The 144,179-nt window shown below is 42.5% G+C and overlaps 1 protein-coding gene across 1 annotated transcript; it reads left to right on the forward strand.

Moving 5' to 3' along the window:
- Window positions 1–19,013: 19,013 nt before the first annotated feature.
- On the forward strand, window positions 19,014–88,057 carry LOC124798476. Its single transcript, XM_047261907.1, has 2 exons — window positions 19,014–19,125; window positions 85,585–88,057. Exons 1-2 carry the CDS (start codon window positions 19,017–19,019, stop codon window positions 85,974–85,976), a joined length of 501 nt encoding a protein of 166 aa, XP_047117863.1. The 5' UTR covers window positions 19,014–19,016; the 3' UTR covers window positions 85,977–88,057.
- The last annotated feature ends 56,122 nt before the right edge of the window (window positions 88,058–144,179 follow it).

Here is a 144,179-nt window from a genome sequence, read left to right on the forward strand (position 1 = left end):
TACCTGATGCAGACGTAGTGCGGGTTGCGTAAAACGCTATCAGGAGGCGCAGTTGAATCGCCTCGTATAAGGGACGTCAAGTGTGTCATACGTTGAGTGACCATTGTGAATGACACGGACATACCTCATACTTATGTGAGACAGCTTTATGAATACATGATGGAATTTTAAACAGGCCTTATTGTAGGTCTCCGTTTGCCCGATTGGTTGAATTGTACAAAATCCAGATTTGTAGGTACTCAGATGTGACAGTCGTCTGATATTAGACTGCTTAGAAACGTGAGGGCACGCATACTTGTCGTCAAGATTACAGGCGACCACGTCTCACCACCACAAGGGAGGATCGCAGTGTTGTGAACCAAGTACATCGTACACCTTTCACCTACGAGAAATTACAACGGCTTTGTAACACTTTTCCAAACCGAATAGAGAATGCTTTCAGGTCAGAAGGGGTATAATGTCGTACTGATAAATGGGCTCATACTGTCAGGTTCTTTGTGAATTTTGCTAAATTTTGTACTCACTGCAATAACATGGGACACACTTTCAATCCACTAACCTTCATTAAGTTTCTTACGCCTCTTCTAAGTGCTTCACTTCTTTTTTCAAGCAGTGTACTTACTTACAGTAAGACGAGTGTTTTGGGTACTACAACGCGGAGGTAAAATAGGGTGTTTTCATTTTCCTCTTCAGTTTCCATGATGCAGGAAGAAATATGTTTCACAAAAATTATACACACATCAGAAAAAGTTTTGCATCGCCTCGGTTCCGAGAGTTGCGGAACCTGTTCAGAAATCTGGAATAGAGATCAACGTAAACATCATTTCTGCCCTTCTCATTGCTCATGAAAACCACACATTGCATGTTGTACCACCATACAGCGAAACTTTCAGAGGTGGTGTTCCAGATTGCTGTACACACCGGTACCTCTGATACCCAGTAGCACGTCCTCTTGCATTGCTCCAGGCCTGTATTCGTCATGGCACACTATCCACAAGTTCATCAAGGCACTGTTGGTCCAGATTGTCCCACTCCTCAACAGCGATTCTGCGTAGATCCCTCAGAGTGGTTGGTGGGTCACGTTGTCTACAAACAGCCCTTTACAATCTATCCCACGCATGTTCGATAGGGTTCATGTCTGGAGTACAAAATGGAGTACATCCAGGCCAACTTCAATCGAGCGGTCATTATCCTGAAGGAACTCATTCACAAGATGAGCACGATGGGGGTGCGAACTGTCGTCCACGAAGACGAATGCCTCGCCAATATGCTGCCGTTATGGTTGCACTTTCGGTCGGAGGATGGCATTCACATATCGTACAGCCATTACGACGCCTTTCATGACCACCAGCGGCGCCACATAATGCCACCACAAAACAGCAGGGAACCACCACCTTGCTTTACTCCCTGGACAGTGTGTTTAAGGCGTAGGGCCTGATCGGATTGCCTCCAAACACGTCTCCGACAATTGTCTTGTTGAAGACAAATGCGACACTCATCACTGAAGGGAACATAATGCCAATCTGAGCCGTCCATTCCGCATGTTTTTGGACCCATCTTTACCGCGATGCTTGGTGTCGTGGCTGCAAAGTTGGACGTCGCCGTGGAAGTAGGGAGTGAAGTTGCGCATCATGCAGATTTTTGTGCACAGTTTGAGCCGTAACACGACGTCCTGTGACTGCACGAAAAGCATTATTCAACATAGTGGCGTTGCTGTCAGGGTTCCTACGAGCCACAATCCGTAGGTAGCGTTCATCCACTGCAGTAGTAGCCCTTGGGCGGACTGAGCGAGGCATGTCATCGACCTTTACTATCTCTCTGTATGTGTTTCATGCCGAACAACATCGCTTCGGTTCACTCCGAGACGCCTGGACACTTCCCTTGTTGAGAGCCCTTCCTGACACAAAGTAACAGTGCGGACGCAATTGAATCGCGGCATTGACCGTCTAGGCATGGTTGAACTACAGACAATACGCGCCGTGTACCTCCTTCCTGGTGGAATATATGCAACTGATCGGCTGTCGGACCTCCTCCATCTAATAGGAGCTGCTCATGCATGGTTGTTTACAGCTTTGTGCAGGATTAGTGACATCTCTGAACAGTCAAAGGGCTGATTCTCTGGTACACTATCCACAGTCAACGTCTGTCTTGAGGAGTTTTGGGAACCAGGGTGATACAAAACGTTTTTTGATATATATATTGTCTACAGAGTAATCCTATGAATATGTAGAATGTTTAGGTATCAATTCTGAGGCATGTTCCATATGGGGATTCTGAAAATAGGATGTACGTTCTATCACCATACTTAATTTGCAACACTTAGCTGTCCTCTCTTTGGCGTGTGCCTCCGTGATCAAGTACGACACGCCACTGCACATTCAAATTATGACTCCGATTCATGGTCACACGTACACTTCCCACTCATCATCCAAGATCATCCCAACCAGATATCCGTGGATATTACGCATTGGTGATACAACTGCTTGCTTCTCCACTCACAAGGAGTTAACACCACTGATCTCGAAAATTATTGGGCAGTTAACATTATGTGCTGGAATGGGATGAAAACAGAACTCTTGCCGCCTTCTAAGCAATAAAAGCGTTGTCCTCGAAAGTGATACGTCTGGTGCCTGTGGTCACTGTTACCATTGCGGTATGCAGTTTTAAGAGATTCAACAACATTCGCATTTTGCTACATTTTGGAAAATCTTATTTCTCCATATAGATATCCACGATAAGTCATATCTAAAATACGTTCACCCAGTTGCAAGGACCGAATTACGAGCGTGTCTGCAGACATTCGTCACACGCCTCGTAGCTTTTAGCGGGCATAACAGTACAAGCTGCGCTTACACGAGGTTCTGATCATTTCCTGTAGCAGGTCGTCTGGTAGGGCTCTATCCTTCCCGTGCTGAATAACTGTACGCATTTTGTACGCCAGCTGGCATTCAGTGTTCTTGGAAGTAGTAATGGATGTCAGTGCACGGAAAGTGTTTGGTACTGCTTCGTGGAAAGCAGGAAATTTGCGAAAATTGACTCCCATCCCCGCTACCACCTACTCAGTCGCATCAGCCGTAACAGTTTGTAGTGCGAATCATACCGTGCAAACTGAAGCTGTAACGCCTACTTAATGTTGGATTTTCTGCTTCTGTATTGATAGCATCTAAATGCAACCTCCCACTGGCACAGAAACATCTGCGATTGTCGTGTGTGTTGTACAATAGTTGCGTTAATGTGCGAGGAACCATTCCGAGAAGGAGACTGTGTTCTGCGGGCGGCGGCATTCCAGGCGCACCGCGGCTGCTCTGCCAATTTGTCGGGGAATCCCAGGAGCAGTGTGTGCGAGCGTGCAGTGAAGAGGGGAGAGGGGGAAGAGGATTGTTGAGGGGAGAAAGGCCCGCTCCTGCGTAGCAGTGCGTTCCGTCGCCCACGCAAAAACATGTGCTCGTTCATATGCCTGAACGAACATTGCTCACAAGTGCAGTATTTCCCACAATTTCCAGCAGCATAATGCCTTCACCCATTTCTCTACCTTTTCCTAAATATTTTGGTTGAGCTGGTATCACGGTATAAGTGTATACGTATGTGTGTGGGTGTGCGGCACGTATCACGGGACAATTACATATTTCTATTTTTATATTTATATATACTCCTGGAAATTGAAATAAGAACACCGTGAATTCATTGTCCCAGGAAGGGGAAACTTTATTGACACATTCCTGGGGTCAGATACATCACATGATCACACTGACAGAACCACAGGCACATAGACACAGGCAACAGAGCATGCACAATGTCGGCACTAGTACAGTGTATATCCACCTTTCGCAGCAATGCAGGCTGCTATTCTCCCATGGAGACGATCGTAGAGATGCTGGATGTAGTCCTGTGGAACGGCTTGCCATGCCATTTCCACCCGGCGCCTCAGTTGGACCAGCGTTCGTGCTGGACGTGCAGACCGCGTGAGACGACGCTTCATCCAGTCCCAAACATGCTCAATGGGGGACAGATCCGGAGATCTTGCTGGCCAGGGTAGTTGACTTACACCTTCTAGAGCACGTTGGGTGGCACGGGATACATGCGGACGTGCATTGTCCTGTTGGAACAGCAAGTTCCCTTGCCGGTCTAGGAATGGTAGAACGATGGGTTCGATGACGGTTTGGATGTACCGTGCACTATTCAGTGTCCCCTCGACGATCACCAGTGGTGTACGGCCAGTGTAGGAGATCGCTCCCCACACCATGATGCCGGGTGTTGGCCCTGTGTGCCTCGGTCGTATGCAGTCCTGATTGTGGCGCTCACCTGCACAGCGCCAAACACGCATACGACCATCATTGGCACCAAGGCAGAAGCGACTCTCATCGCTGAAGACGACACGTCTCCATTCGTCCCTCCATTCACGCCTGTCGCGACACCACTGGAGGCGGGCTGCACGATGTTGGGGCGTGAGCGGAAGACGGCCTAACGGTGTGCGGGACCGTAGCCCAGCTTCATGGAGACGGTTGCGAATGGTCCTCGCCGATACCCCAGGAGCAACAGTGTCCCTAATTTGCTGGGAAGTGGCGGTGCGGTCCCCTACGGCACTGCGTAGGATCCTACGGTCTTGGCGTGCATCCGTGCGTAGCTGCGGTCCGGTCCCAGGTCGACGGGCACGTGCACCTTCCGCCGACCACTGGCGACAACATCGATGTACTGTGGAGACCTCACGCCCCACGTGTTGAGCAATTCGGCGGTACGTCCACCCGGCCTCCCGCATGCCCACTATACGCCCTCGCTCAAAGTCCGTCAACTGCACATACGGTTCACGTCCACGCTGTCGCGGCATGCTACCAGTGTTAAAGACTGCGATGGAGCTCCGTATGCCACGGCAAACTGGCTGACACTGACGGCGGCGGTGCACAAATGCTGCGCAGCTAGCGCCATTCGACGGCCAACACCGCGGTTCCTGGTGTGTCCGCTGTGCCGTGCGTGTGATCATTGCTTGTACAGCCCTCTCGCAGTGTCCGGAGCAAGTATGGTGGGTCTGACACACCGGTGTCAATGTGTTCTTTTTTCCATTTCCAGGAGTGTATTTTATGATTTTGGTTAGGGTGGCTTTAAATATTGTGGGCTAGCATGAGACATTTAATTAACTTATACCGCGATAACACTCGTACGGACATCGGCTGCCCCGAAGTACGTACGATATAATATTTTTTAAACACAACGTGTGACCCACCGCCTTCTAATAAATAGTTTGTGTGAGCGGTGCTATTAAGAAAAGAAAATATGCGTATTCTTACGGAAACTGTAATCATTAATATGAGTCTCAGGGGCCACTGGTTATTTATGTACCAAACTACATAAAGATTAACTGAGATATTGCGTAATGAAATGATTTTTAACATTTCTTGTTCATTACTTGCAACGCAAAACTGGAGATAATCTCATCTGCCGTTAGGCGGCCAAATTGAAACATACTGAACTCATTAAGTGCTGTGGATTTTAGTAAGTGACATTTATTAATACACTTTTTAACTTTTAAATTAATGAAAGATCAAAATCGAGAAGTCTCTCGCATTTACATTTAATATTATGACATAAAAGTTTAATTATATAATACAGTCAGCGTAATGGCCGACTAAATCCTGCAAGGGTAGATGATGTTCGTGCACTAAGAAGTTCTGTAAAAAATTTGTTGATTATAATTAATTGTTGCGATCATGAGAGGTGACAACTAAGCCAATAAAACACACTTTCCAATAACATTTATAAGTATATTTTACTAAATTACAATCAAACGTATATTAAATATTATCCAGCGCTACTATGGCGGCCTACCGCTAGACGAAACAAAACAGGAGAGATAGTTCAATCAAAGTATTGTCTCTGATCTTCATGACCTATGTTACACAGAGATTATACCAAAAAAACTGTGTTTTGTTAATTACATCGATATTTGTGTTTTGATAATAATAACTTACGTTTTTTACTATTTGTTAAACACCGCGCACGCGTACACAGTCTTGAAATAATTTATAATTCACAAGTCGCACAACAAAAACTTCCTTTCCCTTTCTCCAAATGCCTATTTATCTGACGTAGCGTCGCACTGGTAGCGCCAGGTAGCACTAGTAACGGTCGCACGTTCAGTTAATAGGACATATTGTAAAGTAAAGCTTTCCGTATGTATTTTCACAAGTAGGATGAGCGAATTCAGTTCGCAAGGTGAGAGTTTTTGTCCGCTCGAAATTTCAGTTAGTTTTATTAAGCACCTAATGAAATACAATTTCAGTAAAAGACTAAGAAGTGAAAGAGAGAATATGACTTAATTTTTGCTGACTTCACGCTGGAGAAAGGGATAGAAACGCTCAGTGACAGACGGGGGAATGACCATCTTGTGTGAGTGATGAAACTTGCAATGAAGAATGTTGGTAGTCACACAGGTGACCTCTTGGAATGAAAAACACAAACTTTGAAACTTTTAAAATGTGCGACATATATGATACTGCAGCGCCTGTGTTATTACGAACCAACGACCTTGCCGCAGTGCTAACGCCGGTTCCCGTCAGATCGCCGAAGTTAAGCGATGTCGGTCTGGGATGGGTGACCATCAGGTCTGTCGAGAGCTGTTGGCCAGCGGGGTGCTCTCAGCCCTTTTGAGGCAAACTGAGGAGCTACTTGATTGATAAGTAGCGGCTCCGGTCTCGGAAACTGACGTACAGCTGGGAGAGCAGTGTGCTGATCACATGCCCCTCCATATCCGCATCTAGTAACGCCTATGAGCTGAGGATGACACGGCGGCCTGTCAGTACCGTTGGGCCTTCGTGGAAGGAGTTTAGTTTAGTTTTCTTTGCATTATTACGAATTACGTGCAAAGTCCCTTTGGACACGCATGCATGTCCCAAGGAAACCAGCAGCGTAATTCGTAATATGGCATGCACTGCGATATCATATTTATTCGCCAACACCGGGCAATCGACTTTCAAGTAAAATGTCTACTCTGTACGGGAATGTACATAATTAATGTACGAGTACAGGTTGTAGATACATGGCTGACTATATGTTTAAATTTGAGTCTCGCCGTGAGTCGCGCTCGGATAGCCAAATGGTAAAGGCGACCTCCAGCGACAAGCGGAAAATCCGCGGTCGAGTCCATGTCCGGCACAGATTTTTATGGTCGTTTTTCCATTAAGCAGCTGATGGTTGTCCATATTCGCAACTGCGATTACTTTCCTTGTATTTTAAAATGTGGGTCGGCATCTTTTGACTATAACAAATATAATTATTCTTTCCTTTTTAGTGTGTAACAATAAGATTATTACTAATTCCTGTCCTTTTGAAAATTACGAAGGGTTGTTCTGGATTTATCGGAAATAATAATGGATATTTCTGGTTGGGTATTAAACAGATTATTTCGAGAAAAATAAAATGTTAAGAGGATGATAGATGGCGAGAAAGATTGTTCGGAGTTGTAATGGGAGGAAGACATTTGTAACCAAGAATTTTATTTTGTTCTAGATGACAATACAGTGTAAGTTATAAGACATGTTTCTATTTTTCATCATCCAGATTGCAGTGTGCAATCTTTTAAGATCAGACAGTCAGATAGAGCTTCGAAGGAGGATATTTTCTAGAGTTTGGTGTCGCTCTAACATTAATTTCAAATTGGACCACACTGCGCTTAACGTGGTGCCAAATGTGACTTCAGCTTTCAGTTTACTCAAGTAAGTAAAAATAAAAAATTCTGTTCACGAAAGTTGGACGCATGGGTTTCACTTGTGGCAGTGGCGAGTTTTCAGTGATAACTCTGGCGTCTCAGCTTGTGATACGGGATATGCTACAACATTTTTCAAAATTTTGATACGTATTTTTATGCAATTTGTTACGCTATAAAATCCATACTATGACGTTGATGGTAAAGGAGCACTACTCCTGAAATCTTAGTTACAACTTCATCTAACGTTGCTTTACTAGACAGTGAGCTCACTTTATTTACTTTCGGATACTAATTTTGCCCCGCCGTCCTAGCGAACGATCTTTTGAATATTTACTACGTGCAGCACTTGGTTCGCATGACTGGAGAAGTCCGATACTCACACCTTTTGTGCTCTGACAGTAGGAGACGAGACACTGGATGAAAAAGGAAAAGTAAAGCTGAAGCTGATTTTAAAGGGTCTCTTGAAAGACATTCGATACTAGAAAGTAATACAGCGAGTGGCCAAAAGTCATGGGAAGGCACCGTATGTCTCCTTGGAGGGGTCGTGACATCCCGTCATCAGACACTTGTGGTCATATTACGTAGCAGTTTGCGCGTATGGAGAAATATTCTCTGCGATTCACCCTAGGCACTGTTCACTTATGAAACCTGAATCTTTGGGTAACCTCCGTTATGCGACGGCGCACGGGATTCGTTCCGATTATCATTACAAGTTCAGAGTAGGTTAACTTCTGCATAGACGGCTCATGTTCAAATGGGACATCCATTCTGGTGACTTAGGTCACTCACTTAAAATGTTCAAAAGTGATATCTAAGTGCAGTACAAGATGACTACAGAAAACGTGAGAAGAGCCGTTTCGAAAATCTTGTGGACTTAAGGGAACTAGTGCCTAGCTCTGGCAGTGCTGGAAATGATAAAACACAATTTACATTTTTCCTCTAATGGTCAGAGCTTCACTGATGTTTCAAAACATATTTCCCTTTATTTATCAGTCTCAATTATGTTTTCATTTAAACTGCATCCACAGCTTCGGATGGACGCTCCTTTTCCAGCAGACAAGTATTAGTCCAGTTGCGTCGTATGCCTGTAGCAGCTGTTTAGATACATCGCCCTTTATGTGTACGTTGATGTATTTCGACTCATCATGGCGTAGTTGTGGTGACGAAAAGGCTATTTGATTATGTTTGCCGTAATAATTGGTGACATTCTTGAATGAAAAAAACATTATTACTGATAAATAAGAGCGACTGTTTGTTGTGTGACAACTTTTGCGACTGGTATCGCTAATACAAAGTCATATGAAGAGGATTATTATAGTTCTACAAATATCTGAAAAAGCATTATTCACAGTGCAACAGATCAGCCCAGTCTGTTAAGGCAGCTTCGATTTGTCGCGAAACTTAATTATACAAATCGTTACTGGCTTACATTCAAAATACATTAAGTAATTAGTTCCACTGTGTGATGATCTGGACTGGGGCATCTGATTCAAAAGCAAGCGTTTAGTAACAATACAGCAGACTATGAAACTACGGAAAGAGTCCCGTCGAGTGTAAATCCAACGGTAAAAAAGTGGACACAAGCCCTCAGAGACAATGTAAGTGAACCGTTGTCGGAGACTAGCAAACGTTACCGGCCGTATTGCTCTCTAACGGCAGCTACAGCACTGCGGTCGACGATCCGTCCATCTGCTGTCAGTATATGGATTTAATGGCTACCCCTTTACGGAAGCAGTAGCCTTTGTGTATTTTGCTTTATGCTTACTTAAAATGCTTCAGTTAACTGTCAGATACGCACAGTCAATCATTTTCTGCCTGAAAAGAAGTGAAAAAGATATAAATTCATTGCCACTTTAGTAAAGTTCTTGGAAAAATCACCAGGAGCAATGACTTGTTAAGAAAATTGATTAGAATATTTGTAGCCCGCCTTAGTAATATCCACGATGAAGTGGAAACTTGACGACCATCTGTCATCACTGAAGACTTAGTGCAGACAGTCAATGCAAAACTTAAAGAAAATAAATGCCTTAAAATTTCGTAATTATTTAATGAAATTCGTACAGAACGCTTAAATTACTGACAGTTACGCTTACAGTTGATACCGACAATGCAATCTGAGAAGCACAAAACCAACTGAGTAACTATTGCTTTGAACCTCATTATGCGATGTAGTAATGAAGTGACGAATTTTTAAATGGAATTATCGACGGAGTTGAAACATTGGTGTCTCACGCTACAAGAGGAACGAAACATTGACATAGATATCCTAACATCACCTAAGAATATGAAGTTCCAACAAACAATTTCGGTCCGGAAACCCTTGTGTACTTTATTTTGATATAGGTAGAACGTGTGACTTGTGGTCTTTTTTGTCTTACAATAAAACAGTTTGTTGACATTCTTCAGTGTGATTTTAATATAACTATGTCAAGCAATCTAAAACAAATGGGGTTCCAACGTCAGTAAAGAGACGTTTTTGCTTCATGGCAGTGCGGACCATCGATCGCCCAGTTCCTGTGTGTGAAAATGCATTTAGACGCAACTGCAACAACGACAACATGAAAACAAACGTTCAACAGAGATTGAAAAATTTGGCGGAAAATTTTTATGAAACTGGAACTGAAAAATTCGTTGTTCGTTATGATAAGAACCACAACATTGGTGGCAATTGTTTTTAAGAAGCAGAGTCAGACGCAGGTTTTCACGTAGTAGCGGAACTCTTTGAAAAATTCAGTTGTGTTTGTTTAATATGAAAAGCATACTTACTTTTACTGGATTGCGAACTTCCACACAGCAGGACAAGTTCATTTAGTTTAGGTGGCATCGCGTTGTGATTACAGATAACTTATGACACCGTGTGTGATTGTATTAGGTCTGGCCTTTTCATTCCGATGTCGGCGGTCATCGTCACTACGGACCGTTCTGTCTGCTTTGATTCTTCGCTGATTGTGCTTTGTTTACTACTAGCATATGTCGTCATCACTTTGAATTTGATGACGTAGATACCGACTGCTTTTCGATGCAGTTTGGACTAAATGTGTCCCATTTATTTATCCTCTTTGAACGCCAGTAATTGATTCAGTAATGTATCACTTTAACACAGAGACTAACACGCGACGCTCGGCCTAAAGTACTGTACACTAATTTCTTTGGATGCAATTGCAAACGGCAGTCTGACTTAGAATGGTTAATGCCATTCTGTAACGGAAGTGCTTCAATGTTTTGATAATTACATCTACATCTACATCTACATGGTTACTCTCCAATCCACACTTACGTGCCTGGTAGAGGGTTCATCGAACCGTTTTCATACTACTTCTCTACCATTCCACTCTCGAACGGCGCGTGGGAAAAAGGAACATCTAAATCTTTCCGTTCGAGCTCTGATTTCTCTTATTTTATTAAGACGATCATTTCTCCCTACGTAGGTGGGTGTCAACAAAATATTTTTGCATTCGGAAGAGACAGTTGGCGATTGAAATTTAGTAAATAGATCTCGCCGCAAGGAAGACCGCCTTTCTTTCAGTGACTGCCACCCCAACTCGCGTATCATATCAGTGACACTCTCACCCCTTTTTGCGTTATAACACGAAACGAGATGAAGTTCTTTACACCTTTTCGATGTCCTCCGTTAATCCTACCTGCTGAGGATCCCACACCGCACAGCAATAGTCCAGCAGAGGACGGACAATTGTAATGTAGGCTGTCTAGTGGGTTTGTCGCATCTTCTAAGTATTCTGGCAACAAAGCGCAGCATTTGTCTCGCCTTCCCCACAATATTATCTATGTGGCCTTTCCAATTTAAGTTGCTGGTAATTGTAATTCCTAGGTATTTAGTCGAATTGACAACCCTTAGATTTGTGCGATTTATCGTAGACCCAAAATTTATCGGATTTCTTTTAGTACCCATGTGGATGAACTCGCACTTTTCTTTGTTTACTGCCAATTGCCACTTTTCGCACCATACTGAAATTCTCTCTAGGTCATTTTGTAATTGGAATTGATCGACTGAAGATTTTAGTAGACGGTTAAATTTCAGAGTCATCTGCAAACAATCTAAAGGGGCTGCTCAGATTATCACCTACATCATTTATGTAAATCATGAACAGCAGTGGGCCTTTGACACTACCTTGCGGAACGCCAGACATCACTTCTATTCTACTTGATGATTAACCGTCTGTCACTGCGAACTGTGACCTCTCTGAGAGGAAATAACGAATCCAGTCACACAACTGAGACGACACATCACATGTACGCAATTTGATTAATAGTCGCTTGTGAGGAACGGTAGCAAAAGCTTCTGGAAATCTAGGAATATCGAATAGATATGAGATCCATTGTCGACAGCGCTCATTAATTCGTGGGAATAAAGAGCTATCTGTGTTGCACTAGAACGATATTTTGTGAATCCGTGTTGGTTATGTATCAGTAAGTCATTTTCTTCAAGGTTATTCATAATGTTCGAGTACAGTATATACTCCAAAATCCTACTGCAAATTGAGATCAGTGATATGGATCTGTATATCAATGGGTTATTGTTATTTCCTTTCTTGAATATTGGTGTGATCTGTGTTACTTTCCAGTCTTTAGGAGCAGACCTTTCGTCAAGTGAGCGGGTTGTATATGATTGCTAAGAAGGCACTATTGTGTCTGCATACTCTGAAAGGAACCTGATTGGTATACCATCTGGACCGGAAGACTTCCCTTTCTGAGGTGATTTCAGTTGTTTCACAACACCTAAGATATCTGCTTCTATGTCACTCATGCTAACAGCTGTTCTGGTTTCGAATTCTGGAATATTTACTTCGTATTCTTTCGTGATGGAATTACGGAATATTGTATTTAGTAACTCCGCTTTAGTGGCACCATCGTCGGTAACATTTCCATAACTATCGCGCAGTGACGGTATTGACTGTTTTTTGCTACTGGTGTACTTTACATACGACCTGAATCTCTTTGGGTTATCTACCATATTTTGAGACAATGTTTCATTGTGTTTCATTGTGGAAACTATTAAAAGCATCTCGCATTGACGTCCACACTAAATTTCGAGATTCCGTGAAACTTATCCAGTCTTGGGGATTTTGCGTTCTTCTGAATTTGGCATGCTTTTTTCGTTGCACGTAGGGTTTCTTTGCCTTGTTGCGAGAGCCATGACAACACAAGCATCTAGCTTCTTCAATAATCGCTTTTTGCGCTATATTGTATATGTAATTCTTTTTTTATTTCTCACAGAGAATCAGCTCAAGCAGGTCGACACGTAATAATGAAACACACTTTATAGTTTTAACTATTACTTGCCGTAACACGAGTTAGAAATTACCTGGCCCTTAACCATGGTTACTCTTCAACAAGATGTCTTTTATTTTGCAAGACAGCATCATTTAAAACTGGAGAAAGAAAAAATTTTTATACCTTTCTCAGGTTATTTAATCATATTCAGATGTGACACACCAAAATGTAAGTTTTTGCTGCACGAAACGATAACAGTTTTGAATAATATGCTTACATGCAGAAAACTTTTATTTACAATATACTTACGTCTTTCATTCGCATACGAATGACAATACAAGGATTATTGTGGATGCGCAAAGAATAAAGCTGATCTTCAGCCGCCGGGCGGTTTGTACGTCTGTTCCAGAGGTGCTAAAATTGTGGTTCTTTCTCTTATGTAAGGTCTGCTTCACTTACTTTTGGAACGATTCTCAGCGGCGATATTTTATGCTTTTATACTCACGTTATACCGTAAATTTATAGAAGAATGAAACCTGCATGTAACTGACACCTAAACAGCCTGCTGGACTGTACGAACCAGCCACAAACGGGATCATCGCATCACAGATGTGACAATAGATGGTGGGAAATGGTCACGAAGAATATTTTGGGAATATATTGTGAGAACGCTTACAGCTAACGTTATAAAATCTGTTCCTTAGCCACAAGAAACATATCAAGTAAAAGGAAACTAAAAATTACTTTCTTCTGCTCCAAAATGTAGCTTCCTAGCACTTAACTCCTGACTTTTACTGAATATGTAAACGACTGTGAAAATGCTACTCTTAACTTCACCATAATAACAATCTATCCACAGTTACGCGACAATACTGTATCTTACATGTGCACAAAGTGGCGTCTTTCAGATAACGGTTTCTCTTACTTAGTTTGTTCCTAGCGTGCCGCTTTCTCTGGCCAGTTAACGGGGAGGTAAGAGTAGAAAATATCGTTTTGTGGAGTAGATCCCGTCACACTAACGACCGAACATTCGGGTAGCAACCGCCGTCTCAAAAAGTCAGCGAGCTGCAGGAAACTGCCCTGAGCACTTCGCAAACCCTGCAGTTAGCGTTTCTCCGAGAACGAACACAACAGTGTATGGTTTTCCTTACCAGGAAACTAGCAGCGTTTGCGGCTCGAGTTCTAAAGGAATATGGTTAATTCCCTGCAAGCACTACCTCTAACCGTTTATTAATTTACATAATGTTCGCATTGAACTGTGTCTGAAAGGAGGAGAAAGAAAAAGTGGAAACATCCTTGATCCAGTTATGTAACTGGATGGTAATTAAGCTTTAACATGCTTTCATGGGGTTCTAGTTCCCTGCCAGCATCTCAATAAAAAATAAACCTGGTCACGCACATACCTTTTTAATCAAATTTTTGGAATTAAATTCCCTTGTACTATAGAGATAACTGCAACTTTCACTGAACGAAACGTAGTAGTTTATTATGATACAAATAACTGCTGTAGGCGAACATACGCAAGATCATTCTGAGAGTATTATTCAGTTTACTAGCTTAATATATGACGACCATTAACAATTTAAAATGACGACCATTAACAAATTTTACAATAAACAGAAATTATTCGTACTGCTTCTAGTGTACTGTTTCAAGTATAGTTTTATTCTGCAAACGATGTACACCAGAGAGCTATCAGCTGCACAGTAACGAAAAAATGAAAATTTTGTTACAAAGCATCATTGCCTCTCCCTACATTATAGAAACAGAAAAGAACTCGACGACGATATTCGGCAAGAGCATTCACACGAGATCTAATGTTGCTAACACACATTGATGGAAAAACAATCGCAACACCAAGGAGGAGTTGTGCGATATAAACAGAAGTCGGTAGGCGTGTTTTTGCATCTGGAAAATGATGTCTAGTCAAATTTCAAGACAGTTACATAATAGTGGGATTAGTGGCGTCACTATGAGAATACAGATCAGTTTTTCTTTGGATATACGTTGTAACGATGGAGACGGTCCAATGCCTTTGAGAGTGGGCGTGGTGAGTTGATGTCTGACAAGAACGCCTTTAAGGCCAAAAAGACACCATTATCAAAAAACTCACTGAATTCGAACGAGATCGCGTAACAGGGTATGAGAAACTGCATGTTCCTTCTGTGATATTGCAGAAAGACTTGGCAGGAATTCAACCATTGCCCATGATTCCTGGCAGCGGTGGTCGCGAAAACGTACGGTCGCAAGGTGTCTTGGCTCCGATAGCCACGTGGCAGTACGGAGGGGAAAGACCATCCTGTTCGGCCTACAGCTCTGCATCTGCATACTGCATCTGCAGCAGCAATCTGAGCAGCAGTTGGCACCACAGTGACACAACGAACTGTTACAAATCGGTTACATCAGGGTCAGCTCCGACCCAGGCGCCGTGTAGCTTGCATTCCACTGACCCCAATCCACCATCATTTACGACTTCAGTGGTGTTAAACGAGAGGTCACTGGGGGGCTGCTTGGAGGTCTGTTATGTTTTCTGGTGAAAGATGGCTATGCCTTGGTGCCAGTGATGGCCGTGTGTTGGTTAGAAGGAGGTCAGTCGAAGACCTACACCGAACCTGTCCCCGTGATGGACACACTGGACCTACACTTGGAAATATGGACTGGAGTGCAATTTCATATGACACAGGAGCACTCTTGTGGTTATCCCACGCACCCCGGCTCCAAAATCGTACATCAGTCTGGTGATTCGATTTGTTGAGCTGCTTTCATGAACAGCATTCCAGAGTGTGTTTTCCAACAGGGTAACGCTCGCCCGCATACCACTGTTGTAACCCAACATGCTCTACACCGTGCCGACATTCTGCCTTGGCCTGCTCGATCGACATATTGTCTCCAATCGAGCACATATGGAACATCATCGGGCGACAACGCCAGCGTCATCCACAAATAGCACTAACTGTCCTGTTTTGAGCGAACGATTGCAACAGGCTCGGAACTTCATCCCAAACTGACATCCGGCACGTGCACAACGCAATGCATGCACGCTTGCTTGTTTTCTTTCAACATTCTGGTGGTTACTCCGGTTATTAGTGTACCAGAATTTCACATTTTAAATGGTTTATATCGCGTTTACAGTAACCTGTTATGAAACATCCACGCGGATTAAAACTGTGTGCCGGATCGAGACTCGCACTCGGGAGCTATGCCTTTCGCGGGCAAGTGATCTACCATCTGAGCTACCCAAGCACGACTCACGGCCCCTTCTCACAGCCAGTACCTCGTCTCCTACCTTCCAAACTTTACAGAAGCTCTCCTCTGGTAGAGCACTTGCCCGCGAAAGGCATAGGCCCGAGTTCGAGTCTCGGTCCGGCACACAGTTTTAATCCGCGTGGATGTTTCATATCAGCGCACACTCCATTGCAGAGTGAAAATCTCATTCTAGTAACCTGTGATCTTGAAACGAAAATCACTTACATATCTTACCAGATAAATGCATTCCCGAAATTCCATTGCTATGCATTAATTCATTTTATTATTGCGATCTTTTTTCCGTCAGTGTATTTTCAATCATTTTGACACCATGCTACGTAGAAATGATTTTGGTAAGTGAGAACACACGAACCGGTCGCCCTGTTTGGTGTGCTCTCTGCTCAATTTCTACGTACTTGACTTACATATGTAAGGACTAATGTAGATGTCGTACATGTTCATAAACCTGCTTATTGTGTTCAAACTTTATTCTCCCTCTATAATTTGTACCCCCACGCTCCCTTTCATTACATAATATACGATTGCCTAATGCCCTAGGATGCGTCCCATCAATAAATCGCTTATTTTAGTCAAGTTGTTCCATAATCCTCTTTGCTCTACAGTTTGACTCACTACCTCTGCATTAATGACTCAACCTACAATTGCAGTCTTTAAAATTCTTCCAAAAATCTATTATCCATTTATGTTACTACTAATTCACTATTTATGTATGAGTCTATAATAATTATTATTTAATCTACATTTTGTGGCCATAGCACAGTATGCAGATAGGTGGTAGTTAAAAAACATTTTCTCCTTTGGAGTAGTTGCTTGCTGCCTTCCATAGCTGCTTATTGCCTTCCACGCGTTGGTCAAATACGTCTCAGATCATTATCTGAAAAGTGTGACGAATTAAACAATTGCAGCAATAACCTGTTTCAGTCGGCTACTGAGCTCTAAGGAATTCAAAGCACATTACGCTAATGTAATAACTGTGAAGATTAGAGGACAATAAGTACAGAAAAGGAAATTTGTAGTGTGGACGCCGGCCGGAGTGGCCGAGCGGTTCTAGGCGCTACAGTGTGGAACTGTGCGACCGCTACGGTCCCAGTTTCGAATCCTGCCTCGGGCATGGATGTATGTGATGTCCTTAGGTTAGTTAGATTTAAGTCGTTCTAAGTTCTAGGGGACTGATGACCTCAGAAGTTAAGTCCCATAGTCCTCAGAGCCATTTTGTAGTGTGGACGGAAAAAACACTCTAAGACAAAAAGAAAAAAAAAGAGAAATCAAACAACGCACCACGAAGGAAAAGTACAAAAGGGACAGAAATCGGTAGATGTGCTGTAAATTATAGGCAAAATAGTGTTTACAACTTCAGAAAAATTGGCTGTTTGTTTCAAGAGAAACAGCTTCACAAAATGAGCAAGTCAATAACGCGTTGGTAGACCTGTCGCCCTTAAGCACACAGTTATCCGGCTTGGCATTGATTGATAGCGTTGTTGTATGTCCTCCTGAGGGATATCGTGCCCATTTATGTTCAAATGGTGCATTAGATTGTCAAAATCCAGAGCTGGTTAGAGGGTCCTACACGTAATGCTCCAAGCGTTGTCAGTTTGGGAGGGATCCGGAGACCTGTCTGGCCAAATGAGGGTTTGGGAAGCACGAAGACAAGCAGGTGAAACCATCGCCGTGTTCGGACGGGCATTATCTTGCTAAAATGTAAGCTGAAGATTACTGACCACGGGGGGCAACAAAACGTAGAGTCTCGTCGACGTACTGCTGTGTTGTAAGGGCGCTGATGGAGACATCCTAATTGGTCCTGCTATGAAAAGGAACGGCACCCCAGACCATCAACCCTGGTTGTCGGGCCGTACACTGGGCGATAGTCAGGCTGTTATCGCACCGCTGCCCTGGACGTCTGCAAGCACGTCTTCGGCCTGAAATATTAATGCGTGGAGTAGAATTGTCGTCACTGGTAAGACCAACTACGAACTGAGCCACGATGACCAGCGAATGAATGTCTGGAGAAGGCCCAGATAGCGGTGGGGTGCCAAGCTGACTGTCGCCTGCCGCACGGTCTGACAACCTGGGGTGATGGTCTGTGATGGGATTTCATAGCAGGGCGCCTTTGTTGTCATCCGTGGCACCGCTACAGCAGAGTGGTACCTTGAGAGCATTCTAGGCTGTTTTGTTAACTTTCATTGCAAAACATTCTGAGCGTACATTTCAGCAAGATAAATGCCCGCCCACACACTGCAAGAGTTTCTACTGTTTGTCTTCGCGCTTGCCAACCCTACCTCGATCAGTGTGGTCATCGGATCTCTTCCCATTTGAGAAAGTTTGGACCAGTATGGGCAGGGCTCAGGAACCAGGTCTGGATTTTGACGAAGTATCGCGCCAATTGGGCAGTATTTGGCACGAGAACCCTCAGAAGACCTCCAACAACTATCAATCAACATTAAGCCGAAAAACGGCTTGAATAAGGGCCAGGGCTGGACCAACTCGTTACTCACTTTGTCGAGTTTGTAAGCTCTTTCTCTTGAACAACTCTTCCAGTTTCTCTGCAACTGAAATCATTTCTTTGTCTATACATGTATGCCACACCTAGCGATTTCCGTCCTGTTCAGATGATGTCGTTTGTTTTTGTTTTTCTTTGTGTCCTCACCTATATATGTGTACGCGTATAGATATGTTGACAAAAAAGTACCGGCTCTCAGAGCCATGGGAGTCGAGAACTACAGATGCTAGACATTCGAGCAGAGATGTTCCTCTGCCGGCTGGTCTGTAGCGTGCGTTGGTGGTGTGTTGCAGGCAGACAGAGAGCGCCCACCTGCCCATCATGCTGTTGCCGCTGCTCCTGGCGACGCTGGCCGCGGGTCCCGTGCTGAGCGAGGCGGCTCCCGCCCCAGCACCTCAGGCCGCAGCCCGCAGCCCCACCGAGATCACCGGTGAGTGGCCGGTCGGAGTCCGCTCTGAGACCGTCACCCCACCGTCTCATTTTGCAGTTCACGTGTTTCGGGGCAGTTCTGTGTCTTTTGAATACATTGTGGAAGTGAACGGTGATCATAATTTATTACGGTGACCGGTTTCGACCACTATTGTGATCATCTTCAGACCAATGAGTAAGGACCTTCTTCAGCTGGAGAATCACTAATAGTCATTCTCCGCTACTAGTGATTCTCCAGCAGAAGGAGGTCCTTACTCATTGGTCTGAAGATGACCTCAGTAGTGGTCGAAACCGGTCACCGTAATAAAATGTGATCACGACTGTTTTTGATACTAAATAGTTTTGTGTCTATTTAGATGGCTGGTCATGGAAACTGCAGCACATGGAGAGAAAATGAGCAATTTTACAGTTTAACAGGAAAAAAACACGAATAAATTTATAGTTGATCTGGAGTATAGAGGGCTTGGAATTAGGTACAAAGAGCTGTCACTTTTTCCAGGAACAACGATTCAAATACGGGCTTCCATGATTTCTGACCACCATAGGTTCTCGACGTTCCATAAGATCTTTTTCTCTTTACAATAGTTACTATCAGCACAGCAGTGTACCTGCTTGTCGATCTAGATCGTTTCAGTCTAAAGGATGGCTACAGGAGCATTGTTTCTTAATGTCAACTGAGCTTTCCAGGTATTCCTCTCGATATCGCAATGATCCGCATTGGCTGGACTGGCCGATAGTTACGATAGGGAAAGGATGGCACTAGCAAACATGTGACAGGGATGTGAGACCTTAACTTTTCCCGGCGAATTGAATGTTCAAATAACTTACGGGTTTGTCCGCAGCTCGTGGTCGTGAAGTAGCGTTCTCACTTCCCGCGCCCGGGTTCCCGGGTTCGATTCCAGGCGGGTCAGGGATTTTCTCTGCCTCGTGATGACTGGGTGTTGTGTGCTGTCCTTAGGTTAGTTAGGTTTAAGTAGTTCTAAGTTCTAGGGGACTGATGACCATAGATGTTAAGTCCCATAGTGCTCAGAGCCATAACTTACGGGTTTGCTGCCGGGAGACGACTGCCGATATTTCGACAGGAGCACACGCTGCCATACTCAAGGCACAACTGCAAGGAGGAAGCAATGTGCAAGGGAATTTACGAGTAGTACCTCGATTCACAGAGGAGAAACAAGGAAGATACCACATACAGAATAAGTAACGCCAGAGTCAACACACAACCAAAGATAACCAACATCAGATATATCGATAGTGACTATTAATCAACAGGTGAGGAAGCGTTTCCAACAGGATTGGCCGAATTTTGCGGAAATATGATGTGAAATGTGGTTTTCGACCACCTTCTAAGATTAAGGCCCTGTTGGCGTCCGTAAAAGACGATCTTGGTTTGCGTAAGGCTAGTGTCTATCGTATTCCTTGCAGTTGTGGCATGTCATATATTGGTCGAACAATCAGGACTGTGGAACACCGGTGTATTGAACATAAGCGACACACACACTTATAACAGCCGAGCAAATCCGCTACTGCAGAACATTGCCTTGACACCGGTCATCCTATGGAATACAACAACACGGAGATTCTGGCTAGCACGTCTAGCTATTGGGATAGTGATACTAAGGAAGCTGTTGAAATCAAACTATCAAGCAACCTTATAAATAGAGATGGTGGATTTTGTTTAAATACTGCTTGGAATCCGGCTCTGTCTCTCATCAAAAATAATAGTCACTATCGATATTTCTGATGTTCGTTATCTTTGGTTGACTGTTGACTCTGCGGTTACTTGTTCTGTGTGTGGTATCTTCCTTGTTTCTCCTCTGTGAACCGAGGTATCAAATTTCCTTGCACATTGCTTCCTCCTTGCAGTTATGCCTTGAGAATGGCAGGGTGTGCTCCTGTCGAAATATCGGCGATGGTCGACGACGTCACCCGGCAGCAAACCCGTAAGTTATTTGAACATATCACGGGGATGTTGGACCTCCAGATACATTATGTAAAGGGGATTAACCAACTATGAAACGAAATAATGGTCGAATCTGACCCCTATTAACAAATATATGAACAAGAATTAATCACAGCATCTGTTCGAGATCGAAAAATACGAACTGACAGTTACCATCATGAAACAGATCTAATCTAACAAATATCTTGGCAAAGACCGAACAGAGTGGGTGAATTGAAAAGATCGTCATCCTATAAATCAGTTATAGAACGATAAACAGGCGGTCGACACACGGTGATCGCCTGATTGCACCAGAAGAACAGAAAACTACTCCGAGCAAACAACATCGCTAGCCCAGTAATGAATGAGCCCTTGCTCACTCAAGAAAAGTGTAGCATCAGCAAAACTGTTTCAATTTAACAACGCCCCTACAGAAGGTCGATATGTCTCATACACCTCTCACCTAAGCTGCAATTTCTTGGTACACTGCATCAGAAGCTACAAGTGCCATCAGCTGCTACACACTGCAAAGTATCAGCTGCTCATTGTGGCACGTCCCTTTTCCACATCTGTGGATGAAACGTTCTTATCAACCTCTGAAAAACAAGTGCCTCTCTCAAGATCTCCAGACGAATGGTTTTACTGAGAATGCCGAGACGAACAGTTTCACATCGAAACAGTCTCCTTAGTCCTCGCTACAAAGCCTGTGCTGTTGCCGTGTGCCAATCAAAAGGCTCTGCAAAATTCTGGGCAATTATATCGTTGTTAAAAAATAACTGACGTCCCACCTCGCAAAAGTTTATACAGTGTTAACCAATTCCAACGTACACAGTTCTTAAACAATTCTCAGTTGCACGCCCACGCTTTATTTAAGTTTACTACTTCAGCCAATACGTTTGTCTCCCCACCATAATTTCTCGGAAACCGGTGTGCTGACGCTCTCTGCTCTGCTATTTTTCAAGATTAACTAATGAAGTGTCCTCTTACAACGTTTCAGGTAGCAGGGTGTTCACCCCATGTGGACCAGCGCAGGAATGTAATGTCGACCCATCACTTTCACAAAGAGAGGAAAGAAATCATGAACAAAATGTAGCTGCGTTGCTTCTCACGTAACAAAGATCTGTGTCTGCCACTGATTTCTCAGTTCACTGCATTCTATGAAGGCGACCTGTTGGCGAAGAACGAAGTTCCTTTGAAACGTGTTTTTACCAGATGTCACAGCTTGTAAATGCCAAGATTCTGCACGTGCTCAGGTGCCCGTCACGGCACATTATACGACTTCTTCGTATAGCGGTCGAGAGTCTATACTGTGCAAGGTGAATTATGAGAAAAATTGGCGAAAAGTGTCCCGGGCACCCAAGCTAAGCTATCCCGTAGCCCTGTACCTCCTGCCAATGGAAACTTCTCCCCATACCCTCGCTTTCACCGCTGAAAGCCGATCTGAAACTCATAGGGGGCTTCCCGGGACCCCGAGTCACTATCTTGTGGCTCTTTTTTCTCACTGGGGCTTCATGGCCCTAATTAAATTACAGAAAAAAGATAGGTAATTAATACACGAGTAGACAGCTTAATAACTGAGGTTAGTTATTATGAATATTAAATATTTAAAATCAAAGTTCGGTCTTGGTTGCGGATGCTTTTATTTTCAAATTTCTTGGGTTAAGCCGTCCGCGTCGGAAATGGCATATGCTCTGCGTACCAAAGTCCCAAGGACGCCACTGCGTTGATATGGTGAATGACAACTCTTAAAATGCGGATACCGATATCTGTGCGTCGGCTTACGGTGAACACTATGTCCCAAAGTACCATTTGATTTTTTGTCAAGTATAACGTCCAAGAACAGAAGCATTCCATCACTTTCAACCTTCATGATAAAAAAACAAACCCGAAGAGACTGTCAAACCTTCAATTTTGTGAACAACTCCCTCGTAACACCATCACTCATAAATCCGTCTCCATATAAACGACGCAATAGACTATGAATCTCGGCGGCGTTGACTCCTTTCTCTTATAGAAAGCGAGTGATGAACGTACCTCGGAACTTAGCGGGATATGTAATAATAACGTCCGTTTCAATCGCTTGCTGTTTACACACTCACGAACAGAACAGATCTTACTGACACAGCGTCACCTACAAAGTCTCCTCCAGCCATGAAGGCACCATGAAGCTATAAGTATGAATCGACAATAGGAGGTTAATTTCAGAACTGCGCTCATACATCGATTAGAGTTCACATTTTTTAAGATTTAAGTTCAAATTTTAAGATTCGCCTACGTGAACGACAATCTAAACGGCGTCCTGATTCAGGTCTAAGAGTCTAGAGTATTTCTAGATATATTCTGTTAAGGAGAACCACCCACACTGCCTTACCGAGCAAGCGCGAATATACTGTATCATACTCATGTGAATTGCTTCTTTGAGGCAAATTTAGAAAAATAAATATGTATGTGTGTGTGTGTGTGTGTGTGTGTGTGTGAGAGAGAGAGAGAGAGAGAGAGAGAGAATAAATGGATGAGAAAAATGCATTGTGTTACGATGCTTGCGGTGAAACAAAAGACTGCTTTACTTTCTGCCTCAGAACAGCGGCCATTAATTATGTTGCCATACGACTCGCGGCTGAAACAAGAGGAAACTAAGAAAAAGTGCCTACAGTAATGAGCTGTATCGTTATTTATGCCGACATAATTCTTCATCTCGCGAATGAAGATCTCTTAATTAAAAGAGTACACGAGACAGCGGTACACGCTGGAAACAATACTTCGTCTTGTGAGTCATGAGGAGAAACAGCTATCGTTGACAATTGAAACTGAAAGGTTACGGAGATCATTGCACTCATAAACTACTATACTAGGATGCAATAAGGTGCTTTCGTGATGGGAAATCATAGAGTTTGGAAGTACAGATCGTTTGAACACCTGTTCTAAATACTAGATAAAGCAACTTCCGAATTCCAATTATCCTGTCATCTAAGTTAAGTTGCTTCTGGAAGGAGTCGGATGAAGTATTAAGGGATCCGTATGTCGGTAGTTTGCACACACTCGTGAATATCAGCACAGAAATGGAATCTATTCGCTGGACAGTAATAGAAATCGTCTCCCTGCCTTCGCAGTTACTAGTGCCACATCTGTCGCTATGGAAATGGTAAGAAAAAGCTGTACAACACGTATAATGCTTTAGTACCCCGTATTTAGTAACAGATGCCTTGAGAAGGAAATTGAAGGAATTGTTGCAAACAGTTGGGGAAGTGAAGTGCTTCAAATTTCTAGAGTCTACAGCTACTGCTAACGCAACGCACATGGATTATGTATCTATTCACTGAATGAGAATCACTAAAATGAAATCAATGGATCCATGAGTGTAAAGTCAGTAATGATGAAAAGACATTTCAGTTGTCACTGCATACTGATTACACAAAACTATTGGCACTGTTATGAAAACACATCGTTACACCTTCAGTGATGTGATTCCCATCTGAGGGCATTTCATTCAAGTTGTTACGTAGCCTTTGCGATTGAGTAAGCCACATTCCACCACCACATCCCTTTTCCCAGTGGATCTGTTTCCATATATCTCTAGTTGCAGTGTTCGAAAGTCAAGATGGAAACATCCCTGACGATGTAACTCTTGAGTCAGGCCCGGAGACGTGCTCAGGCAGAAAAGCAGGAAATTTGGGTTCGATTCCCGACCTGGTACAGATTTTCAATTGTCACGACATTTTCATTGAAAACATATGTGCCGAAGATTGTTTCCTAGCCCTCATTCACACGAGACATCCAGAGGCAATCATCACTATGATTACGAAAGTTAATAAATCAGTCAAGAAGCCTAAGAGAACGATTCTGGTAGAAAGAGCGGATAAGCTGTTGTTAGCAATTGACTTAGACAATGAACTGTTATCACTTTCTTCCAGTAAGACGGACGTAGAGGATTTATGGACAAAGTGTAAACAGACAAAACACCGTACTCTAGGGAACTATGTTACCACTCAGTAGATCAAGAACGAGAACGATCCACCATTGTTTAATAACGAAATTCATAAAGTTCTGAGGAATCGAAAGCCGGTGCACTCTCAGTTCAAAAGCGATAAAGCTAATGACGACAGGCAAAGGTTAGTAGAGATTCGTGTATCTTTGAAAAAAGCTAAGCGCGAAGCGTATAACAGCTACCACCGTCATACGTTAGCAAAAGATTTGGCCGAAAACCCGAGAAGATCCTGGCTCACCGTAAAATCGCAAGGTAGGTCTAAGGCTCCTACCAGTCATCCGTAGAGTAATCTGTTGTGGCACTCGAAGATTGTTGAAGTTTTAAATTTCGTGTTTAAGAATCGTTCACGCAGGAGAGTCCAACAAACATACCGTCGTTTGAGCATCGAACATACTTCCGTATGGACGACACAGTAGGGGACTGATGACCTCAGAAGTTAAGTCCCATGGTGCTCAGAGCCAGTCACGACACAGTAATAAGCATCCCGGGCGCAGAGAAACAACTGAAAGATTTGAAAAGAAATAAGTCGCCAGGTCCGGATGGAATCCCAGTTCTATTATACAAAGGATACCCCTTACTTACCTTGCATTTATCTCCAATCTCTGGCCCAACATAAAATCCGAAGGGACTGGGAAAAAAGCACAAGTGACTCCCGTATAAAAGATGGGTTAAAGAACGGACACGCAAATTTACCGACCAATGTCCCTAATATCGGTTTGCTGCAGAATCTTTCAACGTAGTCCGAGTTCGAGTATAATAAATTTTAAGGCCGAAAAGCTTATGTCGAAGAATCAACATGGTTTTAGAAAGCATCGCCTGTGCAAAACTCTGCTTACAATTTTCTCACATGATATACTGCAAAGTGTGGGTGAAGGACAACAGGTAGATTCAATATTTCTAGTTTTCCCGAAAGCATTTGAGACGGAACCCCACAGCAAAATGGCTCTGAGCACTATGGGACTTAACTTCTGTGGTCATCAGTCCCCTAGAACTTAGAACTACTTAAACCTAACTAACCTAAGGACATCACACACATCCATGCCCGAGGCAGGATTCGAACCTGCGACCGTAGCAGTCCCGCGGTTCCGGACTGCGCGCCTATAACCACTAGACCACCGCGGCCGGCCACCCCACAGCATACTATACACGAAGGTACGAGCATATGTAACAGGTTCCCAGATATGTGAGTGGCTCGAAGACTTTTCAAGTAAAAGAACCAAGTACGTTGTCCACGACGGCGAGTGTTCGTCAAATACAAGGGTATCGTCAGTAGTGCCCCAGGGAAGTGTGATAGGGCCGCTATAATTCGCTATGTACATTATTTATCTGGTGGGCAGTAGTCTGCGGTTGTTTGCTGATGATGCTACGGTGTATGGGAAGGTGTCGAAGGTGCAGGAAGATACAAGATGACTTAGACATAATTTCTAGATGGCGTGGTGAATGGAAGCTATCTCTAAATGTAAATAAAAATGTAAGTTAAGGTGCACGGGTAGGAAAAACTAACCCGTAATGTTTGGAGACAGCATTAACAGAGTCTTACTTGACACAGCCACGTGGTTTAAATATGTGGTCATAACGTTGCAAAGTGATATGAGATTGAATGAGTATACGAGGATTGTGGTAGGGGAGTCGAATGGTTTACTTCGGTTTATTGGGAGAATTTTGAGAAGGTGTGGATCATCTGTGAAGGAGACCTATTCCTGAGTACACGCTGATCAACAATATAGGCTGAATAATTACGGTGGCTACAAGTGCAATCAGCATTCCAGGGCAAGCTGAACTCGGACTTGGGCAGAAACATCACATACTGACACTCACAAGGGAATATTCCCAAGTGTCAATAAACAACCTTGATGAAACTTGGGGGATGTGTAGGGGGGGGGGGGGGGGGAGGGAGGCAAATTATTACCTATTAGGTTTGGAGGGAATATTTTCGAAACGATCATATATAAAAAGGGATGTGATAAAAAAGTTGATATGTAATTAACGTTCTTGAAAATTGTATAAACGAATTTTGTAATAATTTTAAATTTTGTAAAATATCCCTCCGCTATTAAATAATTTTAAAAAATCAAAAATTATGTTACATAAATTAAATAAGCTTTCAAGCTACATACGTCCACGTATAAAAAATGCCGGTTTCTAAAATATTTTTTATCAGTGAACTATTCTGCTATTGCCTAGGCATACTGCCCACGTTTATAACAACTCAGGCTCTAATATGTGATTACAATCATTTCTGTTACTTTTTATGTAATTCTAATTTCTTTTTCACTCAGCTTCAGGTGGCTGCAGATGACTTCCAGCTTCGTGTTGCTAATGAAAATTATCACCTTAAATAAAAACACGCAGCTTGCAGTTAAATCTCTCTCAATCAATTCTTCTCGAATCACAGTTTATTAACTTCGTGATACAGATAGCGACTTTATTCAGCCATAATGCATTGTCTAATGAAATGTCTCCATTTACAACAAAGCAAATACTAGACTTTTTCTTGATATTGGTTGCTGTGAATGATTACAGTGGTTTGTATGGAATTATTTCTGTAGAACTAATACATCAAACAAAGAATATATGGATAATTCGGCGATAATTCGGTCGCGAAGACCGAGACTTCGAAGATTCGTGTCAAATGAAAACGATGACACTGTCTTGTCACGATTCCCGCTAACTACACATAAAAAGGAAAGACATGCAGCAGTGTGAACACACTTTACCGTTTGGAAGGAAGGAAGGAAGATTGAGTTTAGCGTCCCGTCGACATTGAGGTCATTACAGAAGGAGCACAAACTCGGATGGTGTCAAGGACGGGGAAGGAAATGGGCTGTGTCCTTTCAAAGGAACAGTTCAGGAATTTGCCTGGAACGACTTACGGAAATCAGGGAAAACCTAAATCTGGATGGCCGGACGTGAGTTTGAACTGTCGTCCGTGCAGTGTGGTAATCACTGCGCCATTTCGCTCAGTTTACCGATTGACACACGGAAACTGGACGTACAGGTTAATTTTTAGGGACAGCAATTTGAAGTTTACAAAAGGAAAATCTTCAGCTATTTCGTCAATGAAACATCACGTTGTCTGGCGTGTAGAGTGCAGGGTAGCTTGAACCAGAGGTGCACAACAGCAACAGAAAAGTAGTATACGAAATGGGCACATCGAGGATACTATGTAAGTGAGATATTATCCTGCAATGATAATGAGGTGCCAGGTGTTTCATTCGTCATGCGATGCAATCGGATGCATTCGCACTGGAGAGCCTGTAGACTAGTCTGGTCGCAAGCATCCTAAATGAGCGTATGACTCACTGACATAGGCAAATAGACAGATGTTGTAACACTCATACGCATTCATGGTTAATCCTAACCGTCCAACTAAAATGTTCACTATTCGGGCGATGTTAAATTACATAGTAATAGTGGAGGTTCGACAGAAAGAGTGATTGCACAAGTTTATGTTTCACATGCTGTGAATATGCTCCAGACTTCTGAAGGGAATAGAGAGGCGGTGTTCCTGCACGTTGTGTCGCTATTGTCTGCCGTTTCGAGTGCTCAGCCACAGTTACACACAAGCTCTTCGCCGTTTTCTGTTATGATATTGGGATACCGCCGAGATGAACGTTGGACAGTTGCTGTCGAAATGATAATTAACTTCCGATGGGTTGCTAAAATTACTTGCGACTTCTTTGCATTTTGTTTATCTCATAACTCATTGCTTTTACACCCTTCTGACAATTGAAGACATGTTCATTATTCAGGATAATAGCAGTATTGAAATTTACGGGCCTAGCATTTAATTCAAGTTGAAGGTAGTCCGCATGGTAATAATACTTACAGGACAACAGAACTGAAGAGATATCATTCGTATGCAAGACTAACAATAATGGGTTCAGGACTCAGGCCTTCGACACTCCTGAGAGAACTTGCTACCGGGACGACTTCTCGGTTCCACAGATAACTTCCTACTGTCTGTTTCTCAAGAACCTTTCAAACCACTCGAGTGCGCTGTCTGAAAATTGTAGCTGGCGCGTTATTCTGAGCAGTACGCCGAAGCTGATGATATCAAATACTTTTTTTTACTTCAAAATGAAAATTGTCTAGGTTGCAAAGTTATTTATTTCAGTAATGCGATTCATCCTTTAGGGCATCATCAGATTGTTTATAAAACAGGAAAACAATCCATTAAGAACGAAACAGAGGGAAGGACAAGGTCCTATCTCGTACAACTACACGAATAAATGAACTGAAATATGAAGTACATCTAGCTTAAAAGTAACAGGATATAAAACCTGTCCGTCAAGGAGTCATAAAGGATGAGAGGTGGGCCTAATTAAAAGAAAGGAAATACGACATAAGCCATCCCGCATATATAGGAGACGGAAACACTTTTACCTTAATCACACCAGCGAGCTTAGTCGTAACAACATAGCGCAGGCCCACGCTTACAGAAGTAGCAACGCCGTCCCAGCTGTAGGTAGCACAACAGATCCGTTTAGCGCTCACACAGATAAGACTTTGACAGACTAGGAGACACGCACAGCGCTGGTTAGGCAAAAGATAACCAGACAGGGCTAGAAATCAACTATAAGGAGCGTTGCATAAGATATAAAACTATTTAAAACAAATAGACTAAAATTCATGTATGCAAATCGTAAGAATACATAAAATAACAGAGGCATACAAAATTTTGTGAAACCAAATATATATAATGGTGGCTATATATGAAGCAAAACAAAAAAATAGTAAAATGATGGTTGCTTGATACACAGAGTGTCAAGTACGGCATAAAGGGCCAGTAATACAGAGTAAATGGGCTAAAGCTTAAAGTACATGTACAGCACATACATTCAATAACCAACAAATACAAACACCAATGCACAGGAAACAGGGGTCGTGATAAAATTTGCAGATCACAAACAATGACGTATCCTTAGGAATAAAATGAAGAAATGTAAATGTACAAAAACAGATAAAAAAGTAAGCCACCTACAATAAAATAAAGCCTTTGTAAACCCCATAGCAGTCCCTCTCATCACATCATCTCAATATAACAAAAGGGTAATGTTAAAAGTAATCCTGTCGTATGAAACACCTGAAACGGAAAACAGTGCCTATCAGTACACCAACATTCTAAAAGCCGCGACGATCTTAGCGGATTGTTTGCTTGTTTTGTAGACAGTCTGACAGTGACCCTATAGGGCGAAACGCGTTGCTGAAATAAATATACTATGTGATCAAAAGTATCCGGACACCTGACTTACAAGTTCATGACACCCAGCGTCGGTCATAGTGGAATTCAATATAGTGTTAGCCCACCTTTAGCCTTGATGACAGCTTCCACACCCGCAGGCATACGTTCAATCACGTGCTGAAAGGTTTCTTGGGAAATGGCAGCCCATTCTCCACGGAATGAGGTGCTGAGGAGAGGTATCTATCCCGGTCGGTGAGGCCTAGCACGAAGTCGACGTTCCAAAACATCCTAAAAGTGTTCTATAGCATTCAGGTCAGCACTTTGTGCAGGCCAGTCCATTACAGGGATTGTCGTGTAACCACTCCTGCACAGGCCGTGCATTATGAACAGGTGCTCGATCGTGTATCGCCATCCCCGAATTGCTTTTCAACAGTGGAAAGCAAGAAGGTGCTTAAGACATCAATATAGGCCTGTGGTGTGAGAGTGCCACGCAAAACAACTAGGGGTGCAAGCCCCACCCATGAAAAACACGACCACACCATAACAGCACCACCTCCGAATTTTACTGTTGGCGCTACACACGCTTGCATATGATGTTCACCGGACATTCGCCATACCCACACTCTGCCATCGGATCGCCACTTTGTGTACCGAGATTCTTCACTCCACATAACGCTTTTCCACTGTTCAGTCGTCCAACGTTTACGCTCCTTACTCCAAGCGAGTCGTCGTTAGGCATTTACCGGTGTGATGTGTGGCTTATGAGCAGTCGCTCGACCATTAAATACAAGTTTTCTCACCTCCCGCCTAACAGTCATAGTACTTGCAGTGGATCCTGATGCAGTTTGGAATTGCTGTGTGATGGTTTGGATAGATATCTGCCTGTTACACACTACGACTCTCTTCAGCTGTCGGCGGTCTCTGTCAGTCAACAGCCGTGGTCGGCCTGTACGCTTTTGTGCTCCACATATCCCTTCAAGTTTCCACTTCACTATCACATCGGAAATAGTGGACCTAGAAATGTTTAGGAGTGTGGAAATATCGCATACAGACGTATGATACAAGTGGCACCCAATCCTCTGACCATGTTCGAAGTCCGTGAGTTCCGTGGAGCACCCCATTCTGCTCTCTCACGATGTCTAATGACTACTGAGGTCGCTAACATGGAATACCTGGCAGTAGGTGGCAGCGCAATGCACCTAATATGAAAAACTGATGTTTTTGGGGGTGTCCGGATACTTTTGATCACATAGCGTAACTTTGCAAACCCAAACTGTTTTTCAGCTTGAAATAATTCCAAGCGGTAAAAGTCATAGCCGGCCGGAATGGAATGAAGTAAACTCTGCTTTTTTTATGTCTAGTAGTCTAACAATTGCAATGTCGATGACATATATCAGGTCATTATGTTAATATATCAATACATTTTACTGGAACATGTAGTTATTGTGTTTAGTGTGTTGTTTTTGTACTATGTGTACAGAAAGTGTAACTCTGTAATGTTTAAGTTAAAATTCTTGTTTTTCCATACTTGCATAATTGTCTGGATAAATGAGAATGCAAAGTCGACTCACAATCTGTAATGAAGGGAAGACTGGTGGAGCCTTGACAGATTGTGTTCCAAACGGTAATGCAAGAAGACATTCAGATGTAGCGATAGTGCACGTTTGAAGTGAAAATGCCAGCTCCAGGCCTTACAGGTTGCCTCTCTGTTTCGTGCAACGAAGGTCTCATCGTTCGAGTAATGGCTCGCCCAATGTATGCGTTTGAAATGGGCCGTTTTATCTAGGTTCAACACGGATAAAATACCAAATATTATAAAGTAAACTTCACAGGACGCAAACCAGTGAAAAAATGTTAATAAATAAATTATAGTGAAGCTGTTAAAGCAGAATACATTCGATTTAATTCTCAAGTGTCTACGCTGGCTAAACGGATAGAAGTTAGAAACCTTTTTATAATAAAGTAATAGGAAAACGCTGGGATACATGTTTACGAGGAAGCTTCTGTGAATCAGCCCGTAGAATTTCCCCGTGTGGTTCCGTGTAATCCAGCGTCAATCATCTCGCTACACTAAGCACATCGACGACGGGAGCCGGAGCGAATGAAAGCCAACCGTTCTGTTGTCGCATGTGCGACAGGGAGGCCGTCTGACGGTTTTGTACGCTTTTGCCTACGCTACCTGAAGTTTAATTTTCCACGCGATTTCCTCCCACGATGAACATTTCTGTGCAAAACACTCTCCGTTTGAAGTGTATCAGTCAGTCATAAAATTTACATTCTGGGGCACCTCTACAAGTGATTTTCGTCGAATATTAATGCCTTGCGGTCTACGTCGAGTGTAACATTTTCCACACGATAGTCAGCACGATAATAATGTTTACAACCAACTACTTTATGAATAACACACTAGTTCTTCATTGAATCATATTGACTTGAACACTTCTGTTCGCACGTCTGTAGAACTTGCTTGTGTGACAAAATACCATCAAATTGGAATCGTTTGTAACTATGAGACTAATAATGTATAAACAATGATTGAGACAACAACGACCGGCCGGGGTCTGCGCTACAGTCTGAAACTGCGCGACCGCTACGGTCGCAGGTTCGTATCCTGCCTCGGGCATGGATGTGTGTCATCTCCATATTTTGGTTAGGTTTAAGTAGTTCTAAGTTCTAGGGGACTGAAGACCTCAGAAGTTAAGTCCCATAGTGCTCAGAGCCATTTGAAACATTTGAACAACAACGAACAGATATGTCTATACGTGTTTGTGGCGCAGTACACTGAGGTGGTAAAAGTCGTGGGATAGCAATATGCACATATACAGACTGCGGCAGTTTCTGGTACACAAGGTACAAAATGGCAGTGCGTTGGTGGAGCTATCATTTGTACCCAGATGATTCACTGAGAAGCTGTCCGACGTTATTACAGCCGCGAGAGGGGGGTTAACAGATTTTGAACGCAGAATGGTAGTTGGAGCTAGACGCATGGGTCGTTCAGTTTCGGAAATCGTTAGGGAGTTCAGTACTCTGAGATCCACAGTCTCAAGAGTGTGTCAAGAACACCACATTTCAGGCATTGCCTCTCACTGCCGATAACTCAGTACCCGAAGGCGTCCACTTAACGGCCGAGAGCAGCGGCGTTTGTGTAGAGTCGTCAGTGCTAACAGACAAGCAACACTGCGTGAAATAATTGCAGAAATCGATATGGGTTGCACGGCGAACGTATCCAACGAAACTTTCCGTTAATGGGCTACGGCAGCAGACGACCGACACAAGTGCCTTTATTAATAGCAGGACATCGACTGCAGCACTTTGCCTGGGATCGTGATCATGTCGGTTGGACTCTACACGACTTGGAAACCTTAGCCCGGTCAGATGACTCCTGATTAATGTTCGTAAGAGCTGCGAATAGGTTTCGAGAGTGATCCAGATCGCACAAAGTCATGGACCCAGCACTGTGCAAGCTGGTGGGGGTTCCATTGTGGTGTGGGCTGTGTTTACATGAAATCGACTGGATCCTCTGGTCCAACTGAACCGATCATTGACTGGAAATATTCATGTTCGGCTACCTGGAGACCATTTGCAGCCATTCATCGACTTCACGATCCCAAACCACGATGGAATTTTTGTGAATTACTGTGTGGCATGTCACGGAGCCACCATTATTCGTGACTGGTTCGAAGAACATTTTGGACAATTCGAGCGAATGATTTGGCCATCCAGACCGCACGTCATGGATCCCATCGAACATTTAAGGGCCATAATCGAGAGGTCATTTCGTGTACAATGTCCTACACTGGTAACACTTCCGCAATTGTGGACGGCTCAATGGCTCAACGTTTCTGGAGAGGACTTCCAGCGACCATTTGAGTCCATGTCACGACAAGTTGCTGCATTTCACCTAGCAAAAGGACGTCCGAGACGATATTAGGAGGTATCCCAAGACTTTTGTCACCTTAGTTTTATGCCTGTGACGTTATTCACGAGTTAGCATTGTATGAAGATATAAATTGGTATAGGGTGCAAATGCGTGTAGCTAGGACATTGATTCTGGTTCTGTTCTGGAAAGCTTGTGGAGCACTCCTCTAAGTAAGAGAATGAAAATATACGCCGGAATATGAGTGAAGGTCGGTTTTAAATTGAAAGTTAAAAAATACTGAAAGATGTCGTTGCATATGACTCGTAAATATGGTCGGAATTATGGAAAACATAATTCAGACAAAGCTCGATACGAAAGCTCACCTATGTAGTCCAGCACCGAGCGAATGAGAGAGCTGCGGGCAGCGTCGAAAAGGGAAAGGGAAAACGTCACACAGAGATTACGTAGCTGGCCCATCGCTCAATCAACGGCCGGTGACAGTCCAAACTTGTGATTTGTGTATTCTCCAACCACTGTATTAGGAGACTGTCAGTTAAGTTACACATTAATACGAAACACATGTAAAGATTTTATCAAGAAGTTTTTACGAAAAAAGTACGGCGACGATCCAAATTGCGCAGAAAGATACTATTTGTCTTGAGGTCCTACGCATGCTTCGATACCATAATATTTCTACTGATGCAACGTATTTACTCCTGTTTAATTCTGCATATTTGATTTCTGAGGTTAAAAATGCTCTTAGTAGGCATATACCATTTTGATCACGTTTCAGCGCAAAAATTTGCAATGATAAATGCAAAGCGCTTCAAAAATCAGTAGAATGTTGAAATTCTGACTTATGCTACTCGTGATTTTTGTCGCGATCTTTGGCGATGGCTTGTACCTGTCTAATTATTACATCACTACACGTCTAATGGCCAAACTTCCACTGCTAATGTTTGACATACCTTTATATTCTCCTCCTCATCGCCTTCTACGTACAAGCACTTTCATCTAAATATTTCCATGAACTGATTAAACGGTTACATGTGTGCAGTGTCTTTTCTGCACATCATCTAGCAAACGTGCGTCTACCAATCTCATTTTCCTTCACTGGATGTTCCTTTCGCAGAATCAACACGTTTATAAAGACCATGGCTCAATGTTTCCTCGTTATTCCTTTTCTCGATCCATTCCTACAATTTGTCAATATCTAGGGCAACTCCAATTTGCATTATTCACTTGGTTTCTAGTCTTTTCTAAAATACCTCCACTATTAATTTTTAAGTGTTAAATTGTTTTTTTTTTCGGTCAGTTGATAACTGAATCACCCATTCACAGACGATTTTGACATACTCTTCACCTATTTACATGCTGCTGCCTTGTTATCTATTAATCTCATAAATATTTTTGGCATGGAATTATCTACATGTGAACTTCTTTATTCACGTTTTCTGCAAGGTCTTTTCCTCTCATGCTTCACTTTGGCCGTTTCATACAGCACGGCTGTTAGGTTCATATAACATCACTTTCTATCTTATGATTATTTTTCTGTCAAATTTCCAGAATTTTGATATCGACACTCACAGCAGTTCCTGGCGTATTCTTCATTGTTCCTTTAAATCTAACACAGGTTGTTCTTAGCAATCTCCTTTGCGAAACCTTTATACGTTCCTCAGTGTGTAACATACTATAAACATTGTATATGGGCGTGTTCTTGGGAAACAAATCGGTGGCTTTTCCACAAAAACTCCCTCAAGCCATAGGTTGGGTACATTAATAGTGGTAATTTATCGGAAAAACTATCCACTTCTGGATCACCTATCACCTCGCTAAATAACGTTTACGTTTTGTACCACATGTTCAGGTTTAAGAAATCTGCAGTACAGTTGAGAGGCTTTTGTATGTAATATCCAGCAGAAAAACATATTATTAATGTCTGTCCTTAGGATGAATTTAGATACCGTAGTTAAAAACTTCGGTTGATTTATATTTATGTTCAGTATTTGTATTGCATAAATAAACTGACCAGGTAGTCCGGTCACTTCTATTAAATAGTCTCGACAGACGATGTGACTATCGCTCCGGACCCTCACAAATCTCGAGTAAGAAAAATAATTTCTTGAAATCACATGCAATTTCTTATTGTTTTGTAATCGGAATTCAAAGTGAAAGGGCAGCCCAGACTACCACCCCTGGTTTTCGGTCGGATGGCGGGCAACAGTCAGTTTGGTATCCCACCGCTGTTCGAGGCCTGTCCAGACAGGTCTTCGCTGGTGATCGGGGCTCATTTCGAAGCGTGACTCATCACCGAAGACAGTTTTACTACCTCAATGAGATTCCAGGCCGAAGACGTGTCTAGAGACGCCCCGGACAGCGGTGTGGGACCACACTGACTGTAGCCTCCATACGCCCCAGCAGCCGGCAGTAATGGTCTGAGGTGCCATTTCGTTTCATGACAGGAACAACTTTGATCGTCATCAGCGGCACACTTACAGCACAGTGCTATGTCGACGATATTCTACGCCCTGTTTGGTTGCCCTTCAACCCACGATATCCTGGCTGTACATTTCAGCGATAATCACTGCCCACACACGATGAGAGTTTCGACTGCTTGTCTTCCTGCTTGCCAAACCCTACCTGGGCCAGCAAGGTTTCCGGGTTCTTCCCAATTGAGAACGTTTCGAACATTATAGGCAGGGTCCTGCGAGCAGCTCGTGATTTTGACGATCTAACGACCCAATTGGACAGAATTTGCACGTGCTCAGGAGGAAATCCAAAAATTCTATCAATCCGAGTAACTACGAGTAACTGCTTGCATAGGGGTCAGACGTGGACCAATGGGTGATTTGCCTGCACAGTTTGTGAAGCTGTTTCTCTTGAATAAATCATCCAATTTTTCTGCAATTATAATTATTTGTTTGTCTGTGCACATACATCACATCTACTGAGTTCGGTCCAATTCAGACAATTCCTTCGTGGAACGTCTGTATTCCTTCGGAAAACACATGTCCCAAATACGTTTTATTACTTTCAAACACAGAACAATGCCTTTTATCCAGAGCACATGAAATGTTCCAACAGATGCGTTCTTCAACAGTTATAAAATAAATTTTAAATCGAACAGTTATTCCCTTTTACTGTTGAGTGAAAGTAATGTCTTTTTGCGTAGGCCTTTTGTCTGTACGAAAGCACTGAATGATTTTCTTGACTTACCGTCCGACATTTCATTTTATACCACCGTATACAACATACATTTCCTCGTAAGAGTGTGTGGCATTAGCACAACACTTCTCAGCTGACATATGTATATTATAAAATGTGGCAAAATGGGTCACGTCGAAGAAACAATTTTTAATAGATAAAGTATTCCGCCCGTGATAGGTATCCGATATGACAATGTGAATATGTACGTATTTCAATTAACACCTGCACTTAATAGTCGTGTAACTTTATGTACATGGTGGTCAGAAACAGGCTGAGAAGCTTGTAAGGGTGTTGCATAGTACGTTGTGCTGAGAAATAACTGTTAGAAAAAATTCCATAAATTGTGCCATTTACGAGTTAACAGCATTAAAGTTAACCAACCAGGCCGTTGAAAGCGCAAATTAAGCGGCTGCCAGAGATGGTGTAGTCAAATATGTTCTTCGATTAGTTTCGTAAAACAGAACAAGAGAGCGATACAAAAATTGGACTTGGCACGGAAGTACGGGGCGAACCCGAGGCAAAGGCTGAACAGTCGCGTGCTCTATCCTGTATTGGTACAGAAAAGTCCGAACAGGGCTTGAAAGACCAACAGTACCGACCGGTCGCCGTGTCACCCTCAGCCCTTAGGCGTCACCGGATGCCGACACGGAGGGACACGGGTCAGCACACCGCTCTCCGGCCGTTACCAGTTTTCGTGACCGATCCCACTACTCCTCAGTCAAGTAGCTCCTCAATTGACCTCACAAGGCCTGAGCACACTCCGCTGGCCACTAGCACTAAGCAAACCCGGATGGTAACCCAACTGACAATAATTGTACTGGCAGGCCGCTTGAAATTTCGCGCGCAACAGCCTGATTGGTTAACTCGTAAAAGGCCCAAATTTTCGAATTTTTTCCTTAACAGTTATTTCCCAGCACAACCTGCCCTTAACTCTGCAACACACTTCCAACCTTTCCAGGATGTTTCTAACCACCCTGTATAACACCATTACAATATAATTTGCCATGGTAACGCGAAATTGTTCACTTCTCATGAAAAATTGAAGGCTATGTACTTCTATTAGTACTGCATCAGTTTGTGGATAAACATCAGTGTAACGTTTGATACCAATCGCTGTAGCCTTTTCTTTGGAACACTCTTAGATACTGAGAGGCACTTAGACTATACAGTTTTCTTTTAGTGGTGGGTAGTAATAGCATTCGTAATTCTTTTGGGCTCTACTCCGTTAGTCACGAAGTATTTTATAACGAAGTTCTCATGTTTTACGTACATGCTATATTCCTGTTCTCATCGTTTTGCTTATGTCCGTACTCGGAAGTTATGATGAGAGGATTTTTTAAACAATGTCAATTTCTTAGTAACAGTAAAAATATTGTAAAAACCTTAAAATATATTTTTGTCCATATTCTACATTCTTGTATAAAGTTTTCGACACAACTTCGATTGCAGTTCAAACATTTGCCATACCACTCACAAATTTTTTAATTCCGATGTCAAAGAAATCTGCCACCTATGAAGAAACCCAATCCATGACGCAGTTTTCACCTCTTCGTCGCAGTTTAACATAGACCGCCAAGGAACTACTTTAAGAAGCGAAACAAGGAACAATTCTGGATAGAAGGTCTGGACTATAAGTGGATGATCCAGTTGATCCCATTTGGAAAACATCATTAGATCTTATGTTTGTGCAGAAACTTGCGGCCTTGCATTGTCGTGGAGCAGCTTCACAATGGGAAACAGTAGACCACGCTGTTTGTTTTCTATGGCACACCAGAATTTTTCGACTCAAGAATCGAATTACAAATCATATCTTACTGTCGGCGGGCAATTCAGTTTTCTTAAACAAAATAAACACATTCAAGACGGTCACAAGTTGTACAGTACAAAAAAATTGTATTCACACACATACCAGCAAGCAAGCAAGCGCGCGCACACACACACACACGCACGCACGCACGCACACACACACACACACACACACACACACACACACACACAAACACACAATCACACACACACACACACACACACAAAAACACACACACACACACACACACACACACGCAGATCCTAGTCGGAAAATACAAATACTCACAGAGCGAGAGCAGACGCTTCCTTCACTATCAAAACAAAAGACAAACGCATCCCTCTAGAGCAAACCGAAACACACGAAACAGCTAGACGATAGTGGTTCTTCTCAACACGGAAACGTTTAGTGCAGTGAATGTGCTGTATGCTGAAAACCCAACACATGTTCGTGGAAGAATAGGAAGAGAGAAGTAAACAACAAAAAAAACCGTGAGTAACGATTAGAGTCAAAACTGGTTATAGTAGTAAATGAAGCATGCGAACTGTTCATGATCTTAGGAAACAGACTTGTAAGAGGAAAAAACCATATTGTTGCAGTGACTACTGAAGAATCTTTAGAATTAAGCAAAATGCGTCTGGTCTTAATAAGACTTACATTACAGTTGCAAAAGACGATAATTACCCTATACAAGTTGTACATTTGCAACTGCGGGAAAAAAGTGGCCGAAAAACAAGGAAGACTGCATATTCAGATCTGTTACCCCGAACTCAAATAACGGTACTGGAGGAGACAATGGAACAATACTGCAGGAAGCCACAAAGCGTTCTATTCACGGCGAATTGAGAATTATGTATTGTTTGTATTACAAAGTAGGCATTGTGACCGGAGCGGACCTCAAAAGTGGAGTAATAAGATAACGTATCATAGCGTGAGGTTAAAGCTACAGCAAGTACAAGTTTGTGGTAGTTTTTTTCAGCGAAATATCGATACCACCCCGCTCTATCCATACACTCTCAATTCGAAATGGCATGTATAGTCTGTTTCACAATGCAACAGACATCTGTGCGCTATTTATCGCGGATTCTCTGACAAGCGGCCACGGGAAAAAAAGCATACATTCCACTATACTCGTAATCATTGTGGAGAAATGCATTTTCACAACAGGACTTGTATTTTTTTCTATCAGAAGTAAGACCAACAACTAATATATAGGGTGGATTGAAATAGTCTGAAAAGCTTCTAAGGGTGTTTCAGGGTACAATGCGCTGAGAAATAATTATTAAGAAAAAACTTCTATACTCTGCTTCACTGAAGTCAGCCAATCGGACCATTTCGATCGCAGATTCAAACGGCCCGCTAGTCAAAATCAGAGCCAGTTGTTTTTGCAGCGTATATGCTAGCGCACGACATAGCTCAGCCTTCTTTACTACCGTCTCAAGTCCAGTTTTTGTGTCGCCCTCTTGTTCGCTTTTAGGAAACCAATCGAAGAACACGTTTGGCGAACCGTCAAAGGCAGGTCGCTTGAATTTGCGCTTGAACGTCCTAATTAACTAATTTCAATGCCGATTAACTCGGAAATGTGCAACGTTTCGAAGTTTTTCTTAACAATTATTTCTCACCACAGCCTACCCTACAAACAACCTTACCAGTTTTCATACTCTTTCTGACCACCCTATCACCCTGTATATTGTTCATTTCTGAATCGGGCCCGCCGGTGTGGCCGAGCGGTTCTAGGCGCTACAGTCTTGAACCGCGCGACAGCTACGGTCGCAGGTTCGACTCCTGCCTCGGGCATGGATGTGTGTGATGTCCTTAGGTTAGTTAGTTTTAAGTAGTTCTAAGTTCTAGGGGACTTATGACCTCAGCAGTTGAGTCCCATAGTGCTCAGAGCCATTTGAACCATTTTTTTTCTGAATCGGCAACCTCACATTTTAGAACAACTGTTCTAACTCACAACCATCACCTGGGGTGGAACAACAGTTGTTATATCCTTCTTAAAACTAACAGCAAATGAAGCCACCAAAATCTAATTATAGAGTGTCACTCAGCTTTAACATCTGCATCAGCTCATAGACAAATTTTGTTGGTTCCGTCTATTACTGAATAAGACTGTATGTGTCAGCTAGAAACTTATTTAACAGGCAAAACATATTTTTCCTTCAGCTGTGTTACTGATTCCATTGTTTAAATTATACTCCGATTTATTTCGGATTCTTCCCTGTTCACATACCACAACGTTCTCTACAAACCATAAAAGAGCAAAGTATTGACCAAATCTGGAATAAAGCCGGCAAATGACAGAAGCACCACCAAGTTCTCTATCTTGTAGCCACCTTCACCCCACTTCCACCGCAAATATTACTTATGTAGTATTACTGGCGTAGTCTCGCGGTCTTACGCTTGTCTTTGCTGAAGACTTGTTGCTGCGCCGAATAAATATTGCAGTGAAACAGCCTTATAGCATTTGCATCGTTTCTCGTTGTAATGAATTTCCCTCACTGCGTGACAAACTGTATTTTCAATCATTTAATACAACAGCGTACTCAAAAAGAAAGAGATCAGTCGGCCTGAGAATGGCATTCGATACGCTTCTGTACTGCCGTACAGCGAAAAAAAATAATCGTGTTTACAGAGTGTTGTACTAGATTTAGGGTCAACACGTCACTGTTAACTACCGCAGGTTACCGTACTACCGTAGACTATCATACGTAAGTGTAGACAGGGTAGTTTTCCTAGTAGTATTGATCAGTTTACAGCCGGCCGCGGTGGTCGTGCGGTTCTAGGCGCTCCAGTCCGGAGCCGCGCTGCTGCTACGGTCGCAGGTTCGAATCCTGCCTCGGGCATGGATGTGTGTGATGTCCTTAGGTTAGTTAGGTTTAATTAGTTCTAAGTTCTAGGGGACTGATGACCACAGCAGTTGAGTCCCATAGTGCTCAGAGCCATTTGAACCATTTTGATTAGTTTACATCGTAACAGAATGGCATGTATGGTATGTGTGTTGCGTACCTTTCCGGCGTTACTTCATTTCGATCGCATTGTATGCGTGTGCGGCCGCAGGCTTAGTAGGTTCGAGAAACCAGTAATAGTTATGTGTCTAGAAATTGAGTGAGGATATATAAAGAGCCACATAATCTACGCAACGTTTCTCAAAAAAAAAAAATGGTTCAAATGTCTCTGAGCACTATGGGACGTAACATCTGAGGTCATCAGTCCCCTAGAACTCAGAACTACTTAAAACTAACTAACCTAGAGACATCACACACATCCATGCCCGAGGCAGGATTCGAACCTGCGACCACAGCGGTCGCGAGATTCCAGACTGAATCGCCTAGAACAGCTCGGTCACACTGGCCGGCGAATGTTTCTCTTCTAAATAGTTATCCTCCTGTCGGTTACTTAAAAATAAACAGATTTGTAGCAGAATTTAAATTGTCAGTGTCTAATTTTGGATTTATTCGAAAATTGTTGATATGTAACGTGAAATACCGGGATGTGGTAGTGAAAATAAAAAAGAATACAGATTCATGATACAACGCTACAAAGGCAGTTTCCTCAAAAAATGTAAATTTAAAAAACAAAAACAAAAGAAAAACATATCAACTATCTCTAAAATAATTCGTCTAGATAATAGAAAACATGCTGCTGTTATTCATAAACAACTTAAACACTTATCAACAATAACAGGAAACTCTTGCCTTTGATCATGATGAAGGACATTCTGTTGAATACAAAAACAACAATAATTATACAGATTTCTTTACGCCAGTGCTTGTGTACTTTACTTGCATCAAAAGTAATTTCCTTGCTTATATAAAAGGGCAGAAGTTATACGATCATCGTGTATGTGACTAAATAATTGTAGTAGTTAACTTCATGAATTCTTTCATCATAAATCACAATACTGCAAATAACTGTTACTCTAGGCGCTACAGTCTGGACTCGAGCGACCGCTACGGTCGCAGGTTCGAATCCTACCTCGGGCATGGATGTGTGTGATGTCCATCGGTTAGTAAGGTTTGAGTAGTTCTAAGTTCTAGGCGACTGATGACCTCAGAAGTTAAGTCGCATAGTGCTCAGAGCCATTTGAACCATTTTGAACCAACTGTTACTCTGCATCGAAATATTTAACGTCATGCTGGATGCCAGTGGAACATTTGCCTTGGGTGCCGATATGTAATACTTGGGGTTGCCTAACAATATTGTGAACAGTACGTGCGAAGACTGCTGACAGTCACAAATACACTGCTGGACATTGAAACTGCAACACAAAGAAGAGTTATTAATTACAAAACTGTGCTTATTATACATATACGGTATAGTACAAGGAATAAATGATTAAATTTCTTGTTTGTTGGGGAGAGGGAGGGGGGGGCGATGAGGGGCGGGGTACAGGGTGCGAAATTTAATGCACGGAGCTGCCACTTTAGGCAGCAAAGACGACTTTGACCATCTGGGCATCGTGGCTAAATGAGCTTGGATGACAGACACCGGTACGTTATTACGTGCTGCTTCAATTTTGTGCTAGAGTTCATCAACGTCCATAGCTGGTGAGTGGTGACTCGCTGGTCTCTCTACAACCCATGAGCAGATGTTTCCAGTGGATGAGAGGCATGGAGATGGTACTGTCCCAGACTTTGAACTGCCTCTGCATCAAAATAGGTCAGGGCAGTACGTGCAAGAAGCGGTCTTGCATTATGGTGTTGAAAGATAACATTAAGCAATTCTCGAAGATGGGGTACAGCCAACGTCCTTAAAACGTCAGAAATGTGATGGCTGTTGTCCATAATTATCGCCTAAGCGATCCATACGTGATCGAATTTGTAGAATTTTTCATTCTGACACAAGGCACACTACTACCCTGGCACAAACAAATAATATTCAAATACGATTTCTGCATGAGAAACCCGCTGCGTAATCTTTCCTTACATATAGAATGTAGATGGCGCGGTTGTGCTGAAATGCTGATCATTTGCATATCGAAGCATGTAGTACAATTCTTGGCAATTTGATGTTTGTTGCACGTCATTCTCATGGTGTTGCAATTTTAGTGGCTAGCTACCTTTAGTACAGCTCAGATGAATCTACTCTGCGCTGTAAATGGGTCTTAATTTTCATAGCGGCTAAAAGTCAAGGCTAAGGTTCCAAGGGGAGAGGAGGGAGGTATTACATTGCACAGTGTGTCCTTACGCAGTTTTATGTGGACACTATGGACTTGGTGCAGTTTTAACGAATCATTTTAATCTTTATTTTACACTCTGATTGATTACAAAGAGGAGAGGGAAGGGATGAAATAGTACACAGTTGGTCTATACGTAAATAACGTAATTTGATACAACTTTTGTACTGGAAATAATAAATATCTTTGACTTTCAATGAAATAATTAACATCTTTGACTTTGAAGGATAGGTTATACAATTTTTACAACATATCTCTAGCTATTTTTATGCTATACCCTGAATTCCTGGAAAGAGGAGAGCGAAGAGCTATAAAGCAGACAACTGGTCATATCCACCATTTTGGATTTCTTTCAATTTAATACTCGCTATTATTAGCTGGAGACAGATGGAGAGAAGGGGAGTGGAAGAGGGTTTTAAATTTTCCAGTAGCACAATTCGGATATTTTCTCCACATTGGACTTTCCGCTTTTAGTCATGCATAATGATTGTCTGGTAATTTCATGCAAACACAGTTGGACTATTTCCATCATATTTGATTTTTCATTGTTTTTTCCATTTTTAATATTGCAGCATGATTGGCTGGAAGTAAGGAGTGGGAGAGGGTTTTTAATTTCCAAATATTAGTTGAGTGATTATATTGATTCATGACATCATGAGTTCAAGGTCATCAGGGGCGTCGCACGTGAACTTCATGATCATTCGACGATCGCGTGGTGAACTTGAAGGTCATTTCATCATCGAAGTGTATCTCATAGTTGACAGACATATTGTTAGTGTACAAAATAACATAGTTCTTTTCAGGCTTTCTAGGATGACTGAAATATAGTTGATAGCACTCTTAAACTGCATATGCTCCTTTTGTGAACAGATGCAACAATTTCACTCTCTAATTATGTACGTTATTGTCCACTGTGAGTACAAAAGTGAATAAATAAGACAGTAAATTTGATACAACTTTTGTACAGCTCAGATGAATCTACTCTGCGCTGTAACTGGGTCTTAATTTTCATAGCGGCTAAAAGTTAAGGCTAACGTTCCAGTCGTGTTTGAGGACAATGGATTGGTTCCAAAACGCGGATGATGGGCACTACAGTTGGTACTGGTATGGGCAATGACTACATTTGCACTGGGAGACCGTTGTGTCCTGTGGGCACTGATCATGCTGCGAGACTCTTCAATATCAGGAGCTCGGAGTCTTTAGCGTCATAAGCTGCCGTTTCGGAAGAAGGAGCTGAAGAATGGGAATGTATCAGAACAGCGCTCTCCGATTTGATCATCGTGAAACCTAGATAGTGCCTCTCTGCAATACTAAGCCGTCGGTTCTTTCCAATTGCAGTTGGAGTTGCTCCTCTTCCAGTCAGTCGTACAATCTGTCACAACGCACAATCGTTGTCATTGCTTCTTAACTTGACTTTTTGTTGATTGTTAAATGTAATAAACTTCCTGAGTGAATCTGAGATCACTGTGGTTTTTTTGTGAATAAAGTAATCCGGATTGCTTAGCAAGTTTGTTAATTTATAACGACGTTTCAACTATTACGATGATCTGATCTGCAACTTCCTGGCAGATTAAAACTGTGTGCCGGACCGAGACTTACACTCGGGACCTTTACCTTTCGCAGGCAAGTACTCTACCATCTGAGCTACCCAAGCACGACTCACGGCCATTCCTCACAGCTTCAATTCTGCCAGTACCTCGTCTCCTACCTTCTAAACTTCACAGAAGCTCTTCTGCGAACCTTGCAGAACTAGCACTCCTGGAAGAAAGGTTATTGCGGAGACGTGGCTCAGCCACAGCCTGGGGGATGCTCAAATTGCTCTGAGCACTATGGGACTTAACATCTGAGGTCATCAGTCCCCTAGAACTTAGAACTACTTAAACCTGACTAACCTAAGGACATCACACAGATCCATGGCCGAGGCAGGATTCGAACCTGCGACCGTAGGGATCGCGCGGTTCCAGACTGAATTGCCTAGAACCGCTCGGCCACTCCGACCGGAACTGGGCGATGTTTCTAGAATGAGATTTTCACTCTAGAGCGGAGTGTGCGCTGATATTAAACTTCCTGGCAGATTAAAACTGTGTGCCGGACCGAGATTCGAACTCGGGACCTTTCCCTTTCGCGGGCAAGGGCTCTGACCTGTAATTACGATGAAAGGAGCATAAGCATTAAATGTGTTAATTAAGGTAACAGACAAAAAGTTAAGAAATCTTAAAAAGTCACTCACATAAACGTTGTTCAACACAAAATGACACCTAAGCTGCCAATACGGCTCAAAGGTTTACACAGATACAAGTGCTGGCAGAGAGGTTTCACTGCTAAGAGGCATGTAGTCTTCATTTTTCAGGTCGTTCATATAATATTACGAATTCTCTAAGTTAATTCATTTATCACGATTTCACCGGATACAGCAGCATGATCGCAAAATAATTTCTTCAGACGCAACAATTAGTATTCGTTGTTTCTGCTTCATAAGTTTCAATCTGCTTCGTAAAACTTTTGTTTTAAAATATTCGCGCTTAAACGCAAGGCTTTCATTATATAAATTGTTTTTGCTGTTACAACTGCTCTTTCTTTTCCAGAGGAGTTCAGTCAAGCACCAACAACACTAAGTACATGCCCTTTATGTCATCTTGTTCTGCAGTCGCACCACGTGTTCGTCAAGTTCTCCTCCCGCTTAATGCATTAACTAGGCGTTGTGTGTTGGGACACCAGCCTGTGTTCGTGACGTGGAACATTTATTTCTAAACTGGCTGTCGTTGGCCGCGGCTCTAGGTTTTCGACGCAGGCCACCAGACTTATAAGCTTAGAACTACGTCTTGTCCTGGAACTTCTGCGGCGTCTGCTTCTAGAAATTCCGATTACCGCTTGGTCTGGCTGGGTATGTAGCAGTACGCCAAGTACTTTAATTCTGCACTACAGTAATCCATACCATATGATGAATAGTGATTAATATGAAACTGAAGCAACTGGAACAGAAAATGGACAGAAATAATCACGCTACAAGAACTTTCAACGACAGCCTTTCATCACTCTAAATACAAATGTCAAACTTATAATGTACTGAATAGTGCAAAAAAAAAACGTAAGTTCGAAATGAACTATAAGTGAAGGAACTGAACAAATTTGAGACGTTATCTTTGGGTCAGATTTTCAGGACTGCTCAAAAACTCAATTGGAAAAAGTTGTTAGAGAAGACGCAATTCTGGAACACATCTTAGTCACACATACAACTAAATTACATTCTAAGCGATAGAGAGAGAGAGAGAGAGAGAGAGAGACGCATCACGAAGGTATTATCTGAATGGGACTGAAAATGGTAGATGTGATGTACATGGACAGACAAACGAATGATTTTTGAAGAGAATGAGCTTCACAAATTAAACTCACGAGCAACTCGTTGGTCCACTTCTGGCACTAATATAGGAAATTATTCGACTTGGCGTTGTCTGGCAGAGTTGTTGGGCGTCCTATTGAGAGATATATTAGATCGTCATAATATCCAGCTGGTTAGAGAGCCCTGTCTATACGGCTCCAAACATTCTCAGCTCGGGAGAGATCTGACGACCTTGCTGACCTGGGATCTCACTGACTGGAGTAAAATTGACTTCAGCGATAAGTCTTGCTTTGAACTTGGTCCCGATGACCTGCGAAGCCCTGGGCAGCAGTGGGCTACCAACCTGATTGTCGCTCGCCATACGGCACGACAGTCATGAGTGATGGTCTGGACTGCTATTCCATTTAATTGCAGGACGGTTTTGGCTGTTATCCGTACCACCTTTGCAGCACTGTGGTACGTCAATGATATTCTAGGAGCCGTTTTTGTTGTTCTTCATGGCAAGCCATCCTGGGCTTACATTTCAGCAAGATACTGCCCACCCGCATATTGCAATAATTTCTACTGTTTTTCTTCGTGATTGTCAAATCCTACCTTGGCCATTTAGGTAACTGGGTCTCTCCCCGACTGAGAACATTTTGCACATTATGGGCTGCGCCCTCCAACCATCTCGGGATTTTGCCTCTGTAACGCACCAGTTGGACAGAACTTGGCACTATAACCCTCAGGAGGACATCCAACAACTCTGGCAATTAATGCCATGCTGAGTAACTGCTTGCACTGGTTCCAGAGGTGGACCAACGTGTTGTTGACTTGCTTAATTTGTGAAGCTCCTTCTCTGAAATAAATCATCCAGTTTTTCTGAAATTATAATCTTTTTTTGTCTGCACATGTACGTCACATCTATCGATTTCTGTCCCATTCTGATAATTCGTTTGTGGTGCGTCTGTTATTTTTTGTCTTAGGTTGTATTACATATTTATTCTGAAAAAGGAAATAAGACACTTCAGTTTTTCTGTAGTGTGTGGCAAAAGTAAGGTGAGAAGACGGAGCAGTACATCAGGATGGATATCTTTCGAGGAAAGAATTAGATGTCGCCTTAATGATGGATCCGTTCCAGTATCTGCTTCGAGTAAATTAAGAAAACCATGGAGAAGCTAAATCAGAAAAGTCGACCTATCCTGAAGCGTCAAGTTTTCACTGTTGCAGTGCAGACCAATGTTGTGGGTCCTAGTGGGCTTGAGTACGAAAGGAGAATGAAAGCAGATATAGGCACTTAGCCTACTGGGTTTTAAACCAAATTATACACCAATATGAATTACACACATATATCGGTACCCTTGTAAATAAGCCAGGCATTGCATGCAGATGATATTTGTAGTATTATTACTATGGAAATCACTGTAGCAGCTTCATACCGTATAAGCTGCACGAGCTGACTAGCCAATGTATACAACCTTTCTACTTACTTCCTGGCTCCTGGCTTTCCATTTAGCTATAAGAAGAATTATACTTCCCAGTACATACACCAATCACACGATGAACTTGTAAATCATTATTTCCTCGTAACACCTGCTCACCAACAAGAGCGTGTCACGCATTCGCCGTTCCACCCACGATGCCTCTTCATCAACACAAACGACTAAACGTTACTTATCGTCAGGACTGCTAACTTTCACTTTTTGTTCCGAATTTTATTGCAACAAGGATAAACGGTATTGTATCACGATAAAGCGTCGTGTAAGGTGTACACAGAGAAAGCTTTTCTGTCCACCGTAACCGAAAGAGAACAACTTAGTGAAATTCGGATTTGTTAATTTGTACATTTTTTCGTTCTTTCCAAGAACTGTTGTATGTTGTAAATTATCTCTATTAGCTTATTATTTTTCTTTGCTGTCTGTCTAAGAAATTTACTTGGTTGCAACATAGAAGCATTGTCAGCTGCCTTAGGGCCAGACAGATGCAACACGAGCTTACATTTTACTGTGAATGTAAATAAGAGTTTTTCAGCGAACATTACTCCTTACCTAACTAACCCTCACACGTATTCAACCTGAGTGTTTCTGTGAAAGCAGAGTGCCTCGTGACCTCAACTACCTGAATCTTATCAAAGCTCGTAAACTAGACAAGTGACTAACCGGCTTTGTGCTTCATGAGCCACAGCTCAATTTTACAGAAGGAGGAGGATTAAGGCAAAGACGTCATTACAGACGAATTACAATCTTCCATCGCGTAAGGAAAAGGAAGACGACCTGCCGTATCATTTTGAACGGGATCATTTCGACTTAAACAATTTGCAAAATCTACGAAAACCTAAATCAGGATGGCTGGGTCGCGGTCTGAGTCGTCGCCCTCCGGAATGTGAGTCCATAGTCTTGACCCTTGTGCCACCTCCTTCAGTTTCCGGAGAAGGTGCACCATAAGTGTGCACCCAGACGCAGAGACGTGTCGCAGCCCACTGGAGCAGGTGCCCTCAAATCCCTGCTGAGCCGCCACCGACTGTCAGCTTTTCCTCCCCAGGCGCCAGCTTCCTGCAGCAGTCGATGACAGACTCAACATGTCGACGATTACCTGTAGGCCGATGTGGAAAACCCTCTACAAGTAGAAATACTGCCTTTCACCTGTTTCGTGTTTCACTCTCTCACGATTGCAGGAAATTATTTAAATGGTCATAAACAAACAACATGTCTTCAAGTGGCAAGAGAAAATGCATTACACTACATAGCGACTTATCTTCCGTAGCCATTCCCTTAACGTACGCTACTACGTTGGCGATCGATCCGGAGATAGCTATATTGAATTCTGCTACTTGAAAAACTTTATATCTCCAGTATTTGGCTGACGTGGGAAGTTATCTAGTCACACGTGTCGTAATCGCATGCAATGAGACAGTTTACATCTTATTAACGAAATTCATTTAAAATGTAGCAGTTCTCAATATTTGGGTTAATAACAGAAGTAGCCGTGTAACACTTTTGCCTTACTTAAGCTACTAGATTCAAATAACAATAGCCTAAGGAATAAATGGAACTGCTTAAAACGAACGTTTTAGATCCGATCTGATCTACACTGAAGAGCCAAGTAACTAGCAGTCATATCTAACATCGTGTAGGGCGCCCGCGAGAACGCAGAAGTGCCGTAACACGACGTGGCATAGACTTGACTAGTCCCTGAAGTAGTGCTGGAGGGAACTGACACCATAAATATAAAATAGATAGTGGAGTGAAGGTGTTTAGCAGAGAAATCAGGGTAATTTGTTGAGAAAGCAAATGATAGCAAAATTTGGTGATCCACCACTCTCATTCACTTTCCCATCTGAAATAAGGAAACTGGCAAACTCTCACATGAATAACAGCGACGGTATTTACAAATAAATACTAAATTTGTTTTTGCCACTCAGTAAGTGCTATTCCTTTCGAAGAAATGTCAGACATCACTAAGTCATAGAATTTTATCACAGGTATTGAGATATTAGTTCAAATTGAAAGATTTTGTTAGAGAAATTGAGATATTGTGGAAATAATGACGGAGCTTTCAAATAGCTGTCCTACATTATACCATGCGAGGTTCTTCGTTCCGAGGGAAATAAAAAATCTAATTGCACAAGGGTTAATAACGTACGTGTAAACGTCCGGCCATTTGATACACAAACAAAACTTAGCTCTTTTTTGTGATTAATGGAAACAGACATATAAGGGACAGAGGAAACTGTAGATAACTTGTTGAAAATAATTGGAAGGCAGGCTAAGAATAACAGGCAGATATGAAGCTGAGTTGTACTTGGGTAGCTCTGTTGGTAGAGCACTTGCCAACGAAAGGAAAAGATCCCGAGTTCGCGTCACGGTCCGGCACACAGCTTTAATCTACCAGGAAGTATCATAATTTTTGACTGTTTTACTGTAAATGGCCTCTCTCAATTTTTTTAAAAAATTCAGCAACATTTGATACTGCATTTCAAGTAGTAGAAAAAAACAATAATTAGCTAAAAGCGTCAGCAAGGGTTAGTAAGGCTGAATATCCTGTTATGTTTCCTCACAATCCTTTTCAAGGACCATCTGTCAGGATCACTGAAGACATACACCTTCGTCCTCTTGTGACGCTTATGTTTATTCAGCTTTTCCTGTATGCGATATAATCTTCGATACGGTGCCTCTTGAAACACCAAACACTTCGGCAACCTTGGCTACGGAAGCATCCACCGCATGAGCAACAAGTTGCCCACGTACAAATTCACTTGGTCCCGACAAAATGCACTCACAACTACACATAACAGAGTTCGGGCCACGAGTGAAATTAGCAACGTAATGAGGCCATCGCAAAGGTGGCGTTCGTGGTCAAATAGAAAAGCGCCAACTGCAGTCGTGGGTAGCACCTGTAGTTATGTTGCAGCATGTGCACACATCAAAAAAAGATTTGCATCACCCCGATGTCCAGAATATTTGAATACAGACGTTCAATGTAGATACTGTAACCCTGACAGTCCCTTTGACTGTTCAGACATGTCACTAAACCCGCCCAAACATGTAAACAACAGTGCATGAGCAGCGCCTATTAGACGGAGGGGGTCAGACAGCCGATCAGTTCCAGTCTTTCCTCCACCAAGGAGATACACGGCTGGTGTTGTCTGTAGTTCAACCATACCTAGACGGTCAATGCAGCGGTTCGATCGCGTCCGTATTGTTACTTTGTGCCAGGAAGGTCTCTCAACAGGGAAAGTGTCCAGGAGTCTCGGTGTGAACCAAAGCGATATTGTTCGGACATGAAGGAGATAAAGAGAGACACGAACTGTCGATCACATACCTCCCTCAGGCAGCCCAAGAGCTACTACTCCAATGGATGACCGCTACCTACGGATTATGGCTCGGAGGAGCCCTGACAGCAACGTCACCGTGTCGAATAACGCTTTTCGTGCAGCCACAGAATGTCGTGCTATGACTCAGACTGTGCGCAATAGGCTGCATGATGCGCAACTTCACTCCCGATGTCCATGGGGAGGTCCATCTTAGCACCCACGACACCATGTAGCGCGGTAGAGATGGATCCAACAACATACCAAATGGACTGCTCGTAATTGGCATCACGTTCTCTTCAGCGATGAATGTCGCATATGCCTTCAACCAGACAATCATCGGAGACGTGTTTGGAGGCAACCCGGTCAGGTGGGACGCCTTAGACACACTGTCCAGCGAGTGCAGCAAGGTGGAGGTTCCCTCATGTTTTGGGGTGGCATTATGTGGGGCCGACGTACGCCGCTGGTGGTCATGGAAGGCGCTGTAACGGCTGTAGGATACGTGAATGCCATCCTCCGACCGATGTTGCAATCATATCGGCAGCATATTGGCGAGGCATCGTCTTCATGAGTGACGATTCGCGCCCCCATTGTGCATATCTTGTGAATGATTTTCCTTAGAATAACGACATCGCTCGACTAGAGTGACCAGCATGTTCTCCAGACATGAACCCTATCGAACATACGTGGGATAGATTGTAAAGGGCTGTTTATGGACGACGTGACCCACCAACCACTCTGAGGGATCTACACCGAATCGCCTTTGAGAAGTGAGACAATCCGGACTAACAGTGCCGTGATGAACCTGTTGATAGAACACTGCGACGAATAGAGGCTTTCATCAACGCAAGAGGACGTGCTGCTGGATATTAGAGGTACCAGTGTGTACACCAATCTGGACCACCACCTCTGAATGTTTCGCTGTATGGTGGTACAACATGCAATGTGTGGTTTTCATGAGCAATAAAAAGGGCGGAAATGATGTTTATGTTGATCTCTATTACAATTTTCTGTACAGGTTCCGGAACTCTCAGTACCGAGGTGATGCAAAACTTTTATTGATGTGTGTATTTCTCGCGGCGTTTGTCCAACCCCGTACCTTATTTTCATTCAGTAGCGCCATATATAAGTGCATTCTTTGATAACCCATCTTTAAAAATGTGTGTTTTAAGTCTACTAGAATGTGCCATTTGAACAACTGTTCAAGGAGTTACGTATTAAATCACCACCTCCTTCCTGTCAAAATACGTCGTATGTGATCCATTAGAGAAAATATGCAACAATAATGTCAACAATTAGTTTACGGGAAGAAAATAATCACCTCCATTGTTATTAATAATCATCTCCATTGTCATTCACTGCAATTAATTTTACACTGAAGTGCCAAACAAACTGGTACAGGCATGAGTATTCAAATGCAGGGTTATGTAAACTGGCACAATACGGCGCTCCGGTCGACATCGTCTCTATATGACACCAAGTGTCTGACGCAGTTGTTAGATCGATTACTGCTGCTACAATGGCAGATTATCAAGATTTAAGTGAGTCTGAAGGTGATGCTATAGTCGGCGTATGAGCGATGGGACACAGTATGTCCGAGGCAGCGATGAAGTGGGCATTTTCTCGTCCGACCATTTCACGAGTGCAATGTGAATATCAGGATTCCGGTAAAACATCAAATGTCAGGCATCGCTGCGACCGGAAAAAAGATCCCACAAGAATGGGACAAACGACGACTGACGAGAATCATTCGACGTGACCGAAGTGCAGCTCTTCCTCAAGCTGCTGCAGATTTCGATGTTGGGCCATCAAAAAGTGTCAGCGTACGAACCATTCAACGAAGCATCATCGATATGGGGTTTCGGAGCCGAAGGCTCACCCGTATACCCTCGATGACTGCACGACACTAAGGTCTACGCCTGGCCTGCGGCCGTCAACACCAACACTGGATTGTTGATCACTGGAAACATGTTGCCTGGTCGGACGAGTCTCGATTCAAATTGTAACGAGCGGATGGACGTGTACGGGTATCTCCATAAATCCATGGACCCTGTATGTCAGCAGGGGCCTGTTGAAGTTGGTGGAGGCTCTGTAATGGTGTGGGTCGTGCAGTTGGAGTGATATGGGACCCCTGTTACGTCTAGATACTATTCTGACAAGTGACACGTACGTAAGCATCCTGTCTGATCACATGTATCCATTGATGTTCATTGCGCATTGCGACGGACATGGGCAGTTCAGCCGGTGGCTGTGGCCGAGTGGTTCTAGGCGCTCCAGTCTGGAACCGCGTGACCGCTACCGTCGCAGGTTCGAATCCTGCCTCGGCCATGTATGTGTGTGATGTCGTGAGGTTAGTTAGGTTAACGGTAAGTTCTAGGGGACTGATGACCTCAGATGTTAAGTCCTATAGTTCTCAGAGCGATTTGTGTAGTTCAATCAGGACAGTGAGACAACCCACACGTCCAGGATTGCTACAGTGTGGCTCCAGGAACACTCTTCCGTCTTCCGAGTTTAAGCACTGCCGCTGGCCACCAAACTCCCCAGACACTAACATTATTGAGCATGCCTGGGATGCCTTGCAACGTGCTGTACATACCCTCGTACTCTTACGGATTTAAAGACAGCCCTGCAGGGTTCATGGTGTGAGTTCCCTACAGCACTACTTCAGACGTTAGTCGAGTCTATGCCACGTCGTGCTGCGGCACTTCTCCGTGCTTACGGGGGCCCTACACGATATTAACAGGCGTGCCAGCTTCTTTGGCTCTTCAGTGCAGTTGGTAATAGCTATGCATAGATTTAGGATTTCAGTTCAAGAAGTATCTTGGCAAGATATAAAAAAAATCTTTCATTTTTAGGGAAAGTGTTAATATTGTGGTACATGAAGAATCCAGTACAGACTGATAGCGACGTTAAAAATAAGACAGCAATCACCTTTCCTCATAAAAATATGATTACCACTGTGACGTTTCCATCAGTAATACACGGAAGTACGAAGGGACTTCAAAAATAAAATTGCAGTTATCGTCCCAAGCTTAGACCATTACCCAAGAAGAGTGGCACGTTGACAGAAGAGAATACATGTTGCGAATACCCTGCTAACGTTGTTCTGCTGTGGTGAATGGATGACAGGTACTTGATAGTACGGGAGTGAAATGACACGGCAGCTGGCAACATACTCAAAAGTCGAACTACACGAGACTGTACGAGTTTTGTGGGCGAAACGTGTAAACTGCATACAGTTTCACCGCGAAATCCTGACCGTACATGGACCAAGCGCAACGCCGCGTTCAGTCGTAGTGAAATGGTGACGAAAATTTGACGGAGACCCAACAGACATGAATGACGCTGATCGGAAAGGAAAGCCAAAGACATCGACGATAGAAGACGACGTTCAGGAGATTAGGTAAGAACCTCTGGAGGGGAGGGGGAGATATTTTGCAACGAACAGGACATTCATGCAGCTGTTTTCAAATGCCTCCGTGACCAAGGAACAGACTGCTACAACATTTCGGCCGTGGTGTGCAGAAACTTGGTGATTAGGTTAAAAAAAGTAGTGTTATGTGTCTGTGCCCCAAAGAAGTATAGTGTAGCATTCAGTAAATTCCACAAGAATGTGTAACTTACGATTTGAATTCCTCTCATAGTACATATATAATATAATACTGTTTCGTTAGTGGGTAGGTTCGCAATTTGGGAGGTTATTAATTAGTTTTCAAATAATGACTCGCGTTGTTCTTACTGGTAGATGTGAAAACAAAAGTCAATAGACAAGATATGTATCATCAGTCCATTACGGAAATCGTTTGTAGAGTTCATGAATACCATTCAGTGACAGGCAGCATACATACTGCACACATTGTACATGATACAGCGCAATGCTCCACACATTTATCGCTATTTAGGGCAGCTCTCATACAAGATAGGCAAATTTGTTTGATAGTGGCAGATAGAACAGATCAGAAAATCATGATTTTATCATGAAGAAGAACCCATGATTGGTGTCAGAGTTTTTCAGCAAATTCAAGAGTCATTTCAATATCCAGTTTTTGTTGGAATTACTCAGTTCAAGGAGAATGTTTCTAAAGCAGAAGCGTGCCATATGAGCCCGAAGATCTTTCTCTTTTCTTCATAGTGTTCTCAGCTTGTGCATATCACTATTTGTCAAGCTGGGGCTAACTTTACAATATGTTTCCTACAGTGGGAGTTATTTTCCTTTTCTCTTCCTTGAGTGCAAAATTTGTATAATCTTTCCAAAAGACGTTTACTACCCAGTCTTTGTTGTTTGCCGTTCGTGTAAAGCAATTATCTCAGACTGCTCCCCACGTGCACTGCATTCCCTGTGTAAAAAAAGTTTCTGCTTGTGTGTCATCCACGTGTTCGACCTCGCAGACAACTTCTATAGTTGTTTCGGTCCTCCCGCCTCTTTCAACGTTCTCCCAAGTACTTTGTCGCTCAAAATCTATTCACCGGCACTTTAAATGAGAAGTAAGATGTCGGTTCGTTTCCAGTTCTAATACTGCGCAAAGAACCACAGAAGTACGAAACTACACTTCCACTCCTAGAAGTAGTACAAAAGAAGAAATTCGTCTCATAAAGATAACATGTCTCACCTTAAAAGAAAGGGCAGGGCAGGAGCTGTAAGGGAATGGAATTCTTCTGTTGATTACCAGGTATATTCCCAGGAGGACACATATTATACCATTAACATCATAACAGCTGGTAGAGATTTGCACCATACCGTGATATAGTGTTCTAATTCCGACTTCTCAAGTGGCTTAACACAGAACTTCGTGTGAAACTGTTATAAAAGCTTTCTCTGATAATTACCGGCATGAGATAATTCGGAACGTTCCCGAAAGAAATTTGATAGAATTGCAAGTGATGTACCCCACCCCTAACGGGAAAAACCGAATAAAAACGTTTTTAAAATACGGAGATGTACCTATTCCATCACCCGTTGGGGTCATTAATTTGTAACACAGCGTTCGTGTACAAACGATGTCTCAAAGTTTTAGAGACTACTGAATCAGAAGTCGCTGAAGAGACTATACTCAGTTCAGTTATTCACGGCTTTTAATAGACTGTTACTACCTCTACACATGAAAAGAACCTTGGTTCATTCATTCATAAATAGGTAATGACACAGATTCCCATTTCCGTGAACACTGATCTACTCCTGCGTACGTTTATTCATAGTTATTGTAAATTCTGTCGTAATACATTTTGTAAAATACAAGTGTAACTGTGTCAAAATTATCGTTACACGTAAGTTTTATATTTTAAATCAAGAATCGATAGATTAGGAAGTTGACCTATTCGTCTTCGCTCGGTTACCGTCTTTGGGATCACTTGTGGAGAACCTGAATCCAAGGTCGTACAGTTTAACAAAACGCTATGAATGTGTTTCGGTTAGTTAATGCAGTAGATTAATTGCAGCTGTAAGCGATTATTCTTTACATTGGGAATATGGCATGTGTTAATGAGAGTCGAAATCACCTCGTCACTGTATACTTCTTCCTGCGTGAAAATAAATCCCGACAAAGCGAAGAGTTCAATTATGAATAAAACATTGGAGTAGTCTACGTACTTGAATACTTAGAATAGACGACATACAGAAGATACGGATATAGATATAGTAAATAACTTTAAAAAAAAGTGTCCCTTGGGTTCGGGACGTTTTACTCGGCGAGATTTTAGTTTTTTTTTTTTTCAGGTAAGAAATTTACTTCCAGTTTTGCGTAACACTCTTCCTCTCACAAACATTTATTGGCATCGAATCAATATTGGCACCGAGGAAACGAAAATAACGTAACATGGTGGGAAATATGAGGAACAGGTTAAATGGGGAAAATTTAATTGCCACTTTCGAGCATATCTGCATCCTAGCGGCCGTTACATCGCCGAGGTGTGCCTGTGCAGGAACACTCTTTTTGGTCACTTCTGCTTTACATTACTAGTGAATGCTTCAGTAACGATGGATAACAAGAGTAGGTCACTGTTTTACTCGTCAATCATAATAAAAATTCAAATGTCTTATGGTGTTATTGGCTGGGATATATCCGAAGGGCACAGCGAGCTAAATCAGAACTCACACGGACAGGTTTCTCTACTTTTTTGTTCTTCTTATAAAGTGAAAGCGCCGTTCCTTACAAATATTTGCCATGTTTACAACTGCATGCTTGATATGTTAAACCTCTAAATATATCCTTTCTAATTTTGCTATGTAATACTGAAATTTGTGGCACTTCTGCATATTACACAGACCACTTACGTTGTAATGGGCTTTTCATTGGATCGTTAGAAGAATGTCTTCCGCTTGGAATTTAATATCACTCCGCAAGAAGAAGTAAGATTGTCCACTATTATAAACATCGACACTGAATTAGTTTGAATAGAATGTAATTAATACATGACGAGAATAAGTAAAAATCTGTGTGAACTAGATACAGACATATCGCAATAGGAAATGACAAATGCTTTAAAAACAAACAAAAAATTACTCACTGCTGTTTTTCTGTGTAAATGAGACAGATAATGTCATAAGAGATTGTATCATTTGAAATTACACAAAAAAGTTGAAATAAATATGAACACACGTTGGACCTGCAGTTTGAAGCTGTCATAGCCTACTTCTTAAGCCACCACTGGCCTTTAAGGTATGGTATCTACACAATTTCTCTTCGTCTCACAGACGTTGGAGCTGAAGAAACGGAAATAAGGTCCAGAAAAAGTGTATTAAAACACGGAGATAGCTGTCATTGGTTTAGTGAACTAACTCAGACCTTACACAAAAATAAGTAAATAAAAAACTCAGAAAGACTGACAGAATTAATGCTGTCCATCCATCAGTAGCAGTACCAGCAGGAAAGTCAAACCAAGTATGTAACAATTATGTGAGTACATAAATTGTCACTCTCTTCGGGTGACGAAACCGAGTTTTTTGGAGAAATCACGGTAAACCACCCTGGAGGGCCGAACGCGAAATTGAACCGCCATCTCTCCACATCGATTTTCAATGATTTCTCTAACACACATAAGGAAAATTACAGAATGGTTCCCTTGAAAAGGGTACTGTCGACTTCTTTCCCCATCCTTTCCCTCAGCTTGTTTGTGCTTCATCTTCAGTGACCACGTCATCGACGGGCTCCATTATGAAGACAACACGTTGAACTCAAATAAGAGTCCGTCATTTTTTATGTACATAATAGGTGTAAATAAGTATTTTATCACTACTGCACACTAAACTTCATGCATACAACCGTTGCAACATTCACCCTCACTAAAAGTGTGGTTAACAAAATTCCTCAAACTTTTACAAAAATTTCGCAGACTCCTCCGTTGTACTAACAAGCACAGCAGATAATGATATAACTGGATTCCAGAGGCGAAAGTCATCAGAATATTATCGTCGTTTGCTTTGCGTGGCCTATTTCTGCGAAGCTTCATCTTTCTCGTCATTCCACCGTAGGCTGCACAACGTGGTTTATGGTCGTATCACCGATCTCGAACTTAGCGGAACATCCTAAGATCCTTCAGTGAAAGTCCTCCCGTCTACTACGCACCGATCGCGTAGATTCAGTGCTCTTCTTGATCTTCACAGTCGAACTGGCTGGAAGAACTAGAGCGCGTCTCGTGAAGAGCACTTGAAAGAGACAGAGTGAGAAAGAGAAAGAGTCAGAATGTGGACAATTGTTCGACGTAAGCTCGTTGGAGGAAGTAATTCATTCCTTATTGGATCAGTCGGTCTCCTATTCAAAAAATTTCCTCTAATATCACAGTTCCAAGACTTTAAACAGTTTCATTTCTGTCTTTCCAGTTGTTCACGTTCGTAAATGTGCAGATTCTTGCTGGAAATATAGTTTCTGAATGATAGCTTATGTTTTTGGATGTTAGCAGATGTTTCGTTGCATTATCCTTCCTCAAATGAGCTACTTCCGAGACAGCAATATTTATCCCACTTCTTTCAGGATTCTATTCGAAGTTTATCATTTAGTCATCAAGCTTGCCCCCCTGCTGCGCACGGTTCTTCATCAGCCCACATGGAGTTCTATCAGTTAGTTTCGAAAAAAGACCCTTCAGAAGACTACAAACGATGATGTCCCTACCCTCTGGGATTTCTATTCTAATTATGTGTTAAGTTTTTTCCTCCATTTGTAGCTGCTGATTACATCCAGGCAAAGGTTTCCTTCTGTGGAACTGGAGTTATCTCGAATGTGATAATGACATCTCCACAGATATTTGTAACTTAAAGTAAAAAGTAGTTCAGTTTTTGTTTCTTAGAGGACTGTGCATTTTGTTCCACAGCCAAGTGGATCCCTGCAAAAGCAGCCCTGCATCTCAAGTTCGGACCGTTTCCGCGAAATATAACGGCAAAGGACGTCACGAGAGGGAATAATGTGCGATGGGGTCGGAGTTGTGCGTCTTCGACAAAATCCTGTAGGCTCTTAAGGGCACTCCGTTCCACTTAAGTAGATTAGCTGCTACCATGACAACGAATTACGAAACTCCATTAAGTCTGAAATGTGATTGCTTTTATCGCTCTCAGATTTATTTCTCCGGACTGTACGTGCGTCAGCTTAATCTCCTCTAACTCTTACTTCTGCTAATGCTTCCTCAGGCTACAGTTTCCCCCGTCATTAGTAAAAGCAATGTCTGGGAAAGTGTAGCAGTTCTAGGTTCCGTCATTTCTTTCGGAGCAAATGGATGATCTCACGTTGGTACAGCAGCAAAGTGTGTGATAGTACCCTGCAGCTGAGGAACATCGAAGTTTGAATGCCTTCGTCGTACGGCATGATGAGACTGATGAATTATTTTTGGCAACACGCAACAACTGCGACATGTGTTTCGCGCAGAACTTACACGAAATTAACACTTTACGTTAAATGTACTGTAATCTTACTTCTGATGATCCTGTTTTCAATTAATTCGTCCAGTGTCACAATGTGACCAGACCCTATATTTCCCTCTGTTGTTTCAGTGTTGGAACGTCTTTAGATACATTATCTCCAACAGAAGTGCGTGCACTTTTCAGTTCGGTGGCTCATTTTTGAACTGTTGAAAGTGAAGGAGCTGACTCCTTACACAGCTTCAGCAACATTACACGAACTTACATTGTCCAAATGCCAGCCAAATGGAAGTATTATATGACTGCACACCAGTTCAGTTTATCCGTACTAATGAAAGGTTTGTAACAAGAGTCCTCTTTAAAATTGTTATACACAAAATTATTTCACTGACGAATTTCAGATAGGGCTGCCGTTAATAATACTGACGCAGAAATGAGTTCATTGGCGTAACGCCACCTCTGTACCAGTAGGTGAGCCGACACTTTTAGTCACACACTGCACCGTAATTTTCTCAGTAAACCCAAAACCACGCATTTTGATCCCTGCAACAGGTCTTACTTGGTCGTCCCAATTTGTATAGCTTCACCGACTGTTTTAGCTTAGGGAAACTACCTGACGATCTGACAGGCCGTTTATATCAACAGCAAAAAATCAGTACCAGTACGGGATGCTGTATATCCAATGATTTGACCTGGAAATCGTGTCCGGAAATATATTCGTTTTTCTCCTCGAGGTAGAAACATCTATAACAAGGTATTCCATTTTCTTCCATTTTCGGAGCGAAGAAAAGCATGTAATTAACTGTGTTCTAGAAATTATTATATATGTAAACTAAAAATTAACTCCATCCGTACCGGCCATGGAAGGCCCAACGGCACCGACCGGCCGCTGTGTCATCCTCAGACCACAGGTGTCACCGGATGCGGATATGGAGGGGCATGTGGTCAGCAAACCGCTCTCCCTGCCGTATGTCAGTTTACAAGACCGGAGCCACAGTTTCTCATCAAGTAGCTCCTCAGTTTGCCTCACAGGGCTGAGTGCACCCCGCTTTCCAACAGCTCTCGCCAGACCGGATGGTCACCCATCCAAGTGGTAGCCCAGCCCGACAGCGCTTAACTTCGGTGAACTGACGGGAACCTGTGTTACCACTGCCGTTGGCGATATTTGTAACCAGCTAACTAATGTGTTCGAATAGTTAACACGAATCTGTTGGTATAACATCGTCGAAGAGGCACAATATTCCGATAAGGTAAGCTGAATCCCGGGCCCTTTATTCTTAAATTAGTTGAGAAACCCAGAGTTCGCCGGGTGTTTATTTATAGCAGTCTTCTATCAGTCTATCTCGATCTACCTCCTCGGTGTGTCCATGTCCTCCTCGCCACTCTATCCCTGTCTTCTCCGTCCATCACTCCGCCCCCACCCCAATGGCAGGTTGGTGGATTTGACTTCACAGTTTTTCGTTTTGTCCAAATAGTAAGTAATATGTGTACCAAGTTTATGTGAAATCGATCCAGTAACTTAGGAGATGTTGGACAAATGCGTATGTCACATATATTGCACACTTATATGTCGGCTTCTCTGCTGTTTTACACCTTATGATTTCAGAGTGGATGTTAAATTTATTTGTGGGATTCAGTCACGTTGCTTGATCTTAGGTATCTAATCACGTTAGCAAAACTGTTGAATCGCTACAGTGCTCATTCTCGTGACCTGGTTGGCGCACCGAACAGCACAAATAAAAGACAGATTCCACTTCATGTTTTTGAAAGTATTCCAACGGAACCAAATACAAGAAATAAACATAACAAGTCGTTTTCTAACATTTTCTAACATCCACAGCCTCATCCTAAATGGAAGTGGAGAACTTCACTTACAGAGTACTTTTATGCAAATAATAAATCACGTACCTAAAAAATTTGGTTGAAGAATCCCGAGGTATTACGGAGTTATGCTTCAATGTCACACATTTCCATTTGCACTTCTATGAGACGTAGGTGGTTGTTAATACCACAGTGCTTCTTTCCACATAAGTTTAGTAGTAGGTAACCAGTAATCCCCCGATTCTTTAAAGAATCGAACTCATCTGTAGTATAAAACATCTCAAAACTATGTTATTTTCAAAATGAGATGATGTGTTAAATATTTGGCCTTAAGTATGTAAACGAGAAATCTGAAACTGTATTTAAGGTTTGTTGGAAATTGCTAGGTGTTCTCATTATCTAACACTGCATGAGAATACTCCAGATAATTTGCGCTCCGTTTCAAGAAAACCTAGTTTTTGACGCATCTCAGTGTTTATGACGTCATATCTACTGAACTATGGGTCGTACAGTGATACACTTTGCAGGAATATTGAGTGGTCTATGTGGATAGTGTCTCCGAAATGTGTTGCAGATATACCGGGTGACCAAAAAGTCAGTATACATTTGAAAACTTAATAAACCACGGAATAATGTAGACAGAGAGATAAAATTGACACACATGCTTGGAATGACATAGGTTTTATTAGAACCAAAAAAGATATCAAAGTTCACAAAATGTCCCACAGACTGCGCTGGACAGCTCATTTCACGCTCCGAGGGTCTGTCAACGCCCACAACTGCAGAATTTGGGCTACCGAAGATTCTAGAACTGTCGTGGAAACTCCATTGCACGAAGAGAAAGTCACGGTATGGGTTGGGTTTACCACATCTACTGTTATCGGGCTTTTTTTCATCGAGGAATGCGTGATTGTGGTTTTGTAACTGCTACCGTGACGGGTGAGAGGTACGCCGATATGTTACAGAATAGCATCATCCCCAGCCTGGCTGATAAACACCCGCTGGAACGTACGATGTTTATGCAGGATGGCGCTCCACCCCAACTTACTAGACGCGTGAAAGATCTCTTGCGCGTGTCGTTTGGCGATGATCGTGTGCTCAGCCGCCACTTTCGTCATGCTTGGCCTCCCAGGTCCCCAGACCTCAGTCCGAGCGAATATTGGCTTTGGGGTTACCTGAAGTCGCAAGTGTATCGTGATCGACCGACATCTCTAGGGATGCTGAAAGACAACATCCGACGCCAATGCCTCACCATAACTCCAGACGTGCTTTACAGTGCTGTTCACAACATTATTCCTCGACTACAGCAATTGTTGAGGAATAATGGTGGACATATTGAGCGTTTCCTGTAAAGAACATCATCTTTGCTTTGTCTTACTTTGTTATGCTAATTATTGCTATTCTGATCAGATGAAGCGCCATCTGTAGGACATTTTTTGACCTTTTGCAGTTTTTTGGCTCTGATAAAACCCCATGTTATTCCAAGCATGTGTGTCAGTTTGTACCCCTTTATCTACATTATTCCGTGATTTATTCAGTTTTCAAATTTATACTCACTTTTTGATCACCTGGTAGTTAGTATCAAAGAAGTAATGAAATAAAACATCATGTAAGATGTGTCAGTTTTTCAGCATAAACAGCGGAAATGTTGAAAGAGATAAACTATTTCCCTTTCATCATTTTGTTTCTTGTGTCAGCGACAAAAATTTTCGTAACGATTAGAAATTATGTGTAAAGTTCGTAGCAAGTCACTAAGTTCCCTCATTCTGTAATACTGGATGAATAACTATAAACCTTTCCAGTTCTCGAAAGCAATCACGGTAGAAATATGTATAATTAGAGCTAGCTTTGAAACGCACCGTTTCCCGGGTATTTATTTACTCCAGTCTTCTACTAGTCTTGTCATTTATCTGTCCGTCTTCTCCTTTACCCTCTCCCTGTCTACCTCATCCGGACCGTGTCTCTCTACCCTTCCGCTCTCTCTTTAAACACTTCTCCTCTCTCTATCCATCCCCCCTGCCCCTGCTATTACCTCCACCTCTCTACTCTGTCCATCTCGACCACCTCTCTGTCTGTACACATCCTCTACCCCGCCCTTCCTGTCCACCTCTTCCTGCTCCTCACTCTGCCTGTATTCTCCTCCTCATCTCCCTGTCAATATGCTCCTCCCCCCTCTTTCCATCTGCTCCTTCTCCCTCTGTCCATCTCCTCCTCCTTCTTTCTTTGTCAGTTTCCTCCCCGCACACTCTCTGTCCACTTCTTCCTCATCCACTCCGTAATCACCGCATCTGCGTTCTTTTCTGTGTCCATCTCCTCCTCTTTCCTTTCTCTATCCATTTCCTCCTTGCCTTTGTTCATGTCTTTCTTCCTCATCTCTCTGTCTGTCTATCCTTCCCCATCTCTGTTCATTTCCTCTTCTTTCCTTTCTCTGTCCATTTCGCCATGTCCCCTATCTCTCTCTATGTCCTCCTCCTCTCTCCTGTGCCTCTCTACTCCTTCCCGCTCGCTGTCTATTCACCATCTTGTCCTCCCTTCTCTCTTCACCTTATCACAAACACCCTAATAAGAGGCAGGTGGTTCTCATCCCTACAGTATTTCTTTCCAGATAGTAACTAATACGTCAACCAAACTTAACTGAAACCTTTCTAGAGGTTCAAAAAATGGCTCTGAGCACTACGGGACTTAACATCTGAGGTCATCAGTCCCCTAGAACTACTTAGACCTAACTAACCTAAGGACATCATACATATCCATGCCCGAGGCAGGATTCTAACTTGCGACCGTAGCGGTCACGCGGTTCCAGACTGAAGCGCCTAGAACCGCTAGTTCTAAGACACCTTTAAGACATTTCACGTGATTTTGTACTCATATTTCACCTGCATGTCTAGCGAATTTCGTCCTGAGCTTTAATTTTCACGCCGCGTGATGTTTATGACTTCGTATCTTCTGAACTGTGTTCTGTACAATAGTATAATTTTGCATATGCATCCAGTGTTATATGTACGTACTGCCTGCGAAATGTGTTGTGAATAGATAGCAACAAAGGGGCAATAAATTAAAACGTTTTGCATGATGCGGTAGCTTTTCATGGATTCGGTGTTTTAGACGACGGAACTCCTGAAGTAAGCGTCGTGCAATGACGTAATTTTTCTGGCAAATTCATTGGTATATTTGAACACTGTGAGCAAAACTTCTGGAACACAGTTAGCAGTAAGGAAAAATAAATTAAAATTTTCGCTGCGTGTGGCAGTTTTATTGTGTACCAGCGAAAATGTAGTATGTGACAAATTCCTTTCATCAGCTTAAGTCACACATGACGCCAGTAAATGCCAAACGACGCCTCGCTTAGTATAAGGAGCGTAAACATTGGACGATTAAACAGTGTAAAAACGTTCTGTGGAGTGACGAATCACGGTACACAATGTGGCGATCCGATGGCAGCGGTATGGATATGGTGAATGCCCGGTGAACGTCATCTGCCAGCGTGTGTTGTGCCAACAGTAAAATTCGGAGGCGGTGGTGTTATGGTGTGGTCGTGTTTTTCATCGAGGGGCGTGCACCCCTTGTTTTGCGTGGGCTGGCCAGTGTGGCCGAGCGGTTCTAGGCGCTGCAGTCTGGAACCGCGCGACCGCTACGATCGCAGGCTCGAATCCTGCTTCGGGCATGGAAGTTTGTGATGTCCTTAGGTTAGTTAGGTTTAAGTAGTTCTAAGTTCTAGGGGACTGATGACCTTAGATGTTTAGTCCCATAGTTCTCAGAGCCATTTGAACCATTTGTTTTGCGTGACACTATCATAGCACAGGCCTACATTGAAGTTTTAAGCACCTTCTATCTTCCCACGGTTGAAGAGCAATTCCGGAATGGCGATTGCATCTCTCAACACAATCGATCATCTGTTCATAGCGCTGGGCCTGTGGCGGAGTGTTTACAGGACAATAACATCCCTGTAATGGATTGGCCTGCGCAGAGTCCTGACCTTAATCCTATAGAACACCTTTGGGATGTTTTGGATTGCCGACTTCGTGCCACGCCACACGACCGACATCGAGATCTCTCCTCAGTGCAGCACTGCATGAAGAATGGATTGCCGTTCCCCAAGAAACCTTCCAGCTCCTGACTGAACGTATGCCTGCGAGAGCGGAAGATGTCATCAAGGCTAAGAGTGGTCCAACGCCATACTGAATTTCAGCATTAGCGATGGAGGTCGCCACGAACTTGTAAGTCATTTTCAGCCAAGTGTCCGGATAATTTTGATCACATAGTGTTCGTACATACATTTTTATAATTTGTATGGAGAACCTCTTTTACTATTTTCGTAGCTCCTGCCTGTTTAAAAGTAATTGTAGCATGGCGGTCTCCCATTAGCGCCTAAAGGCATGAGACTGCCATTCAGTGCGCCACACGCCGGCGGTAAACAGGCCCCTAATGTGGTTAATCGCCCTCGCGCCATCGGCTGCGTGGGCACGGCGGAGCCCCAACCACGGCCGCAGCGCAGTGATCCAGCCGCCAGGCGGCAATCTCTCCGGATTACACGCAGTGGCGTTTTGTTGCGCCGGCGGGAGCGTAGCGGCGGGATTGCCGAGCTCCGCCCACACAAACGTGTTTTGTGGCGCTGCACGCAAGAGCGCTAATGTGGCTCCAATTTTTGCTTTGGCGAACGGAAAATGCCTAGGGATGCAAGCTGACTTTGACAACGAACAATGCAGTGCCGCTAGACGCGGCTGTCGGTTTGTCGTTGTGCGTACAGTCAGCTTGTTGATACACGCTTGGAAAAATTATATCTCTTTTTAATAAAGAGACAACGATGAGATATGAACTGAAAAGAGAGAAAGAAATACCGCCTGGCTCCTCTTTTTTTCCTTTTACTGTTTTTGTGCGACACTGTTCCGGTTAACCAAAATGACGGAGGAAAAATTCTCCGCCACATTCGTGGCGACGTAATGCCTACAGGGAAGAGGAGACTAAAAGCAGAAAACGGTGAATGAACAGAGTCCATTTATTCTGAAGTTCCTACTAAGGCGTATCACTTACGACCATACAGCCTCGACGTGTCGTATTTCGACACTGTCGGCTTCTGTAATTGTCGAGGCTGTAATATTTTCCTCTTTCTAAGGGAATATGAAAATCTACAGTGATATACGTACAAGATTCTTTCATGACATTCCCCATAAAAAAGTTACGGAATCACTACCTTGTGAATACCGACAGTTTCTGTTACTCGCATGGGGAATAGAAAAAAGTTTCAGAATTACGAGGGACTTAGATTATGTAACTGATAATAACATTTAGGTGACAAAGCCATGCGATAGCAATATGTACATACACAGATGGTGGAAGTAGCGCGTACACAAGGTACAATACTGGACATTAAAATTGCTACACCAAGAATAAATGCAGATGATAAACGAGTATTCATTGTACAAATATATTATACTAGAACTGACATTGATTACATTTTCACGCAATTTGGGTGCATAGATCCTGAGAAATCAGTACCCAGAACAACCACTTCTGGCCGTAATAACGAGCCGGCCGGTGTGGCCGTGCGGTTAAAGGCGCTTCAGTCTGGAACCGCGTGACCGCTACGGTCGCAGGTTCGAATCCTGCCTCGGGCATGGATGTGTGTGCTGTCCTTAGGTTAGTTAGGTTTAATTAGTTCTAAGTTCTAGGCGACTGATGACCTCAGAAGTTAAGTCGCATAGTGCTCAGAGCCATTTGAACCATTTTGAACCGTAATAACGGCCTTTATCGCCTTACCATTGAGTCAAAAAGAGCTTGGATGGCGTGTACAGATGCAGCTGCCCATGCAGCTTCAACACGATACCACAGTTCATGAAGAGTAGTGACTGGCATATTGTGACGAGCCAGTTGCTCGGCCACCATTAACCAGACGTTTTCAATTGGTGAGAGATCTGGAGAATGTGCTGGCCAAGGCAGCACCAGAACATTTTCTGTATCCAGAAAGGCCCATATAGGACCTGCAACATGCGGTCGTGTATTATCCTGCTGAAATGTAGGGTTTCGCAGGGATCGAATGAAGCGTAGAGCCACGGGTCGTAACACATCTGAAATGTAACGTCCACTGTTCAAAGTGCCGTCAATGCGAACAAGAGGTGACCGAGACGTGTAACCAATGGCACTCCATACCATCAAGCTACCAATGTGCGTACACCGCGATGTCGCAAAGCACGGATGCGACCGTCATGATGCTGTAAACAGAACCTGGATTCATCCGAAAAAATGACGTTTTGCCATTCGTGCACCCAGGTTCGTCGTTGAGTACACCATCGCAGGCGCTCCTGTCTGTGATTCAGCGTCAAGGGTAACCGCAGCCATGGTCTCCGAGCTGATAGACCATGCTGCTGCAAACGTCGTCGAACTGTTCGTGCAGATGGTTGTTGTCTTGCAAACGCTTCCATCTGTTGACTCAGGGATCGAGACGTGGCTGCACGATCCGTTACAGCCATGCGAATATGATGCCTGTCATCTCGACTGCTAGTGATACGAGGCCGTTGGGATCTAACACGGCATTCCGTATTACCCTCCTGAAGCCACCGATTCGATATTCTGCTAACAGTCATTGGATCTCCACCAACGCGAGCAGCAATGTCGCGATACAATAAACCGCAATCGCGATAGGCTACAATCCGACCTTCATCAAAGTCGGAAACCTGATGGTACGTATTTCTCCTCCTTACACGAGGCCGGCCGGAGTGGCCGAGCGGTTCTAGGCGCTTCAGTCTGGAATCGCGCGACCGCTACGGTCGCAGATTCGAATCCTGCCTCGGGCGTGGATGTGTGTGATGTCCTTAGGTTAGTTAGGTTTAAGTAGTTTTAAGTTCTAGGGGACTGATGACCTTAGAAGTTAAGTCCCATAGTGCTCAGAGCCATTTGAACCATCCTTACACGAGGCATCACAACAACGTTTCACCATACAATGCCGGTCAACTGCTGTTTGTGTATGAGAAATCGGTTGGAAACTTTGCTCATGTCAGCACGTTGTAGGTGTCGGCACCGGCGCCAACCTTATGTGAATCCTCTGAAAAGCTGATCATTTGCATATCACAGCATCTTCTTCCTGTCGGTTAAATTTCGCGTCTGTAGCACGTCATCTTCGTGATGTAGCAATTTTAATGGCCAGTAGTGTACAAAAGGGCTGTGCGCTGTCGGAGCTGTCATTTTGTACTGAGCTGATTCATGTGGAAAGGATTCGTCCGTGATTATGGCCACATCATGCGAATTAACAGACTTTGAACGCGGAGTGCTAGCTGGAGCTAGACGCCTGGGACATTTCATTTCGTAAATCGTTCGCGAATTCAGTGTTCCGCGATCCACAATGTCAAGAGTCTGCCGAGAACACCGAATTTCAGGGATTACCGCACACCAAGGACGAAGCAGTGGTCGGCGGTGCTCACTTAACGATCACGAGCAACAGCTTTTCCGTAGAGATGTCACTGCTAACAGACAAGTAACACAGCCTGAAATCTTAGTTAGCACCGTACGGCGAAATCTCCTCTTAGTGGGCTATGGCAGAAGACAAACGACGCGAGTGCCCCTGCTAACAGCAGGAGCACGACGTCGCCTGCAACGCCTCTCCACGCACGTGACCATATCGGTTGGACCCTTGACTGTTGGAAAACCTTGGCCTGGTCACGTGAGTTCCGATTTCAGTTTATAATACACTAAATCTACATCTACACCTACATGACTACTCTGCAATTTACATTTATGTGCTTGGCAGAGGGTTCATCGAACCACAATCATACTATCTCTCTACAATTCCACTCCCGAACAGCGCGCGGGAAAAACGAACAACTAAACTTTTCTGTTCGAGCTCTGATTTCTCTTGATCATTCCTACCTACGTAGGTTGGGCTCAACAAAATATTTTCGCATTCGGAAGAGAAAATTGGTGACTGAAATTTCGTAAATAGATCTCGCCGCGACGAAAAACGTCTTTGCTGTAATGACTTCCATCCCAACTCGCGTATCATATCTGCCACACTCTCTCCCCTATTACGTGATAATACAAAACGAGCTTCCCTTTTTTGCACCCTTTCGATGTCCTCTGTCAATCCCATGGTAAGGATCCCACACCGCGCAGCAATACTCTAACAAAGGACGAGTGTAGTGTAAGCTGTCTCTTTAGTGGACTTGTTGCATCTTCTAAGTGTCCTGCCAATGAAACGCAACCTTTGGCTCGCCTTCCCCACAATATTATCTATGTGGTCTTTCCAACTGAAGTTGTTCGTAATTTTAACACCCAGGTACTTAGTTGAATTGATAGCCTTGAAACTGTACCATTTACCGAGTAATCGAATTCCAACGGATTTCTTTTGGAACTCATGTGGATCACCTCACACTTTTCGTTATTTAGCGTCAACTTCCACCTGCCACACCATACAGAAATCTTTTCTAAATCGCTTTGCAACTGATACTGGTCTTCGGATGACCTTACTAGACGATAAATTACAGCATCATCTGCGAACAACCTAAGAGAACTGCTCAGATTGTCACCCAGGTCATTTTTATAGATTAGGAACAGCAGAGGTCCCAGGACGCTTCCCTGGGGAACACCTGATATCACTTCAGTTTTACTCGATAATTTGCCGTCTATTACTACGAACTGCGACCTTCCTGACAGGAAATCACGAATCCAGTCGCACAACTGAGACGATATCCCATAGGCCCGCAGCTTGATTAGAAGTCGCTTGTGAGGAACGGTGTCAAAAGCTTCCCGGAAATCTAAAAATACGGAATCAACTTGAGATCCCCTGTCGATAGCGGCCATTACTTCGTGCGGATAAAGAGCTAGCTGCGTTCCACAAGAACGATGTTTTCTGAAACCATGCTGATTACGTATCAATAGTTCGTTCCCTTCGAGGTGATTCATAATGTTTGAAATACAGTATGTGGTGTCACCGCCAGACACCACACTTGCTAGGTGGTAGCTTAAATCGGCCGCGGTCCATTTAGTACATGTCGGACCCGCGTGTCGCCACTGTGTGATCGCAGACCTAGCGCCACCACAAGGCAGGTCTCGAGATACGGACGAGCACTCGCCCCAGTTGTACGGACGACATTGCTAGCGACAATACGGACGAAGCCTTCCTCTCATTTGCCGAGAGACAGAATAGCCTTCTGCTAAGTCCATGGCTACGACCTAGCAAGGCGCCATTAGCCTTACCTAGTTTGAGAGTTATCGTATAAATGTCTCAAGAAGAACGTTGTAAACCAACAAAGAATAAAGTTAAGTATATTCCAAAGCTACGTATTTTCTTTATAGCAGTCATAACGTATCCTGTTCCAGACTTGACGCCCGTCGGCGTGTGTGTACGCGTGCCTTTCGGCTCCCTTCTCAGTGTGGCGTAGCTAGCTTGTTACGCCACAACACAGTATATGCTCCAAAACCCTACTGCAAACCGACGTCAATGATATACGTCCATAGTTAGATGGATTACTCCTACTACCCTTCTTAAACACTAGTGCGAACTGCGTAATTTTCCAATCTGTAGGTACAGATCTATCGGTGAGCGAACGGTTGTATATGATTGCTAAGTAGGGAGCTATTGTATCAGCGTTATCTGAAAGGAACCTAATCGGTACACAATCTGGACCTGAAGACTTGCCCGTATCAAGCGATTTGAGTTGCTTCGCAACCCCTAAGGTATCTACTTCTAAGAAACTCATGCTAGCAGCTGTTCGTATTTCAAATTCTGGAATATTCCATTCGTCTTCCCTGGTGAAGGAATTTCGGAAAACTGCGTTCAAAAACTCCGCTTTAGCGGCACAGCCGTCGGTAACAGTACCATCGGCACTGCGCAGCGAAGGTATTGACTGCGTCTTACCGCTTGTGTACTTTACATACGACAGGAATTTCCTCGGATTTTCTACCAAATTTCGGGACAATGTTTCGTTGTGGAACCTATTAAAGGTATCTCGCATTGAAGTCCATGCGGCCGGCCAGAGTGGCCGAGCGGTTCTAGGCGCTACAGTCTGTAGCCGCGCGACCGCACCGGTCGCAGGTTCGAATCCTGCCTCGGGCATGGATGTGTGTCCTGTCCTTAGGTTAGTTAGGTTTAAGTAGTTCTAAGTTCTAGGGGACTGATGACCACAGTAGTTAAGTCCCATAGTGCTCAGAGCCATTTGAACCATTTTTTTGAAGTCCGTGCCAAATTTCGCGCGTCTGTAAATTTTAGCCAATCTTCGGGATTTCGCGTTCTTCTGAACTTCGCATGCTTTTTCCGTTGCCTCTGCAACAGCGTTCGGACCTGTTTTGTGTACCACTGTACTACTGGCCATTAAAATTGCTGCACCACGAAGATGACGTGCTACAGACTCGAAATTTAACCGAAAGGAAGAAGATGCTGTCATATGCAAATGATTAGCTTTTCAGAGCATTCACACAAAATTGGCGCCGGTGGCGACACCTACAACGTACTGACATGATGAAAGTTTCCAACCGATTTCTCATACACAAGGAGCAGTTGACCGGCGTTGCCTGGTAAAACGTTGTTGTGATGCCTCGTGTAAGGAGGAGAAATGCGTACCATCACGATTCCGACTATGATAAAGGTCGGATTGTAGCCTATCGCGATTGCGGTTTATCGTATCGCGAAATCCTGCTCGCGTTGGTCGAGATCCAATGACTGTTAGCAGAATATCGAATCGGTGGCTTCAGGAAGGTAATACGAAACGCCGTGCTGGGTCCCAACGGCCTCGTATTACTAGCAGTCGAGATGGCAGGCATCTTATCCGCATAGCTGTAACGGATAGTGCAGCCACGTCTCGATCCCTGAGTCAACAGATGGGGGCGTTTGCAAGACAACAACCATCTGCACGAACAGTTCGACGACGTTTGCAGCAGCATGGGCTATCAGCTCGGAGACCATAGCTGCGGTTACCCTTGACGCTGCATCACAAACAGGAGCGCCTGCGATGGTGTACTCAACGACGAACCTGGCTGTACGAAAGGCAAAACGTAATTTTTTTGAATGAATCCATGTTCTGTTTACAGCATCATGATGGTCGCATCCGTGTTTAGCGACATCGCGGTGAACGCACATTAGAAGCATGTATTCGTCATCGTCATACTGGCGTATCACCCGGCGTGATGGTATGGGGTGCCATTGGTTACACGTCTCGGTCACCTCTTGTTCGCATTGACAGCACTTTGAACAGTGGACGTTACATTTAAGATGTGTTGCGATCCGTGGCTCTACCCTTCTTTCGATCCCTTCGAAACCCTACATTTCAGCAAGATAATGTACGACCGCATGTTGCAGGTCCTGTACGGACCTTTCTGGATACAGAAAACGTTCGACTGCGGCCCTGGCCAGCACTTTCTCCAGATCTGCCACCAATTGAAAACGTGTGGTCAATGGTGGCCGAGCAACTGGCTCGTCACAATACGCCAGTCACTATTCTTGATGAACTGTGGTATAGTGTTGAAACTGCAAGGGCAGTTGTACCTGTACATGCCATCCGAGCTCTGTTTAAGTCAATGCCCAGGCGTATGAAGGCCGTTATTACGGCCAGAGGTGGTTGTTCTGTGTACTGATTTCTCAGGATCTATGCATCCAAACTGAGTGAAACCAGCCCAAGTCTACCTCCTGCTTTTGCGGGCAGAGCCGGCGCCTGGTCTAGCTAAGGGTGGAGGTCGCCGAGTCACTACTGCCGTCCCCAAATTATAACTGAGTATGACATTTTCGCCTATTCAGCACAAATACTGACGGTCGAGACACCCGGGCAACATGACAAAAATGATTCCAAACATTTGATGGAGTCTCTCTCCCACTGTGCTCGGCGTGATTTGGCCGACCAATCGAGGAGACACTACTCTAGGCCACTACCAACTCAAGTTTGTTAATGTTCATTTTGTTTGCCAAGAGTAGGAAGTTTCTGCTATGTTCTCCTATTTATTCATGAAACAAGTGATATTCTCGTCCATCACAGTGGGACATCCACTCGATGTAGAATTTATTGAAAGCAGAGAGCTGAGGATTCATTTCATGGCATTCATATCCTGGCCACAGAGAATTTCGTCTCCTGGCTGCAGTATGATGCTGATGGGCCCACATTTTCGAAGTCTGTGGTAGCGTGATCTACACTCTGAACAGCTCGCTACTTACTTGTTCCGGTGTTTAACTTGAGTTGCTCATTGTTTTATACGAGTAATTTGTGATTTTGTCTCATTACGTTGAATTTGTTACGAGTAGCTGCCCAAGTAAGGATAATCTGTTGCGTTTTCTCCAAGAAGTCTTCCATACAAATTGGTTCCTACTTACAGTTTTAATGTGATTTTACGTGAACTCAGTCCAAATTTTTAGAGAATTTTGCTCTCAGTTAACTATTTCTGTACTATGCCCGATAATTAGAGCAAATAAAAATCTGATTTGCTCAGTCCTGATTTAAATTACAAGTTCCTTAAACTGTCCTACAACTTTTCCATGATTAGGAGATCCACTAATAATAAATGTAACCAGCTGGAAATGTAAGCTTGCCGGTTGGAATTTTGTGTGTGGTGGAGCCGTTAGAACACAGTGAACCATTGGACCAGGCGGGTTGCTTAGATAAAAGAGGTGCTGTACACATACAAGAAATAAATGGTGAAAAAAGGTACCTCTTTTGTACATAGTTTTCGCGCAGAGGACATAGGATTAACGAGGGGGTTGTTAGTCGATAATATGGATGTCATGGAAGAAGAAGAATGGGACGCGAGGGGGTGTCAGCCATGGACAATCTCCAGACGCCATTGGAACTTCATTACAAGCAGAAGTGGAACACCTACAGGAAAACAATAGAGAATAGATGGAAGAATTACTTTTGGAATTTAAGGATTTATTTTTTCCAAAAGTGCCATTACCAGCTACGTACGAGTATATTACACAGCACCGTATACCAACTGGAAATGAATAAAAAATCATACAGAATACCTAGATACTTGCAGTCAATTTTGGAAGAATTTATAGATCAGTAGCTAAAATATGGAATAACTACAGAAAGTGGTGATACATGGGGCGTAGGAATAGCCGTTGAGCCAAAAGAATCGACAGGTGGAACATGAAAATGTAAGTTTAGTTGTGATTACAGAAATCTAAATGCGAAAACCATAACGGATGCCTACCCTTTGTTAAACACCACAGAAAATTTGGATCATTTAGGGCAATGCAAATATTTTTCAACAATGGATTTGAAGAGTGGTTATCACCAGATAGAGATTGCACTGCAGAATCGACACAAAACAGTGTTTCAGCACCCCGGGGACACTACCAGTTCAAAAGAATGCCATTTGGATTACAAAATGCACTTCTCAGAGATTGTTGGGTACAGTACTCAGAGCTTTAAAACCATGGCAATGCTTAGTGTATCTCGATGCCATAATTGTCTGTAGGAGTAATATGGAACAGCATATGCAGTGATTAAGGAAAGTGTTTCTAAGGTTAAAAGTAGCGAAGATAACATTGAGTAAAGAAAAGTGTGACTTTGCGATGGAACAGGTAGCATACATATGTCGTAACATAAGTAAAGGTGGGGTTAAGAAAGACCCTAGATAAATTAGAGCCATACGCGAATCTCCTGTACCAGAATTTGTAAATGAGTTGTAGTCATTCTTAGAAGTTACGAACTATTACTGCCAGTTTGTAAAAGGATTTACGGATATTGTCAGACCGTTGACACAATTGTTAAAAAAGGGTACGAAATTTTTGTGGTCTGAAAAGTGCCAGCATGCTTTTGAAGATGTAAAAGAGGCTTTAACATCGAATCCGATATTGATACTTCTGGATTTTAAAGGAGAAGTTGTTTTATCATGTGATGCACAAGCCATGCACTTGGCTGAGTGTTGCCACAAGAGGTAATTATGTAAGCTATTGAATGCGAAGAAGTTAAGGACGAGTCCTCTCCACCCACAAGCCAATGCAAGAACTGAGAGAGTGCATAGGACAGTCGGAAATATGCTTGGGTACTGCGGTGACCCGCACCATACCAACTGTGATGTCTATTTGAAGTAAGTCGTCTCAGCCTACAACTCAAAGCGGCAGACGAATGCAGGATTATCGCCACATGAAGTAGTATCTGCTCGTAAAATGCCAAACGAAGAAAGGGAAAACTGGAGAGGCTGTTAAGGAGTTTGCCAGAGTGGTTAGGGAAATTTGGAACAGAGTACGGAGGGCAAACACACGAGGACTGGAGAAACAGGATGAAGCAGTGGGGCTTACGGTAAGAATTCCACTGTATAAGGTCGGCCAGTGTGTGATGCTATCAACCTCGTATACGCAGAAGGGAAAGACAAAGAAGTTTTTTGCAAAGTATCAGGGGCCATATTAAGTAGTAGAGATTACATCGGCAGTAGCTATCAAGATTCAGTAGCCGACGAGAACGACAATTGTGCATGTAGAGCGGTCGAAACAATTTCGAGAGGGTCCAGAAGTTATTCCAGGGATAGAAGATACGGACCGCAAAGGGAGAGTCATGAGAAAGGTATCGGAAGATAAACTAGATGTTGTGAATCAAAGTGTAATGAGGAATCGCTATACATTAAGGCCTCCGAGATAGTCATTTAATATTGTTTATTAGATGCAGATTTAACGTAATTAGTGTAAGCAGCTGTGGAGCAGCAATGAATTTAATAGGGGGGAAGGTACTATGTATTGGCGGATGTAGGTGAGATGCAGAGAAGGCGAGATGTGCTGTTCATAGTGGAACTACTGATCTTCGTCGGGATGGAAGCGTTATGGAACCACCACCTGGAAGGGTAGCTGCTGTTCGCCAAGTAGGAAGACGAGTGATCACCAGTCATTGCTGCGTGGGATACATGTGGTATTCAACGCATGGAAGATGCATAAAAATGTGAGAAGGTTCGAAGAAGCATTTCAGGAAGGGAAAGGCAGGGAATATTCAAAGGAAGTGCCAGGGTGTGGAGTGACTGGCGCACTACATAGATTGCAAGTGTAGGTCAGCATGATATATAAGACATGCCAGGAATGCTCCGTGTTCTACCTAGGACAAACAGGCCGAAATTTCAACATCAGGTACACAGAGCAAATAAAAGCCTACACACACAACAGACACACTACATCAGCCATAGCAACACATGTACATATGACGGGGCACCCATTTGGAAAAGTAGAGCAAAATGTCAAAGTACTCCACCGACTAAATAAAGGACATAAAATGGATTTGCTAGAAGAACTGGAGAAATATTCACATTACAGAAAATATGAAGATAAAATATTAAACGAAAAACTTGAAAGTGAATCAGTGAATTTCTTCAGATGTTTCGACAGTGTACTTAAATAAAAATAGTAACACATAGAAATAAGCACAATTGTAAAATAGAGATAAGTAAATTATGATCCAAATTGTTAAGATAAATAACCTCTGTACAAAAGCATATTACACTCTGTGGAAGTCCTATAATGTCATCTCTGTCGACTACTTGTAGGAACATCTGTGTAACTGTTTTGTTTATGTAAAATGTTTCCTGTGTTTAAAAGTGTACAATAAGTTGTCTGTGATGTTTAGTGTGTGTGAGACTCTACACAAATGGACCTTAAGGAAACTGTAAGTACAAAGTCTTCTAAATTTCGACACTAACTTCTCCATAAGATCGACAACCAACCAAAAATCGCTTGTTTTCTTACATGTTGCAGTAAAGTCAACGAAATGAAGCAGAATCTCACTCATCTACAACATCATATAGGAATATTCATCATTTTGATATGCAGCTCCTTGTGTTGGTCGTGTTTGCAGTTAAAATTGTTGGATGTGAGGTCCGCCAGTTATGCAAAACACCTTTTTCTCTCAGTACCCAAACGTGTTTCGGCACTACTGTGCCATCATCATTGGGTTTTCGTTTTTATTTATTCTGTGGTGCATCACAACACCTCACCATGATGCGGAGAATGGAAGTGCTTGCCACACGGACACGTAAGTAAAAACGAATATAGGCGCTAAAACATCGCGACAAACTATATTACATTCTAGAAGATAGGTTAATTACCAGCAAAAAACTTTCTCATCAACATCGTTTGGTTGCAGATGACAAGCTACCTGTAGTAATTAACTCGCAATTGATTCAGAAAATTCATGCACAGCAGATGTACAGGTATTTAGAAAAAGAAACGATCTATTGTTTCAACTAAATATGCACATAATTTTATAATCATTTAACAAAAATGTACACATTACAGAATAAATAAAAACGAAAAACCACTGATGATGGAACAGTGGTGCCGATACATGTTTGGGTACTGAGAAAAAACGGTAATTTGCGTAACTGGCGGACCTCACATCCAACAATTTTCACATAGGAATGACATAACAAACACAAAAAACGCACTTTAAAATGGGAATCATTTCCCGAAACGCGTCGCGCGAAAAATAAAGTAAAGAAAATCGTGACTGGTAGCAGATGAGCTATTTATAAGCAAACCTATTATTTTCACACTCGCAGGCTTTCAGAACCATTTATAATGGATCAAATCACGTTCTACAATGGCTGTATCAACAAACCGATCTGTCCTTGGGAAAAGTGTGTTCGTCGACAAATGACTATATTGAGAATAAATATGTAGACATGTAGGATACAGATGCTGAATGTAAATAAAGTTAGTTTTGTTATAAGATATTCGAAGCCCTTAACTTCCATCATTTCCTCGTATCTGCTCGGTACGCTGCAGAGCGATATAAAATGGAACGAGCACTTAAGGACTGTAGTAGGGAAGGTGAGCGGTTGCCTTCGGCTTATTGGGAGAATTTTAGGAATGTGTGGCTCATCTGTAAAGGGGACCGTGTGTGAAACACTACTGTGACCCATTTTTAGATTCTGCTCGAGTGTTTGGGATACCTGCCATTTCGGATTAAAGAAAGATATAGAAGCAAATCGCTGAGGAATAAAATGAATAGGAAGTGCAGGGAAACTAGGACGAAATGGCTGCATGAAAACTGTGAAGAAATCGAAAACGAAATGAGTTTTGGAAGGAGTGACTCAGCATATAGGGAAGTCAAAACAATCTTCGGTGAAACTAAAAGCAAGGTTGCTAACGGGAATTCCACTTTTAAATGCGGAGGAGAGAATGAATAGATGGAAAGAGTACACTGAAGGCCTGTGTGAGTGGGAAGAGTTGTCTGATGTGATAGAAGAAGAAACAGAAGTCGGTTTAGAAGAGACAAGGGATCCAGTATTAGAATCAGAATTTAAGAGAGCTTTGGAAGATTTAAAATCAAATAAGGCAGAAGGGGTAAATAACATTCCATAGTAATTTCTCAAATCGGGGAAGCGCCAACGAAACGACTATTCGCGTTGGTGTGCACAATGTATGAGTCTGGCGACATAACATCTGACTTTCGGAAAAATATCATCCCACAATTCCGAAGACTGCAAGATCTGACAAGTGGGAGAATTATCCCACAGTCAGCTTAACAGCTCATGCATCCAAGTTTCTGGCAAGATTGATATACAGTGGAATGGCAAAGAAAATTGAGGGTATGTTTAATGACGATCATTTTGACTTTAGGAAAGGTATAGGCACCACAAAGGCAAATTCAGACGTTGCGGTTGATAAAAGAACAAAGACTAAAGAAAAATCAAGACACCTTCATAGGATTTGTCGACTTGCAAAAAGCATTTGAAAGAGTAAAATGGTGCAAGGTGTTCGAAACTCTGAGAAAAGTAGGGGTAAGCAATAGGGAGAGATGGGTATTATACAATATGTACAAGAGTCAAGAGGGAATAATAAGAGTGGACGAACAAGAACGAAGTACTCGGACTGAAAACGTTATAAGACAGAGATGTAGTCTTTCGCCCCTGTTGTGTAATCTATACATCGAAGAAGCAATGATGAAAATAAAAGAAAGGTTCAGGAGTGAAATTAAAATTCAAGGTGAAAGGATATCAATGATACGATTTTCTGATGACATTGCTGTCCGGAGTGAAAGTGAAGAAGAATTACATGATCTCCTGAATGGAATGAATAGTGTAATGAGTACAGTCTATGGACAAAGTAAATAGAAGAAAGACGAAAGTAATGAGAGGTAGGAGAAATAAGAACAGCGAAAAACATCACATCAGGATTGATGGTAACGAATTAGGTGAAGTTAAGGAATTCTACAACTTAGGCAGCAAAATAACCAATGACAGACGGAGCAAGGAGGACATCAAAAGCAGACTAGCTCTGGCAAAAAGGGCATTCCTGGCCAAGAGAAATCTAATAGTTTCAGACATAGGCCTCAATTTGAGGAAGAAATTTCTGAGAATGTATGTCCGGAGCACAGCGTTGTACGGTAGCGAAACATGGACTGTGAGAAAACTGGGACAGAAGAGAATCGAAGCATTAGAGATGTGGTGCTACAGACGGATGTTGAAAATTTGGTGGGCTCGTAAGGTAAGGTGTGAGGTGGTCTTGCGCAGAATCGGAGAGGAAAGGCATATGTGGAAAACAGTGACAAGGAGAAGGAACAGGACTATAGGACATCTGTTAAGACATGAGCGAATGACTTCCATTGTATTTTAGGGAGCTGTAGTGCGCAAAAACTGTAGAGGAAGACAGAGACCGGAATACACCTAGCAAATATTTGAGGACGTAGCTTGCAAGTGCTACTTTTAGATGAATAGGTTGGCACAGGAGAGGTATTCGTGGCGGGTCCCATCAAACCAGCCAGATCACGGATGACTCACAAAAAAATCGACGCTATTCAGAGACGGGCTGTTATATTTCTTACATTTAGGTTCTGTCAAGACGTGAATGTTACGGAAATGGTTCGTGAACTCAAATGGGAATCCGGGGAGGGAAGACGTCATTCTTTCCGTGGAACGCTCTCGAGAATTATGAGAGAAGCGGCATTTGAAGTGGACTGCAGAACGATTCTTCTGCCGCCAGTGTACAGTGACAGTACAGAAATTGGGACTCGTGCAGAGGCTTATAGACACTCATTTTTTACTCTCTCTTCTTGAAAATGGAACAGTAAAAGAAATGACTAGTAGTGGTACATGCTACTGTCTGCTACGTGCTGTGGGGTGGCTTGCTGAGTATGTATGTAGATACAAATGTAGAAAAGGCGTGAGACTTGTCTCTGATCTGTGTCGGTTCTGATGTTTCTATTTCCACTGTTCTTGCGCCGTTTTAGATGGCTGCGACACACTGCGTTGATACACAAGCAAATCTGATGTCTTCATCAAAGGTGTGGTCATAGGTGCGTTCAACTACGATAGCTCTTTTCTGCCGTCCTGCCATGTCTTCACATTGACTCATCTTACTGCCCTCATTCAATATAACCAAGAGACAGATAACGACACTTGACTGTCGTGATTTATGTCGCGGTGGAGGGGAGGGTTATATGAGCTCCTCTCCAAAGCAAGCAGTGTGCTCATTTAACGTCATGTATTTCCTGTGGTGAGATTATAATTTTTATACACTGAGGTGACAAATGCCAATGCTTATACTGTATACCCGGAGTCGCTTTACATTGCCTATAAACTGCAGCAACGCACTCAAACGGAAACGTTTTAATCGCCTATATACACTGAGGTGGCAAAAGTTGTAAGATGTCTCCAGATATCGTGTCAGATCTGTGTATGTTCGACGCAGTGCAGCAACTCGAAGTGGCACTGACTCAGCAAGTCGTTGAAAGACCCTTACAGAAATATTGAACCGTGCTGCCTCTACAGCTGTATATAATTGCGATATTGTCACCGGTACAGGATTTTGTGCACCAGCTGACCTCCCGCCGTCAAATCATTCTCCCAAATTGTCAAGAATATTATTCAACCGACCGCGAACAATTGTGGTTGTTATATGACGGTTGATCACTTACAATTTCATCACCATAAGTGATCAACTGTCATATTAAAGCCTTTCACACTATTTTCGTAACACATAACTGATGCAAATGTATCTGCATCCTATACAGACTGTGATATACATAGTCAACCACAAAGAAGAAAACCAGCAGAAGACATCACCGATTTCGATTGCTAGCCATACACTGCCCCCTCCTTCCCCTAAAATGCCACACCAGCATCTGCAGTAAAAAACAATGGACAAAGTTTTAGACTGTTTATTTTTAAGTAACATTTCTCTATGTATGTATGTGTGTATAATCGCCTGAAGATGAACAGAACATGTTCGAAACGCGTTGCATTATGTTAGATTAAGCATAAAATAAAAAGTGACTGGTAGTAGAAACTTGAAATAAATAATTATCCCACACAGTCACGATTCACAAACATAGGCATTATGGCTGAAAATAATTATGTTCTCAAATGTCTGAAGCACGGAAAACGGTTCCGGATATCGATTTCTGCTTGAAATGTGATATAGACCTCCTCAGTCCTCGTTACAAGTGCTAGAAGTCTGTAATGGGAATATCCGAACACGTTGTATACATCAATTGCTTAGATTGTGTGTCTGAGAACAGCCGAAAAACTACGACGCGACCCCAATCGACCAAGATCCACACAGTTCAAAGATCATCTCTCCTAACGAGGTTCACTCTCTATAAAACAACCATCTCACAGTGGCAGAAAAGGTGCACTGTCGCTTCATAACACTACTGCCCATTAAAATTACTACACTAAGTAGAAATGCAGATGGCCGGCCGAAGTGGCCGTGCGGTTAAAGGCGCTGCAGTCTGGAACCACAAGACCGCTACGGTCGCAGGTTCGAATCCTGCCTCGGGCATGGATGTTTGTGATGTCCTTAGGTTAGTTAGGTTTAACTAGTTCTAAGTTCTAGGGGACTAATGACCTCAGCAGTTAGGTCCCATAGTGCTCAGAGCCATTTGAACCATTTTTTAGAAATGCAGATGATAAACGGGTATCTATTGGACAAATATATTCTACTAGAACTGACATATGACTACATCTTCAGCGGTGCATAGATCCTGAGAAATCAGTATCCAGAACAACCACCTATGGCCGTAATAACGGCCTTGATACACCTGGGCATTGAGTCAAACAGAGCTTGGATGGCGTCTACAGGTACAGCTGCCCATGCAGCTACAACACGATACCACAGTTCATCACGAGTAGTGACTGGCGTATTGTGACGAGCCAGTTGCTCGGCCACCATTGACCACACGTTTTCGATTGGTGAGAGATATGGAGAATGTACTGGCCAGGGCAGCAGTCAAACATTTTCTGTATCCAGAAAGACCCGTAAAGGATCTGCAACATGCAGTCGTGCATTATCCTGCTGAAATGTAGGGTTTCGCCGGGATCGAATGAAGGGTAGAGCCACGGGTCGTAACACATTTGAAATGTAACGTCCATTGTTCATAGTGCCGTCAATGCGAACAAGAGGTGACCGAGACGTCTAACCAATGGCACCCCATACCATCATTCCAGGCGATACGCCAGTATGGCGATGGCGAATACACGCTTCCAATGTGCGTTCACCGCGATGTCGCCAAACACGGTTGCGACCATCAGGACGCTGTAAACAGAACCTGGATTCATCCGAAAAAATGACGTTTTGCCATTCGTGCATCCACGTTCGTCGTTGAGTACACCATCGCAGGCGCTCCTGTCTGTGATGTAGCGTCAAGGGTAACCGCAGCCACGGTCTCCGAGCTGATAGTCCATGCTGCTGGAAAAGTCGTCGAACTGTTCGTTGCCGGCAAGGGTGGCGAAGCGGTCCTAGACGCTACAGTCTGGTACCGCGTGACCGCTACGGTCGCAGGTTCGAATCCTGCCTCGGGCATGGATGTGTGTGATGTCTTTAGGTTAGTTAGGTTTAAGTAGTTCTAAGTTCTAGGGGACTGATGACCTCAGAAGTTAAGTCCCATAGTGCTCAGAGCCATTTGAACCATTTTTTTCAACTGTTTGTGAAGATGGTTGATGTCTTTCAAAAGTCCCCATCCGTTGACTCAGGGATCGAGACGTGGCTGCACGATCCGTTACAGCCATGCGGATAAGATGCCTGTCATCTCGACTGCTACTTATACGAGGCCGTTGGGATCCAGCACGGCGTTCCGTATTACCCTCCTGAACCCACTGATTCCATAGTCTGCTAACAGTCATTGGATGCCGACCAACGCAAGCAGCAACGTCGCGAAACGGTAAACCGCAATCGCGATAGGCTACATTCCGACCTTTATCAAAGTCGGATACGTGATGGTACGCATTTCTCCTCCTTACACGAGGCATCACAACAACGTTTCAGCAGGCAACGTCGGTCAACTGCTGTTTGTGTATGAGAAATCGGTTGGAAACTTTCGACATGTCAGCACGTTGTAGGTGTCGGCACCGGCGCCAACCTTGTGTGAATCCTCTGAAAAGTTGATCATTTGCATATCACAGCATCTTCTTCCTGTCGGTTAAATTTCGCGTCTGTAGCACGTCATCTTCGTGGTGTAGCAATTTTAATGGCCAGTAGTGTACATATGACAGTTACGTAACAGTCTTTTGCAGGTGGTTTTTTTTTGGCCTACTGTGCATAGTCAACAAGTAGTTTGGGTAAGAAGCGGTAGTGATGACGCGTGCCCTGTCTGCCTGTCCGCAGCGGACCCTGAGCAGATGGAGCTGCTGAGCGCCTACCTGACGCGCCTGCTGGTGGACGGCTGGCCCGAGGGCGAGCCGCCGCTGCTGTACGTCGAGGGGGCCGACGACGACGACGTCGACGCCGCGGAGCGCGACAACGTCATCGGCAATGGAGCGCAGCCCATCTGGAAGCGGTCGCGCTACTACCGGCGCTACCCGTGGAAGCGGCAGAACGGCCGCTACCAGGCCGCCGACGACCGCTACCTGTGCCAGCCGACACGCGAGGACGTCTTCCAGCTGCTGGTGGCGCTGCACGAGGCGCGCCGCGGAGACTCCAGCCGCACCGTCAGCTTCTGCAACCGCCGCCGGCCCGCCAGCGCCATCTTCACCAACATACGCTTCCTCGGCCGCTAGGCGCCAGGCGTCACCGCTCCCTCCCTCCTTGTCACAGCCACTGCCACTGCCTACACCTCAGCGCTTCGCTTCTCGTCCACTTCACTACAAGCCTGTATTCTCCATTCCACCTTTTCTTTCATGCTACAAGAGGCCGATGACGACGAAGGAACGACAAACGGGAATAGTAACGTACGAAAACAAGAGCAACACCGAGGTGTCTTCTTCTCGCAAAAAGATATAATTCCAGAAATGGAAAAAAGTCTGACTTAGGGGGAACCAAAGGGTATAACCCTATTTTGAATACCAGGATGACTCTCCATTTGTGGCTACATACACAGACATAAATTACCTTCTGGCAACAGTGTTTAACTTGTAGAAACTAGACGTATATCCTTCTGACCAATTACGTGTATATCTCCAAGTAAGTGAGTCCCCCTTCCCAAAACAATAATGCCAGTGTTTCAAAATTACGAAGAGTTCTCGCATTGAATGTGAGAAATGACGGACTAGTCACTCCATTTTCCTGTCGTTGATAGTGAACTGTGTGATCTGGCTTCTCGCATGCCACTCTCTGGTTTTTCTGGTCTGCGACATAGAGTGGGCACATTTCCGAGAGATTCGTGACCTGGTCAACGGCTCCCATTTAGAAAGTCTTTCGTCGTCTTCGAGGTCTGGTTCATACTGGGAGTCCTGTTGGTTCTGCACTCCTATACCACCAACCGATATTTCTTCCTGGATGTGTTTTAAGCTGGCGCAATATTCTGGCACGTCAACTTTATTTGTTTTCAAAGCAAAATCATATTTCTTTCTGTCAGTCTTTTTCTCTCTGCGCCAGTCACTTTTATTTTCCGGTGATGAATGTTAATAAACTGTTGACTGGTCCTAGAAACACGAACTTGTGAACGTATGCCTGTAAACTAACTCGTTTGTGGGTATGAAACCAAGAATTGTTTCAAATTCGTGTCAAAGACAGGGAATGAAGGAACACAGGCTACGAGTAGCGAAAAGAATAACAAATCCTCTTTTCCTGTCGTCACAATGTCTATAAAGCTATTTTAATTTAGTATAAAATCAATTCAGCTATTATTTCATTCGATCATCTACATGCCAGCAAACTGTTGTACTAGATATACCGAAACCTTTAGTTGAAGTAAAATTTCATCCATAAGTAAATGGGGGACAACGCAAATGGCAAGCTGTGCCTCCATCTGTGTATAGTGTTCCAAAAGGTACTATGTTGTTCCTCATCTTACATCAAGTTCCATCTGCAGTGCTTCGTTCAACACAGAGCAATCTGTTATGTTCCTGATCACATACACAGCATTTTTTATTTATTTTATTTTATTTTTATTTTTTTTTTTTTTGCTTATATGCCATAAACTTTGTTTTTCTCCTTGAGTGTGGCATTCACAGAGGTTCTCCACATACCTAGCGACGAACTAAAGTAAATAGCTATGAAAACAAAGCGGTAGCATACTCAGAACGTATTATGTCCTAATCCTCCTTCCCAGCTTTATTGTTATCGTCTGCATATTACACAGGTTTAGACTGAAGCGAGGCGTAGGTGGTGGCAATGTCTTAAAATAAGCAAATGTTATGAGTGTAGCACATCGTAATAAATCTTACAAATGCATATCAAAGTAATTCACATGTTTCTTCTTGATGTTGGTCATTACGTACCGAATGTCTGTTTCTTGCAACACATACACGTTGCATGCCTCATTCCCTTTCAAATTATGACCCGAATCCATTTCCACAGGAGGTAAATATTTAAATAAATGAATATCCAAATGGGAATCAGTCTTAAAAACACATTTCTGTCTATTTAAAGTATCTGTAACAGTTTCGAAATTCTTATCGTAATTAAACATAACTTATTTATGTCATCGCTAATGATATTAAATAGGTACTTACACTGTTAACTTCTCAATCGTCTTGAACTTGCGATGGAAAAATCGACCGCTTGTCTGACGTGTGTGTGATAAATGAAAGGTATTCGAATTCTATGTGCTGTTGTCAGGAATGCGTGTTTGCATTAAATGATATATATGCATACTTAATGTTTACCACGTTTTAATAAAGGTATATTATAAACATTTCCGAAGACTAGTTTCTGTTACCACTGGATGAAGTGCAACCATTATCAGTTTTCACAGATTATAGCAGTAAGATCTATGACCATCTCGGACGGTAGTTTGATATGTTACCATAACAGTACAAGGGTTGCTGGAGAGGGAGGACCAAACCCAAGTCGAGAATACAGCAGAATTATGTATCTTTTTTCTTTTATTTGCGGAGACACAAGACACGGTAGGATGCATAGAACAGTTATGGTTTGACAGAAAAGCTCAGCGATCTGAGTAGTACAACCAGATTCAGAACAAAGTTTAGACAGACTCTGATTAAAGCTTAATTTAACTAGAAACATTTAAGCAAAATATGGTTTTACAGGCAGCCTCAGCAACCTGACTGGTTAAACAAACTCAAAACACATGTTCAGAGGAACTTTAATTTATAGCAAAAATTGACTACGAATCTAAAAATACAGAAAGGTTTTTCAATACAATAAGACTGAGCAATTTTAGGTATATGAAAATAGACATGCACACAAATTTCATAGCTTTTATTAGGATTTCGATTCTAGGGAATTTTCTCAGAAGATTAAGAAGAACGTATAACATAGTGGCCGCGTGTTGGTCCTCTTAGTTGATCTAGGCGCCGCTCTACGCACAGAATAACTTCAGCAATATTCCACGAAGAAGTTGAGGAGATCTGAACACAATAAAGGGCAACTAATACGTCACACTCTAGTAATCAAGACTTATAATTTGCCAGAACACAACCACTAACCAGAGAAGAAGGAAAATGAAGTTTAGTTTATACTAACAATTATGAAAGAGCACGACTTAAAGAGCCACTTACAAAGGCTGCAGAAAAACCTTTTCCAAATTATAATTTAAATTACTCCAAACCACGTTTAATGAGTCGATTAAAAGAGCAAAACGGTATCCTGAGGCGCCTTTTAACGACGAATTTAGAAACAAACTTTTCCAAAGCTTAATCAAATTCTCAAGAGGTAAATATACTCGTACCTTGACGTAAATGTTCACAGTTTGAAAAATAATGAAGTTACACTGAGCCGTCTTTAAGGAGTAAAAAAAATCTGAAAGATTTTAAACAAAAATTATATTGCCATTCTCAAAGGACAAGCACTTTAACTTCCAGATCCCTCACAATTCAGCGGCAGATGTTCCAGAAATACAGCTATCAAGAATTAATTAACAAGTTGGAAATTCCGTAGAACGTGTCATGCTGGAAAGGACTAAAAACACTGGAACAGCCAAGTCAAATCAAATGACAGCCACGAAATCAAATAACTAGGAAAACACAGCACACTGCAGGAGTGGTAGCTGTAACAGTACCCACTGAAGGGGAGAATCGAGGAACAGTTTCCAGATCAATATCGTTTAAACAAAGCGGGTCACCAGTAAGGTTAGTATCCAGCAGAGCAGCACACACACTCTATACGGCAAACAGTTCCGTGAGGCGGCACACATTGCCCACCAAAACCACAACCAGTTCCGCCGTACGACGCGCTGCTCCAGCAGCCATCCGCTGCATAGTAACCGCTTCTGCCCGGCCCCACTCCTTGTCATCGAGCTTCCCCGAGGCCCTCTGCTCCTCCACAGGCGCAGCCGCTAATGTTCTGAGATTTAATATTACTTTTTAGCACTCACTTTGTTTTGGTCCTTTACATTATTCCCTTGTGTTTTACTTCGGACAAGCGTCTGGTTTTCAACGCACTGCACCGAACTAGCAACACCATTCTTGTAACTGACATCTTTTGGCTTATACAAGGTGAACTAGAACTCCACCGACAAGTAGAATAATCTGTTGTTATAGTTCCACTGCGACCTGTGGTTAATTGAGTCGGTGATGCATTTGAGCACGCGATGATTTTTTCTTCTTATTTATAACTTCAACCGTATTCTGCTACTAACATATACAGTGTGATTCACGAAGATATGCAAATATTTTTGTGGTATCACCGCCAGACACCACACTTGCTAGGTGGTAGCCTTTAAATCGGCCGCGGTCCGTTAGTATACGTCGGACCAGCGTGTCGCCACTATCAGTGATTGCAGACCGAGCGCCGCCACACGGCAGGTCTAGTCTAGAGAGACTCCCTGGCACTCGCCCCAGTTGTACAGCCGACTTTGCTAGCGATGGTTCACTGACTACAAACGCTCTCATTTGCAGAAACGACAGTTTAGCATAGCCTTCAGCTACGCCATTTGCTACGACCTAGCAAGGCGCCATATTCAGTTACTACGAATGTATTCTGAACAGATAATATTGTGAATCATATACCGTCAAGAGCGACGTTCATCATTAATGGATTAAAGTTAAGTATCAAATTAATTACGTCCGCTCTCTGAATTCTAATTCTTTGCCATGTTCCAGACCTCACATCAGTATAGTCCTTCCCTCCTCACGCCAGCCTGCGTGAGCTAAAACGCGTGCATTTTGGCCTCTACTCGTAACACGGTGTTGGCTCTTCTGCCAACACAACAATTTTAATACGTTTTTCTACAAGTATAACTAAAGAAAAAACTTCATATAAACAGGTCCGCAAATGTTTAGTTACGGAGTTACGTAAAATAAAATATTTTGCCTGAAATTTAGCAACTTTGCTAATATGAAGCCATCGCAAAACTGTACGAAGTTAAAGTAAAGCATGATTTCCATTTATTTTGTTGTTACTGATCTTGCGAATCTAATAAAACATGTCCCAGACGTGTATCTGTAGTAGTCTTCCAGAACATCGAGAGAAGCAAAGACGTAATTTTGTAAAATTTTTAATGTATTTACTGCTGGGCCCAATTTGTTTTTTAAATTTCACACAATTGCACAAAGTTTTAACAGAAATTGTAGAGAATTTAATTTTAGGAAAATTATGTAATAACGTTAAGTGAAAGTGTATGAATGTGTCAGACAATTCTTTTATTAATACCATAGCACATGCGAATTCATGTTAAACAGGGAAAAAAAAGCTCAGTGTTAAGGAACTTGTACAATGTACATACAGTTTCACAATACATTCACAAGGTTAGGAAACGACTGAAGCAACTCACAAACGACAAACTGCCTATTGACTTCTGTCTCGGGTTCTTCGGCCGACGTTCGTCTGATGATGATTTTACGGACGTCTCGCCAGCGTGAGTGGCTGGCATTGTCAAGGCTTCACCCTCCATTGCTGGTGGTGAACTGGAGCCGAGCTCGCGGCCGCAGACTGGCGAAACGTCAGTAAAATCATCAGACAAACGTCGGCCGGAGAACCCGAGACAGAAGCCATTATGTAGTTTGTCAACAAATGGCCACGAAACGCCTTAACAATTTTGAACTCAGTAACGGTTGCCAACAATGACATAAATGTTTCTACATTCTTAATGGATAGTATACAGAACTACTTGTATAATAATCTTTGACTCTCTGGATGTTCTGGAAAACTACTGCAGATACACGTCTGGGACATGTTTTATTAGATTAACCAGACCAATAACAACAAAATAAATGGAAATCGTGCTTTACTTTAACCTCGTACAGTTTTGCGATTTCTTCATATTGGCCAAATGGCTAAATTTCAGGCAAACTCTTTTAGTAGCCGTAACGCCATAACTAAACATTTGCGGACGTATGTTTAAATGAACTTTCTTCTTTAGTTTTACTCGTAGAAAAACATATTAAAATATTTGCATCTCTTCGCGAATCACGCTCTATATGAGCATACCTATATGACAATAGACTACGCCCACTTAGTTGAAATTGGCCATAGGCGACAAATGAAATATTTTATTCAAATTACTGACAGCCTCAGAGGAATAATGGTTTCTTTTAATAGACGAGGAAAAGTGGAGTCGATGACCTAATGTAAGGTGAGTATTGTCGACTGCTGAGAGGAATCTGTGTGACAGCAGTAAAACGTATGTACACCAGAAAAGTAAAGTACTCGCTGATGTAACAAGATTTTCATGAATCTCATGTCAACATTGTAACTGTGGCTGACGTGAAATCGGATAGGAGGAATTTTAAATATTTTATCAGGTGGTAGCACAGAGCAATTCTTATAAAACGTTTCACTCCAGTTGGTTACACAGTTAAAGCTGTTAAAGCATAATCCAAATAAGTACACAATATGCTGAGCGAAGCCAAAGTTCAAAGCGTAGTTTCATGAAGTCCACCTAAGATTTCGGTTCTCTTGACAACATCTCTTTTAGCTCTTGTGTTGCTTTCTTTTATGAGGGTAGCACTATTCATAGTTAGAACCGTAAGTTTGTCTCTTGAGTTTACTGTTTCCATGTAGACTTCGATTTTCAACCATCCCTAAGCACAAGAATCTTAAGCAGTAAGGGTCAGGAACCCAGGTGGCCAAAACATGTGATCATCAAAATCTAAAATTCCACCGAAGATGCATCGGCAGAAATGATACGTCGTTCGATGAAAAAATGATGTGCTGGGGCCTCGCCTTGGTGGAAGAACACACTCACCGTCGGAGCCAAAAGATGCTCTTCCAGTAACAGTGGAGTCTCTTTTTCACGAAACAGGGCCAATGAGACTATGCAGTAACACAACAGGCTCAATCAACTGACTGTCTACCATACTATACCACACATTTACAGAGAATCGTTGTTGAAAATGTGTGTCCAAAACAACATGTGAATTTTCGTCAGGCTACCTTTGTGTGTTGCGAATGTTTTGATGCAGTCACTTGTGAAAGTGGTCTGTCTTCTTCTCCTACTCTAATGTGTTAAACACGCTCTAAAACATGAGAATAGATGGTTCAAATGACTCTGAGCACTATGGGACTTAACATCTATGGTCATCAGTCCCCTAGAACTTAGAACTACTTAAACCTAACTAACCAAAGGACATCACACAACACCCAGTCATCACGAGGCAGAGAAGATCCCTGACCCCGCCGGGAATCGAACCCGGGAACCCGGGCGCGGGAAGCGAGAACGCTACCGCACGACCACGAGCTGCGGACATGAGAATAGAGGCTCTACATACACCGATCAGCCAGATCATTATGACGACCCACCTACTAGCCGCTATGTCCACTTTTGGCACGGATGACAGCGGTGACCTATCGTGGAATGGAAGCAATGAGGCCATGGTAGCTCACTGGTGGGAGTTGGCACCACATCTGCACATAGAAGTCACCTAATCCCCGTAGATTCTGGAGGAGGGGGGGAGGGAGGACGATGAGTTCTGCCGCCATGTTCAGTCACATCCCAAATCTGTCCGATTGGGCTCAGATCTGATCTGGCGAGTTAGGGGGACAGCTTATCAATTTGAACTGGCCACTGTATTCCTAGAGCCCCACCATCTCGCTCCTGGCCTTGTGACAGGGCGTATTACCTTGTGGAAATGTGCCACAGCCATCGGGAAACATGATCGTTACGAACTGATGTACGTGGTTTGCAACCAGTGTACGACGATACTCCTTGGCTTCATGGTGCCTTGCACGAGCTACACTGGACGCATAGGTGATGATTCAAATAGCTCTGAGCACTATGGGACTTAACATCTGTGGTCATCAGTCCCCTAGAACTTAGAACTACTTAAACCTAACTAACCTATGGACATCACACACATCCATGCCCAAGGCAGGATTCGAACCTGCGACCGTAGCGGTCACGGGGTCCAGACTGAAGCACCTAGAACCGCACGGCCACACCGGCCGGCGCATAGGTGACAACGTGAGTGTTCCCCAGAGCATGATAGAGTCGCGACCAGCTTGTCTCCTTCCCACAGTACAGGTATCAAGGAGCTGTTCCTCTGGAAGACGACCGATTCGCGTCATCCTGTCGGCTTGATGAATAAGTATGTAATTCACCAGACCGTACGACGCTCTGCCACAGCGCCAACGTCCAATACCGATGGTCATGTGCTCATTTCGGTCGTAGTTGCCGATGTCGTGGTGTTAACATTGACACATACATGAGTCGTCAGCTGCGTAGGCTCATCGATAGGAGTGTTCGGTGCTCTGTGTGTTCACACACACTTGTACTCTGTCCCGCATTAAAGTCTGATGTTAGTTGCGCCACAGTTCGCAGTCTGTCTTATTCTGCTAGTCTGCCCAACCTACGACGTCCGACATCTGCAATGAGAGGTGGTCGTCCAACCACACGACGTCACGAAGTGATTTTTCGCCACTTGCTTAAGAGAGTCAGCACACGCCGAACATCCGACAAGTCATGCAGTTTCCGAAATACTCGTGCTAAGCGTCCGAGCCATCACAATGTGCCCTTGGTGATACTCAGATAGATCGTGGGTCTTCCCCTTCTACACACGGACAGCACGCTTGCTGATACTATTTGCGTCGTTTTCGGGTGTCTGACTAGCAGTCATTCCTCGTCAGGTGACGCTGCTATCACCTGGAAGGGTTTATATCGATAGTAGGTCCGTGATCATAATGTTACGACTGACCAGCGTGTAATTAACATTCGCCTTACTCATTTATGTGGAACAGCAATACGTGTAGAAATTCTGCGTATGTTTGCTGAAGTATTATTTTCTACCTGCTGAATAATTTCATCCACACGTTCAGATGAAATATGAATGCTGGGCACTACTCCAGTCTCACACAATTTAGTGGAAACAAAAATAAATATTCTTCAATCTCGTACTCTCCAGTTAATAAACTGTCTACCGCATTCTTACTGCTGCACCAGCTGCATTTCCATTGCTACACTCATAGACATAGGCCATATCTTCACATTCAGCATTTGTAAATGCGAACGACATGCTCAAACGATACAGTGAAATAGGCCAACAAATCATAAGCACAGTTCAAAAATTCAGTTACGTAAACGAAAGCACAGCTTCACTTTCGAAAGAAAAACGGTGATCGATAAATAAACGTGTTAATTTGAGTACCAGTACATCCCAAATGAAAATTTTCTCTGTAACCAGTTGTGCCTCTGCGAGCAATAAAAGGTAGACACATGTTATTTGGAATGTTTTGTTCGGGTAAGTCGATACTATCGTTTTACTGTCATCCCGACAATTAAACTGTCTCACCACTTCAACATTCTATTATTTCTGCAAAATATCAGTCACATTCTTCTTTTTTGTGTACACAGTACTTCTAGTTGCTGTATAAATAGTCTGTTAATACTGATGCTGTGTCTGCCACTACTGAAATTAGCTTTGTCTTCATGACAGACGCTACGCTTTATTCAGTCAAAACCTCACCAGTGTTATAGTTTTCTTATCCGTTTCTTGCTTGGAGTTGGGATGTGATGTCTGCTTGTACATCCCAATATAATTTTACCCTTTGTTACTGCTGCAACGGTGAAGATAAATGGTGAACAATGAAACACAATGGATAATAAATAAAACCGGCATTTTTTCTCTTAGGCTTTACGTGTATACACTTCTTCATTCCACAGCTAGTTTTTTAAGTCATTATCAAGTGTTCAGCTTTTTAGAAGATCGCACACTACATTACTGCCATGAACAGGAACACAGTGGGGTGAAAAGTAGCTTAGCAGAAATATAATTACGTAGAAAAAGATAAGATATTCACACCATTTGCTTTCATTCGTCTCGGTTTACAAACTGTGATGTTCTTGATTTTGTGGCAGATAGTAGGGGCATATAAGGTGGGAAAAATGCGCAAAGATGTAACGTCCACCAACCATTAAAACTGAGGATGGACTAACAGTTTCAGAGATCTATGCATGTGTACTTACGCCACCTTCATTTAATAAATTTATGGACGTGGTACCCCCCCCCCCTCCCCCTACGTAGAAGGCTATCAATTTAGTTCATTATTAGGATTAATAAGCAAAAATTTTTGGAACAACCAATTACACACATGGGCTGCGGAACGACTGTGGGCGCAGGTGGCGCAGGGGGACAAACGGCTGACGAGAGGCCAGTCGAGGAGTAGGGCCGCAGTACGAGGGTTGCCTAGAAAATAATGCAACGCATTCTCTTTCTTCAACAATTCTTTATTGAACATAATGAGAATTACACACGCGAAACAATGGTGTTTCATCTACACACCCTATTTTTCCACGTAATCTCCATACAGTTCTATGGCCTTCCTCCAGCGCGAAACAAGGGCGTGTATGCCCTGTCGGTATCAATCCTTGTTCCGGTGGCGGAGACAGTGCTTCACTGTGTGAATCACCTCCTCATCATCCTCAAAGTGTCTTCCACGAATGGTATCCTTAAAAAAGTGGAAGTCCGAGGGCTCGCAGCAACATGTCAGGTGTGACAGCCGTGGATGGTCTCCCCGCTGCAAATCGTGGAGCTCTCCCGAACCGCCTTCTGATGACCTCATCCTCCGTGCCCAGCGATTAACTGTAATTCAGTCGACAGCAGATGCTCCATAGGCTTTGCGAAAGCGTTTGTGAATATCCTCCACAGTTTCTTTCTCTGCAGTGAGAAATTCAACGACGGCACGTTGCTTGCAACGTACATCACCTGCAGACGCCATTTTGAAACTGTCCTGCAGCTATGCTATCCGTCGGAAGTGACGGTGAGTTGGCGCACTCACTTAGGAGACTTCAGATAATACATGCGTAACGTTTCGCATTCGTAGCACTGTTTTCGGCTGAGGAAAAAAAAATTCTGTGCATTACTTTCTGGGAAAACTCTCGTAATAGAAACACCGCCTTGACCGCAGACCAAGGCACACCCCTGTATGACGTCACATTCAGATGCCGAAACCGTATCGGAAATGCAGTGTGACGCACGCTGCAGGTATAAGAACTTTATTTTAAGAATTTTAGAGCAGCAACTGCTTCAGTTTCTCCATGTTTCTTCTCCTAAATGACCTTGTAATCAAACTAAGAAAATTTATACCAGTACATAACTGAATAAAACTGCATCTCTCTGTTTTGGGGATTTACTTTACCTTGCACTAAAAAATCAGTCATACTTAACAAGAAGCAGACGTTTCCCAATTGAAATCAAGCACTGGACTCCGGCAAGATATATAATAGAGTATTTCGCTGCTTTTTACTAAATTTTTTTCTCCACTTCTAAATGTGCTGACTACACATGGCACCCATATTATTCGACGGAATAGTGCACCTATTTAGGCAATGCTTTTTAAATCAAAAAACACGATAAAAATATTTTACTTCCCCGATTTTCTAGGCTGGTACGACCATAATCGCTAAATATTTACGTTTCTTTTACATCCTTGACTGAAAGTACTATCAGAGAGTCCTATTAATTTTAGCATAAGCCACTCAACCGGAAATCATTCTGCTTCCTATATTGGTTTATCTGTAAGACACCGAGTTCATTAAAACAAGTTTCTAAGGTAATTTATTTAAATTTAGAATTATTGACCAAAATGATTCTGTAGATATTCGTGTTATTGGTCAATATGATTCTCAAGTTCATTGGAAGAGAAATCCTGGAAACGCAAAACTCTGGTAAGAATAACAAAGAATACTAAACATTCAAGCCACAGGGTAAAAGCAAATTTATTCTGTAGCACAGAAAAGTCGTAACACAATACGAATCTGTAAGCCATTATAAAAAGTCAGAGAAATACGTAACATATACATCAATGCAATGCAAGATACCTGTATGCTTGTCTCACTGTACAATCAAATCCTTTTCCTTTTATTAGAATATAATTAAAATTAAGACTAAATATTTCATTTGCTGAATAATGGAAACATAAATATGGTTCATCAGTCAATACACATCCAACATCATGCAAAAAGTTTAGTTTGTTACCAGCATTCCATCAATCTTGTTCAAGAAATAACTACAAAATTTATTGTAACTCTCCCAAACCCACACTGATACTAGAACACGGTTGTTTAATGTAGGGACACCACATAAGAACCAATGATGTCACAGTCACATACTACCATACATTGTGCATATGTTGCCAGCACGCTACCCAGAAAAATTGATACGCTTTACATTGTTAGTCAAATTGCTAATTGTAGGAAGTTGTGCACTAAATACAATGCAAACTCCACTGATTTGAAACTACGCTCACTTATTTGAAATTTTATTTTCATTTTCATCATCCTTTGGATCAGCTGAATTCACACTTTCATTCATGATTGGAGAAAATTTCTGGAAGCAGCACCTTTCATCAAGCAGTTCACGGAAAGCCAGTTGCTGTGACATGGAGGACGGACAACTGGGAGATATCGCTAGAACACATCACCCTCTTATTCTTGATCGTTTAAGATTTCCAGTTGCTATCAAACAGTTTTTCTCGTGAATGTAACTTGCTGCCCAAACAATACCTCTCAACTGGAAATGTTTGTGACAGATCTGTAACAGCATAACACTAACCAATATGTAACCATCCATTGACGAAACAGTTACGTTAATGACAAATATTCTGTAGCCAAATTCGATTAATCTTGTGAGAAATGGTGTTTAATTAAGACACAAATGATCTGGGTGCAGACACGTAAGTACTTATAGAGGGTGGTCCATTGATCGTGATCAGGCCAAATATCTCACGCAATAAGCGTCAAACGAAAAACTACAAAGAAAGAAACTTGTCTGGCTTGAAGAGGGAATCCAGATGGCGCTATGGGTGGCCCGCTAGATGGCGCTGCCACAGGTCAAACGGGTTTCAACTGCGTTTTTTTTTTAAATAGGAACCCCCATTTTTTATTGCATATTCGTGTAGTACGTAAAGAAATATGAATGTTTTAGTTGGACCACTGTTTTCGCTTTGTGATAGATAGCGCTGTAATAGACACAAACATATGCCTCACAATTTTAGACGCACAGTTGGTAACAGGTAGGTTCTTTAAATTAAAATACAGAACGCAGGTACGTTTGAACATTTTACTTCGGTTGTTCCAATGCGATACATATACCTCTGTGAACTTAACATTTCTGAGAACGCATGCTGTTACAGCGTGATTACCTGTAAATACCACATTAATGCAATAAATAAATACTCAAAATGATGTCCGTCAACCTCAATACATTTGGCAATACGTGTAACGACATTCCTCTCAACAGCAAGTAGTTCGCCTTCCGTATTGTTCGCACATGCATTGACAATGCGCTGACGCATGTTGTCAGGCGTTGTCGGTGGATCACGATAGCAAATATCCTTCAACTTTCCCCACAGAAAGAAATCCGAGGACGTCAGATCCGGTGAACGTGTGGGCCATGGTATGGTGCTTCGGCGACCAATCCACCTGTCATGAAATATGCTATTCAATACCGCTTCAACCGCACGCGAACTATGTGCCGGACATCCATCATGATAGAAGTACATCGCCATTATGTCACGCATTAAACATCTTGTAGTAACATCGGTAGAACATTACGTAGGAAATCAGCATACACTGCGCCCTTTACATTGCCATCGATAGAATGGAGGCCAGTTATCCTTCCTCCCATAATGCCGCACCATACATTAACCCGCCAAGGTCGCTGATGTTCCACTTATCGCAGCCATCCTGGATTTTCCGTTGCCCAATAGTGCGTATTATGCCGGTTTACGTTACCGCTGTTGTGAATGACGCTTCGTCGCTAAATAGAACGCGTGCAAAAAATCTGTCATCGTCCCGTAATTTCTCTTGTGCCCAGTGGCAGGACTGTACACGACGTTCAAAGTCGTCGCCATGCAATTCCTGATGCACAGAAATATGGTACGGGTGCAATCGATGTTGATATGGCATTCTGAACACCGACGTTTTTGAGATTCGCGATTGTCGCGCAATTTTTCCGCTACTGATGTGCGGATTAGCCGCGACAGCAGCTAAAACACCTACTTTGGCATCATTATTTGTGGCAGATCGTGTTTGACGTTTCACATGTTGAACACTTCCTGTTTCCTTAAATAACGTAACTATCCGGTAAACGGTCCGGACACTTGGATGATGTCGTCCAGGATACCGAGCAGCATACATAGCTGACGCCGTCACCAAGTGGTTCTAGGCGCTACAGTCGGGAACCGTGCCACCACTACGGTCGCAGGTTCGAATCCTACCTCGCGCATGGATGTGTGTGATGTCCTTTAGTTAGGTTTAAGTAGTTCTAAGTTGTAGGGGACTGATGACCTCAGAAGTTAAGTCCCATAGTGCTCAGAGCCATTTGAGTCTCACGCCCGTTGGGCATTTTGATCACAACAGCCACACATCAACACGATATCGACCTTTTCCGCAATCGGTAAACGGTCCATTTTAACACGGGTAATGTATCACGAAGCAAATACCGTCCGCACTGTCGGAATGTTACGTGAGACCACGAACTTATACGTTTGTGACTATTACAGCGCCATATATCACAAAGCGAAAAAAGTGGTCCAACTAAAACTCATATTTCTTTACGTACTACACGAATATGTAACAAAAAATGGAGGTTCCTATTTAAGAAAACGCAGTTGATATCCGTTTGACCTATGGCGGCGCCATCGAGCGGGCCAACCATAGCGCCATCTGGTTTTCCCCCTTCAAGCTAGACGAGTTTCGTTCTTTGTAGTAGTAGCAAAATCTTCCTATACCGTCCACTAAAACAAAGCAATAAAATGTAATAAACGTGAAGAGTGACGTGGCATGAACGCCATACACAGCATGCACATAGACATATTAATGAGAGGAGGAATCATCTAATGTAACAGAAACAAGTGGTCAATATAACAGTCATGTTTATTATCGAAAAGCAAAACACTTGAGTTACACACTGAGGTAAACAACTGAACATCTAATACTTGGATTAAGGGTTTTAATGATGGACTCTAACCTTGGCACGGGTGGGTGAACACAATAAATGGAAATCTATGAAAATAATACACGAATACGACCAGTGACTGTAAGCATGGTTAGTAAATCACTGGAGGAACACGAAAAAATACGATCGAACACCAGTTAGATCTGTAAAGTGCATACTAAAAGCAAAGTAGCTGGCTGCAAAGTATTAAACGACAATCGCTTACTCCTGAAGTGAGTGAATTAATATCACATCTTACGTAATCGACGGTCGCAACGATGCCCCATCTTACCAAACTGGTAGCGTAACGCAGATGGCAGCGGCGGTAGCAGTTAGGTATTCTTGAGTTCAGCTCTCTCTCTCTCTCTCTCTTTCTCTCTCTCTCTGTATTCAGTACCCAACCGTAAACATTCTTCTGTGTGACGGGATGGTTCACCTCACCAGCGGAGAAGCGACACTAATCACATCTCATTCGTAGCCTAGCGTGAAGTCATTACTCTACAAAGCCTAACGTCAAGTTGTCACACTTCAAGTTTCTAGTCTTCTTTCGTCTGCCGTGAAGTGTGCTCTTTCTTGACGCTTCGTTGATATGCCCGCTAACCCGCTGGGCAGAACAGGTAATTAGGATTGTGGAAAGGGCCAAATAAAGTTGGGGTCAGCTTCACCTTCTAATAACACTTTTACAACCACAGCGGCACATAGCCAGATCTTTACCGAATGCAACTCTTTCGCGGCTGAAGGCCTCCAAACGAGAAGTCTTAGCAAATCAATAAGATAAAAATTACAATTAAGACAGCAATAAAATATTTTTAAAAAATTTCGCAGCAAAGTAGATAGAACAAACATATGCAAGGTAGAATACAAATGCTAAAGGCCAGCATTAAGTTTCAAAATTTTAAAATATATTACCATAATCTTTTAAAGGCAGAAGGCCGTAACGTTTAATCTTGAAAGATAAATTAAAGAATTAATTTTGCAAAATTTTTAAGAAAAAAGAAAAAAATGACCATAAGCCTTAAATTTTAAGCAGCTGAAAACAGATAATTAAACACCGGTGGCACTCAGAAGCCTCTATGGAGGTCGGTCTGCCCTCGTTCTTTTAGGCGAGACAGGTGGTGAGCCCAACTACACTTGATCCGTCGGAACCCAACCAGGGGACAGCCACGGACCGACCGACACAACGACTTGCTTCCCACCAATCAGTAGATGATAACTCAAACAGAAAAGGCTACAAACGTGATAATCCACAATGGAGTATGTATTAGCTGTCAAAATTACACACCATGTTTGACAGCGACAACAGGTGAGGAAACGACGCTGCCTGCAATTACTTTAGTGGCCAGGGCAGGTAACCGGAACACTAACGGCCACTAGGCAGAAAAATTCCGCTCGTACAGTTTAATATGAAACACGTTAATATAGTTAACCCTCTAACGGTAAGGTGAAGTTTCCTGACATAAACGGTAAGGTGGGGTTGGATCAGACTCCACCCTCCAAATATCGATTTTTCGGGGTAAAATGAAAAATGAATAATGGGAAAAAGTTTTACTATCAATTAAACACATATTATATTTTTATAACAAGTTTTTTTTATTTTTATAGTCAATAAGTAAGAATATAAAGTACTTTGAAAAAAAATAGGCACTTGATTACAAAAAAATACCTTAATAGAAATATTCTCTATAAAATTATTGAAAACATAGTAAAAATCAATAGATTCAGTCATCAACTAGGAACTTCAGTGCTTTAGAATTTCTAAAGATAGGAACTAAATGAGAAACATCTCTTACTACTTGTAGAAAATAATTATAGTGTCAGCAGTTTCGAAATATAGTTTCGAAACATAAAGTTCTCAATAATAAATGTCTTTGTACACATAATGTAATAGGTGGTTTCTGAACAGTTTTCTGCATCGATATTGTCGCCATCCTCTGACTCAGCCTCCTGTCGGAGAAACTCGTTGTATATCTCCTCAGGAGTTCTAAGGAGTTGATGCGCCATTTTAGTAAGATACTAGAAGCGAAAACGAAACTTAGATGTAATATAAACATCAATATGGGGTTGAATCCTCCCCACAAAAGAAACTAATAAGTGTGACGTAAACAGTAAGGTGGGGTCGGATCCAGCCCGAGCGCAGGTAATGTAGGTGTCGGATAGAGAGGGTAGCCTCTCACCAGACTGACGTGGCCTCCTCGGCGTTCTCGGGACGACTGGCTGGTAGGATAGCTGGAACCACAGCGCTCTCAGAAAAGGGAGTGAGGAGTTATAAACAAAACAGACTCTCTGGGGTCAGTTTCAATCCCAACCTTACCGTTAGAGGGTTAACTTCACCCAAAAGAACACTGCCTGAATTTACTTAGTGGCCAGGGCAGGTAGCCAGAACACTGACAGCCACAGGGCAAAAATTCCACTGGTGCACTCGAATTGTAGACAACCAAAATAGTTAATTGCACCGCATGACGGCTACATTTCAGCAGTAGAAATACTAGGTGTTGCTCACAGGAAAACTTCCCCAACAGCAAACCACCGAAACGAACCACCACAACATGAATAGACGTGGATTGGATAGTTGAAACCACTACTCAAATTTGACGTCCTGGGTCGGTGAACTACGAAGCTCGTAGCTATCGGACAGCTCCACACACGCTCCGACACTGCGCAGGGGCTGCCAACGGACACAGCCGACTGCACCGCGCGGAGATAACTTCCCTCGTCCGCAACAACCGACCGACTGCCACCAGACCCCCTAGCGGGAAACAATATGCACCAACCCAAAGATGGTACACGGCGCAAATATCGATACACACCAATGCTGCCACACGTAGAAGAAAGAAGAACCACGACGTAACCGCAACAAGAGCGGGAAATCAAACACAAATAGACAGCGAAGTTCACGAAAACGCATAGTTGGGAGTGAGTACGGCCCATTCGTTGTTCGCTGTTTCTGTCAGAGCAGGGACCTCACCGGTTAATGATGGCAGACATTGTGTTTTCCGCCCTGTAAAACTCAATTATACATGTTAAACAGTCTTCTGAGTTTTGCTGTTTCCAACTAGCATCGCTCTGGGGTAAGCAGGAAGGTAGAAAATTACTCCCACTCCACAGTATTATTTTGAAACCGATCTATGAGAAGGCCGTCATGTAGGCATGGACGAGAAACTGGATGCTCAAGGGGAATATAACAGTAAGAACCAACCAGGATGCTGGATTCTGGCAATTTAAACAGAACGATGGAAGAGTGATTCACGCGCAAACTTCTGGGAAGCGAAATCTGGTTACATATTCCTTACCTTGCTAGAAGGTTTCTATGATCAATGCTGTGTTTTTTCGACGGAAAGAGACGTTACCTGTCCTGTCCTGAGAGTGATAGTTGGGGAACGTGATTGGGGTGGTGGGTCTGCCTGAGGCCAGGATTTCGCCTCGGACTCTGAACATTTTTCTGGTTCAAATGGCTCTGAGCACTATGGGACTTAACTGCTGTGGTCATCAGTCCCCTAGAACTTAGAACTACTTAAACCTAACTAACCTAAGGACATCACACACATCCAAGCCCGAGGCAGGATTCGAACCTGCGACCGTAGCGGTCGCGCGGTTCCAGACTATAGCGCCTAGAACGGCTCGGCCACTCTGGCCGGCTATTTTTCTGGTAACCAGCTCCTCTTAAAAGGGCTCTGGCGAGCTTGTAGGCTACCGGTTAAGTACTAAAAAGAAAAGTGGAAAGAAAGCTGAGACCTGGTGGTCAAGGAAGGCAGGATTCGGTTACGATTGCAGACGGGACCGTAATCAGTTACTATTGGTTGCCTTTTCTTTTAATCAAACACAATTTATTTAAAATCAACAACAAATTAAAATAGTGGCAATAATTCAAGAACTGTTTCACGGCTGAAAGCCTTAATGACAATAAATTAAGAATTGTTTAACCTGTTGCAACTTTCAAACTACAGTTATTAAAATATTGAAAACAAATCACCAAGGTCTTAAAGATTAACTGCCAAAATACAATTGCCACATAGATTTTTAAGACAAGTAGTGACAGTCAGGGCTGGAGGCCTTTAGCGCCAAGAATGCAAATTACTGAATTTAAAAAATTTAACAAACATACTTTCAAACAGCAAGGCAATAGCAAAAGTTAATTTAAAAGACAGGCAACTGATCACCAAACGGGTGAGACAGAATAATAGTAAACTTGGTATCACAACCGTTTAAACGTGCTGTATCGCCAAGAATGAAAATTATATTTAAAAAATTTAAAAACATACAATAAAACAGCAAATATAATAAGAAGGTTAATTCATAAGGACAAGCAACTGATCATCAAACAGGTGAGACAAATGGTGGAAATGTGGTAATACAATAATAAAATAATAACACAATAATAAAACACAAGGGCTAGTCGCAGACGGTGCTCCATGAATCGACCTCTGAGTAGGTCAGGCCTAAAACACTTTCACGAGCGATGAGAAAGGCAGCCAAGAGTTGCATTCACTTCACAAGATGGTAACTCAGACTACTGACAGTCTAACGAATGACTAATGATAATCTGCTGAAGCTACCTAACGTCCGATAACCAATGCAACGATGGAACACCAGGTCGAAGCTTGAGCCGGCGGTCAGCATTACGTCCTCAGAATGATGTGTTTAGAGCTTCCGAAAGGAGAAAGGAACCACTACTACCAGCGTAGAAGAAATACCAGCCGACCAACAAATCAAGGAAACTGTCGTAAGTACATGCCTTAACGGACAGCAGAGGCAACGCGAGGAAACATACATTGCCGTTACATACTCTAACCTACAGGGCAGGTCATTGGGGCGTTAGCGGCCATCAGGCAGGAAAAATACCGCTGGATGAACTTAAAAAATAGTAACACATAGAATGCAGCAATTAGTAACAAGAGGTCGAGGAAAGCTAATTAGATCCGCCTTCTCCAAGCACTCCACTCGCTGCTCTTTGTCTCAGCGACACTGCGAGCAGCAACACGAGTCCAAGTCACTGGACAATCGCGAGATCTCACAGTGGTGGAGGTTTCACTGCTAGGATTAAAATCCACTCAACTTAAAGCTTGTAGGATCCGGTTGACGACTAGGTCCTGTACCCTCGCGATCACAGCCCCTCCATCCAGCGGTCTTGGCATGTTCTCGCACTGCCCTCTTGGCTCCTCCGGAGTCCCCAACCGAACTGGCGACTCACACGACCCGGAAGAACATCGACGACACCCCAAAGATAGGGCCACAGTTACTACTTATCGATAACGCCGCTGCTGCCACTAGCGGACAGGCAACGCTTGCGAAACCAAGTGGCGCCAGTCAAAACAAGAAGAATACAAACTACCCCAACCACGTCAGCTAAACGATACAGTCTGGCCTCCAACTGAGGATGGAAACCTACTATAGCACCAACATCAGCCGCAGCACGTCTCGAAAGCAATAGAAAGAACAGTCACCGGTAACACTGAATCCTGACTGCAATTATTATGTAGCGTCAGTGATCGACTATTTGATCAAGAGAATTGAGCATAAAAATATTCTGAAATATGTCGGGTGACAGTGTCAGAGAAAACTGGCCGCCTATCACAACGAAGGAAAATTAGGGGGAAAATGCGTATAGTCGCAAATTTTTGGACATTGGGAGGGGAGAGCGTAATGAATAAGCTTACGAAAAATACTGACCAGTGGGGTGTAAGGATAGGGAAGGGAGGGGTGTATGAAGGACCTCATTTAGATGTTTCTTGAATATTTCGAAAGCTATGGCACCTGATGAATATGTTTTCCAATACGAAATTAATTTACATTACATTTCCAACAAAAACCGTCCTATTTACATTTCAATCTAGAACTAATAGTTCCATGTTGCAATGGACTGATAAATCTTAGATTATTAAAAGTAGTTTTTAATGGTATAAAATTAATTTACATTTTTAAACAATGTGGGTTAAGATCAAATATTAAATGTTTGTGCCACATCTAAGTGCAGTAGAACCGTATTAAGGGATAAATTATGTTCCGAGATTGAAACAGTGTGGAAAGGCAGGGTGGAGGTTTGAAGCATGAGGGAAGATGTTCGCAGGATTGTAGTCATGTACTAGCCTCCTTAACTGATCTGCAAAATAAAGAGCGAGCAGGCAATTTCCCATTCTCTACCGCACTACGTCACAAAAAGCAGCTGAAAGATGGTTCACAAAGTTATAACACCCCTTCCGCAACTTGCCTTATGAACCAGTGACGACGCAGTATGCAGAAATGCACGGAGGTGTTTACTTTCCACAACGTATGTAACACTACATGGAATATATGGCTAAATTACTACTAATACTAACCCAAGAAACACATATGGCCAGAATTTCGTAAGTAAGTCTTTGCGCACTGCTAGAGGGAAATTGGTTCTTAGTACAAGAGTAAACACAGGTGAAAATTACTACTAGTGCTATCTCCAGAAACACATATGATCAGAATCTAAGTAACTCCATGCTCAATGTTAGAGTGAAATTGATTCTGAATAATTCTCGGCAGCAGCGTAGCATTATTCAGAGCAAGGTGACTTCCCCTACGACGAGCGCTGCTTGCTTTTCATTTTGCACACATACATCCCCGGCAGTTCCTATCCAGTTCTCCCACGTGAGCGGTCAAAATAACTTCACTCAGTTCTTGTTTATATAGTGGAGCTATTTCGAATTTATTAAATGAGTATTTATTTGTAAGTGATATATGATCTGTTACATGAAAAAGTTCAACGGCTGGAGCTGTGAACTCTCTACCTCACTAAAGAGTCTGCCACAAGGGTAATATGATCTCTATATGTATTCAACAATGTCGACATTGTATCTCCACTATATTTTTCTCCATTATATCTCCACTACATTCTTCTCAGCCTGAGGGTACCAAATGCATCATCCTAGCCTAAGCTTTCTCAAAATCTGAAAAGACACAGAGGCATAAATTGTATCCCTATGTAACAGACGTAGGTCACCTAGGTATTATGGAACTTCAGATGTTTCAACAAAAGTCAGGCACTGCATTACAGTAGGTTACTCTTCCAGTTTTAAACACGATCAGTAGTCCTTCTCCATCAGACATTTTGACAACCACCTTGAACGATATACTGTGGATGCGTGGCAAGTAGCTCCATTCGTTGCAATCCACTCTACAAGAGCCAGGAGGTTCTGAGTTGAAGAGATTTATGCAGTCTACCACTAACACGATTAATGGTGAGAGAAGTGTAGCTTTCTGCTCCTTCATTAACTCACCACCAAGTCACTACAATATGGTTACATCGCAGCAGTAGTAGAGCACATTTACCGATCCAATCCCTTTTCCGCCAACACTACGTTGGTCACTGCCAGCATCACACAAATTAAGCACTGCCCAACCATCTTGTATAGGAACGTATTTTACATAAAAGCTCACTTAACAAATGCAAATATATGCTAACTTAATAAAGAGAAAATTACTTCGTTACATAGATACGAGCTCAGTGAAGTTATTTTTTCTGCTTATATAAGAAAGCTGGACAGTAAATGCTGGGTAGATATAGTCTGTCTGCAGAGTGAAAAGCGAGCGGTGCTCGTGATGTAGGAACTCGCCTTTCATGGAAGGACCCTACAATTGCCACACAGGATGACTAAGACTCAGTTCCCATCTAGCAGTGCAAAACACTGTGCAGAGATTTGTGAAGATTCTGTCCATACGATTTCCTTGGACTTATATTATTAGCAGCTCATATCTGTATTCAGTGTAGTGTCAACACATTTCGCGGTAAATAAACACACTACCTCCGCCTGCGTCACCAATGATTCAGAAGGCGAGCCGCGGTAGGGCCGGTATAGCTTTGCGAAATAACCAGTAGCTGCTCTTTGTGACGTAGTGTGTTAGAGAGAATGGGGAACTGCCCGCTCGCTCTTCATTTTGCAGACCTGTGAAGAAGTGATTTGCATGACCACATTCCGGCGACCTACCTCTCCTCACGCTCCTAATCTTCACCCCCGCCCTTTCTCCGTGTTACACTGCCACAATACAATTTATCCCTCAATACGTTTCTACTGTACACTGATCTGGTACGCAGATTTAATATTTGTCCTAATCTTCATGAAAAAATAAACTCCAATTTGTTACCATTAAAATACTATTTTTAATAATCTGCGATTTTTTACATCTGCAAGTTGGAAACTATTGGCCCTAGAAATAAAAAATTTAACAAGGCTGTTACTCAGCTGCCGTATACTGGTTTCAACATGGGATTCTACAGCCAAGCGGTTGCAAATAACTGTTAGGTACATTGACCTAGGTTTCGACACCTACTAAGGCTGTATTCATCAGAACGAAATTCTGATAAATCTTAAAATTACATTCCTAAAAAGCAGTGGTCATAATTTAGAGCAGCTATTCTCAAGTCAAAAGTGAAATAAAACATTCCAGCCTTTTCCACGTGTAACTAGCTAGGAACAACAGGAGTCCGATGTTGTTCCTAGCTAGGCAAACGTTGAAAAAACTGGAATGCTTTTCTCACTTTTGATTTGAGCATAACTGGTCTAAATCCTGACCATTGTCTTTTATCAATGTAATTTTACGATTTATCAACATTTCATTGTGATGAAGAGACCCTTTGTAGGTGTCGAAACCTAGATCAATGTACCTAACAGTTGGCTGTATAATCTTATGTTGAAAATGAATAGGGCCTTTTCTGTAGGAAGTCTAATTGTGGACTTGGGAACATTTCCCTACAAGCCGCGGTTTGCGAGATAGTCACGAAAAACCTAAAAAAGTGATTTCTACACGCCCCCCCCCTCCCTCCACCGCCATCATATTCTCACATCCTACAGATCACGACTTTTAGTATGTTGTTCATATCACTACTCCATGCAACTGTACAATAGATGAATTTCTTCTCCCGACTACACTATCTGAACTTCCTTGACCACGACATTTGGCAAGCAATTGGTTGTGTTTGAAAGTTACAATTCACTTCCCAAATTAAATTAAAAATAAAATTTTCTTTCTACATCATAACATCATTCGAAACTCATAACTCGATTTCTTCGACATTTCTTTGGTTATTATATGTCTGTAGTTTGTTGTACTCCTCCTTTTGTATTGGACAGCAATAAAGGTGTACGGTTTGTTTTTAAATAGTGGATGAGACATTACTGCAATAGTTGTAGTTGGTGCAGAAAGGCGAAAACGTCTTCAAGTCATCTCTCGACTATTTCTTTATAAAACAGTTGCTACTGTGCTGTGATACAATGAACTGTTTTATGTACTCAAACACGATGTCTCTTCCGAAATTTTTGAATGTCAGTGCTCTTTGTAACTGCATAGAGGCATGTTGGATCGAAAAACTATTCAGTATTCTAACGGAAAGCTGACTCAGAGTTTACGATGATGTTAGCAGTTAGCAGCTGAATCGTAGCTATGTTCACTGATTTTATAGTACTACAAACACGAATTGCGTAATTACGTCTACGAGACACCCGTATCCCATAGTGTTAGTAATTTTCGTACAGTGGAGGAAGGTACTCCTGATTAAGAGCTTCTGTTTCTTCCATTCTCATCTTTGGCTGCTTACGTAGGGTACGTCAGCCTGTTGGCGTGGTGAGGGGGAAAGTACTGGCAAGTGCAAGTCAGTTGAACTTTGCCGCGTCTGCAGGGTAACTGCTAAGACCGTCCGCCTATGACGTATTTATGTGTTGCACTTGTCACACTGAAAAAGAAGGTAAAGCTGTGCTCAGCTCTAAGGTTGGTCTGATTACTGCGATATTTACTAGGCACGGTGGTGTGCCCTGGAATTCCTGTAACCTCTTAAACAACTTACACGGCCAGTTAAAAGGGACCTGCACTTCAGAATGCACTCCCGAAACATAATGTAACTGGACTTGGTAATTTTATCTTTGTTAAAGATTAACTAAGCGATAAGTAACAGAAGAAACCGTGGAGCCAACGGTGAATCCAACCAAAAACCTTTAGTTCTGTAGTCTGGAACATAGCCCACTGAGTCACCGATGCACATTTATGCACAATCATTTAATAAGTTATTTATCAAATGGAAGTTACTCTAAGCTAGTCATAGAATTTGGTACAAGAAATAAACGAAGGAAATACAGCGGCATTGTACGTTATTCGTTAGTTACAAGTGATTTATTCCCGAATAAATTTGTTTGAATGATCTACTCATTTGAATAACAACCACCTCTGCTTCCCACTATGCACAGCATTTCCCTCTTCTTTCCATTCATTTCAGTTAATATTATCAATAGTAACCAGTCCTTTTAGGTCATTTGCTCAATTTATGCATCAGATTTTACATTGCAGCTAGTACGAATTTTTTTCTTAATTATAAAGAAAGTTGACAATCATAATCTGTTATCAAGTCCCTCAACATGAACGTTTTCAAGTGACCTGTCAAAAATAAGTGTCAATGCCAATGTGAATTTAGCAGCAGTCTGAATGCGAGCATTGTTTCATCATCTACTCTTTCACACAAATTTGCAGTTCAGTAACATTCAGTATTCAATTACCCGTTTCAGTTCTGTTTTCACATGATCATTGTGCTGGCATAAGCTGTCGCCAGCTCACCGGTCGGCAAAGATGTAGGGCGAAGATCGATAGCAGGTGCTCGATCAAGCGCTCCTATCACGAGAGAGACCAGAGAGACACTCCCAAGGAATACGCCGCCAACGTTCCCTCGATAGCAAGTATTTAGGGCGCCACCGCCGACCGGAGGGTCTCAGTCACTAAGTCACTAGCTCAGCCATTCACTCACTAACTCACTGGCTCAGTCACTACCTCAGGTACAAATTCGCACTCCAGTTGGAGTCTCTCAGTACTCACAGAACGGCCTTAGGCTACGACAGTACATTGCGCCAGATTACAGCAAGATCACCGATATTGTCTGCAAGAGGACCATTACGGAAATTACGGAAAAGATTATACAATAACACCTGGACTCTGTTAAAGGTAAGTAGCTTTCTGTTCATGTAAATAAAGAACGTGTTAATCAACGTGTGGATTTGTGTTTTAGAAAGAGGATACCGGCCAACCACAACCACATCATCTCCCTTGCTTCCATGGTACAAGACTCTACAATCATACTTAATCGCTGTGGTAATACTTCTCACATATACAGCATACAGTTCATCCACAAAAAACATGGAAAATTGACAGCTAAAAGCAAATTCTAGTTCTAAATGCATTCCTACGCTTGCCGGGTCCATTAATGCCGCTAGGCTGTGATGGAGCTGTATGCAGTCTATGATTCCTTGGCCGCATGGCACGGTCACTCAGTAAGTGTGCCGCGTGATACCGAGAGTGCAGACTGCTAGTCACCTACGTCTACGCCTACGTGATTACTCTGCTATTCACAATAAAGTGCCTGGCAGAGCGTTTAATGAACCGCCTTCAAACTGTCTTTCAACTGTTCCACTCTCGAACCTGCTTTTGCACAACATGCAAAGAGAGTGACAGGCAGTGTGTGCTGCATACGCGGTTCCACCAGGCGGAAATAGTATTTTACTGAATAGTTCAACGCGCTTTCCATCCGAAAGGTATGAACACTTGACAGCAAAAGAAGTGGGTCACTGCCGAATACAACCAACATCACGCAGCTGTGTTGCAGGTCCTCTAAACACCAAAACCACGTGGGGTACAGTCGTTTGACTACACACAATTGGTACTGCAAGAGACTACTAAGAGACCAAAGGTCTTTATGGCAGTCAGTCTAAGCGTCAACTAATATTGTCATACAAAACATATTAGAAAACACGTTCTTAGCGATGAGACGCTCCATAACACGCATAAACTAACCTTAATTACAACAAGTGACATTCCAAAAGTTCTGAGAAAACGGATTATTTTACATATATCGTACAGTAATCCTTAATCAAAATTAAACACTTGAGAAAATATATGGAGTTACAAAGCTGTACAGCAATTGGAAAAAAGTTTTTCGCTCTCTAAAAGGTTTTCCATCCACGTGCTGAAGGTCGCTTAACGTCGAGTGGCTCTGGAAACTGGATATTGGACGAACCAGTAGAAAAACGCGATTAATGGCAACAAGCACTCTAAGAAAATCTCAACATTAACATCAAATCACCAGTAATATCATTGTTCTCATAACACTTCAACAGCTACGTGTACACAAATTTTAACTTTAAATGACATGACCAATGTCGTCATTCTGGACCTGGATTCAAACCCAGCACCTATAGCCATTGCTAACTGAGCTAAGCTTTGTTTCTGCCTTATTGAGACCGGATCACTAGGCATAAAGAGACGTGAAGTATAGACGTTTGCACCATTATCATTTATCAATTCCGATCCTGAAAATATATGACGAAAATGTTTGTACTGAACTGCGAATCCTGTCATAACAGTTACCGTCCTGGGTACTACCCCCAACGACGTTTAATATGGTGTCATTCACAAGGAACAAGGTATGCTCATGTTTGAAATTGAAACGCCATCATATAAAGCTTGTGACAGGGATACGAACCCAGCACCTAATCGGATTGTTAACGAAGTACAGTCATGCTCAAAAGTATCAGAACGACCTGCATTGCATTTTGCCTGATTCCCATGCAACCCACACACCGCAGCTGTCTAGCAGATCCTCTAATCGCTCCATGATACAGTCGTTTGACTATTGAAAATAGCTCCAACAAGTCACCACTAGAAAACACTGCTCTGTATCGTAATAACTCAGGATGTAAAGTAATACCACGATACTACAAATGTCAGGGAACACCTTATCACAGATAAGACTGTCCTTAAGGCTTGTAAGCTCACATTTATTGCAATAAATGACATACCGGAAATGTTAGCACTCTCATTATTACGTCAGATAGGTAATGCACGTAGTATGTTCGTCGTATTCATGATTTCCTCTTCAAAGTAACATACCATACTTGTTATTTAACACAAAATGTCATTAAAAATTTACATTATCCGCGAGCAGCTAGTTGAGAATACGTATGAACTTCAAACGACACGACGAACCGCCTCGTGCTGCATATGGATTCAAACCCAGGTCATGCAAACTAAGATTTCGTGACTAACGGAAATTATCAGTCACTCCTTATTATGCATAAAGAGAGTGATATACCTTGATTTTAGACAGTATCAGTTAACAAATATCAGCTTTAAATTACATAACATAAACATTATTAACGGTCCGAATTCCTACCTAGCGTCTATTGTCCCCGTTAACGAACTACGAGAGATGTTAAATACTGCTGCTTCACAAGTCACTTACTTGAAATGCAGTGACGTAAAGCTTTGTGTTGGACAGGGATTCGAACCCAGAACCTAATCGGATTGTTATCGAAGCACTATCAACTCTGACATATCGGATTTTCTCGGCAGTAGCTAGATGAATTAACTGAAATGACGCGACGAAACATTAATTTTTTCCTTCCCAGGACTACAACCCGGCACATATCGCTGTTATATTCTAGAGAAAACGAACGTTAAGTATGCGTTTGTTACACCAGCAGCGACATGTGAGCATGTTTGAACTTGAAATAATATGACAAAGAGTTCAGTGCTGACTAGGAATCGAACCCCACACATCTCGTTGTTGACTACACACAAAGAGACGTCAGCTACAGAATTTTTCTCCACCAGCAGCTCGGAATAACATCCTTGAACTTACAGTGATCTCGCAAATAGTTCTGTGTCTCACTGGGAGTCAAAAAAGTCAGATATCGTTAGTGTTGACAACGAATGAAAATGCATTAAAAATAAAAATTATTATCCATCAGCAGATAGGTGTTCTCATGCTAGAGCTTGATAATACATAGTGAAAAGTTTAGTGCTGGGGTAGGATTCCAACCCATTCATGCGCAATACGTGGAGATGTTGAGGAATCTGCAGTTTTGAACAAACAACAAGTTGTAGTAGAGCTGTATTGTCACGACGGGATCAAATTCCGCGTTAAGGGCGGTATGAGTTGCATTCCCAGTTCAGAACCAATTTTATCGACATACAGAAACTCAAATAAAAGATGGAATAAGTGTTCTGTGACCATATTCAGGGTTTGTTTCGTTACTAGAAATAAATAACTAGTATAAGAAAGGGTACTGGTGATAGAGTTTCTACATGTAGCCACTCCTTACTTTATTGTGGTTCCACCTAACGTCTACTTGGTGGAGAAGGAATATCATGTTTAATGTGATTTTCAGACCGCTATGCCATTATACCTTCTTCCGTTGGCGTGGCCTGAAGAGAATAGAATCTGCCTCTCCCTATCAAAGAACATCGGCAAAAGTTGGAATCGAACCGAGACCATCATTATATGAAACTTCCATCATTCCAACAGATCACCAAAACCTACTCTCTACGACTCATTTCTCTATCATAACACCGTTGAGACACACAATATGGGAATTCTGATACACAGGCGCCCTGTAGTGGTTCGCAGGATGTTCAGTACATTCATTTACTTGGTTGACCGAATCGCCATGAACTAGCTGCCTTGGCTACCCAGTGCATACATTCGACTCTATTTTGTAATCACCGAAATAAAATAACGTAACTGCCACCCACACAGAACTGCCAACAGTGTAGGATGCAGAAATTTAAATAGGAAGTGTTTCTTTCCATTTGCGCTACTCTACTGTGTTATCTGTTTGTTGAAACCACCGTGCAGTGCAAAAGAAATGCTGTAACTGTCTGTCTCTCAGAAGTCTAGATCGGACCATATGCATTATCTCATAGCACTGTGGAATGCCGAAGTTCTGGATGAACTGTTGTTCTCTTCATGAGGTACTCTAGCTACGTCACAGCTAGTAGCGTAATGGTAATCGTAGCGCACTGTTGATAAGACGTCGCGTGTTCTATTACATTCACTACTACATTTTTTTTTAAATGCAATTCTGGTCTCTGCTGAAGTTATCAATTTAATGGAACTTTGAACATAATTCTCTTCATTTCTCAAACCAAAATAGTCGCATGTGGAAAAAAGGCTAACTTCTGCGTCATTTTGTTCTTTTCTTGTTCCTTTCAGGATTAATAGACGGCCAGGCAGCAGATGCGTCTCGAAGCTTTTGTATTATGTATGGGGAGAGTGCATCGTGCCAAAATAGTCAGAAAAGTATTTTCTACATTAGCTGTCGTCTGGTAGTGGCATTTTATTCTTCTTCAAACCTTGTTTGACAGCTTTAACTCAGAACAAGTTTTCTACATGTATGTAATCAATAAACTGCATGTGCATTGTCAGACTGTTATAGATAGCATCAGAGAATTCGCATATATTGTTGATGATTAATTTCTCTCTCATGTTTAGTACTGTTTTAACAGCACTAAGAGGAACCTTACGAAAACTGTGCACTGTATTGTAAGAAATAAAATAAAACTACCCACGATAACCTTACGAGGAAAGTAAGGTTGTTTTAACAAAACTGAGTATCTGTACACAAGCGTGCCTCCATCTGCACGAATTAGTAAAATACTACTCACTTAGATTTCGATTGGGTCTGTGTTTAAATGGTATGCTGTGTCATACTCAACAGGTATGCAAACGTGGCATTTCATAAATAAAATTACGTATTCCTATAAACCCAAAATTTGCTTGTCAGCAGCGGAAAGAGGCGTTACCTGTTGTGCAGCATTGTGAGTTTTCATCATTGCACTATGAGCTGAAAATATTTTGTTACGATTTGCTTATCGATGTTTGATCTGACTGCTTGCAGCTCTTACACATAAGGGATAAAAACGTTACATTCAGCGAGGCTGGAACCGCGAACCATGACAGTCGCGTTTCCAGAGGTCACCACGTCATCACACAGCTAGCGGATAGATATGGTTTGCGCCTTCCTCTTTCGAGGCCAATAGTGGGTAGAACTCGTAAACCGCTATTTACAGGACGAGATTAGTTGCTATTGCCACGTTCAATGATTTTGCTGGGCTGAAAACCGTAAATTTACAATCTTCTGTTACACCTCAAGCGCTAACAACTCAGGTTATTCAATGGAAATGACCCGAGAAATCAAGTGAACTTTGAGGCTTAATTCTTTGCACACCGGGAAGTAACTCGTCGATCACAGAGTTGCCAAACATACCTTGCGTTGTTGCCAAATCTCAGTTACATTACCAGCAGGAAGAAGACGAACCGATGTGATCCTACAGCGGGCTGGGAAGTGACCATAACTGGCGCCTCAATGACGCGGCTGCTACGGCCTGGAATACATAATGCGTCTGATTCGCATTTCTGTAACTAGGTTTAGGGACTGGAGCGTAGTTACTAATAATACTCAGAACTGACTGCTACTAAACATCATAAATCAGTAACTCTCATAGTTGTTTTTATATTTCTTTCGTAACTGTAGTCTAAACTAAGAAACTCATTCATGGACGTTTTCTTGCCTCGCCAATAGTCGAGCACAACAAACAAATAAAAATAAAAATAGAATGAGTGTGTGTGTGTGTGTGTGTGTATGTGTGTGTGTGTGTGTGTGTGTGTGTGAGAGAGAGAGAGAGAGAGAGAGAAAGAGAGAGAGAGAGAGAGAGGAAGAGAGAGAGGGAGGGGGGGGGGGTAAAAAATTGTTGTAAAGAAATTGAATACTGGTATGTAAAGAAATCTTTCATTAAAATGACTCCTTCCACATCATTACAAAATGTCGTATTCATGATCTATGGAACAAGTATTAATCTAATCTAATCTAATCATATCATATTGCTGCCTACCCATGAAGAGTCATGAAGTACCGAAATATTCGCCTATATCAGTAACCAAAGTTTTTGTAATAAACCGGGAATCCTATCAAGACCCTTTCATCCCTGTTAACTAACCATGAAAGATGTCTGATATACCTCAATTCAGAAGTAACGAGGTGTGTATGAATTTAAAGATGAAGCGCATGATGCGAAGTTCTGCGTTGGAGATACGAACCCAAGATGTAATCGGATTGTTAACTAAGTAAAATCAAATGTTACGTATCGGTTTTTCCTGCCAGCTGCTAGGTGTTTAATCTAAAATAAGGACACAAATTTTTGTGCCTGAGCGACAATCGAACCGCACTCTTATCGTTCTTCTTTATTGTCCACGAATATTGCTTAAGTATCAATTGCTTATTCGCCAACAGTAAGATGTGTGCGTGTTTGTCCAGAAATTGTTGGCAATATGAACAGACATTAGAAATGCACGTTAATTTTTACTAGCAGGCCGGTGTGCACGTGATAGGGCTTGAAATGAAATTATGAATATTTTTGTAGTGGATCAGGATTCGGACCCACATATTTACCTTTGGAGGAGACCTAGAGAAGACTGAAGTCTTGGGAAAAGGAATGAAATGATTGAACTGTACTGTTCCGAGAGATTCAGATCCTCGAAAGAGGAGATACGAATTCGAATCACAGTCCAGCACCAAATTTTTCAACGTCTCTAGTTCACTCAAGAACAAGTAAAATAAGAGCCCTGTTCTTTTAGACGGCTATCAGTTCATCAAATAAAATAAAATTTGCTAATGTAAGTAAGTTTACTGGTGACAGTATTTCTGTTTACCCTGAACTCCACCTATGTCATTTTCCAACGTAAACCGCCTCTGCCCAATTTGGAATGAAGGAACGTGATGTTTAATGCGGATTCTGGATTATAACAGCTTCCTCTTCAGGTTACCAGAGGTAAAGTAAATCTGTTTGTGCCTCTTAAAAGTAAATGACTCAACCCACGCATTGCACTTGTGATAGTTCGTTCCACCAGACCATTGTGGCCACATTTTCTAGCCCCAGGAGTGTGTTGTAATGGATGATGTGCTTAGCTTACTAAACTAGTCACGGTGGAAAAAAACGCGAGTCTATTAAATGGTTAAGTAGAAGCAAGCTTCTGACGTGGAGATTATGCTATCCTCATGTCAGCAGGATGTAAAGACTCGTCTAGGCGTCATAGCCTCGATTTGAAGCCATTTTGAAATTTTCACTAATTCAGGAAATTTCTTAGTTCGAGAAAATCCACTGTGAAGTGAAGAAGTTACCGGATAATTCGATTATCACCGTCATTATTACTATCATTTTCTTCATACCGCTGCTGGAACACATGTGCTTGAAGATCAATTAAGTCCTTTTGGTCATTATAGAAGTAGTTGCCCAAGAACAAGTTCTTTCCCTGTCTACGGAATCCTTTTCATCTTAATATCAAACATCAGCAATTACTCGTAGATCACATTAAAACTAAAGTAATTGATGACGACGTTACTTGATAACGAAAACGCGTTGCATTTCTTCATTTACTTGCGCCTAGAAATGGCTGTCGAATACTGCCGAACCAAAAGCCAAGGGATCTTACTGCCTTACAATATACGAGTACGTCGCTGTCGGTTCTTCCATATGATCTGGTCGACGTGACCTGTTTCAAGTTGTGTATGACACAGAATGTTTTAGAAAATCATTTGTTTTCCTTTACAATAAACAGAAAGATTTTCATTCTAAGCTATCCAAGTCCAAAATTTTCGAAATATTAGTTCAAATTTAGTATTCGCTTCCATAATGTAAGGAAAGTATTTCACAGTTTGAAAACCCGCATCGGACTCACTGTCCTTACACTTAGTCGCTGGCCATAAATTCTAGCTCAAAGTGACAACAGTTTCAGTAACCTAATGTAGCGAAGACTGTTTGCCAGTGGTCTTTCTCACCGGAAAATATGCAATTCACTCACTGGGAGCCGTAAGTACAGTGTAACAGTAATTTCTGTGTGTATGCAATGCATAGGGATTGTAGAATTTAGTGGTGGTCTCTCTTCCACTTCTGTATACAATATGCCTGACCTACACGAGCCCTTTATCATTACAGGCCCTGGGCGGTGCAACATCATATTGACAACAGTAATGTGCTTATACTGACAACCTCATTGTTCGTTTTACCCGATTTTGTAATCATTTAAGTAAAACAACGTGACCTTCGAGTGGGAGATTTAGTTCCCCTTTTCCTTCTGTGAAATTTGTCAGTAAGCTTTTTGCCTTCGAAGCAGCGAAATGCGGCAGAGTACGGCTGGTAAACGATTTACAAACCACGATTTAGTGCCGTTAACACGATTTCTTTAAACATTGGCGTAGCTGAAGGAATTTAGCTTCTTCTTAAATCGTCTTATGCAGCAACGTTCACAGATATCTCAAATAGGAAAAGCTCTTTATCCAGGTACGAAGGTTGTAAAACAAACTTCCCACAGTTTGTGTCAGGTTGATCTTTTCGTCTGATAGCACTGCGTAAGTATTTTGTATAAGAGGTATCACAAGTAGTGTTCCTGTAGCTGTGTGGATCATTGGTGGAAAACGAGTTTCACACCAATGGGTACAGTACTGATAAATATTCAAAATGATTATCAACCTATGCGTTCATTCAAAAACAGAGGCGTGTTTGTAATATTGAAGCTAGATTAGGTATCCTTGTCTTCCTTGAGTGGGCATTGGAAGTCGTTTACACACACGTATACGAGGGTAATCCCAAAGGTAAGGTCTCCTAAGGGACATGCAAGTGCCAACGCAGGCACAAACGAGAGATCCTTAATTTTAATGGCAAGCAGAAATCACAGTGTTGTCTGCATGGTGGCAAGGTGCTAAAGAGCAAGACTATTGATACGAAGGTCTCAGATTCGATCCCTCACCAGTCCCACGATTTTTATGTGCCGTTTTACACATATTTTCCCTGGGGCAGTGTTTGTTGATGTGAAAAATGCCGATTTGCACTGTGGTCCGAAGGCCACGTAAAACTGTAGGTTCCCCTATTAACTGGCTAGGTAAGTCAACTCAAAGGTCGGATGAAAGCAACAGCATACCACCTCCAACAAGACCGTGCCTATTAAAGCACTGTGGTGTTCAAACCACTCTTACGACTGATGACTGCTTTACTTTCTATGGGTTACAAAACTAATAATCTTCGGGTTATTAACATTTTTGTGTTTTCATGCTGTAGCTTTGATACCAGAAAACGTAAGTAACCGGCCGAGCACTGTCACCGTTCGAGTTGTCAAGGTGGTAGACGACAATCTGTCGACCCCAGTTACAGTTTTGGTCATGGCTATGTTTCAGTCGAATACCTCTATGGGCCTTTCTGCGTATTTCAAGATATACTTTTATACACTTGGTACGCTTCCAAATTGATATCTGATAGAGCTGTATTTAGCAACATCAATCAGATATTGATTATTGATTTGTAATTACTACCATTGTTATTGTTATTCGTCACCCCACAACAGCTTTCCTATCACTCATTGTTGCCGATGCACGTAACGAATCGATCAGGATGAATGGAATGTGGGGTTTCGTCACGGAGAATGTACACATTTATCTCGGCGTCTTGTATCAGGGTAATACGAAAATCTCAATAAGAAAAGACGACAATAACACCTAACTATTTCTGTCCACTTAACACCATGACGACAGACAAATTGGCGTCTCAATGTATTTTGATTATAATTCGTTAGGCTTTTTGCGCCCTCATTTTAATACCTCGTGGGAGCAGGGATAATATTTCGCTTTTTGAGCACGGAACAATAACACACAAAGATAGTAGATGGAAGGATACAAAGAAAAAATCAGACTCATGGGTGTGGATCCAGTTCATCATAAGAAGACTAAACAAGAGGGAACATTACGAAAGCAATGAATACGATGGTTAGTATACATTATTTGCATAGGTCTGAAGATGATAAAGCGCAGATCTGCACAGTGCCCGCATCTGCACTTTAGTTTCTGTCTTAATGGGCATAATTTTTAGTTTCTTCTCTTCTGAATTATCAAATGAATTGATTATTACGTGGTACAGAATAATTAGGTAATTGTGTTTCTTGCAGCTTCCATTCGCACCAACATTTTTCTAAATTCTCGTGCAATTCATGAAATTCTACTTGTATGATCACAAGACTGCACATAGATGCAATCGATTTCGAGGTGCAAACTATTTGTTATCTTACTTTTCGTGACAGGTTGGCAAAGTTGATTTCCAAAGACTATTTATTGTACTGAAATAATGTTTTGTAACAAAGTAAGAAGAGTTTTATTCGTATACATTTTGTGGGAAACTGTAAACGTGATGGAAGATTACACACCTGAATGTTTGACACAGCTGATAGGAGAAAACGCTGCATATTAACCAAACCCCGCGCCTCCTCTCCGTATCCTCCTATGACACGAGCACAGGATTCTCCTCCTATAACGCCACAGAGCTGTTCCTAGCACAGCTGAGAATTGGCAACATCGTCACAACCATTTGGCAACACTGTGACAGTGCAATCACTTCCGCGTATGGTACTGAACTGACTCGCTAACTTCATTTGATATTCCCTTTCCATTTGAATGACTCGTGGTGTATCATCCTCACGTAAACTAAGTCACTGAGGCAGAAATTTCAATTGTTTGGCTAAAGAAATGCTATTTTCACATAAGTGACAACTTTTAATATCTTTTACGATGCGTTATGAGGCTGAGCGACCAATACCATGACGAGAGTGGCGTGCTGGCAGCAGTGTGTCCGTAGCCCCGTGGTACCGCCCGTGTCTCGCGTTCCGACGGTTAAGAGAATCGTCAGTTCTGTGGTAGGGGCAGCGCGTGCGAACTTTTCTTGTGTATTATTTCATGGGGCTGAGCATTTCCAGAAAAAATTCTGTAACAAAATAAGAAGAAAACTTTTGCACATCAAATCCTCTCGGCAACTCGACTCAGTAAGTTGTGTTAATGGTCGTAGATCTCGGCTTTCTAACTGCCAAGCTGCTATACAATACAAGCGTCTCTGAAGAAATTCGAATCGACCGTCAACGATACGAAATTCAATAATGTTCTTCACTTAAGAATCCCTTGCCAGGGGGATAAGTATGAAGGAAATAAATAGACTAGCATATCGCAAGAAAATACTTTCAGCTCAAAGTGCAATGGTGAAAAACTTACAATGCTGCACAACAGGTAACGCCTCTTTCCGCTGCTGACTAGCAAATTTCGTGTTTCTAGGAATACGTAACTTTATTTATGAAATGCCACGTTTGCATACCTGTTGAGTATGTCGCAGCATACCATTTAAACACAGACCAAATCTAAAACTAAGTGAGTAGTATTTTACTAATTCGTGCAGATGGAGGCACGCTTGTGTACAGATACTCAGCTATGTTAAAACAGACTTACTTTCCTCGTAAGGTTATGTTGGGTGGTTTTATTTCATTTCTTACAATACAGTGCACACTTTTGGTAAGGTTTCTTTTAGTGTTGTTAAAACAGTATTAAACATGTGAGAGAAATTAATCATCAACGATATATGCGAATTCTCTGATGCTATCTATAACAGTCTGACAATGCACATGCAGTTTATTGATTACATACATGTAGAAAACTTGTTCTGAGTTAAAGCTGTCAAACAAGGTTTGAAGAAGAATGAAATGCCACTACCAGACGACAGCTAATGTAGAAAATACTTTTCTGACTATTTTGGCACGATGCACTCTCCCCATACATAATACAAAAGCTTCGAGACGCATCTGCTGCCTGGCCGTCTATTAAACTTGAAAAGAACAAGAAAAGAACAAAATGACGCAGAAGTTAGCCTTTTTTCCACATGCGACTATTTTGGTTTGAGAAATGAAGAGAATTATGTTCAAAGTTCCATTAAATTGATAACTTCAGCAGAGACCAGAATTGCGTTTTAAAAAAAAAAAAATGTAGTTGTGAATGTAACAGAACGCGCGACGTCTTATCAACAGTGCGCTACGATTACCATTACGCTACTAGCTGTGACGTAGCTAGAGCATCTCAGGCAGTGAACAACAGTTCATCCAGAACTTCGGCATTCCATATGAGATAATGCATATGGCCGGATCTAGACACCTGAGAGACAGACAGTTACAGCATTTCTTTTGCACTGCATGGTGGTTTCAACAAACAGATAGCGCAATAGAGTAGCTCAAATGGAAAGGAACACTTCCTATTTAAATTTCTGCATCCTACACTGTTGGCAGTTCTGTGTGGGTGGCAGTTACGTTATTTTATTTCGGTGATTACAAAATAGAGTCGAATGTATGCACTGGGTAGCCAAGGCAGCTAGTTCATGGCGCCTCGGTCAACCAAGTAAATGAATGTATTGAACAACCTGCAGACCTCTACAAGGAGCCTGTGTGTCAGAATTCCCATCTTGTGTGCCTCAACGGTGTTATTATAGAGAAATAAGTCGTAGAGAAGAGGGTTTGATGGTCTGTTGGACTGGTGATAGTTTTATGTGATGTTGGTCTCGGTTCGATTCCAACTTTTGCCGATGTTTTTTGATAGGGAGAGGCAGATTCTATTCTCTTCTGGCCACGCCAACGGAAGAAGATATAATGGCATTGTGGTCTGAAAATCACATTAAACATTAAATTCCTTCTCTACCAAGTAGACGTTAGGTGGAACCATAATAAAGTTAGGAGTGGCTACATGTAGAAACTCTATCACCAGTGGCCTTTCTTATACAAGTTATTTATCTCTAGAAACGAAACAAACCCTGAATATGGTCACAGGACACTTATTCCATCTTTTATTTGAGTTTCTGTATGTCGATAAAATTGGTTCTGAACTGGGAATGCAACTCAGACCGCCCTTAACGCGGAATTTGATCCCTTCGTGACAATATAGCTCGACTACAACTTGTTGTTTGTTCAAAACTGCAGATTCCTCAACATCTCCACATATTGCGCATGAATGGGTTGGAATCCTGCCCCAGCACTAAACTTTTCACTATGTATTATCAAGCTCTAGCATGAGAACACCCATCTGCTGGTGGATAATAATTTTTATTTTTAATGCATTTCCATTCGTTGTCAACTCTAACGACATCTGACTTTTTTGACTCCCAGTGAGACACAGAACTATTTGCGAGATCACTGTAAGTTCAAGGATGTTATTCCAAGCTGCTGGTGGAGAAAAATTCTGTAGCTGACGTCTCTTTGTGTGTAGTCAACAACGAGATGTGTGGGGTTCGAATCCTAGTCAGCACTGAACTCTTTGTCATATTATTTCTAGTTCAAAAATGCTCACATGTCGCTGCTGGTGTAACAGACCCATACTTAACGTTGCTTTTCTTTAGAATATATAGCAGCGATATGTGCCGGGTTGGAGTCCTGGAAAGGAAAAATTAATGTTTTGTGCGTCATTTCAGTTAATACATCTAGCTACCGCCGAGAAAATCCGATATGTCAAAGTTGATTGTGCTTCGATAACAATCCGATTAGGTTCTGGGTTCGAATCCCTGTCCAACACAAAGCTTTACCTCACTGCATTTCAAGTAAGTGACTTGTGAAGCAGCAGTATTTAACATCTCTCGTAGTACATTAACAGGGACAATAGATGCTGGGTAGGAATTCGGACCGTTAAAAACGTTTACGTTATGTAATTTAAAGCTGATATTTGTTAACTGATACTGTCTAAAATCGAGGTATATCACTCTCTTTATGCCTAATGAGGAATGACTGATAATTTCCGTTAGTCACGAAATCTTAGTTTGCATGACCTGGGTTTGAATCCATATGCAGCACGAGGCGGTTTATCGTGTCATTTGAAGTTCATACGTATTCTCAAGTAGCTGCTCGCAGATAATGTAAATTTTTAATGACATTTTGTGTTAAACAACAAGTATGGTATGTTACTTTGAAGAGGAAATCATGAATACGACGAACTTACTACGTGCATTACTTATCTGACGTAATAATGAGAGTGCTAACATTTCCGGTATGTCATTTATTGCAATAAATGTGAGCTTACAAGCCTTAAGGATAGTCGTATCTGTGATGAGGTGTTCCCTGATATTTGTAGTATCGTGGTATTACTTTACTTCTTGAGTTATTGCGATTCAGGGCAGCGTCTTCTAGTCGTTATTTGTTCGAACCATTTTCAATAGTCAAACGACTGTACCAAGGAGCGATTAGAGGACCTGTTAGACAGCTGCGTTATGTAGGTTGCATGGGAATCAGGTGAAATGCAATTCATGTCGTTCGGATACCTTTGAGCACGACTGTACATAATATCAGAAGTTAAATATCAAATGTTTTCACCAATAGGGTAATTCTGGAACCTTAATTGACGATAGAATTGTTTTTGCCTGACTGGGATTCGACCCCTGCATCTAGCACCGTCGTTTTCTAGCCAGGAACAGACGATATATAGCTATTGTTGGTCCACCAGTAGCGAGATGGGCGCATGTTTAGCTAGACATCAGGCGACGAAAAGTTCTGTGCTGAATGGAATACAAACCCCGCACACGTGGTCATGAAGAAACTTTAACTATCAAATTCTTTTCCAATAATAGCTAGGAATGGCATGTTTGTACTTTCAATGATGTGGTGGAAAATACTCTGCTGGCTAGAAGTTGAATCCACAACATGTCGTCGTTGGTGGTCACAACAAACACAACGTCAAACCCAAATCCGTTTTCACCAGTAGGATGGAGAGGAATGTTTGAACTTGAAAAATGTAAGGAAGCGTTTGATCTAGTGATGTTGTGATAAAAAGCTCATCATGTGGCTGTGAGTTGAAACGAACACGTTGCAGCTGACAACGCACGAAAAGACGTTGAAAACGCAACTATTTTTCACCAGTAGTTCGGAGTGCACATGCTAGGGCTTGAAATGAAATAATGAATATTTTGTGCTGATCAGGATTCGAAACCAGATAGGTGCCTTTCGAGGACGCCTAGAAGAGTTTGCAATCTTCGGGATCACAGTGAAATCGAATTCTAATCTCAGTCCAGCACCATAATTTTCAACATCTCAGTTTCAAATAAAGTAAAAGCCTTATGAACTTACATGGCCATTGGTTCATGAAATGAAATACGTTTTCTAGAATACGACGGCTTGCTGGTGACAGAGTCTCTGCCTTACGGGGTTTCTCCATCTGTCACAGCTCAAACGAATGCCCAGTCGGCAGCGAAGGGATGTTATCTTTACTGCGGATATTGAACTATGAAGCTTACTGGCGTTCTGCACTTCGCGTTACTGGGGGTGAAGGAGAGCAATTTGTGTGTGTTAAAAATGTATGCCTGACGTGAGATGTGAACCTAAACGTTTTACACATCAGTACAAGATTAATCCACCAGACAACAGAACCCCCTGCCAAGCACATAATTATGAATTGCAGAGTATTCATTTAGATGTAGATGCAGATGTCAAGGGACGCGTAACAGGAAGGAGGGCGGGATCTGGTAATGGATAGAAGTGCAGAAGGGCAAAATATAAGCGTGGAATGCTCGCAAAGTATTGCTTACTTAGATGTGTGCCATTGTTCGTTTTATCTTAGGACCGAGAGATAAGGAAGGACTGTTCTCAGAACGAAGAATAGGTTCTAGGGAATGGGAGATCAAATAATATGGTTTCATACGTGGTGAGAGGAATCATAGAGAGTAAAGACAGCAGCAATTAAAAGAGAAAATGTAGCGTCATTGGAAACCGCTAGATTTGTTTACAAAGTTTTGGGGGAGTGTAATAGAAGGGCACTTGCGGCAATAGTGTCAGAGAGAGTGAGTGTGAGACAGAAAAGAAGAGATATTAACAACGAGTAAACATAAATGTTCAAATTTGTATGAAATCTTATGAGACTTAACTACTAAGGTCATCAGTCCCTAATCTTACAAACTACTTAACCTAAATTATCCTAAGGACAAACATACACACCCATGCCCGATGTCGAACCTCCGCCGGGACCAGCCTCACAGTCCATGACTGCAGCGCCTAAGACCGTTCGGCTAATCCCGCGCGGCGAGTAAACATAATATGAAATCGTTGGCGTATTGTGTGGAGGACGGAGGGTGTATTCATGGATGGAGGGGAAGAGAGAGTAGTATTTGAAATAACAAAAACTACTGTGACAGAGTCCATCTACGCTGATTAGTTTGTAAGTATGTAGACAGGGTATAAATGAAATCAAAATAGAATACTTAACAAACTGTATATTCTAAAGAAACCCACTTGAATTAAAAGGGCAACTCAAAGGAAAGCTAATGCATATTGTATCTTTTCTGTTGCCACGCGGTCTTCCACTAGCTCCCAATGAGGAAAAATGACGAAAAAAAGACATAGCAAAACATTTTAAGAACTGTAATATTTTATCCAGAATCCTTCATTATTTTGTACTTCTATCACGCGTCTTGGCATAGAATGTATAAGCCATCGGATGTAACAGCCTGAAGAAGCAACTTCCTCCCAGGCTTCCAGGACGCAGTCCCAAAGAGCGTCCGCAGTAGTTGGTTGGTTTCGTGGCCAGCTCTCTGTTAATGTTCTTGCGACCTCAGCCCGCATGTTTTCCATGGAGTTCATATCAGCCGCGCGTGGCGGCCAGTCCATGACGTTGACGCCAATCGTAGAGAGCCGCTGCTGAGCAAATGCAGACTTCTGAATGGGACAATGGTCCTCTTCCAATGTGACGTCCCCTTCTGCGTACAGCATTCGCACTGACGGAAGCATCACATTTTCCAATATGTGGGCATACTGCGCGCTGTCTAGAGTTCCTCCTATCCTGTGAAGAATTCCCACCCCTCTCGCAGAATTCCAACCCCAGCAGGTAACAGATAGCCGGCCACTTCTCGTCGTGGTTACATATTCGCGTCGATGGCGAGTCCCTTGCGGCCTGTAAACGATTCGTGGACCGTCGTTATCGGTGGAAAACACCTTCTTATCAGTGAAAATGACGTTGTCCCACGACACCTTCAGATGGAGCTCCGCAAATGCTAGCCGGTATAAAACGTTGTCTTCGCTGAGCTCTTGTTTCACGGCGGATCGTCGTGCATGCAGTCCAGTGTCCCTCAGCCTTCGGCGAATCGTGTCATTGGAGCCGGGGAAGTTGGTCTCCCGCCGCAACTGCTTCGAGTTCAGAAAGGGATTTTCTCTGCTCCTAGACTCTAGGTCCATGTCTTCCTGCTGTGAGATATCTTCCTGCCTGAGCCACGAGCCCTGCTGGTGGTGCCTCTTTCAAGGCAGATCCTCTACCATCTCGTTGCAGTGGTATGTGGTACGCCATACCGTCTGCCAGCTTCTCTGATGGAACATCCTCCTTCCTCAATGAGAGCGACGACTCTACCTCGGCCAGCCGGAGTGGCCGAGCGGTTCTAGACGCTTCAGTCTGGAGCCGCGCGACCGCTACAGTCGCAGGTTCGAATCCTGCCTCGGGCATGGATGTGTGTGATGTCCTTAGGTTAGTTAAGTTTAAGTAGTTCTAAGTTCTAGGGGACTGATGACCTCAGATGTTAAGTCTCATAGTCCTCAGAGCCATTTTAACCATTTTTTGACTCTACCTCGAATAGATCTCTCCCAGTGAACAATTACGGCAGACAACCTGAGGTGTATTTCTGCTTGTAGTTCTTATACTGATTTCCGGAGAGGAGGTAAACGTATTTACGTCAAACGGAGCGGCAGAGGTAGAGGCATGCGGCGTAGCCGTGCTGGCTCGTCCCGGGCTGTTGGCCCACCAACGCCACCGCCAGCCGCTCACTTGCGTCTCGCCTCGGCCAGCCTGGCTGTCCCGTAGCTCGTGAGCCGCGGCTAGTACAGACCCGGGCCACACGGCCACGATCACCCCTTGAAGGATCAAAAGTTACACCTGACCTACCCAAGTCTGTAGTACAAACTAACGCAGCTACAGCTATGATGCTATAACATGTGCAGGCACACCTTCAGTCGACGATTTATTCAAATATTTGACGAACAATACTTTCAAAAATACATTCATTTTAAACATAGCTATCACAAAATATTTCACCGAGTTAGCAATAGCATGACGCAGTAAACTATACTTTCTTGTAAGCGCTGTGAATTAGATGTAGCCTTAAGAAAACCTGTATTCAACCACGACAACTAAGCGGACTGTAAAAGTAAACAAGTTTGGCGGCAGCTTCTCCAAATAACTGTATGTTCTTAGTATATAATACACGTTTTGTGCACCTATAACATGTACTCAGCGTCTCTGAAACAATACGTGCTGCACGACGGAAATTACTTTCTGCTGAGGCACTTCATTTACACCTCAATGATACACGACTACTACAGAACATTGCTCTTTACGGCAGTCAATCCACTTGTAAATTAACATCATGATATCGCAGATATTAGGCAACACGTTACTAGGGATGAGTAAGGCCTTAAGATTGCAACTAAACATGCTACTCCTAGCTACTACTGAATATGAAGTTGATTATTAACGTGTCTTCATAACCATGTGTGCGGCGTTCGACTCTCAGTGAGCATAGACGTTCTCGTCACCTTATTTCTAATTAAACGTGTGCACATCTCGCTGATGGTGGACCAACATTGGACATTTCTCGTCTGTTCCTGGTTAGACAACGACGGCGGTAGACGCCGGGTTCGAATCCCGGTCAGACAATACAACTTCAGTTCCAACCCCACTACTGGTGACAAACTGTGATATCTACATTCTGATTTTACGTACTTATTCAACAATCCGATTAGGTGCTGGGTTCGCATCCTTGTCCCCAGCATTACATGACGGCATTTCAATTTTAAACATGTGTATCCTTTATTCTTTGACAATGCAACACTATACAACGTCTTTCGAGGTTAATTTCAAGAAGGTAATTGTCATGTTAGGGTTCCTGCTTTCGTACAAACGTTATCGTCATTTACGTTCAAGTTGAGAATTGACAACTGATACTGGTGCAAACGTCAATATTTGACGTCTCTTTCTGCCTAGTGATCGAGTCTCGATAAGGCACAAAGCTTTGCTTGGTTAACAATGGCTCTACGATCTGGGTTTGCATCCGGATCCAGAACGAAGACGTTGGTCATGTCATTTAAAGTACAACTTCGTGTACAAGTAACTATTGATGAATAATGTGAACAATGATATTACTTGTGATTCGCTGTTAATGTTGGGATTTCTGTAGAGTGGTTGCTGCCATTAATCACATTTTCTTTTAATTGCTTAGTATTACATAAAGTTGATGCGAAACCACTCCCCGTTGAACGTTGAACGACGTTCAGCATGTGTTGGGTAAACCTTTTAGACAGCAAAGAACTTGTTTCCAATTGCCATACAACTTTATAAATCCGTATACTGTCTCAAATATTTAATTGTGCCTAAGGATTACTGAACGATTTATGTGACAAAACTAGTTGTCCCATAACATTTGAAATGCCACTTATTGTAATTAAGTTTAGTTTACAAACGTTAAGGACTGTCTGATCTCTTCTGTACTATCGTGGTGTTACTTTACATCTGGACGGACTGTCATAAAAACCTGTGTTCTCTAGTAGTCTCTAGCGGTACCCATTGTGTATCTTACGACGACTGTACTGTGGAGGGTTGCGACTATGTGCAACACAGATATGCTATGTTGGTTGCATACATTCAGGTGCAGCCTACACGTTGGAATTCAGGGGTGACCCACTTTTTCTGCTGTCGAGTGTACCTGTCGACTCACAGGCAGTCACGTGGAAGAAGGAAGCTAGCAGAAGGACTGTTTCGCAACTCTTTGCCTTACACCTTGCAGGCATTTTCACAGGTCCCTGCTGTTAACCACCTTAGAAAACATTCAGAACCAGCATAGATGTGTACAGCTGATGTCTGTAATGAATGAAAATGTCTCAAGGCTTTTATCCAGCAATAGGTTTAATAGTAAATCTCTTGAGACAGCCAATGATCACCCTTAACGTTCATGAATAGCGTCATTGCCATCTGCATCGCTTACGTGGGCTAAAAGTTGTTGCCGCCCCTTTTTTTTGAACTGAACGTCGTTTCACGAGTTATAAGCTCTGATCTCATAACAGCATTATCTAACACGTCGGAATAAATGAAATTTAACTGTGTGGCAACCAACGGATTTCAAATGCTTGAGAAGCGCTCCTCTGTCTAACATTGTGAGAACTGCAACGAAATGCTGCAAGCTGTTCTACACTGAAGAGCCAAAGAAACTAATACACCTGTTTAATATCGTGTAGGGACCCCCGGAGCAGGCAGAAATGCCGCAACACGACGTGGCATGGACTCGACTAATGTTTGAAGCAGTTATGTTATGGTTTTATGGCGCAAAATTGCCACGGCCATTAGCGTTTGAAGCAGTGCTGGAAGGAGCTGACATCATGAATCCTGCAGGGTTGTCCATAAATCTGTAAGAGTACGAGCGGTCGAGATCTCTTCTGAACAGCACGTTGCAGGGCATCCCAGATATGCTCAATAATATTCATGTCTGGGAAATCTAGTGGCCAGCGGAAGTGTTTAAGCTCACAAGGGTGTTTCTGGAGCCACTCTGTAGCAATTATGAACGTGTGGGGTGTCGCATTGTCCCGCTGGAATTGCCCAAGTCCGTCGGAACGCACAGTGTACATGAACTGATGCAGGTAATGACAGATTGCTTACGTATGTGTCAGCTGTCAGAGTCGTAATTAGACGTATCGGGGGGTCCCATATCATTCCAAGTGCACACGCCACAAATCATTACAGAGCCTCCACCAGCCTGAACAGTCCCCTGCTGACTTGCATGGTCCATGGATTCATGAGGTTCTCTCCGTATCCGATATGCCCATCCGCTCGATAAAATTTGAAACGAGACTTGTCCGACTAGGCAACATGTTTCCAGTCATCAATAGTCCAATGTCCGTGTCGACGGGCCCACGCTAGGCGTAAAGCTTTGCGTCGTGCAGTCATCAAGGATGCACGAGTGAGCCTTCGGGTCCGGAAGCCCGTAATCAATAACGTTCCGTTGAATGGTTCGCTTGCTGACACTTGTTGACGTCCCAGCATTGGAATCTGCAGCAATTTGCGGAAGAGTTGCACTTCTGTCACGTTGAACGAGTCTCTTCAGTCGTCATTGGTCCCATTCTTGCAGGATCTTTTTCTGGTCATGACGATGTCGGAGATTTGGTGTTTTACCGGATTCCTGATATTCACGGCACACTCCTGAAATGCTCGTACGGGCAAATCCCCACTTCATCGCTACCTCGGAGATGCTGTGTCCATCGCTCGTGCACCGACTATAACACCACGTTCAAACTCACTTAAATCTTGATAACCTGCCATTGTAGCAGCATTAACCGATCCAACAACTGTGCCAGACACTTGTTGTCTGCCTTTTCTCATATCTCTGTATTCGGATACGAATGCCTACACCAGTTTCTTTGGCGCTTCAGTGTAAATAAAATGGCTCAAAGGACTATGGGACTTGACATCTGAGGTCATCAGTTCCCTAGACTTAGAACTACTTAAACCTAACTAACCTAAGGACATCGCACACATCCATGCCCGAGGCGGGATTCGAACCTGCAACCGTAGCAACAGCGCGGTTCCGGACTGAAGCGCCTAGAACCACTCGGCCACAGCGACCGGCTCAATTTAAATGAAGCCACCTTATTTAAACAGAACCTGTAAATGAAAATCATTCTCATAAACGACAATTGTACAGTAATGTGGGTCAAATCATGATGCTGAGAGTTAGTTCTTTGCCTCGATACCTAATACACTCTGGTCCTGTGCACGCCGCAGTTTTAAATGACTATCAATGATTCCAGGTGAGAACCTGCTCACATCCCTAAATAAAGACGCCATTCTCGCCTTAAAATACTCTTCCTTCCAGGGAACATTCTGGTCTTAAGTCTTACGTCGAAAGCAACGTTGCGCTTAGTCTCTGTTGCCGTCGCATTGTGGCCAAAAATGGCTGTCCGTACCATGCGGTGATCTTGTGAATCTGCTTCTGTCAAAAAATTGAGTATGAATCATGTAACTCTGCTTGCGCCATCGGTACCAGCAATGAAATACAGATGATACAGCTGTACTTCCCTCCCAGCCCCAGATTTGGACTGCATGTAATTATAGTGTAAATTGATATTAAATACTTGGAAATTATATTATGTGCTTACATGAGGCTGGATAACCAGTGTGAAGAATTGACAAACATCTTATACAGTCGGTAGCAATATGAAATGGAATGGTCACATAGTGTCAGTTGCAGGTAAAGCACAAAGCCGACTTCGGTTCAAGGGCAACAGGAATGGCTATAGGTTTGTTTGGCTCATGGGAGAGCGGCATGGGGATGTTGAAGAAGCTGGACTGGCACACGCTTGAATATAGACATCAACAAACCCGTGAAAGAGCTTTAGCACGTTCACGTGGCAGTGTACCACCGGTGGCTCCCGCTATACCGACCCAGCAGACGGCGTGCGCCACCAGTTGCTCACGATCGACTCCGCCGCTGTACAACTGCGTGTGGTGTATTACCTATCAACCAGGTGATACAAACAGCTCTGAATACCATTTTGTGTGACCCTTCAACGAGAGAACATTCTGAAAAAATGAGCTGCCACATAATTTGGGAATAATTTAGTGTCAAATTATTTTATGTTATCTCTCATTTCTTTTTAAAATGAAATTTTAATACGTTCACGTAATATCGTAGTGCTTCAAAATACGACCGCCACCCTACAACGAGAAACAGGAAAAGCAGCCCCGTCAAATAGAGGAAAGCGTGAATAGGCGCTGCCCCCTCCCCAAAAGCGAGAAATGCGCTTCGCAGCGTCGCCATGAACGTGTTAAATGATGAATGTGGGATATACTACAATCCCCTGTTATTGCTCCCAAAGGGATAGCGAAGACAAGATCAGAGTAATTACAGCACACAGTGAGAAGTCTAGGCAGCCAATCTTTATGTTCTCCATACGTGAATGGAATGGAAGAATGGCAAGAATATGAGGCAAAGTATCCTCTGATTCGCACTTAAAGTGGTTTGCAGAGTACAGATGTAGCAGTATGTTGTCTCTGTCAGAGGTAGTAGTAGCAGTGTGGCAATTCCTGGAGGTACTAATGTATGGCAGTATAACAGAGAGAACATATTTTTTACACAGGGATTCATGGCTAGTTCGAGTCGCCTTGAGTTTTCAGTATTTCTCCAAATAATTCTCCTTTTCCATTTGTGGTGTACAATGGAACGGGCTTTCCCACGACACGAAACTAATAAACACTGGTTACTGCTTTCCTTTATTAGCGTATAACACGCCGTCGTCATGCAACATCATAACGGATGGAACGTCACTAGTGACGTACAGTATTTATATTGCCGCAGTAAACACAGCTGTGGATGACGCTGTTCCGTCGAGCATCTGGTGCTCAGATAAGCGTTATCTCCAGACATAGCACTGTGATGTACGACCGTCACACCCGGCGATTACAACCTGTAGTACGGGACGGGTCTAAGTGCTCAGATCCGCCGCGTCGGATATACAATGCGCCCCAGGAAGAATGGCAAAATTCATGGACGTGACAGGAACAACCATTCCAAGGAGAAAATTCTAGTAAATATGAGCTCTAAAAAGCACACCTTAACAGTTATGACCACTTGTTCCTCTTCGCTACTCTGAAACATATCTCATAGCTCTGAAGATACTCACTTCAGAGCCAATGTTTACAGGACAAGATTTTCTTGTTTTCTTGGTTTGATCCATACTACCTCTTCCCAACATACGGAAACTAGAGAGCGTTACACGCTATCGAAGATGAAGATGTGCTCATAGCTCTTAAGGTATGCGTTTTAGAGCCCATATTTAGTAGACTGTTTTGCTTGAAATGACCATACCCACCATATGCCTAATATTGAGCATATCACCTGGGGAAACCTGTAAGTATCAAATTTAAAGCTCAGTTTGCCATTTACGGAGTAATTTAAAACATTGATGAGTTGCAATATTCTTAATATAGTGCAGAGAACGCATGGTGATTAACGCTGAATAGCTAAACCATAATACAGTGGAGAGTATTTTTGTCTCCATAAAGTAATAAGTAGCTAGCAAGGCGGCTTAAATCAGAATTATCCAAAGGGCTGCAGAAGGCTTTTGTCTTCTAACAGGCAGTTCGTCCACAGAGTCCATACTGAAGGATAGAGCCACAAATTATAACGTACCATCCGTCGCTACTGGTTAACGCATTTCATTCACAGTAGCCATTATATTTCCTCAAAATTTGGGTCTCATACAAGTTTACTAATACTAGAGTGGACGTCTGTTGATCGCATTTATCGTTAAAACTATGAGCTAAGCAAATACGATCACGGATGAATTCTCAAAGCCAAATTCAAGGAGTTAACGTGGAATAGTAAAAGTTTCAGAATTCCATCTATGTTTCAGTATTTCTTTACAGGTATTTTCGAAATATTAAGAGCTGCACTTAAAATGTTTATTACCCGAAACGATATTCAGGTGTATAACCAATCGTCAGAAGCATCTGATACAGAGAAACAGACAACAGCTGTATGTACTATCATCGTTGAAAGTATCCCAGCGACCTGAATTGCGTTTCGCCTGGTATGCATGCAGCCCGCATAACGTAACTGTATTGCAGGTCCTCTAATCTGGTTTCGGTAGTCACTTGACTATACACAGTCGTTATCACAAGTGGCTACAACAAAATGCTACTCTGTATGGCGATAACTCCCTATATAAATTAATACCACGATACTACTAACATCAGGAAAGACCTGAGACAATCCTCAACGCTTGTAAACTCAAATTTATTACAGCAAAAGACATTTGTAAAATGTTATAGCTCTCATTACTACCAGACACAAATAGAGACCGTTTCTTACACATCACTCATTCTTGAAAGAGTGTTCTCTAAAAGATTTTCCAAGTCGTTGACTTGGCGAGTGCTTTTTTGTAAACTAATTAATGAACTAACCATTTAGAAAAATCATGGTTAACGGAGTCAAGCGCTGTACCGAAACCTAATCGTCAAGAACGTATCACTAGTAATATCACTATCTTCAAGATGGCACATCGATCTATGTGTTTTCGAAAACCCATGTAGCACTTGTCGTCTGACACAAAGTGATATTAAACATGTAAGTTACATAGATGTTGTGAGATTCAATTGCAACACTAATCGTTATTGCTGACAAAAGATAAAGAGATGTGATATAATACATTATTTGCCAGCATCTGTTAACAAATCTGAACATTAATTTACATTACGAAAATTTTGTACAGTTATCCAGAAACTGTTGTCCCTGTTAACCAACTACGAAAGATGTTAAATATGATTTCGTTCCCATGTGACAAACTTGAAATGACGTAATGTTCAAAATGGTTCAAATGGCTCTGAGCACTATGGGACTTAACATCTGAGGTCATCAGTCCCCTAGACTTAGAACTACTAAAACCTAACTAACCTAAGGACAGCACACACATCCATGCCCGAAGCAGAATTCGAACCTGCGGCCGTAGCGGTCGCGCGGTTCCAGACTGAAGCGCCTAGAACCGCTCGGCCACAACGGCCGGCTGACGTAATGTACGTGTTGGATGGCGATTCGAGCTCGGCATCTAATCCGATTGTTATGTAAGAACAGACAAAGGCCAGATATTGAATTTTCTCAGCAATAGCAAAATATTTGGAACTGTAGTGATGGGAAAATTAATAATTTCTGGCTTTCCGGGATTCGAACTCATAATCTATCGCCATTGTTTCTATTCAGGAATGGACATTAAACAGACGTCTCTTTCACCAGAAGCGAGATGTGCGTATGTTTAAAGTTGAAGTGACGCGACGAATTGTACAATGATGACGTGGAATAGAACCCCGCATATCTCGTTGTAGATTACACACAAAAATACGTTAACTATCGGATTCTTTTCCACCTGCAGCAAAGAGTTGCATGTGTGAACCGGGAGTCGAAAACATCACACATCGTTATTGACAATGAATGAAGAGAAGTTAAAATTCAAAATAAATTTCCATTAACAGTTAGGTGTACTCTGCTAAGGCCTGTAAGGACATTATGACAATTTTATGCCGAGCCAGCATTCGAACCCTAACACACACCTTACGCGAAGGACTTGAAAAGTTTGGAACCTGAGGAAACAATAAATTGATGGCACTGGTCGTCATGTAGGAATCAAATGCCTTGAAACCAGACCCAAAATATATTCAATACCTCAAGGTGAAATAAAATGTTGAATAAGTGCTACGTGACCCTGTATGAAGTTTGAGTCTTTAACTAAAGTAAAAGTGCCATTGTAAGAAAGGTTACTGGTAAGAGAGTTTCGACATGCTGCCACTTACGTCTCTGTCATGGCCCAATCTAAGATGTAGTAAGCAGCGAAGGGGCAGCACGTGTAGTGTGTATCTGGAACCACCGACGAATCGTATCTTCTTCATTTGGTGTAACCAGGGGTAAGTAGGATCTAACTGCGTCTATTAAAAACTTTCGTCTGAAGTGGGAATTGAAACCTGACCCTACAGATTCTAGAGCAGTTTCATTCGCCGAACCGCATAACTCCACATATGGCAGGGTCATGATTTGCCGTATCCCTCGCACGCCGCACTGAATGAGAATTCCGACTTCCTGAGTTGTTGGAGTGGATTACAGTCTGTTTAATACAGTCGTTTCTTGCTCGGTCGAATCGCCATTTACTCCCTGCCTCAGCCACCCAGTGCGTAGACTCAGCTTGATTTTGTGATCACTGAAATAAAATCATATAAGGGCCATCTACAAAAACTGCCAACACTGCAGGATGTGGAAGTTCGCACAGGAAGCGTTGCTTCCACTTTACCTATTGTCCATGGTAAACGTCGCGTAGTGCAATAGAAAAGCTGAATTATTGAACCTGATTCTTCCGTAATTTAGAAAACTCAATCTTCTGAAAGTTTAGAAATATTTTATATCATTTTATAACCCACAATTAATAGATAAACTTCTGGAAGACGTCTCCGTGAAGAGGTCGTGGCTGTATGTCCTGATTAGAACAATTTCTGCTTCAGCTCCCCATGGCTACCTGACTCTCCCGGTGTCCGACCACGTGATCTAGACGGATCGCGCTTTGCGCCTGTGATCTACAGCGGACATATGTAACCTCACACTGGCAAACATAAGATTATTTAACATTCTAGTCTCGTCTTCAACGTGAAATATTTCCTATTAACTGTGTACAGCGTGCAGTAACAACAACTTTCTATGTAAATTAAAGGTGGAGAGGAGAAGAAAGGAAAGGAAAGGGGAGGGATCATTGCTGTCAGCTCAACGGGACTTTACGCGCATTCATATAATCTGATAGGCCTAGCTGGGCAATGAACCCACCTTTTTCCTGTTGGAACCTAGGAAGAGCGAATATGAAGGAACTGAAGAAGGGCAGGTGGCACTCGATGGGAGTGTGGACCGGGCGTGAGGAGAGCCGAGATAGTCTTTGGAGTTGGGGTAACACTGCGTCCCGGATGGCGCAGTGTCCGAAAGAACAGAAACCACATATTCACGTAACTTTGTAACCAGTATTCTCGCAGCATGCAACGTGAGCAATACTAAATACGTAATCTACCGTTTCGGGTAAAATTTACCGCGTACAAGGAGATTGTTGAGTAGGATTGCGGTGATTTGATAGAAGGGGGAAAGCAGGAAACTCGAATATTTGTGCCCTGTACAGTGTGAGTGTTATCGAAGAAATAAAGTCGGATGATAGCTGTCTCGTGTCACCGAAGGATTATTTTGACCTGAATTACTTGCGCCGGCCAAGCCCGCTGTGGCCGAGCGGTTCTAGGCCCTTCGGTCCGGAACCGCGCTGTTGCTACAGTCGCAGGTTCGAATCCTGCCTCGGGCGTGGATGTGTGTAATGTCCTTAGGTTAGTTAGGTTTAAGTAGTTCTAAGTTCTAGGGGACTGATTATCTCAGATGTTAAGTCCCATACTACTTAGAGCCATTTTGAATTATTTGAAACAGCTTTTTCGTGTCAGGTAGGATGATTTTTACGTGAATTATTTGCCTCAGTCAGCAAGCCGAGCATCTGTAGCTCCGTCACTTCATTTTTTTTTGAGTCATCAGTCTTCTGACTGCTCTTATGCGTCTCTCCACGAATTCCTCTCCTGTGCTAACCTCTTCATATCAGAGTAGCACTTGCAACCTACATACTCAATTATTTGCTGCATATATTCCAATCTCTGTTTTCCTCTACAGTTTTTGCCCTCTATAGCTCCCTCTAGTGCCATGGAAGTCAGTACCTCTTGTCTTAACAGATGTCCTATCATCCTGTCTCTTCTCCTTATCAGTGTTTTCCACACATTCCTTTCCTCTCCGATTCTGCGCAGAGCCTCCTCAGTCCTTACCATATCCATCAACCTAATTTCCAACATTATTCTGTAGCACCACATTTCAAGCGCTTCGGTTCTCTTCTGTTCCCCTTTTCCCAGACTCCACGTTTCACTACCATACAATGCTGTGCTCCAAACGTACATTCTCAGAAATGTCATCCAAAAATTAAGATCTATGTTTGATACTAGTAGACTTCTCTTGACCAAGAATGCTCTTTTTGCCAGGACTAGTATGCTCTTGATGTCCTCCTTGCTCCATCCATCATTGGTTATTTTGCTGCTTAGGTACTAAAATTCCTTAACTTCATCTGCTACGTGACCATCAATCTTGATGTTAAATTTCTCGCTGTTCTCATTTCTGCTGCTTCTCATAGATCGTTCATTCCATTCATCAGACGATGTAATTCTTCTTCACTTTTACTCAGGATAGGAATGTCATCAGGGAATCGTATCATTGATATCCTTCCATCTTGAATTTTAATCCCACTCCTGAACCTTCTTTTTATTTCCATCATTGTTTCTCCCTTATACAGATTGAAAAGTAGCGGAGAAAGACTACATCCCTGTCTTACACCCTTTTTAATCCGAGCACTTTGCTCTTAGTCGTCTACTCTTATTATTCCCTCTTGGCTCTTGTACATATTGAATATTATGCGTCTCTCCCTGAAGCTTACCCCTATTTTTATAGAATTTGGAACATATTGCACCATTTTACATTGTCTAACGCTTTTTCCAAGTCGACAAATCACATGAACGTGTCTATGAACTTGTCTAGATTTTTCTTTAGTCTTGCTTCCATTATCAATCTCAACATCAGAATAACTTCCCTGGTGCCTTTATCTTTCCCAAAGCCAAACTGAACGTCATCTGCACATCCTCAACTTTCTTTTCCATTTTTTCGTGTATTATTCTTGTCAGCAACTTGGATACATGAGCTGTTAAACTCATTGTGCGATAATTCTCGTACTAGTCATCTCTTGTAGTCTTCGGAATTGTGTGGAAGATACTTTTCCGAAAGTCAGTTGGTATGTCCCCAGACTCATACTTTCTACATACCAATGTCAATAATCGTTTTGTTGTTACTTCTCCCAACGATTTTAGAAATGCTGATCTGTCCCTTCTTTCTTATCTGATCTTAGGTCCTCCAATGGGCTTTAAAATTCTGATTCTAATACTGTATCCCCTCTCTCTTCTAAATCGGCTTTTGTTTCTGTTCTTATCACATCAAACAAATCTTCACCCTCATAGAGGTATTCTTTCTACAAATCTGCTCTTTGTTCAGCATTAACAGTGAAATTTCTTTTCACTCTTAATGTTACCAACCTCGCTTTTAATTTCACCGAAGGTTGGTTTGACTTTCCTATGCGGAGAGACAGTCCTTCCTACAGTCATGTCTTTTTCGATTTCTTCACATTTTTATTGCAGCCCTTTCGTCTTAGCTACCATGCACTTCCTATTTATTTCACTCCTCAGTGACTTGTATTTCTGAATTCCTGAATTTCTCTGAACATTTTTATACTTCCTTCTTTCACCGGTCAACTTAAGTATTTCTTCTGTAACCCATGGTTTTTTCGAGGTACCTTCTTTGTACCTTTGTCTTTCTTTCCAACGTGTGTGTTAGCTCTTTTTCGAAATTTCCGTTCCCCTTCAAGTGTACTGCCTACCGAGTTATTGCTTATTGCTGTATCTACAGCTTTAGAGAATTTCAAGCGTCTCTCGTCATTTCTTAGTACTTCTGTATACCACTTCATTGGGTTTTGGTTCTTCCTGACTAATCTCTTAAACCTCTCTCTTTTCTTTATACTATTAACAAATAAAACAGCGCGAATATGTTAAGATGTTTTGATTTCAATTTGTTTCAAGTTGCTAGATAACTAGGAAAGCTGGTTTCCTTCTTTTACATCCCTAACCTTACCCAGGTAACATTCGCCTTTTTGTGCTGCGATAGGAGCAGTTTTCTTTCTGGTTAATACAACTTTCTAATTTTCTTTTCATATAAGTCACTAAAAACACTTACCAGGTGAAAAATTTCTTACAGATTGACTATTTCAATCTATACTAATTCGAAATGTTACGATTTCATTCAAGCCTTTCTTTTTCTATGCACCGGTAGATATTCATTCTGTAATCTGCAATCTTTTTTTGGCCTTGCCAGGTAATAAGTTTCAAAAGACGTTGAGTCTGGATACATGTCACGATTATGAAAGATGTTAACAGAATATTTAGAACGGTGTAAGTTGTATAAATGACTAAAATTACTCATTATTGATTTGTGACCTGAGCAGCTCTCACTCGATTGCCTTGTTAGTCATGCGTATTCGGCGTTTCGAAAGGCATGGTAAATATTTGAGGGAGCGAGTTAAAAATGACATGTAAATACGTTCCCAGTTGTGAGTGCCAATGGAATTAAAATTGCTGCAAGCAAACTGATGGCGATAAAATGTACTCAAACACTCAAATAATTCAAAACACGTGAATAATATTTTCAAAAATCTCATCACCAAAACCAATAGTTACGTTATTCTTCGAAACAGTACTTGCAGTACTACTGAAGATACCATGGTGTCCTTCAGTACTTCAACGATATCGGAATCAAACGTTACTCCAGTTTCAAATGATTCTTTGGGGACAGAACAAGTATTTAAAGCAATTCTACACGTCTTTACACTTCCTGAATAAGTCCAAATTTTATTTAAATGTGTTGTGACGTTCTCTCACTTAAGGCGAACGCGTAAGTTGGGAGGCTCTACAAGAAGTGACATTACCGTGACAGCTACGTATCGATACACATGTGTGTATCCATACACATAATAGTGAGTATTAATATAGAGTGTGTCCATCATTCGCTTTTATCACGGCTTCAACCCTACTGGGACAGTTTCAATGATATACATGAGCACCTGTAGAGGAATGGTTTGCCCGTTCTTCGTCAACAGCCTAAACCAGAGAAGGTGGTGCTGGACGCTGGGAACTGGAGCGAAGGCCTTTCCAACTCACAATCACTTCATCAACGGTTGTTTCCACTTTTTATACTGGACAGCCAGTCTCTTGTGCTATCTAATGGTGAATTCCGCATTACATAGGGGTGTCCTGATACTTAGGAGCTGATAGAGTATTCCTTGACTGTGTACTGAAAAGTGTTTTCGCGGCGTTTGGTTGACGGTTGATTTGCACTGTCGGTCATTTCTCGTCTTCCTCCATCTCTCCACTTCTTTCATACTCTCCTTTATCATCTAAATGACGTCATTCCTTCTGCATCTTCAAGAAGCTAGTAATACGAATTTTCTCTCCTATCAATTGCGAGACTCCTTTATCAACCCAATGACGTCTTTTCTTCCGCATTTTAGTAATATGAATGTTCTCCCTTATCAACTGTTAGAAGGCCACCCTTAAATGACCGAATCCACTCGTTTTGTGTAAGATCGTGTTTAAAACTCCACTTCCTTCATCGTTCTCGGCCAGTCATCATGTTTGTTACGATAAATCACCTAAAGGAGCCACTCTGCATGGGCTGCTCTTAGATGGAAGGCATATACATTTTATCCCCATTTTCTTTAATCTCTTCTTCCCCGCTCAATTCTCGAACTGTAGCCAGCTGTCAGATACAATGGTACATTAATAAATGTATTTCGCTCAAGAAATTCGTAACTTCTCCACCCGTTGCTCTATTTACAAGGTATAAGTTGAAGAAACATGAGAAAATGACAAATATTTAGACTTGCCTAGATTTCCTTCATTTACTTAGCGTAGCTCGTATTTCACCAAGAAGTTGGCCACTTTTACTTGTGATTCGCTTCTCAATTTCTTCTCATCGTACTCGTCTTTGTTTGCCTGCACGTACTGCTGAGATGCGCACGCATTCCAGCCCTCGATGTCGGTGTAAGGCCCTCGATGTCTGTGTAACGGAAAAGGCGTGGGAAGAGGGAGCGATGTCACCCAATTGAATATTAGTCCTTAGTGTTCACTGAGACAACGAACCGTTTCTCTAGTAGTGCCAGTTTGTCTCAGTCTACGTTTAATCTTGTCTACCTTAATGTCTAAATTCCGATCCTATCTAAAATAAGTCTTTTCTTACATATAGGAGGGGCCTCTCCGCCGACGTGGAGACCAAACCAAAAGTTCTACTGTCACCTCCGTATAACATGTTAGTTTTCCAATCAGGAGTCACAGGATGCGGGCTGTGATGTTGTCAATGCGTCTGGGTAGGATTACTCATTGACATGGTTCATCTGGAGACAGAAAGTGGACGAAAGCGATCGAAGCGTAGCGGTTTGTAAGGGCAGAGGGGGGAAAAAAAACCTCTGCGACAGCAGGGCGGGTAGTAAGGGCACTAGCGGCTTGCTAGTTGCGAAAGTGCATGCGAGGTGAGGTTACGTTAGTGCGAGGTATCGTGCATCGTTACCTTTGTCGCTGCGGGTGCTCGTTGTGGATAGGTCAGTCCGGGCGCTGTAGCTGGGCTCCTGTGAATTCTCCTGGGCCTGCTGCAGTGGCTTCGTCCCTGTAA

The sequence above is a fragment of the Schistocerca piceifrons genome, chromosome 5 (assembly GCF_021461385.2).
Source record: "Schistocerca piceifrons isolate TAMUIC-IGC-003096 chromosome 5, iqSchPice1.1, whole genome shotgun sequence".
Classification (NCBI taxonomy): domain Eukaryota; kingdom Metazoa; phylum Arthropoda; class Insecta; order Orthoptera; family Acrididae; genus Schistocerca; species Schistocerca piceifrons.

Bases quoted from the DNA above. Each gene is read 5' to 3' on its own strand.
- LOC124798476 (XM_047261907.1), top strand. From the start codon at position 19,017: ATGCTGTTGCCGCTGCTCCTGGCGACGCTGGCCGCGGGTCCCGTGCTG. The intron at 19,126-85,584 runs GTGAGTGGCCGG...GCCTGTCCGCAG, and splicing joins CAGCCCCACCGAGATCACCG to CGGACCCTGAGCAGATGGAG.